This window comes from Argiope bruennichi, chromosome 8 (assembly GCF_947563725.1).
Source record: "Argiope bruennichi chromosome 8, qqArgBrue1.1, whole genome shotgun sequence".
Classification (NCBI taxonomy): Eukaryota; Metazoa; Arthropoda; class Arachnida; order Araneae; family Araneidae; genus Argiope; species Argiope bruennichi.
In genome coordinates this window covers 48321990-48466168 of record NC_079158.1, presented here as the reverse complement: position 1 = coordinate 48466168, position 144179 = coordinate 48321990, and the positions used below count along the sequence as shown (strand labels likewise).

Below are 144179 nucleotides of genomic sequence, written 5' to 3'. Positions count from 1 at the left end.
ATATTTTAAATAAAACAAATAAATGACAAGAACAATACACAAATGGATTGAGTGGCCATACTCCAAAATATTCTAGCAAAGAAAAAAACTGCAAAAGATCTATTGAAAACTTTTCAAGACATTCAACACCTGCATACTAAATGTAAATTATAAATTTGCTCCATCATATTTGTTGATATATCTGCAAAACTAACTAAAATTGAATAATAAATTGAATAAAATTACAATAATAAAATGGTACAAAATGAAACAATTTACATTCTTTATTATATTAAGGCTTTAAATAAGATTTCAGTTTAATAAAACATCCGTATTTCATATTAAACTGTTTGTCACAACTATTTAAATTTTTAAAAAATAATGTATGATAAAATAAAAATGTAGAAAATTTTTCTATTAAAAAGGACAAATATATCGATATAATAAATTTCATTTATGTATTAGTGTATCATAGCAATATAATTTGGTACAAAAAACAAGTTACTGTAACATAACACTTTCTGTTGAAGGTTCACATATGTGTGATTCTTTTCATATATAGTATAGATAACCATATTGTCACGAGTATGTAAAGAACTACACCGTTAGTTTAAATGAACAGTTAGATTATTAAAACTAAGCAACTAACAACATCACGAGACTGAGAACATACCCATCACTAACGGGGCCCAGCTTCTATACATGTATAGAATATTCGAAAACAATTCAATTTGAATATTTAAGAAAGATCTAGAACCTTCCAGAACTTAGATAAACAATAAGCAATATTTTAAATAAAATAATTCCAGACTTTGGACAAAACATCGTCGTGGGGATTCAAAATCATGAACCAACCAATCAGAAAGGAGATGCTCTGTCAATTGATCCACTGCTATTGCTGGGTATTCTGATTTGTGCGGCAATATATTCTAATTTACTTTTGTGTACTTAAATATTCATTTGTATAGATATGAAACACAGCACTTCCATGTCTTTAAAATCATCTGAAAAAAATATAAACATAATTTTTCGCAGAAAAATTAATTTGAAAATTTAAACGGAATTACCCTGTTTTGTTTTATCTACATGAAAGAAATTTCTTTATTATATTATGTATATTCAGTTCCTATTGAAATCATTATTAATATATTCCGCCTATTTTATATAGTAATGTGTTTTTTAAATTCATGCAATTACTGATATATTTATATATCAAATTCGGAAACATTTGGCAAAATTAAATTAATTTCCTACGTGATTAAAATTAACCGTGACAAAAAGTTTAATTCTTCAATATCTGCGAGACTTGTTGTCAAAAGAGAATTAACTTTTATAATCATTAATGTTCATGAAAATTTTAAAAAATACAACTTTTCATCAAAAATTTGTAAATACAAGAGTTCATTTAATATCCCCAGCTAATGAAATTTTACTTTAATTAAAATAAGTAAAACGCTGCTCTTAAATTGTCTAATAAGGTATATGTTAGGTAAAAAACGTAATAATATAATTGAATTTAATACTAATACTAATATGAACACAAAAAATTGTCAGAATCTTAATTATTACATCGCATATTTTTCCAGTCCTAATACTTTCAGAACTAAGTCTGACATTTAATCTTCGTATTTGAATTATTTTACTAATGGGTATTAAAAAAGCATTAAGCAATTAATTAAACTGACAAACAAAGTCGTAAAAACGCATTGAAACAAATAGGAAAATTAAAAATGCCAGTTAAAGTAAGGTATCTAAATTTAATTAAAGACGTTAATTAATTTATATCTAAAATAATAGATTATTTTGGCAATTACGGATTTACTGAAATTAACACTGCAATGAGAAAGAGAGAAAAAAATGCTGGGAAAATACGTGACTTCTCTGCTAATAATTCCAAACAAAAATACACATCTGTCCTCATATAACTCCAAACAGCAGAAATTTTTTATGACTGTCCTCAATAATTCAACAAAGCAATAAAAATACCCTTTCTTTGCGAAAGCTTTGGATTTTTTCTGTCAACACTAGGGCATTTATTTGATAAATTAGTTGACTTTAAATTCGTTTCGCACGGTTAATTTATTTTGTCCTTAGAGAATTTTTTTTTTTTCGAAATGCAATTTTTTTCCAACGAAAAAAAGGCTATGTAGGTTCTTTTTTTCTTTTATTAAGTTTTTCCCCTCTTAATCAAAGTTTTTGCCCTTTTTCGATACTTTCAAGATTATAATTTTTTATTGGGCCCACACTTTATCGATTACTTTGAGAGAAATATATTTGGAAGAAATTATTCCTGAATTCGGTTAAGAAATAAAAAAAACTCCTAGATTTAATTTTTAGTTTCCATTAGTTCTTTAACAAAAGGATTTTATATTTCTTTTTTAAAATTAACTGTTAAGCGTATTTTTTTAAAGACATAAATGGCATATTTGTACATGGGGCGTTAAAAGTTTTCATTCAATTTCAAAACAATTCGGTTTTTTTAAAATTAAAATGTAGCTTTATTTATAATTTATAATATTTTAGAGTTCTTTAAGCTCAATTGTACATGAAAAGGACACATTACTTGATCATCTGGTCATTCTTTTTATTTTTTGCTGCATTCAAATCTATAGAAACTCTTGTGCAATCGAAGAACTTCCCAGCTTTGAAAAGCTGCATTTCATACTTTCCACATTTATGATTTCTTTTCCAGATAGCTATAGGCAGAACTTCATGCTCAGTGTAATCTCCACCAGCTATATATAGTTTATCCATGTGATTATCTGATTTCTCTTATGCATTCTGAGACTCACGAGATAATAACAAATCGTATTTCATCTATACATCTCTGGTTCTAATACTAGCTTTTTCAACCCGTCGACTATCGAATTAACAAGACTTTCTCTAGATCATACTGATTTTATTCGCAGACATCTACTTCATTTGGATCCTAATCTGTTTTTCTAAAGATGTGATACTCTGGCAACAAAACTCTGTAAGGTCATGTGTAATTGATATGGTAACAAGACTCTTGTCTATGTCTTACTGATTCTATACATAGACATCTACTTCATTTGGATCCTAATCCGTTTTTCTAAAGATGTGATACTCTGGCAACAAAACTCTGTAAGGTCATGTGTAATTGATGTGGTAACAAGACTCTTGTCTATGTCTTACTGATTCTATACATAGACATCTACTTCATTTGGATCCTAATCCGTTTTTCTAAAGATGTAATAGTCTGGAAACAAAACTCTGTAAGGTCATGTGTAATTGATGTGGTAACAAGTTTCTAATCTATATCTTATTGATTTTACACATAGACATCTACTTCATTTGGATCCTAACCCGATTTGCTCAAGATGTGGTACTCTGACAACGAAACTCTGTAAGGTCATGTGGTAACAAGACTCTGTTTAGGTTATATTGATTTTATTTAATTTTATTATTTAGGTTATATTGATTTTATTTAATTTTATTATTTAGGTTATATTGATTTTATTCTCAATTCGATTTGCACAAGATGTGGTACTACCTTCTCTGCCAATTATATTATATTTGAAAGATCTAAATACCGCTTACTCAGAATAAAATGTTTCGAAAGAGATTAACCTAATTTGAAATTTTATTATCGAATCTCATCATTTTAACGTGTTTTCCTTTATTCATGTCATTGGATTTTATGAATAATATCGTACTTTTTATCATGTGTTGTTTCATTCGTTATGAATTTTTACTAACCTATTTTTCATAATGAATTAATGTTTGTATTTTAATTAAAATGAGTTTGATGCATTTGGGCTAATATTCGACCTTATGCTAAAAAAATCATTCAAATATTTTGGAACGGAATTAATATTATTAATGACGAGTATTTATGTGCGAGTTTTCGAAGAATATGTAGTGAATGCCTATCATAAAATCATATATATCTATCATGAAACATATAAATCATATCAGATATCTGTAAACTACTGGCTCCGTCGAGGGTGTGTTTGACGTAATTGCCGCGCAGCTCATCATCCGGGTTTGCTTCTGCCATGTCGTAATTAGGGTTGCGTATGTTTGTTGTGACTTCAATTAGTGGGACGTTTTAGAAAAATAATTTTATTTTCTATTTAACTAAAGAAATTAAATATTTGATTTTTATTACGAGCTTCACCGATGCAGTGTGCTAGTGAGTTTCGAAGAGAAGGAGAGAGAATAGCTTTTTAAGAAGCATGCCCGGATGATGAGCGGCGTCTTAATTACGTCACATACAGCCTTGACGGTGGCTGTAGTTTACAGATATCTGATATGATTTATATGATTCATGATAGATATATATGATTTACGATAGGTGTATATGATTTATGATAGGTGTATATGATTTATGATATGACTTCACAACAAGCATTTAGATTCTCTGGCAATAGAAGCACACAAACACAGTCCTTAATAAAAAACAATAAAATAAATTGAGATCAGAAGAATAAAGTGGCTCTGCTGAAAGTTCAAATCGTGGTCTTCCGTGTGTCTGACCCAATAATCAAGAATACAACTTCCTTTAGAAACCTCGGATTTCTGATTGATGCATTTCACTGGAATGCAGAATCATTATCTTTAGAATTTTAGTGGAGAAAAAACAGTTTCGTAACAATTGTAGTTACATATTCTCATGTACAGTGAAGATGATTGACATATTTTTTCATTGAAAAATATCTCAACAATTGTTGGAAGATTACTAAAACTGGCCCATTCGCATTCATGGGGAAATAAAACATGAGAATTTTATAGATTCATGATAAACCCTTTCCTATAGCCGAAATGTATGATATTTGAATAGAAAATACTCAGAAAATGAAGACTTATAAAAAGGAAACATTAAATTAAACGCGTTGTGAAAAAGTTCTTCAACATGCAACATGTTTAAATATTAATTTTTAATAAAGTTTGAAATCAGAAACTACTCAAATATCAAATGTAGAAGTTAATCTTAAATTAATACCGTGAAATTTCATGACAATTATTTTGGGGAGTATGGTGTAATTTGAATAGTAGTCAAATGATGTTGCCAAAATGGAAACTTAAATTATATGAAACATATTTTATTTAAAAAAGAATTTTTCTGTTAAAATAAATGACTGAACCACTGAAATCACTAATCAGTTCTCCAGTCTCCATCTTTTTTTTTTTTTTTTTTTTTTTTTTGAAATTTTATATAAGGACGATAAATAATTTCACGAGCAACTATCTAATATTCTATTATTTTTAAAAGTGATTTTCTCAAATGAACGGCTTAAGAAAAGATGATGATCCAATAAAATTTCCGAATATTATATCAGCAATTGTTTGTTATTTGTGTGCCATAAATTATTTTAATAGAAATTATTTAATGGATTTATATTCATTTCTAATATTTCTAGTGAATATTTTATTGATATTCATAAAAGACTTTTTTAAATAATTATGAATTTTAAGTAGTCATTATGAATGGAGAAGATTTCCATCGTTTCCAAGATCAGTTCCCTAAATTATTATTTTTATTGAATTTCCAAACTCATTATTAAATATCTATTTATAAGTAACCATGTCCAGCACTGGAAAGGAAAATGTGCCTTTATGATCGAATATTTGTAACATAGAGTGAAATCTTCCAAAAAACTCTTTCATCCACCAAAGAATACTTTCAGTATATAGTGAAAAACTATTCTTTGAATCAAATGTTTTTCGTTACATAACATTTTAAAAGAAAAAAAATCGTTGAATATTCTTTATCTGCCTTTTGAATAAAAACAAACTACTATAGCTGCTACTTCAGGATTACTAGATTAACTACTATATTGTAATGTCCTGATCTAGACTGATCAAGTAACGAAGCAGAATTTCCAGACAATTCTTTATTTTACAACCCTATATATACAAAGAACAACTTGTTCTAATCTTGGTTAAATAAATAGTTATTTACACCTGTAGTAGGAGATACAACAGTCAAATTCGAAGATTTTTCTTGGAACTCAGTTCTCCATCATGTTAACAAGACAACTCCCAGGGGCAGTTTCTCAGACTCCGAACTCGTGGGCGTAGTCCAACAGTTCCTGCAATTCGTTTTTTCTCTCCTTCTAAAAAAAATATCCGCACTTTATTTCGGCGACAATCTCTGCCTCTTAATTTACATTGGTCATTTGAGCTCTCTTTCGGCCAATCGGGATTCAGCAATATACTCTCTCAGCGGCGCCAGTGGGTCGTGGGAAGGTCCTTTCACAAAGAGAAACATCTACATCCAGATGTTTGGACACCCCTTTCTCTTTGAAGTTACTATCAATACCTCTAGGACGAGGAATTCCACATGTGGTCTTCCATTTGTAGTCGCTAATGAACAGATGCGAGACCATCCAGGTGGAAAGATCCACCATCTGTCTATCTCGAGGAGTTTAATAAGCAACAGCAACGATACAATGGATCAGTACAACACAATGTCTTATCAGTACTGGGAAACGGGAAATGTTACAATATCAGTGACTTCTATAAGCTGATTAAAATAAATTGTTGTAAATTATAAATCAAATCAAATCGATCTGTTAAGAAAACTGAGCCGTTATTTATAATGAATATCCCCTGAACATCCACTGTTCAAGGAATGTAATTGTATTTCCTTTTATATTGATCAAATAAAGATTAATATTAATTACTGTAGCCTTTCTACTCATATCACATTTGTTACCTTTGATGACCTTTTGATTACCTTTGAAAATATATAAATTCTTCATTCTTTTAATGAATACATACAAAAAGAATGATGCTAAAATACATTTATTAAAAAAATACTAATGTTTTTATCATTTTTAATATAAAGACTACAATAAAACTCCACACGAACGAAAATATTATTCAATGAAAAGAAACAAATATTCTTAAAGTTTACTCTTAGGAAAGTATCCTCTGAGAATCTACTGAAAACTTTTCAATTAAGGAAGTAATTAAAAGGAAAGCCATTTTTTTTATCACACAGAGACCTCATGTGGATAATAAATCTTCATTTCCCGGCCTGCATTTCGCACCGTTGTTTTCTTGGAATAGCAAAGCCTCATTCTGCGAGAATACAAGGAAAAATAAATATCTTCATTTTCTTCATCCTGTTATGAACTGAAATATTCAAAAGAAGTACAAGAATAATGGATTGTTAATGGAAATAGCGTGGGACTAGTTTGGCTTTTATGGCCTTTTCTAACAGACAACTGCAATTAAATTTAACACAGTACTTCCGCCAGCTTGCAGAAATGTGCTCTGAAAGTTTTAATGAAGCTTTTGCTGAATGTAGAATTGGAAACAATGAGTTCATGCTAAGATATATGAATACATTTAGAAGAAGCAAGAAAATTCCTTCAGAAATGTTCCAAGCATCGTGTATGTTTTTTTGTACTCACTCGAAACAAAAATCTGAAATTTTAATCAAGAAAAATGCATTACACATTTTACAGAAAGGAAGAAGGTTTGATTTAAGTTTCAAATACTTAATTCAAAAGTAATTATGAATATTAATTTTCTCAAGCGTGAATACGATTCATTTTTTTTTTATTATTTTCCAAAGGTTTTACTTTAAAAAAATGGAGAAAGATATGAGAAATCAGAAAAAGGGAATCATTAAAATATCATTGTTCTAAAGGATCAAGCTAACTTTGGGTTCACCGAGCTTATTGCTCTCTCTTATACGCAGTACAGAGAAAGTATAGTAATCCTCAAACAATTCGAACTCGAAATTTTGACGAATCTCAATGTTTTAGACTCCCTGAGTTCGAAAAACTCATTTTTCAAAAGTGTAAGTCGTGACAAAGATAACTCGAACACGTTTTTATATAGACTGTTGAAATTTGGTATACAGTCTTTACACCAAATTTGCAGATTTCTATCAAATTGTGAATAAAATTTATTCAGAGGAAGTCCAGATGGTCGAATATGAGTTAATAAGATAATTTCCAATCCGAGAGAGCTAAATGGATAAAATGCTGCACACATATTTAACATCAATAGTGTATACACCTATCAAATTTTGAGCCAAATCTAACTACGGGTTACTTGTCTGTTAGTCTTTACGTTCAGAAACATGTAAACGCGATAATTCGAAAACGCAATGAGTTAAATATATCAAATTTGATGCGAGATTTTAGGATTACAAATGCAGTTTAATGTCAAATTTTTGTTTCTATCGATTGAAAAAAAAATTTCTAAAAAAATTCCATTTTTCGTTCTATAAAGGCAGTGATTAATCGCCAAATAACTCGCCAAACAGACACGATAGACTGAATAAAAATTCTAAATTCAAGCCAAAAGTTAATATTTCGTAACTATTGTACCGCAGTGCCATGTAAGGCGTTCCCTGATATGACAAGTTTATAAAAGAGTATGCGAGAAAATTTTCGGAAGACCACTCCCACTGGCATAAAAAATAAATTGAAATTTTTTGTTTAATATACGAGTAGTAACGGAGCAATCAAAATGCGTCCCATATTAAATTTTATATCACACTTTTTGTTAAATTCAATAAAGGGGGTGAATTGAGGTTTGATGCAAAACTGAATGTCAGCTGGCTTTATCTCTAATGATCCAAAGTCTGAAAAGAAGTTGAAATTCAAAATATAAAAAAGAATATAGTAATGGGATAAAATATCAAATAATCATTGAGATATCATATTGAAATTGAGGCAAAACTGAAAAGTTTTGATTTTTTAGAAGAAGGGAACGAATCTAAATCAGAATCTGTCAGTGGTATTTTCCCTAAGTTTCCATTTCATTCTCACTGTTAGTATTGAAAATACAAAGGTGGGAGAAGAACATCTACTCAAGGTAAGAACTTTCAGTGGCTGTCAGTAGCTCCTGTTGTAGATGAAGGTATTTTTGACAGCTTGAAAGGAAAAGTCAATTGTCTCACTCGATAGACATCGCTATCTCAATTGTATCAAGAAGAAGTTAATGAAAGAGATTGTTTTTCGGAATGACCTTTCTGATGAGAACATTAAGGAAGACTTCCAGGTCTCTACTAGTGGGAATAAAATAAATAATAAAGTTGAACCTTATTTAGAGATCACAAAACGGGCAAAACAAAATTTTTAAAAAAATGATTTCCTCGCCAAGTGATGTTTATCAAAACGAGAGACGATGTGATATTGTGGTATCAGAATCTTGCCTACATTTCGATTATCAATCTGTATTTAAAGCTTATTTGTAGATTTTTTTTTTCAAATTAAAAGCTTAACTGTAAAATATAAATTTAATTGAAGCTTCAATAAACAAATAAATAAAAATGCGAGACACTTTGATAAAAGTCATATTTTCAATTACGATATAATGAAGTAGCATTTCAATAATACACGAGCACTAATACAAGAATAACCAAGAACTGCATCCAATATCAAAGTTTCCAGTGAAATAAGGGAATTGCTGATTCTTATTGCCCATGAAACATCAAAAATATTCAGGTCCAAAAAGTTTTCACTTTATTTTTAAAAGGAATTTTTCTCCCATTCAAAAAGTCTATTATTAGGTCATATATTTTAGGAGATGGGAGTGGTGGTTAACTTAAGACATCCATTCTAGAAATGGGATGTTATGTGAAATACAGTTATGAATCTAATAGGAATGAACCACGGGTTTACACTTTGATATTGATACACATCTAAACAGGAAAGCGTGTTTTCATGTGTTGTTCTTGTTTGAGAGCATAATTTGACCTTCTGGGACCTTCACATTTTTTACAGACCACAGTGTGAGAAAGGAATTCATTGTAATCTTCAAACATTCCACTATATTCCTTAAATGGCTAACAGTTGCACACAATTACTAGTTTGCAACCTACCAAGGTAATGTTGTTCTCCTATAAAGGAAAATTCCTTCAAAATTCCCCAATAAATTGCTCATACCTTTTCCTTTGTTCTAAGGGCTTTTCTAAACAGCAGACAACTGAAAAAATGAAATTAGACAGCATCGCTTACTTTTGCGCTCAATTTTAGAACAAAAATAAGCGCCATAACTCTTAAAACTTAGATAAACATTTTTTTTTCTATTTATATTATACAGAATGAATGGGAGGGTTATTAAGATTATAAGCTCTTGTTGTTATTTTTTTATGAATACAGTCTTCTTTTTTTCTTTATTTATAGTATTTAAACATTTCTGCACCAAAAAATTATCTCAGAGCATCGCAACAAATTGGAAATCATATGATGGCAATGCAGTCAAAAGAAGCACGCACTTTTCCTTTTAAAGAGCTTATCGGAAAACGCTTCTTATCTACTTGAGACAATTTTCAGATTTCTGATATGGTACGATTCCAAAACCATTTGGTTTCAGAAAATAAAATTTTTCGTTTATTGTAGTAGGACTCCAAAAAACTATCTAGATATTTTTGAAGATAAAAGTCTAAAGGAACACGGTTTTTTTTTTATGTTAGAAATATTTTCTGCTTTTGTAGATGCAGAAAAATAAACCGCTGATTTTATATGCTTATATATGAAACAATATTGGAACCATTAGCAAATATACCCTAAATATATATGGCATGTACCTCGTTTAGGGTAGAAATTAATTATAGAAATGTGTCCGAAAAATCTGCTTTAATTCAATAAATACTAAAGGTTGTTCTATATTTTCAGATTTAAGAAAGTATGTAAAAGATATTTATATAATGAAAATTCACCAAAACTTTTTAATATGTATTAAGCACGTATATTATATAATGAATGAACTTTTCAAATATATCTTAAGCCTATCTTTCAAATATATCTTAAGCCTTCTCTCTTTCTTTTTTGAAAAAAAATAAGTTTGCTTTCAGATTTGAAAATTTCCATAATCTGATAAATCATCACAAAAACTTTTCAATCAAAATTTAAATAGCAACCAATATTTTATGAAATAGTATTCAGTAAATAAGGAATATTTTTTTATAAAAGAAATTAGTTTGCCATATTTAGTTTTAAGGAGATATTTCTTTGTTATGAACCTGAATAAAAGAGTTGAGATGGAATCAAAAACAAGCAAAGAGGTCGATATAAAATGTCCTTCAAAAATTTGAAATATTTATCTTTAAAACAAAATAAAAGTTTCAATAATATTAATAAAAAAGTACTATAGAAGCTCTGCTATATTGTTTCAAATTTCCCCTTTGAAAATAAAAGTAAATTGTACCTAATATTTACTTCTAAAAAATAGATATGAAATGAAATACTTGTTCAAAGTACAAACAAATCAATAAATTTGAAAGTTCGTTGTATGTATGAAAGTGGAAAAAAGAAAGAAAACAAATTTTCTTTCAAAAGTATAGATAAGGAATGCTTATTTAAAAAAAAACATTTATTCAATATTTATAAGCTTAATGTTTCAATAGCCACTAAATATACTAATTTTTCTGAAGCTAATGCTTACTTCATATTTTTATGAGAAAAAAAATCTGAATACAAAAACAGTAAAGTCTTCATTTCTTAAAAGAACACTTTATTTTTGATTTAATATTTAAATAATTATTTCTATATTGAATGGGTTCCTTATAATTTTCGACAAAAGTATAATGTCTTGGTAGTCTTCAAGATGGAAAATTTCTTAAATTTTAGAAAAATAAGGGATTAAAATAACTTTTGATTTTTTTTCAGTGCTGCATTTAGTTTTTTTATCCATTTTTGAATGTAATATGGACTTTCTTTCCTTCAGTTATTACCTTAAAAACAATGAAATAAAAAAATTAAGTGTAAAAAAATCAATTGATGGCACGTTTTTCCAAATGATGCCTCCTATCTATGCTTATCATTCGATCAATTCGATTAAGAGAAATATGATTGAGCTGATTGCAGCTGTTTCTCACAATTTATGTCCTTTCTCCCACATAAAAACTATTATATTACTTTCTCATGCTTGTCGTATAAGTTCAGATTCATCAAGAACAGCTTTTGCAGCTGGCACAGCTCTATACCTAAGCACAATCTACAATGTCATACATCTCACGCTTATTTCTCTCATCCTCATACATTACATGTGGACAATCTGAAATAAATCTCAAGAAAGAATAGCTAAAAATTTTTCCTGTAACTCATTCTTTTGCCCAGAAATAAGTAATATTATTAAATTCATGAGCAGATAGTCAGCATTTCCTTCTAATGAATCATTCTTCAATTCCTCAACAACAACAATAACCACTTAAAACACAAAATCACCCAAAATCAAAAGCCATTGGAAAAACATGTTAGAGTACTCCACAATTACATTAAAAGAATCTTAAATCCATAGAATCATTAATCATCCGTGTGATTATTAAAATATCAACAATATCATGAAATTCCTTAACACATGCAGTCATCATTTCCCACCGACGAATCATTCTTTAACTACTCTACAATATTCAAACTTCTTTCATTACCAGGTCATCGAAATCAAAAGCCACTCTAGAGTATATCCATCCTTACAATCCCAAAATTTAACTTTTTTAAGCATTTTGAGAAATGGTGACATTATAATAAAAACTGGTTCAGTACAAAATTTATGAGTCTTTTAAATATTATTTTCTTTCCAGTCCAATTTGCATAGTATGAATGTATATGTTGTGATCATTATGATTAATCACATTGATCTGTTTATTGCAACAACAATTAGCATTAATAATTTCTGGTAATTATTTATAATGAAAGAACTTCTAAATCAATTATTAAATATAATAAACACGGTTAATATGAAATAATGCAAATTATCAATAACTGATTTTATTATTTTTACTGTAATACATTAAAGTAACGTTTATACATCTTTCAAGAAACTGGTGTAAAAAGGTAAATAAATAATAGACATGTAATCAAAATCTTAAGCAACTTAATAACTTTAATAAGCATCTTAGATTATTAAAGATACTACTATTGCAAATTTATTTTAAACTATAATTTTCATTTTTAAGATAGTGCTAGTATATTATTAAACAGTATTGAGCTGAAAAGAATAATTAAATTTTAAAATTTAACATGTATCATAAAAGTGAAAAAAAATCATACCTTTATCACTTATGGGTAATTTTTACATTTCTAATTTTATACAATGTATGTGTATTCAGGTAGACATTAATTGAGAGTCGTTAATCATTGCTTGCTTTTTGCATTGATTATCTGTGAGTATGAACAACATTGTGAATTGAATTACGCTTGTTTAATTTTTTACTAGTGTTTTAACAGCAAAAATAATTTTGCTGTTTCGTTTTTCAACGAAATATTTCCCTTTGTATCTATAAAGGAAAATAAAATGTTTTTTTTTAATATCACTTAAATAAGCAACAGGAAATATATCGTTTGTTAATTCCTAAGTTCCGAATAATTATAAAGTCATGATATCGGAATTACAGTTCATAGATATCTCGAAAATAATCTCAAAAATGGCATATAACTTAAAACTTACTCCCTATGCGACATAAAATTGTAATTCTTTATCCTTACATTGGATTGCAAATGGATTGAGATATTTATGAAACAAAGTATAAATGAGAAATTTTTAAACGGTTTTTTATCGTATTTAAAAACATATGCATAAAATGAACAGCCTCATTTAGCATGTTTTAGATTTTTTTTTTCAAACTATTATTAATTTTTATTTAACATTTCTTCGCTTTTTGTAAACAGTCGACCTTCCAAGAAATGCTTTAAAAAATTAAAAAGGCACTCCATATCTATCGTTGTGAAATGGAATGATTCTGAATTCGATGAATCAAATTAATTGGCCAAAGGTATAGAAACTATTCAATACTTCAAAAAGAAATTTAAATGGTATTATAAAATGTTTGATTAGTAAATACTTTTTCTATTATATTTTAATATATTTTCAATATTATTATTTCATGTTAATTTATCATGGAATAATGAAAAATTAAAACAATATATTTTCAATTCAAGATAAAACACAATTTCTGTATATGAGAAATTGATTTCTTTTTACACTTTAAGATAAAACTTCAACAACCCTTACATCCTATTTGACAGGTTTATTAATTACTTCTCACATATAATAATTCTTTCAATTTCGGGAAGAGGTGATTAATTTAAGCTGTGACCGTGACATTGCGTAAACATGTTTAATGATGATTAATTCACGATGATAGAAAACAAAAATTTGTTACGTGTTCCCAAATATAACAAATAGAAAGAATAAAAATTTTCTTTTGAGACTGTTTTGCTAGAGTCCTATTACAGTTAAGCTCTTGCAGCATATTGTTAGTTTAATTCTTATAAATTAAAAACTTTAATTGAATATTTTTATTACACTTCAGCTCATACAGCATGTAGTTACTTTGATTCTTATAAATTGAAAAATGTGATTGAATATTTTTGAAGTATGTTAAACATCTTATCAATCTTTAAACTTCTTAAGGCGAAATATGTTTTAGTTAGTTAAGTCATAATAGGTTAATTAAGTTTTCCTTTAAAAGATATAAGTTAATTAAATACATTATTCTTTAATTAATGTAAATGAATAAATAAGAAGCAAGATTAAGTTTTTGCCACTGAATTACAAATGAATTCTAGGAAATATTTCTGCTACGGTCTTTGTTAAATTTTGCAATAAAAGAAATAATTCAGAAATTAAAAATCAAAGCATAACTTCTGTGAAGTATTTGAATTTTCATTCCTTAAATATTTTTTTTTTAATTTCATCAATAAATAAATTCACTTAAATAAGGTTAAATGTAGTATTATGTAATATTATTCGCATTTCGAAGTAAATTTTGAAAATATATTTTCAAATAAAATACGAACCTGATTTTACGGATTATTTAGATGGTAAATTATTTAGATAATAAAACCATAATCAACTGAAATTTTCTTTTATTGAAATTAGCAAAAGTATTAAGGAATCAAAATGATCAATCAAAGTAATGATAATAGGTCTGTTCAATAAAGTATTACGGTGTTGTAATAATTGCATTAACTACCGAATCAATTATTCAGAATAAGTTATAAATATATGAATACAAATAAAAAATGCCAATGGTACCTTAAAAGATTTTCTTTCTCTTCTTTCAGATATGAAAAAAAAAATATCTAATGAATGAATCTATAAAAATCTAATGAAATGAATCTATAAATCTAATGAATCTTATTAAAATAAAAAATCTGATGAATGAATCTATAAGATGAATGGAATGCTCTTATGGTTATTTAAGATGATCGATTACGTTTGGAACAAAATTTTTGAAAAATAGAATTTTTAATAACCTTTTATTATTTGTAGCATTGTCATTCATGAACTCGAAAATTCGGAAACTGTTTCAAAACATAATGCTTACTAAGAAACAGAGGAATTTGTAGTAAAATTTAATGAAATCTGACGAAAGCGGTTAACATTTTACATTAAATTGTAGTGCTAGAATCAAATTTTTTTGCACACAGGTAATAGGCGATACTGGTCCCAAATTTTTATTCTTGAATGACCTTAATTCTACAAAAATGTAACGGAGCAAATAAATTAGCTGGAAATGTATGTTAATATGCATTTTCCTATTAATTTACAAATCAATTTTGATGTAAACTACTATACATCAAAAAATATTTCACCAACTGGTAAACTCTCCTTCATTTCATTGTCCATATTCTTTGAAACTTATACTATTACTTTCAGGCATTTAACTCTGTTAAGTTTTGAGTTATTAAAGAGAGAGATTTTTTTTTTCTAAAAAACAGAGTTTCGAGAAAATTGCTGTCAAAAATATTCTTTAATTGAAAAACATAGTTCCTATGATCACAGGAGTTTAAATTTTCACACGATGAAAGGCATGATCTTTGTTTTCTTTATTTTTCAAGCGTTTTTCATTTTGTTTGGCAAAAACTTTTCATTGAGTTTTTAATTTTAGCGGATAATGTATTTTAGAATTATTAATTAGTTCATTTTTAATTAATTTTATTCCCTTTAATATGCAACTTACTTCCAGTTCTTAACTTTAAACTGTTTAAAACCATTAATACAACTTTATAACCCAAATTAAATTAATGTACTGGTATTGTTTGTTACTGATTCTACTACTTATTCCGTCGAGTTCTTTTTGATTTGATGATCGGCCTTGAAATGAACACTGTTCTTTAGTAGAAAACTACGACGATGTTTATTAACACAAAGGACACGAATTCAAGGAAGATGAATACACATACGACAAATATATATAGTAGAAACGAACACAGGACAGCACACTACAACAAACAGTAGCCAACAAGCTGTAATCGGTAGTAATAACAGCCAGAGCAAACAAAGCTGCCAGACAGAATCAGCAGGAGAGGGAATCTTCGTAGCTTCACTCTACGGTCTCTCCAAACGGCTTTAATTCTCCACTGTCCTCGCTTTAGCAGTATCCAACTGTCGACTCACTACTACATGACCGGCTACTCACACAGGGCTCGATGCTGCTTCCATAATAAACACCAGGACTCGGCACACAGCTCAGTTCAGCAATAGCTGGGTTCCACACAAGGCTGACACTTCGCCGGAATATTCAGCCTTTGCTTCGTTATCCTGTCGAAGACTCGTTACTTGACTACGATTCTGATTACGGACACGATTCATTTCAGCTTGAGACTGCCGTCCTTTTATAGTTCCCGAGAGGCGGGTCGAGAACCTTCTGGGCCAATCAGGCGCATCTCAGTTCCCATTGTAATCGTTAAAATTCTCGAAGTTTCCAGCATTATCTATTTTGTCGCCAAATGGTCGCCAAGCTCTGAGATCACTGATGCGACACTCGATCAGCACCTAACAGGGCTCCCCATAAAACAGTCTTTCTTACGATGAAAATATTCATGCTGGGAATCAAAATTACAGGTTTGTAACAGTGTAAATGGTTTTATAGATTTGATTGACCATTGATTTTAAATCGAAGAAATGCTATTTTGCTTTAAATAATGTGTCATTGAAATATTCATTTTAATTTTCCGTTTTTATATGCAAAACCTTTCATAGTAATTACTTATCACGCAATTTCTTTTTTTAAAAACTAATTATGTCTATTACATGGTGTGATTATCCTACCACTTTATCCTTAAATGGTTTCCTGGAATATTCTACTTGTTGTTATTACCAACCATCAACACCTTTAGAACATTGATAATACAATAGTAAAGAAAAAACCTTGCTATAGCATCCCTTTGCATATCTTGTAAGTTGCCATTATAATTATGAATTAAATTCCGTAGTAGTTTTGCCATTTATCGATGTAACGATAAATCGATACATTTTCTTTAATTTTTGTAAATATCCATCCCTTTGGTATATATGCCAAATACATTCTTATGTTTTCACAAAATTCATATCATAAATGTCCTTTATTGTTTCATGTATAAAAACACAGAAAAGTAGCTAAATATAGCTTTTTAAGGACAATTTCTGTTTTAGAATATTGCTTCTTATTTGAATATGAAGGCAAAATATGTTATAATATGTGTTAGGAAAAATTGTTAAACGGTTTTAGAAAAAAAAAATATGTAATCTACAAAAAATATCAAGAAAAAAAAATTTTTTTTTTCCTCCAGAATGGTCGGAAACATTAAGGGCGCTTTCAACATAATCGCATACTTTCGGGTTAAAAACTGTGATAGTAAGATACAAGTATTTGAAGTCAAAAGTCGTGGGAATAGAGAGTTGAAACAGCCACAAGATAGTGTACAAATATAGCAATTCGTTATCATCGTTTGAATAAAAAGAATTTTTTAAAAATTGAAAAAAAAAGTCTCTTTTCCCTCAAACTTTTTATATTTTGTTATCAAGAGGCCACATGCATAGAATATTTCATGCAATCTATTGATGAATAGCAGAAATGTAAAAATATGAACAATATTTTCTTATTATTTTCGTATACGAAGTATCAGCAGTCTTATCGAAGTTCCATTCATTTTTGCGGGGGAGGGGATAAGAATTTTAAGCAAGCAATAAAGTTTCGAGGAAACCATCATCTCTGATTTTAAACAGATTATTGATTACTAATATTTTAAAAATGAATTATAATATATCTATAAAAAAAATAGAGAGTTCTAAAGAGAGAAAACTAAATGGAGAGAATTTTTAGATAAGAATACTCCTCAAAATTATACTATCCAATTCTGTTTAATACATTGTTTGTAACTTGGTTATTTAAATTTTTTCCTGTTCCAATTTAGAGGTAATATTTTAACTATTGAATATAGAATTAAATTTTTATTTGCATAAAAAAGAGATGTTATTTACAGTTCTCATACGTTGATAAATTACTATCATATCCCATCATTTAGCCACCAATTTCCATCGTCCGCATTTTGATTACATATGTAAAATATCTGTGAAAACATTCAACTTATTTTTTCTGTCTGCCGGATCCACTGAAAATATATATTATATTATTAATTGTAAAATTATTAATTGCGTACTCTTTTAGTAAATTTATCTAAGAGCAAAAACATAATAACTTTTGCAAAAGAAATTATTTCCCTTTATATTCGAGATTCTAATTTACATCCTACAACAGAACATTGAACTAAAAAAGAAGAATCAAAAGTATTATTTAATGAAAGAATGTTAAAAAAAAATTGTTAACTTCACTGTTAGGAAAATTTCCCCGGAGAATTTAACGAAGATTTTCCAATTAAAGAAGTAATTAAAAGGAAAATATTTTTTTATTTCTTCACACAATTCACATGACTCATAAACTTCCATTTCTGGTGTCGCTTTTCAAATTGCTAGTTTTTTGAGAATACTAAGTATTATTCTGTGTGAATAGGATGAAAAAGAAATAACTTCCTTTTCATTTTATTCATCCTGTAATGAATTAAAATATTCAATAGAAGTACACGAATAATGGAGTGTTAATGGCGATTGTATAGGAGTTGTGTTCAGTATTTTTGACCATTTTCAAAAGAATGATGTGATTACAATGCACGTGGCACTTCCGCTAATTTGCAGAAATTTAGTTTAAATTCCTTAATGAAATTTTCGTAGAATCTGAAATTGAAAGCACCAGGGGAAAAAATAAAGACTCTGAAAGCTTGTAACTTGAAACATGCTTTATAAAATTTAAAACATTACACAATGGATTTTAATTCTAATGAAGCAAAGACTCTTAATTCTTACCTAGAAAAATTAGCAATTCGTTTTAAAAGATGGTTGAAAGCGGAGTTAATCATCCAATTATCTAATTTAAAACTTTTAAATAAGGGCTATAAAATTTAAATAATTCAATTAATTTCATCCATTTTCCTTTTTCATAGGTTTCAAAGGATAAAGGAGGATACAACCATAATACTAAAAAAGACTTTTCGTATTAAAGATAATCTAAGTCATTATGGTGGCTTTTGATAAAAAATACGTGATTATAAATATATCAAGTGTATGTATTTGAATACACAAAATATCTATCCAAAAGATAAAAAGATCATCGATCTGGAGTATTTCTCGAGTTTAATATCATATTACTTTATTGTGGTATCTTTTCATGCCTTAGAGCAGTAGTCATTAGTCGATTTTCATCTATTATCTGCTTATATTCTCTTCAACATCTATTTAATTGCATAAAATATTCGAAGGCATTATCTTTTAACTATCACTTTTGCAGCAATAGAAATTCTTCTAATCCATTATTTAATGCAAGAAAAATTCCCATTAACTTAATATCAGCCAGATAATATGCTGAAAAATAACTTCATTTCATTGTCAGTGTATTGTATAAATTAAATAAATCAAAATAATATGGCACAATATAGGATTTATAAACACTTTTGTTTAATTGGTTATATTACAAGAAATATGGCATCATCTCCGAGTTGTATTGCAGTGTGCAATCTAGATCAGACTGGGAAATGTGTAATCTATCTGTACAATAATAGTGTATAATCTAGTGGACAGTGTACAATAATAGTGTATATTTTAGTTCTGCAGTGTCCAGTCTAGGTATGCAGTAATAGTGTATATTAAAGAACGAGCTCCAAGCATAACTGATGTTGGGTGATGGTTGACGACTTTCCAGGATGACTTATCCCATAATATGTTTCGCTTGGAATTATTTCGTTCAGAAAATTACGTATTTCAATCATAAAATTAATTTCCTTTTTTTCTAAATTTATATTGTCTTTTTTATCTTTTACTGTTAATTTCAAAGGATTCTTCCTCAAGATTTTGGGTCATTTATTTGAGATGGTTATTTCATTTCACATATCAGGTGGTTATCAAAATAATGGAAACACCTTAGATTTATAAAGAATCCTTTATTAGTATGGTATAGGACCTTCCTTGGCATGTAATACAGCTTGGATTCGTCTAGGAATCAATTCATACAAGTGTTGAATAGTATTTGCTGATGGCGCTTGGTGGTACAAGTATTGAATATTGTACTGGAAATATTGTGAAAGTTCTGGGAGAAATGTTGGTGGAAGATATAGATTCCGTATTGAACGCTCTAAAATAGACCATAATGGTTAAATTATATTGAGGTCGAGTGACTGTGCGGGCCAAGGCAGATGTTTAACTTCATCCTTGTGTTCATCACACCATGATTGGACAAGTCTCGCTGCATGAATAGTTGCATTATTATCCTGGAAAATTTCACCTCTTGCAGGAAACAAAGTTTGCATCATAAAATGGACCTGGTCAGCTCCAGTGATCCTTCCTTTCAGAGTTACGATTGTTCCAGCAGAAAACCACGATATGGCTGCCCATATCATGACAGATCCACCTCCATGCTTAACAGTTGGAAAGAGACAATAAAGATCATACGCTTATGTAGGTGTCCTCCAAATGTACGCCCTGTCCTGTTGTAAGGAAAAATGTGACACATGATTCGTCAGACCATATTACTTTCTTCCACTTATCAATCGACTTGTGACACCACTGTAGACGATGTTTACCATTAACATCCGCGACAAGTGGCTTGGTAATCGTGCTCTGCCCTAAATATTGTGTTTATGAAGGTGCCTTCTATCTATAATCATTAACACTGGAGAATCCAGATGGTTATTGAGCTCTGCGTTCACTTTTGCTGCAGTTGTTCGCTTTTTTGACATTAGAATCCCCTTCAATACCCGTCGGTCTCTTTTAGTGAGCTTCTCTTTCCGTCCACTGTTTTGCTTTGACGAGCTTGTCTTGCCGCTCTGTGTTATGCTGTCATGACTTTAGACACCATACTTCTAAAAATGACTAAAGGTTGGGATGTTTCGATCACACTTGCTCCAGCTATACGGGCTCCTAAAATTTGGCCTCTTTGAGAATCTGAAAGGTCTGACATTTTATGCTTTTGAAAAAAATCCAAGAATTACAGAACTTTCAAGCCTTAGAGCAGTATCTTTATTATGTATATACTACCAGAATATATACATTGCTATTTATAAAATATCTGGTGGCTATTTTTATATTTTAATGCTTACGAAGCTCATTCAAAAATGTCACTTTTATTCACAAGTGTTTCCATTATTTTGATAACCACCTGTATATTCATAGTTATGTAATCAGAATCGTATTACTTTGTCTAGACAATAATTGCAGCTGATATGCATATCTACTGAATGTTAACAGAGTATGTATATTTGTCTTTATTTTCTATCATAATGCATTGTAGAATCTTATACCAGTGGATTATTACTATAGCCGAAGTAGAACGAACATCCTTCGTAAGATGGAAATGCTATAACTATAAATATGTTCTGAAAGTGTGTTAGCTGTAATAAACATTCTCAATGTGTTTTTGATTCATCCCTGATGTACTTTGATTGTTCTATCATTCGTTAAAATTCCATCCAAGGCTCAGGATATTTTAGCTCCTCAACCAGTATCAATTCTTTCATCACTAGAACTCTAAATCAAGCCGCCTGTCTCTAATCTATTATAAGGATTACGACCCTTTTGGATCTAAACAGAATAAGCCTTTGTAGTTGCCTGTCTTTAAGATGGCCAGTCTTTGGCCATCTCGCTTCTGATCCTAACGAATTTGTCAAGTATTATTAATTTTTTCGATGCATATCTTCGTGAGGTTTTTGTGCTCACATATGTTTTGTGATGATTGTCCAGAATAAAGGAAAGTGAAAAACAATTTGCAAATGATTTCATTATGATAAGTACCTTACAACATTTAAAAAGTTAATCCATACCAAACAAAGCAAATTGATTTTTTTACTTTGTTTATTCAGAATTATTTCATAAAATATAGAGAGATTATTAATACTACTTGAATTAAATTATCTTTTCAATGACGAAAATAGCATTTTTTGCCAGAATATTTTATGGAACACACACACACATGCAAACATTCATCTTTATTATTATTAGAAATAGATTTAATTTAATAATAACTTTCATTGCATACATTTTAGTATAAAAGTATTTAACAATATGTAATTAATTAATGCATAGTAGAATATTTACAAAGAAAATGAGGATTCATTCAAAAGTTTATCAGAATTGTCGTAATCCATATAATAGTTTTTTAATTAATTAATTTTAATCAATTAATACATTTTTCCTTTACTTTTTTAAAAATGCTAAGATGAGTTTGATTTTATTAAAATAAAAATTTATGCAACTAGAAGCAATGCAGAAAAAGATTGTTCTAATGAAAAATTCACAGAAAAAAATTATCTGGAAATGAATTCACTAAACATGATTAATTATTAATATCATGAATCTCTGGTTTCCCCTGCATAATTAAAAGAAAATTACAAAATAGTATACATATGAAGCAAAAATATATGAAATTATTAGATAATTATATAAATTCATTTTATATTGAGTTTCTATTAAAGGGCTATTTGTGATTAAATCCCAATAGGACAAAGGACTTGAGGACACAACCACGAATCATTTATTGAAGAAATAAACGTAATGAAATATCCAAGTTGCCCAACTATTTCAGCAACTAATATCCATGTTCTCAGTTAAAGATAAAATTGCATATTTTTGCTATAAATTATTGGCTGCGAATTAATCCAGTTATATATTTGTGAAAAGTAAAAAAGAATTATTGAAATCATAATGGAAACATCCCAAACTTCTAATATCTTTTACTTTTAAGAGTTTTTCTTGTTATCTTTAACTAATAAAAATAAATCTTATTTCAGTTATTTTTCTGTCAGATCACATTTGTTATCTATAATTAATGAATTTATGAATTTTTTGTTCTTATAGAAATATCATTAAAAAAATGAAATTGACAGTCACTTATTTCCAGAAACAAAATTATTTTTCCCTTTTCTTTTCTCTTATTTCTAATTTAGAACCTACAAGAAGTTCTTTTTTTTTTCTTAAATGCAAAATCTGAAAGTAATATTTAAAGAAATATGCCAAAATATAAAACTTCCTTAATTTTATTCTTGGAGAAACATCCCTCGAGAATCTACCGAAAACTTTTCAATTAAGGAGGAAATTAAAAGAAAAGTAATTTTTTATCACACCCAGATCTCACGTGGCTCGTAAATCTTCATTTACAAGCTTACTTTTCACACCGTTGTTTTCTTAGAATTTGCAACGTGTCATTCTGCACGAATACGACGAGAAATAAATATCTTCTTCATTTTCTTCATCTGGCTATGAACTAAAATATTCAAAAGAAGTACAAGAACAATGGTATGTTAATGGAAACAGCGTGGGACTTGTTTGGCTTTTATGATCTTTCTCCATAGAAATATGTAATAAAAATTCGTGCAACGTTCCCGTTGGCTTACGGAAATTTCGGTTGAAAGTCTTGATGAAAATTGAATCCAATATAAGAAAACATAACTGTAAGTTGAAATGCAATAAGTATAATTTAATGAGTTAAAATTGGAAATCTGAAATTAACATTTAAACGATGTAAAATACTTTTTAATTCCTAGATAAAAGAATCAGAAATCAATTAATTTAAATAAAAATTATTTTGGCAAGCTGGAAGGCAAAAGTAGATTCCTTTACATCTAAGTTACTATCTGGAAACATTAATTGCTAATGTTAGAAATTGTCAAAACTGGGGCTTGAAAATCACTTTTCAGATTCTAACTTCTTAAATACTGCAGTTATCGAAAACCTTGAAGTACAAAAGTTGTTTGTCTTAATGAGGCGCTAATTCGGATAATTAAATTTATTCTTTTATCTTCAATATTATGAAGTTATAGCGAAATGAAAATTTCAGCTCACGATTTCCACCCCTTTTGAGCTAGATGTCCCGTTTACGAACTTACTATATATATATATATATATATATATATATATATATATATATATATATATATAAACGAATGAATGAACGGATGAAATTTTTCCAAGTCCTGTCATGAAAACCGTCGCGATATGTAGTCTTCCTATAGGCAATACCTAAAAAGAATTAAATATTTTAAGAGAAATTTTGTATTCGGGAAATTAGATCATTCCAAAATCACCATTTTAAACCTTTCGCCATTCGAAATTTTTCCAAATCCTGTCATGAAAACCGTTGCGATATGTAGTGTTCCTATAGGCAATACCTAAAAAGAATTAAATATTTTAAGAGAAATTTTGTATTCGGGAAATTAGATCATTCCAAAATCACCTTTTGAACATTTCGCCATTCGAAATTTTTCCAAGTCCTGTCATGAAAACCGTTGCGATATGTAGTCTTCCTATAGGCAACTACCTAAAAAGAATTAAATATTTTAAGAGAAATTTTGTATTCGGGAAATTAGATCATTCCAATATCATTGAACATTTCCCAGTTTAGAAAAGAATGCTGCGTATATAATTCCTCTCAGGGTGGATTGTTTTGTATAAAAATTTGTAATTGAAATGAAAGGAATTAATAAAATGATATTGAATAAATGTATGAATTAAAACCTACAGTATTTAAGTAAAGAATAAATATTCACTGCTTTATAAACATTTCTTATTTTTATATGCAGAGTGCAATTGAAATTTAATATTTACTCGAAAACTCGATACCTTTGCCAAAAATAAAGTTTAAACATTTTTCTAGAAAGTTCCACCAATTTTTTGCAAATAATAAGTGTTTCATCATGTATCGTGAAAAACATTTCACTAAAATTGTTCGGTTCTGTACACAAAATCATTTCGTGAAAAATTTATCCTTGAATAAACCTAGAGTTCAAAGAATTCTATCAAATGAATTCACTTTATTTCAAAAAAAAAGTCTCTAAATGAATCATTCATTCCAATTTATTCATACTTCGCAGACGACAGCGCGTTGGGAAAAAAACTATAGACTAGTAAAAAAAATATAATTTTTATTAGAAGTGAATGGGCAGCAAATAAAAATAAAAGTTGAACAAAACATTCTAAAAGAGGCAATTAAAATGAAAAGAATTGGAAGAAGGAAATGTGAAGAAAAAAATCTAAATAAAGGAAATCAATTTCAAAGTGAAATATATTATAAAAAATTATGTAATATATTTTATCAAAGTAGAAAAGATAATTTCCTGGAGTTAAAAGAATCTATGAAGTGAATTATCAAGCTATTCTTTTCAAGTATTTTATTTATTACTCCTTTTTTGCAAATACTAAAGATTTCCTCTTTTATTTGATTTTTAATTTATCTAAATTGTTACACAAGTTAAGAAATACCATTAAAAGAAAACGCTTTCATTTTTTATGCCAGAAAAAGAATTTTTTATGTTACTATTTTAATTAAATTGTAGAGGGCCGTGCCACTTTCAGAATTTCTGCAGCTGAAAAATTCTTCCTAGCTGGAAGCATGGAAGCATCAAACAACACCCCTATTAAGGATTGAAAGGTGACTTTTAGCACCATTTTTCTAGACGACGACCATTTTATTGAAAGTCCCCTTGAAGTTGGAAGCCATTTAATTTATGAATATTTTGTCAGCAATGACGGTGTATTCTTTGCTGCAATGTGGACTATGGCTAATATTTACTTCTTTTTCTCCGACCTCAGATAGCCTGAATCTGATTTATATAAAAATATAAGAAATATCAAAATCTTTAAAGAATTCTTCTTATTTTTGAAATTAACTATCCTCAGAAATTGATTTTAATATGATATTGTCTTCAGGCTATTTACAAATTGCATTACAGAGAATTTCTGATGGACCTAGTTCTGTTGAATTTCTTAATATTTATTTCTGCAATAATAGATGCTCTTTAAGAGAAGTTTTTAAAAATTCTTTTAGATTTTTAATTAACTAAAAATATGTAAAACGTCTTTACTATAACGTCTTTTCTCAATAAATTTTCGATTATATTATTGCACTAAAACATTTTATATAACTCTTTAAAATTTTTAAAAATAAATATTCCTTGTTTCCCAATTTTAATTTCTGTGTTGTTTTGTTCATCTTTTAATTTTTTTTCAAACCTTTAACTAGTTAGTACAGTTTTAATCAGAAGAGATTAATATTTTAATTATTTTTAATCATAATTTTGTAATATTATTATTCTTCAAATTTCAAGCTTGTGAATTAATAGCTCTGATGTCAAGAAATAAAAACAGATATTAAATTTTTAGTTCATTACTAATTAATGCCTTAACATATTTCAAAATATTGCAAATCTTTTAATGATAATATTCTAAGAGTTGCATAAGATTAATTAATAAGAACTATCAATGTATCAGCTAAAAAAGCGATACAAAATTCTTTACGCTAGGAATGCAATGGCTGAAGCAATATGTTAAACAAAGATTAGATTGACAAACTATGCCTAAAATATTTTCATGCTATAATGTTCTGAATTGGAATTTCGAATCAATCAATTTCGTTAACTTAACAGGTAGTTACTGATAGTTACCACAAAATGTTACTTTGCTTTTCCATTGTATTTTCAGTTTCAATGCATTCTATGCATGAAACATTCTCAGGTGAATGCATTGGTACCAATGAATTTTCGAATTTCCCGAATAATTTTAACTATTACCGAAATTTCTATGATATAACTGTAAAAGGATTTAGTTGAGGTCTCAGCCTTTTACATCTCCTTTACATATAGAATCCTTTTACATATAGACATCTCGATGAAAAGGAATCTATGGTGAACATGAGGCTCACTCTGAAATACGCATTTCACTCCCAAATATTGCAAATCTGCCTAAAGCTAAACTGGATTTTAACTAAAAGACTTGTAGAATGAAGAATTACTTATTACTCACCAATAAATACTTATTTCTTTGTCTGAACAATCCTTTGGTCTTCCATGAATTGCTATTGCAATAAAAATTGCTGAAACAGAATTATTCTTTCTTATGAATAAAATCAATAGTCGTTTTTTGTGTGCAACATCCAGACTTTATTTTTTTTATCCGCAATATTTTGTTCGAAGTATAAAACTTTTATTTATTTTATTAATTTTATTTGATGCAAGAAAATTTCTTTATTGAAAATTCAATATTCCTTTTTTAAAAGTTCAATCGCCGGCGTCCTGGCATAGGGGTAGCGCGTCTTCCCCGTGATCTGGGCGTCCCGGGTTCGAGTCCCGGTTTGGGCATGGTTGTTCTTCTGTTGTTCTATCTGTGAGATGTGTGAATGTGCCCTCCTGTAAAAAGGGGTTGTGCAAGCGAATGAATGATGCGTGAAGTGGCAAAGTCTTACTCTTGGCCCTAGTTGGCGCTGCTATAAAAAATAAGAGACGTCCCCCTCAGGCTTTTAGTGCCATAAGAAACAAACAAACAAACAAAAGTTCAATCTGTAGGAGATTTCAATAGACAAACAGTCTATAAATAGTGTTGTAATTATATAAAAATATCAATGATATGGTATGCGGTTGAAAATAAATATAGAATTCCGGCATCTAAATTTATTATTATTCAAGATGAAATTATTATCTTCTCTTCTAATAATAAAAATGAACATTTATGTGCGTCTGTGTGAATTGGGATGCTCTACAGATCAGACCTGTTGATCTACAGCTACTAAATTTGAAACATATATAACCATGGAAAGTAGGGTATGCATCTGGGAATCTTTTTTCCAAATTTTAATTAATTAAAAATTCAGCTGAACTTTAGCATATTTTGCGCGATATTTTCCAAACTTATTGCTGCACAAAATTCAATTTTACACTGTTAAAATTGTAAAAAAATATATATGTCTTTAATTATATCAGTTTAATAATCGTGGAAATTTTTTTTCCAAATATTGTCAATATTTTAAAATTAGTTTTTGCCTAACTTCCAGCCTTGAAAATCAGAACGTTTTCATTTTTTCATAGAATATTTAATAATGTTTTTCTCTCTTTATTGAAAGCTAGAGAAGAAGGATTGTTTAATATTTGTGTAGTTCATGAGATAAATAAAAAAAGTGAAATTATAAAATTCCGAAATTTGGAAGATGATGAACCGCATAATTACATTTTAATAACGATATAATATTATGGGACTGTCTCCACTAGAAAGGTTCATGTGCATAATAAACTGAGCTTATGTAAGAACTTTAAATTAACATGGCTTTTAATGCTGTATATTTCGAAAGAATCATGGGAACTAAATAATTTATCTTCCAGCTGATAGCCTGAGGTAACTATTAATAAATATTTATGAGAAATAAAGGAAAAAAATTCCTAAAATGTAGTTGTGTTCATTTCTCACTATTTCTTAATCATTCTCTAAATATCTTCTTCATCAGCTTCCAATTCAAAGAGGAATTTTGTCCTGTTTATTTTAGCACCAGTTTTCCAAATTTTAATTAATTAAAAATTTAGCTGAACTTTAGCATATTTTGCGCGATATTTTCCAAACTTATTGCTGCACAAAATTGAATTTTACACTGTTAAAATTGTAAAAAATATATATATGTCTTTAATTATATCAGTTTAATAATCGTGGAAATTTTTTTTCCAAATATTGGCAATATTTTAAAATTAGTTTTTGCCTAACTTCCAGCCTTGAAAATCAGAACGTTTTCATTTTTTCATAGAATATTTAATAATGTGTTTTTCTCTCTTTATTGAAAGCTAGAGAAGAAGGATTGTTTAATATTTGTGTAGTTCATGAGATAAATAAAAAAGTGAAATTATAAAATTCCGAAATTTGGAAGATGATGAACCGCATAATTACATTTTAATAACGATATAATATTATGGGACTGTCTCCACTAGAAAGGTTCATGTGCATAATAAACTGAGCTTATGTAAGAACTTTAAATTAAGATGGCTTTTAATGCTGTATATTTCGAAAGAATCATGGGATCTAAATAATTTATATTCCAGCTGGTAGCCTGAGGTAACTATTAATAAATATTTATGAGAAATAAAGGAAAAAAATTCCTAAAATGTAGTTGTGTTCATTTCTCACTATTTCTTAATCATTCTCTAAATATCTTCTTCATCAGCTTCCAATTCAAAGAGGAATTTTGTCCTGTTTATTTTAGCACTTTTATAAGAAATCTGCAGATCATTATCGATGCTACGTTTACCAAGCATTTATAATTTACGAAGACTCAAAAGGCAAGTACTTTTTTCAAATGCCTGTTTACCCATCAAATATTAAACGAGATGGGTAAATAGGCATTTCTTTTCAGAATTCTGACATTTAAAGTGACTTATAATGCAAGAATGAAAAATTCTTAGTGATATATTTCTTTGATATTTATTGAAACGTGCAGAAATATTACGGATAAATTTTTAAGAAACACCAACATACATTTACCATTTTTATTTCCCGCCAAATGTATATTATAGACTAGAATTTCAAAAAGGCAATTGGCGATAAAACTGAGCATCGGAAATATTTCACGTTTCATCTCTAATGAAAGATATATGTGGCGAGTAAGCAATTACAACGATTAGGGACACTGTTTCTGAGCAAACATTAAATTGGCGAAACGGCAGTGCATTAGAAATTTATGAGACACTTATTTCTTGTTCGGAGTACACTAAAATGCAATTCAATCTGAAGAACCACTTTTTTTATTCCTCTGAATGAGATGCATTTCCGGTTACTTTTTTTAGAGGGGGGTTTGAATTGATCTAATGGGACCATTACCGGAACCATCTGGTGGGTGATGAATTACCTAGAAAGGGGGGGAGGCAATTTCTACTCAATCTTCTTTCATTCGAGGCGAATGCTTTTACCATCTGTTACGACGAGATAACTATCCCTGCACCGCATCGAACAAAAATCACTGGGTGGAGTCGTGATTGCGATTAGAAGTTACAATTTGCCAAGGAAAGATAGTGACCGGCACTGATGAAGGAGATTTCTTCCGTTTTTCTTGTTCGTCACTGTCTTGACCTGGCCATGTTGATTAATCAGTTTCGTTAGAGTTGAATTAAAAATAAAAAAAAGAAAGAAAATGATAGATAGATACCCGAAGTCGTGTATTTGATATAAAAAGAAGTTTGGTAAAATAGGCTCTAATCGAAAGGTATTTGATAAAATTAAAGCCAATGATCAAGATTAATAATAAAAAGTATCATCTGCTTAAACCAACAAAAGCAAATTTTATGTATAAAAGTATTAAATTTAGCGAGTTCGCAAATTGTACAGACTAAGTCTATGGCAAAGGATACCGACGTGCTCTGATTGGTTTAAGCCTTGGTTAAGCAAAACATTGCCAAAAAGATGCCATACCGAAATATATTTTTATAAAAATAAATAAAATTTGTGAATTTATCCCCGCTCCCCTATTTTTTTACGGTTTACAGGTAATATTAATCTGGAACATATATACAGCAGAAAAGATCAAATTCTGAAACCTAAATTTAGGAAATATAAAAATTGCATTGTTTCAAAATTTGTTTCTTCTTAATATTATTTTGATATAACTAAAAAAATTAGCTACGGAATCACATATTCCGTTAAAGCTTACATATTTATACGTTTTGGGCATTAAGTAATCATCTTCCCATATGCAGTTGATGGGAAAGTAACAGACGTTCAGCAACAAGTTTCAATGTCTTCATAATTATCTAATAAAGGTACAAAAATCATAGAAAAATAAGAATTATTTTATTGCTTCATTATATGTTGAGTAATTAATTCCGTTTAGTTTCTATATTTCTGTGCATAAACAACATTAGTTACTTGTATTACTAGTATTATTAGTAATATTTATTAGTAATATTATTAATTAGTATTAGCAGTATTACTAGTAATATTTAGAGAAAACAATTACATTAATGAAAATTAGATCGTGTTGATATCCACTCGTATCTTCCATAAAACTAATGAAAGGTACAAGGTTTGAGCCAAATAAGCGAAAACTACACTATTATGAGGGCAAAACATTGCCAAAAAGATGCCAAGGCTTAAACCAATCAGAGCACGTCGGTATCCTTTGCCATAGACTTAGTCTGTACAATTTGCGAACTCGCTTAAATTTATCGCACTGCATACTTTCGCATGCAGTATATGTTGCCATCTGCTAATAAGAAGATTAGCTTCACTTTTATTATGGACTTTTCATTTCGTTATCCGAAAGTTGCTTCTACGTCCTTAAAAATTAAATAATGTTTATTTTTATTGTTGTTGTTTTTTTTTCTGTATTTTCCTAGGTCCCTTTGAAACTTATAAAAATTTTGCAGGATTGAAGATGAGATGTAAGATTTTTATCCATAAAAGTATTAAATTTTTCGCACAGTTTACAACATTGTATGATATGTTGCCATCTACTAATAACAAGAATAGCTTCACTTTTACTATGGACTTCTCGTTTGATGTCCCAAAAGTTACTTCTTTGTCCTTAAAAATTAAAGAATGTAGTATTTATTCCCTTTTTTCAATATATTTCTTGATGCATTTGAAACTTATAATATTTTTGTAGGATTGGAAATCAGGTGCTATATTTCAACATTATCGCATATTCATTTCGTCATATAGTAGAGAGTCGATAAACATAAGTTTCCTAATGTCATTTTTACCGGATTCTATAGTATGATATAATATTCAAAGAAAAATAATTTAAAGAATAATGTCCCAATAAATTTATTTCAATAAATAACTTTAAAAAAATTATATCTTGAATTAAAATTAATGTTTTTATTTTAAACTTCAATTTTATAATACTTTTGAAGTTTGGAAACTTTGCTAAATATTGTACAAATTTCGGTATTCCTTGGTATCCATAATAGTATATAATATTATTAACTTATTTTATGGTGTTTCTGTGTTCGTTTCGTCATATAATAGAATGTCGATAAATGTACAATTTTTAATATATTTTTATAATTGTATTGTCCAATATGATACAATATTATAAAACCTATTTAAAAAATAATATATCAATAGATATGTTTCAAAAAAAACAACTCAAAAATTACATCCTGAATTAAAATTAATGTTTTTATTTTAAACTTCTCTTTTATCATATTTTTCGAAAATTTAGAATCTCTGGAAACATTTCTACATATTATACAAATTTCGATGTTTCTTGGTATTCATAATATTAGATAATATTATTCATTTATTTTATAATATTTCTGTGCTGATAAGAGTTTTTAATGTCAGCTGTCATAATGTAACAATATGAAGACATATTAACAGAAAATAACGTATGGAGATTGTCTATCACTTCAGCATTAGTATTTCAAATTCCGAACCAGTCAGAAGCAGTACGGGAAGATCTAATGAGGCCACACAAAAAATTAAAGCCCCTCACGAGGCACAAACCACACTTAGGCATATGATAAACCAGTAATCAATTTTCTCACCTCAAAATCCCCTTTGGAGATCGCGCGAATGTTCAAGCCTTGCCAGCAACAGACTAGCCACCACAGCAAGATCCACTCAATATCTCTCTTCCGCCGAAACCACAGATTGCATGTTTGGAATGTTTCCATTCTTCTGTTCAAAGCCTTTTTTTTAATTGAATAATGCAAAAAATTAGTTTAAATTTAGCAATTTCGATTATAGATCGAAAACGAGAAATGAATGCAATTGAAAGTGTTAAATCTTTCAGAAGAAAATATAGTCGGAATGAACGAAATAGAAGCGTAAAGCGATTTAATGTATACATTTGTTGTATTTTCCGAACTGCAGAAGAATCGCCAATTTTAATAGCCAATTTCGTTATTTTGAAGTCTTAACTGGCCACTCAGAATGCCCAGCCATCTTTCCCAAGCATAATTTAAATTATGACAAAAATAGTATGGCATCTTTGTATGATAAGATGTTCATAAAAGGTAATTGACATGGCTAAAATAATTATATTATTATTCTCCGTCTTCCGCTATTATCAATGCCATTAACACTATGTCTTCATGATATTCGATGATATGCATTTTATCAAAACAGAGAGAGAAGTAAATTTAATTTTTATTTTGAAGCATCTAAGAATTATCTATTTTTGTCTAACATTTGCATATATATAGATTATACTCTTAATACCAAAACATTATTATTTTGAAAATTGAGTATTTAGTTTTCAGCAATTAATAAAAAAATAAAGTTAATAATTCATGCAATTTAAAGAATTTAATTTTTAATAATGAGTGTTTTTAGGAAATCTTATTACTAGCAAAATAAATAATTAAAAAATAAATGGTAAAAATGCATAAATAAATGGTGAAAAAACGAAACACGTTAGGACCACGTGACTTGTTTATAATCACGTAGAAACTTGTTTATAAATGTCTAAGGAGAATTTTAATTTTTTTTTTTAATTTTTATTTTATGGAGGAATTATTTAATCATTTGACAAAAAACTATAATGCCATTTAATAAAATATTTACTGCATCATTTTTGTATAATAGAAATTCCGCTTTCATTTGGTTTTATAAAAGTAAGGCATACCACATTAAAGGCGTATTTCATATATATATATATATATATATATATATATATATATATATATATATATATATATATATATATATATATATCGTATTATTAATTTTTTTACAGAAAAAAAAATATTTAAAAATGTAGATTGTAACAGAAAAAAACAAAAAACAATTGGTATTTTTATAGTGCAGAAATAGGGAAAAAACTAAATTAATAGTTTATTTTCTAGTTCCTGAAAAAAAGGAATAGCCATTATTTTTGTAGCAAATGTTTATATCACCACTTTTTTCGTCGAAAAAAATCGTCCATTTTTAAGTACTAAAAAAGTGTAAAAAGCAGCCATAATAATGTAAAAGAAGCTTTATAGTAACTTCCAGTCATCCAACTTTATTATTCTAAACTTTTCGGAACAAGAAATTTATTTGATCATTAATTTTTCAATCTTGAGAAGTTACATGCATTTTATAAGAGTATTTCACTTTTATCCATTTGTGAAAAAAACTAACTAAGCAAATGCTGTGCATTTATTTGCTACAATTTTTTAATCAATGGGATGGTTTTAGACTACTAAACAAGGAAAAAATATAGTTTTTCCTAGGTATGTAAATATTGTGTACCTATTAAAATTCATTTATGTTGTAAATCAATGATTACCGAGATGTAGCAGAGTGAATTTGTAAATATTTGTTTATTTAATTTCCAAAAAGACTTTTGTCTCTAAACCTATTCGTTTTTTTAATCTTTTATTTAGAAAAGATTTTTAAATTTAACTCCCATTGACAAAAAAAAAGTTCTTTTTCTCACGATAAATTTACATGTTTATAAATAACTTACAATTTTATTTCATTTATTCTTCTTTTCTATAAAGCTACTGCTTGTAAACTCCGAATATATAACACAAGGTTTAAAAAGTAAGTAAACAAGCAATCCAACTCGTGTACGCACTAAATCTTTTACCAAAAATTAAGAAAGAAAGAAAGAATATAAGGTTCAATAATTAAACAAAATTATTAAAGGGAAACATATATATATTGTTAGTAAAATCTCATTAGCTCGATAACATTTTATTTAACAAGGACTACACTTTATTCAGGAAGGAAACAAGAAACACAAGTATTAAAACACAACAGAGGTTCCCACGGAGATAGCAATAGCTAAAACCAACAGCACACAGATAAACAACAAGTTATTAATTAAACTACAGCAAAAGCTTGATAAAACTCTTCGTGAACTCCGTGATAACAGTCTAAAAAACGGAATTCAATCTTGTGTAAGCATCTCCGCTTATATAGTATCAAAATAGAATATCGAATTTTACAGAAAAATTAAATCTCAGCTTCTAATAGAGATTGCGCTAAATTACAGCATATTTTAGAACCTTCATTTTTGTCTCCAAATTGTCACCAATGGTGCAGGTCATTGACCAGACATTCGTTAAGAATACTGGCAATTTCCTCTTTACAATGATTTGTCTAACACTGCAAGAAAGTAATATTGAATATTTGTAATTATATACATATGATATTTAAACAATAATTTAATACCTTGTTTCCGATTTTAGTACCAATATTTTACAACAGTAAATATGATTAGAAAATAATAATTACTTATAATGTTAGATTAGATAATAATAATTATTATAAACTAATTAGAATAAAAATAAATAAATGAACCAGTGGAAGTGGTCTTTACAAAAACTTTCACACGTACTCTTTAATAAATGCGTTGTCCCAAATTGTGTGTGTGTGCATGTGTGTGTTTAGCAGCTACGAAAACTATTGTAGCTACATAAGTTAACCTTGACTTCATATTGAACTCTTGCATGTAGTCGGAAAAGCATTTGTCTCGAGGGATTGCGGATTATAATGAGGGAAGCAGATTCGCTTTATTAAATTAGTTGCATTAAATATAATAAGAAACAAATATTTGCAGTTGTTTAAAAATTTTAATAAAGACATGATGCGCAAATTAAAAAAAAAATCTTTTTTCAATTTTTTTTTTTTTTTTTTTTTTTTTTTTGTTAATATACCATTTGCTGTCTTTCGTGATTCAGAGAGAATTAAACAATGTACGAAAGGAATATTTTTAATAACCATAGAATTAAGCATTTCTTTACTAATAATAAGAATGAATATGTGTTGGCACTCGACAAGTCAAACTGTTTGCCAAAGAGATGCCAAATTTAGTACATATATCTTGAAGGGTAAAAATGTATATATCTGACTTTTTGAAAATTTTAATTAGAATTTTTATTAATTAAAGTTGTAGTTCGGCACTTTTTGAGATAAATATCGAAAATATTAATGCACAAAAATAAATTTTACATCGTTTCAGAATTTAAAAAACTATTTTATAATCATACCAATTTAAAACTGGACAAATTTTTCTTGTATTTTGATATTTTTTTAAATAGTTTCTTGCGTAATTTCCAATAACAGATTACTTTGTTACTTGGAAAATCAAAACGCTTTTATTGTTGCAATAAATATTTAATCACGTGATTTTCTTCCATTTTTGTAAGTTAAAGAAGAAAAATTCTGTTTAATATCCGTGTCGTTAACGAAAGAATAATATCATGAAAGTCAGAAGACAGATGATCCGGACACTTGCGTTTTTAATTGAGCAATGATGTCATGGGATTGGTGCCTATTAGAAAGGTATACTTACAGTAAATACGCATATGTCGATAATTAAAATAACACAACTTAATGTATAGTAATTTGATGATATCATGGACACTAAGTTATATTTAAACGATTTAACTGAAATTAAATATAATCTATATGTACGGTAAACTAACTGGTCTACATAGTATCTACATATTTCTTTATTAGCTATCTTCCAATAAATGATTTGTGATATTCAATGAATTTCTGAACTAAATTCAGATATTTATGAAATCAATTCGAGTACTTAATATCTTAGTAAGGAAAATCGTCTGCAACAATGTTTAAATTTCCTTTTCATATAATTCTCAATCCGATTAAAATATCAGGCGCTTTTATCTTATCTCAGAATGTCAAAAAATAACGATTTTAGAATCATATTCAAATAAAAAAAATTTAAAAAAAAGAACTTCGCAACAGAAGATTTTATTGTTTTATTCATAAGAATCTTGTTTGAAAGTAGATTTGGGAAAAATGAAAGAAGATTTTGTTTTAATAACTATGCAAAACAGAGTTCAGCTCGAAATTCGTGAAAGAAAAAACAAATAATACTTTTGTAACAGCATATACCATTATGGAATATTTTCGTGTCATTTTAAAGCATATAAAAAAAATCTAATGCATGATAATAGCTCTCTAGGGAAATACAAGAGGAGTGTGTAATTGTGTCTGATGATCAGGGGAATGCACTAAAGAAGAATAAATGTTAAGATAAAAAATAAAATGTTGCATGAGTTTCGCAATTTGTTTCTTTCTAAAATATTTATCTTTCAAATTATTCTGCTTTTCAAGTGGGTATTGGATGCGTGTATCACAGAAAGCTAATATCTTGAAACAAGAAATTTTTCTCTCAAGCTGCTATTGAGGCTTCTAGAAAAGCGGTACTTTATGGTTTAAAGTAAATATTAACATTTACATTTGTAAAAAAAAAAAAAAAAAAAAAAAAAAAAAAAAAAAAACATATGTATGGTGAAATGATATTTAGAAGAAAGAGTTTTTAAAATTTTCTTAATTTTATTGAAATTCCTGCGTATCTTCACAATTTTTTTTTCCTAAGATATTTATTTTTCAAATTATTCTGCTTTACGAGTGGGCATTGGATAAGTGTGTCGTAGAAAATTAATATCTTCAAGCAACAAATTTCTTTTTTCGGAGCTACAATTAAACTTCTTGAAAAGAGACACTTTATAATTTAAAATAAGTATTAGTATTAACATTTATAAAAAAAAAATGGACTGATGAAAAAAGTCTAAACTTTAACAGCTTTAAAATTTTAATTTTATTGATATATTGATTGATTAATTACTGTATATACTATTTATATAGTGGTTAAAAATGATATTGTTGTATTGTTTAATTACTTATTATTTATAGTATTGTTATGAATTCGGGATTCTTTCGATTTGTTAGTCAATGAAAAAATAGTCTTTTAAAAGTGTAAAATATTTATAAAATTTTATCCAGAAAATTCCATCTAATTTAGGACTTTACACGAACCAAATATACAGACACGAATACACAGAAGAATGCATGAAATACACAACAGCACACTACAACAAACAGTAACCCACAAGTAGTAATTGGTAGTAATAACAGCCACAGCACACAAAGCGGCCAAACAGAATTCAGCAGGAGGAGGGAATCTATGTAGTTACACTTTACGGTCTCTCCAAACGCCGGCAATTTTCCACTGTATCCTCGCTTTAGCTGTATCGAACTGCAAACCCGCTACTAAACGACTGGCTACTCCACACACAACTCTATACTGCTTCTATAATAAACACCAGGATTCGGCACACAGCTCAATTCAATAAACGCTTGAGCTCCACACAACGCTTACGCTTGGCTGGACTGATCCAACTATTCCGTCGTTGACTCGCTATTCGACTCTAAATCTCTGAAGCACCCCTTCTACGACTCAATACACGACGTCTCTATATATGATAGTTCCTGAGCCGGCCAGAGAAAGTTCTGGAACGATCAGACATATATTTGTTCCTATTGGCTCTATCACCAAAATTCTAGAAAATTGCAGTATTATCTATTTTTTTCGTCAAAGTCGCCAATTGGTCGTCAAGTTTGTCTCCAATCCCTTTAATCACTGATTCGGCATCCGATCAGCATCGAACAGAGCTTATCGTAAAAATGTTCTTTCCAGTGATTGAACTAACCATGCTTTGAAGCGACATTACAGATTTGTAACAATATTTATAAATAATAAATAGTGATTAATTATTATATAAATAATAATGATAAAATTTATAAATAATAATTAATGATTAATAATTATATCGCTGCATTAATTTATTCATTATATCGATTATATTGATATTATTGCTAATTTTTGGTTTGAAAAAAAAATTTTTATTGCTATACAAAGTGAACACCTTTTAATTTTATTATTATAAAGTTTCACTTCCAGACTTCAAATACAAAATTATAGTGATCACAAATAACTAAAAATTAGAATAATTATTTAAAAGCTATTATTTTTACTATATCTGCTTTTAATAAAGAAAGAATATACAGATATAGTAGCTTTGAAACGAATTCGTCAACTTCGTAATATTAGTATATTTTTACGATTGCATGTTCTGAAATTCACAGGCTTTTGCCAAAAAAAAAAAATTATTTAGAGAATAATAAATGATATTAATTATGAACCTAACATCCGTAGTATATTTAGAATAGTTCGTACGATCTTTACAAAAATGGGCGGAAAATTTTAAAGGATATTCGAACCTCTAATCCAACATATCGTAACATGATAATGATTATGACTTAGTTCATCTATCTTTATTTTATTTCACAATTTATTCCTATTAAAAGCTGGTATGATATACACATAAAAAATATTTAATAGTGTCACAACTCACATGATATCAGCACAGTTATTGAAATACTGAAAAGTATTGTTATAATATAATCTTTAAAATATCATGAAAACGTTTCGAAAATTAAAAAAAATCATTTCACGGAAATAGAATTAATATTACTGAAAATTTATTTTTGTCCTTTAAAGTGCTGAAAAACCATTTTTGTGTATTGTTACAAAAATTTTTCTACAACAAATACCGCCACTCAATTGTAATTACTCAGCGCATTTAATCGCTAGTTTAGCAGCTTGCTTGCTGTCTAATCCTCTAAATCTGTTACTTGTCGGTCGGCGACTCCAACTCTCACACATAACTTCTGACGATCCACACAACTTCACTGAAGCTTCAGAGTGCCCGTCTTTTATAGTTCCGGGAGGCGGGGCTAGAATCTTCTGACCAATCAGGGCGTCTCTGGATGTATCTCCGTTCCTACTGGATGGATCGTGAAACTTCTCGAACTTCCCAGTATGATCCATTTTGTCACCAAATTCGTCGCCAAATGGCCGCCAAGCTCTCAGGTCATTGACACACAGGACAGATCTTACAAAGGGTTTTAACGGTTTTTCCCAGGATGACACTATTTGTACCGGGTAGCAAAATTACAGATTTGTAACAGTATTTATATGCTCCGAAATTATTAAGAATAAATTTTAACAGTTTGACAATAATGATTAAACTATTACTTCACAGGTATTAAACAATTATTGCACCGATATTAAACAAAATCCTTCTTAAATTTTCAATAATGGAATAAATTCGAGTTGTTAAATAGTTGACAAAACAATGAAAATGGTTTGAATTACGGAACAATAATGTAATGTGTTGTTGGAAATTTAGTAAAACAATAATAATAATAATAATAATAATTACACTACTATTAAATTACTATGAAAAAGTAGATATTTTTTTTAATTTTGAAATGGTCTAAAAGTCATTTTTGTGTGATAATGTTTTTAAAAGTTATCATGTAAAAGGGCCAAATCTTAGCTAATTTTTAATTAAAATTTCAAAAAAAATCGCTCAGTGGTGCACATTCCCACCCTCCAAGTTATATATATGTCAATTTTGGCAGTTGTTGATAAAACTGTCTGGAATACGACGCACGTCCACAATACATAAATACATTCATTATTACTAATGCAGACAAGATCCAGTATTATTCTGGCCTTAATAAAGTTAATTATGAATGATTAAGAAGCATTTTTTCAGGTATTTCTTAACTATCTTGCATTTCAATTAAGCCACTGACGTTGCGTTCATCAAAAAAAACCCTCCTTTATTTACTTTCTACTAGATTACAGCAAAAACCCTGATTTGTTTTCAAAAATTTGAAGACGATAATTAAGTTAATGAAAAGGAATTACTCATCTAAAGTGCCCTTGAAGATCATTATCAAGGCAACAAAGCAGCAGAATATACAAGACCTGGCGCATGACATCATTACCATTAGGGTCTAATCATCATTACGACACATCTCGAAACTAATCACTAGGGGAGTGGGATTAAATTCTCCAAATTACCGAAGCCTTTTATTTATTTTTCAGTTTAAGAATTCCAGTTAGCTAAACTGCCATATTGAGGCTAGAAGGCTCAGTGGTTGGATTTTCGGTGCACTCAGCATGTACGAAATATTTCATCAAGTAATCAACAAGCTTGTTATCTGTTTTAGGGAGAAGTTAGTCTCAAATCGGTGTGGCACTTAAAGTAAAGAAATGGATCACTTCCAAGGAGAAGGAAGTGAAGAGAGGTATGTAAATCTAATGTATCAATAAAATAATGGATGAAGGTTGATTGGTTGGCTTGTGTGGTATGTTAACAAAACCAAATATGGCTATATTGCGCCAAACCATGGAGTAAAATCAAAATAGTTTATGATAAGCAAACTCATAAAAGCAAATATAAAATAAATCGAAATTCAAAATGGAATCTGAAATTAAAAAATTATTTTAATATCTTAAAATAAGCAATGATTCATGAACTTCGGAACGATATTGCTATACAAAAACACATTACAAATAAAAACGTTAAACAACATGAGAAGAAAAAGTGCCAAATTCAAATAAAAAAGCCAATGGCTTTTAAAAAATTAAAAATATTTGGATGGCATTTTTCATCCACCAAGTCTTGTAATGATAAGGAAGACGAGATAAAAAAAAGCAGGATAAGAATTAAAAGCAGGATATTCAATTAGAATATAATGGATAAAAATTCTATTAACTAACTTTAATATGGAATACGTTTTGATAATATTCAAATTATGAAACACGATGACATACTGTGGTACTAAAACCAACTGAACCCGCAATTTTTTAACATACATTACGAACATAATGTTATCCAAGTTGCTTTTTCAAATACAAACATGTACTATGTATTTGAGCTCGTATATGTATAATTAGTATGCAAGAGTTTCAATTCTCTTTCCTTCTTCTTTCAGAGCAGAAATACTCATACTTCATACCAACTCCGAAAAGTTTTGTCGTCAATGTAAGTAAAATCAGTATTTTATAACAAACATGAATTCAGGGTTCCAACAGGTAGCGATAAACTGTCGAGGTGGAGCACAAGTCTCTTGCTTATATTAAACATACTTTTCTAAACATTATAATCATGATCGACTGGAAAGTCAGAAATATTCAATGTAAGACCTGTTCAGTGAGATATGGCATTTCTTCTGCCATATCTCACTGTTCCACCTAACAATAAATATCATAATTCATAAGGACAAAAATTCTTTGGGAATAGGTTCTATGATTAAAAGTGAGATGGAAAGCTGAAATCTTATGCCAAGAAAGTGAGGAACTGTCGGTCAGAATAAATGATAAGTTTTGTTTCCATCTTTGAACTCTCCTATACAGCGAAACATGACAGTTTAAAATAACAAAAATTCATTCAGATGCGGATTTCAAACTAAATAGAACAGACAACTGCCTATAATCGCTGGAGTAAAAAAGACCAAAGAGAGGTTGATTAAAAAGAAGATTTATTAATACCATTGAATATACCATTAACCTAACTGAAAAATGAATAGATTCGTAAAAAAAATAAAATTCTATGAATTATAAAATATTAGAATAATATTAACATTTTCCAAATTACAATTGGTCAATCTTTTTTATCTTCTTCCATTACTTTCATTTGGTCATTATAGTATTTATAATCAGTGAAAAACCGCGTAAAAAACAGTTTATAAGATAGAATGTTGTGAAAAGGTACAAACTTTAATTTCCGAATCACTATGGCATGAAAAATTTGTGAATATTGCCTACTTAAATAAAAAAAAAGAGAAAATATTCGAATTTGATAATAGCAATCTTGCAAAGCGTCTAAATATTTGAGAAAATGAAGAATTTCTCTGTGTCTTAGTACTTTTTTTCTAATTTTGCTCCTCTATTTCTTTAAAGTTATAATGCAAAAATTTACAACAAATACTACAATGTAAAAAAAAGAAGAAGAAAATGTCTCTCCACTTCATTTCTCTTCCGATAGTTCAAATCCCTTAAAATTTGCGAAAGTAACATAGCATTTTGGCATTTACCGCAAATTTATAAAAGAAATAGTTTTTAAGTATCCACAATGACCATAGAAATAATCAAACTTCATATGTCGGTAGTACTATATTAATGTGAATAATTAATTTGAATTCTCTACCCACTGTCCAACTGCTGTCATCGTGTTGAGACTCCTTTTGGTTCATAACATTCATTCTAATGTTGGCTTCTCCCAAACACCACTGGCGCCTTCATTTTCTATTAGTTGCCTGTTATTTATTAGTTATACAGATCTGTGCTTGAATGCTATGATCTATGCTTGTTTGGGTGTCTCATGTCATCCGTGAATGAGTTGCATTCTGCATTGTATGCCTTCTTTAACATTAGTCTTTCTCGATAGTGTTAGGAATTGATCCATTCCACTCGCTTGTGCAATGGATTCGACAACGTCCAAAAAATATATGAGACATTCATTGAATACATTTAGCCGTCAGAGAGATTCGATACCAAATAGAGTCCCTACATACGAAAAATATCCTCTGACGTTGCTATGAAGAAAGGTTTGAGCTAGCAAGAGAGAATGAAAAAGAAATGTGTGTGTGTGTGTGTGTGTGTGTGTGTGTGTGTGTGTGTGTGTGTGTGTGTGTGTGTGTGTGTGTGTGTGTGTGTGTGTGTGTGTGTGTGTGTGTGTGTGTGTGTGTGTGTGTAATTCCATGAAAAAAGTATTAAAAATATTGATAAGGCTTCAACTTCAACAGTTTCCTATTATAGAATTTTTCATCTTATCAATACCCTCTTAGGAAATCTTGCAATCAAGACCAGAAGAAACCAGACTTCAAAAAACGATTCATGTTCAAAACCCAAGTAAATAATTTCTCAGAATTCTCTGCTTGTAAGAGTGCAAATATATATTGCTTATAAAAAGAGCAATATACATTCATTATCTTTTTGAAAAAGTCTTGTACCCGGGACCCTGCGATTTTCCAATTTATATTAACTATAATAGAGATAAATATTCCCACCTTTGAGTAAAGATTTACCTATCTTCAGGAAACAGGAATTAGAAAAAATTGGTGCCTGGGATATAAAAAAGAAAACAAAATTGGGAATTAGATTTAGAAAAAATAAAGGGGGAAATTTCTAAACCCATTTTAACCGTAAAAGACGAGCCCGATACTTTGAATAAGATACATCGATTTATTCATCAGAAGTGGATATCGATAACGTATACAATCAAATCTACTCTGAGAAGAAATCTCCGCAGCAGATGAAGATAAAGTTAAAGGCTTCAGCATTAAATAGCAATTGGCAGAATGCTATTAATGCTTGATGTGCAGTTGCCACTGTAGTATCAAATATGCTTGTAATAATTGGTTTATAGCCTTGTAATATTGGTTTTATGTGAAATAAAGGGAAACATAAAATCAATGAATTAAATATTTGCACAAACTGTACATCGCATTCTTGCTAGCGAGATTCGAACTCGCGATCTCTTGATTATAAGTCCAATGCTATGACCATTCGGTCATGGAGAGTCGACTTCTGACTTTTCAATACGTCAATAGCTAAAACAGATACTTCCAAAGTTGCTGACAGATATTAAATAAGGAGAGAAAACAGCCACAATAGAAATGACATAAAACAGTAACCAAAAGAATCAGAACAATTTCGTGGTATTTACTTTGATGGAGGAAAAAAAAAATATGCTTTTTCAAACTAGAAGTCTGTAACAAAATAATTATTTCATATAAATAGGAGCCTTATTCTTTCATAAAAAAAATAATCTGATTCGTTAACCTGATAATCTGATTCGTTAACCATGCTTCCGAAAAAAATGGCAAATCCGAACATCGAATTTGCCAAAAACATTGAATCTTACATTGAATATTGGGTATAACGATGCTAATATTAATGCAGCCAGGGAGGGAGCTAGTGCTGTCCGTCAACTCGAAATCATTTCGAGTGATCACTCAAATTATCTGTTTCTTTATTTCATTTCTCTGCTTTACCTTTTCATCAATTTTTTAATACTTGGATGGGGGGAAATTCTCCCACCACCACCAATATCAATGTGGTAATGGATTGAAGAGAACTTAAAGGAACGTGAAAAACTGCCTGTGATAGATTTGCAATCAACATCTATGAATATGACATAAAACAAATAAAACTTGTGAGAAAAATATAATTGCATAAACATATTTTATTATAATCCTAGAGATTGTGTTTATATATAAAAATTCTAGAATTCATTTTGATCATAAAAACTATGGAGCATTAAAATAAATAGAAGTTATTATTTTTTTAATTTATGAAAAAGATCAAGACATTGCAATTTTTCGTGAATTTTAAGGGGCTTGGACAAATGAAAATTATTTTTTAATTATATTAAATAATACTTTTTTTTTCTTATGCATTACCAATTTGTTCAACTATTTTACTTCACGGCATTTTAGCGCTATATTTTGGAAAGAAATACGGGAGCAATTTTTTTTTTAAAGTTACTAATAAACAACAAAATTTGCCATTTTTTCCGAATATTTATACAAGATGGGCGATCAGATAATATTATAAAATAGAATAATTTATTTAATTTTTTTTATTATTTAAAATGAAATTGCTTTACATGCTTTTTAGAGATAATATTTAATCACGTGAAGCTATCCAAATCGTCTTTATATCTTATATAAGAACCACTCGTAACTTTTCCTCTCTATAGTAAATCCAAAATATTAATATGCCATTTTTTGTATCACCTTAACATACATATGTGGAGAACGAAAGTTATAACCCCACTGGCTACTCCGCCCAGCCTAATTAAGGCTTTCGGATTAAATCTGATCGACCGGACCACCACGACAACAACTCTTCTTCTTGTGTACAGCCGGCCACCCCGCCACCACTGAACGTAGCGGTATCTACAGGATCGACAATAATTCTGGCAGGAATTAAGGTTGAATTCCAAGGGCCATCACCAGCCACAATACAATCCTTCCCGCAGGAAGCACGTCCCGTCATCGATAGGAGATAGCAATCCCCATCATTTCTCTACCACCAGGGTGGCAAGAACCAACCATCATGCCGGAAGCTTCTCATCTTCTTTTCTGAGTTGCTCTCCAGTGGGGGGGGGGCGAATATTTGTAAGTGAGAATATAAAATATAAATGTGTGATATTTCTCAAATTCATTAACATTAAAATATTAATCTTAAAGAAATCATTCATAAGAAGTCAATTAAAATCAGCAGGAATGATTCTGTCCTAAACTTTCTCGCATATTTTTTGAATAAAGGTATTAATCCCTCCCTGTCTCAAACATAAAATTGTGAATTGTCGGAAAAGTTATGAAAACAAATGAGTTATCAGACTTTTACTTTTTTTTTCAGAGTCACTCACATGACAATTTGGGGCTTCATAGCAATGTAAAGAAAATCGAAAACACTTTTTGAACATTTTTTTTTAACAATCGAGTCATAACAAAACATGATACGGAACTAATTACTCTATTTAAGTCGTTGCGTAGCCGGCGTCCTGGCATAGGGGTAGCGCATCTTCCCCGTGATGTTGGTGTCCCGGGTTCGAATCCCGGTTCGGGCATGGTTGTTCATCTGTGTTCTAGCTGTGAGGTGTGTGAATGTGCCCCCTGTAAAAAGGGGTTGTGCAAGTGAATGTGTGTGTATCATCTTCATGAGCTAGAAGTTAGACTTCTGCCCTCGGGTGCTCGGGGGTCTTTACCCTCAGAAGCTACTACACCCCCTTTCCGTAGTAATGCGGACACGACATCCTCCTCATCATCATCAAGTCATTGCGTATTTCAATTATAAAGGTGAAAATTGATATAAATATGTAAACTAATTGGCAATGAAACCTTTCATGGATTTCATATAAAATCTGATCTGGATCTAAACTTTTTACTATGAAACTGTGTATCAAATTTTATCTTTCTGTCTCTTTATGTTTTATAATTATTGTTTTCTCTTGTTCTAAAACAGGTAGAAAACATGCTCTCGTTCGTTTTTTGATAGAAATCTAAAAAGTTGGAGGTTTATTACTCTCGCTCATTTCCTTCCTATAGCTCAAAGTTCTTTTCGGTCCTTATGTCCACAGACAGCTATAATTCCAGAACTTTTTTTTTCGGTCTCATGGAAGTGAAATGTGAATATTCGTCAAAATCTCCAGATCGAATTCTTTGGCATATACAATATGTTTATTTTTTAATTTGTATTCGAGAAAGTAAGAAAGTGCTGAAATGGAATTTAAATTGACAAATTTATTAAAACAGGAGCCTCATATTGTGTCCTGTGTAAAGCCGTTTATTGAACACATAAATCCAATTCTCTTCTGCTTTTGACTTGGTTACTTTGAGAAGTATTATACCATGATATATTGCGTAAAAGCACGAGACGCGTGAAGTAATTATAACGGAAAACGAATATTCGTGTTCTACCATGACGCAGAATCTACAGAAATTAATTGCTCACTTTAATACTTCCCACGCTAGATGAATACCTGAGAGTCCCACTTTAAACTCAATCTCTCCAAAAGTGATTGTTCCCATCCCTAGTAAAATGAACACACCGATAATCACTTTCATCCAATTCCCGTTCCGCCTGCTGCAAAGCCCACGGATCCCTTCTCTGCAGATTAATCCGGGGCATTTAAGAAATTGTTTGTAAATTTCTGCTTGCTGAGCACAGAACATGATGCTTCGCAAGCGCCCATTAAGTTAAGCCCATTAAATTTGCTCTGTTTGCTCATATCTCTTACGACGCATTCCTTAAGAGAAGCGGGGCAGGATGCGTTGGTGTACTTATGAGAGTTCTTGATCAATATTACGCAGGTGAGATACCATCTGAGAAAGCGGAAAGCCTGGCGCCATCTGTTGTTCAATGAAGCATTTTGTTTTAGAGGATATTTTAAAATTTCATAAAAGAAAAGGAATGTTTATAATTACAATTTCTTCCAAAAAAACCTATGCATATTTTGAATAAGTTTTTAATAAAATACTAATAGAAGGCATCAAAGTTTTATAATTCAAATTAATAAAGACATTCATAAGGTATGATTAGGAATTCAGGATTAATATATTTTTTTACAAATATTTGTAGGTCTGTTTCGATGAAATTCAAGTGAACACAAATAGGGCCAAGAGAGAGAGTAGAATTCTTCCAATAGTTATAGAATTTCTTCTTTTTGGGAATTAGGTGGGTTTTGTTGTTGTTGTTGGAATAATTGGAATTTAAATGCCAGGGATTGGACACAAGTATGACTGACAATTGATTGCAGCCATTAAAAGATATCAAATATTAATTAATACGTTGAACGAGGTTTGAAATTCAATACTTGGAATTAAACGTAGACTAATAAGGAATAATTATCATAACACTTGCAATAATAAACAAAATTTCTAACACAAAATTTAGGCCAAGAAAGAAGACAGTTCCCTCAACAGTTACAGAATTTCTCCTTTTTTGGAACTTCATTTTTTTTTCCAGAAATAACTGAATCTTAATGTCAGGAATTGCACACAGGTATGATTGGCATTTCAGTGCAGTCACTAAATGAAATCAAATACTAATTAATACTTTGAAAGAGTTTTGAAATTCATTACTTGTGTCAAACGTTGAGTAATAAACAATAACTATCATAATATTTGCAATAATAAAAAATATTTCAAACTCAAAGTGACCACAAAATTAGAGAGGATAGAATTCCCTCAATGATTACAGAATTTCTTCCTTTTCGGAGTTTCATTTTTTTTTTTTTTTTTTTTTTTTTTTTTTTTGTAGGAATAATTGAAACTCAATGTTGGGGACACATGTACGATTGCCGATTGACTAGAACTACTGAATGAGATCAAATATTAATCAATATGTTGAGTGAGGTTTGAAATTCATTGCTTGGTATAAAAAGTAGTCTGATAGACAATAATTATCATATACTTGTAATAATATAAAAAGTAGTCTTATAGGCAATAACTATCATATACTCATAATAGTAAGTAATATTTCTAATTTATATTAATTCACTTAAAAATAAAACTATGAAACATATTTTTAATTTTCTGCGGAATATTTATTTAAAAAAAAAAAACTTGGATACATTCTAAAAATCTAACAATTTTCTGTATTTATACATCTTAAAACAACAAAAAATATTTAAATGTTCTTTAATTACTTGTAATTAAAACATATTACAAAAATTTTGGTTTACGAAAAATACTTTTTTATTTATTATAACTGTTCTATAATCGCATTATCACTTATAGCAACTTGCATTGCGGCATCTTTTGCCTTTATTTGATGAATAATTTTACCAGAAAATAATCAGTAGAAAATAAACACCAATTAAAAAAAGTAATTTATTTTTAATTTTTTTTAATTTAGATTTTGTTATTAATAAAATATGACTCATGCATTTAACTATCTTGTGTAAATGCATATGGCGATAAATAAAACTCAAAACAAATATCTAAATTTTTCTAAACAGTTGTAATCGACGTTTTAAATAAGCTGTTTGAAAAAATAGTAAGAAGAGGCAGATTTTAAGAGTTACTTCTTTATATAAAAAGAATATGCAAGGTATATAAAAAGAATATAAAGAGAAAGTTTGTCGTATCAAGCCTAATAACTTACACTTATATTTCGCCAAATGTGAATTGGAAGCGTGTAGTTGTTGAAAACGTTATGATTCCGACAAAAGGAAGAACTATATTTGCAACGAAAACCAGATATTCCAAAAATTAATCGCCATCATTTACTACTATAAGATCTCTTCAAATTCTCAGTATATTAAGTTAGTTTAGTTGAATAACAATTACATAATTTCCCCTTTAGGAGAATAAATCTTTGGTAAAATCTTTTCTAATTGTACACTTAATAAAACCACGAGTATGCTCCACAAGAAACTTTCTTGCACACTCTGGTGTAAATATACTGGTATACTATTAACCATATGCTGTTGGCGAATAATAGTTACGAAAGATTCTAATGGTTAGCAATCTTTGGTGGCTGATTAATGGCCAGAGATTTCTCAGCATCAGTTAATGCATAAGTACCAAAACACAAATGTGTATTTTGGTCACCTTTTTTCCGACTGATTAAAACCAAAATTCGATATACATCTACAGTTGTAGTCACAAAAATCATATATTAAATTTCATATATTTTAGTCATCGAGTGTTTGAGTTGTGTTTTAAGTGCTTCAAAAGTACAGATCGTCAGGGGGTAAGCCTCTTGGCGGATTCAGTTCCAAATTTGATACAGATCTAGACCTTAGATGTCATTATGTTATTTCAGATATCATTATGTTATTTTAGATGTCATTATGTTATTTTAGATGTCATTATGTTATTTTTTTATCCCTACTCTTTTTGTAATTATCGTGTTAAACTATATTTGGACTAAGGAAAGACTTCCTCTTAATAGATTATGTTCAATATTTGATAAATATCCGCAAATTCGAGAAGAGACTATATACAAAATTTTATCCGCCCAGCTCGAAACATTTTTGTATTAATGATCACACGAAGACAGACGAGTTGTCAGAGCACAAAAATTTCTATCTCGGAGTGGAGATTCGATAAAATCTTGAGTTCGAATTTTTCAAAAATTACAATGTAATTTTTTCTCTGTAACCTTTAATTGTTGAATCATACTATTATCAGTCATTTTAATTGTAAAATCGTACTATAATTCATAAATAAAATTGTTTTTAGAATAACAATAATTAAACAATAATGCATTTTTTCGCTGTATACTTTAATTGTTGAATTACACTATTATCAGTCATTTTAATTGTAAAATCATACTATAACTCACAAATAAAATTGTTTTAGAATAACAATAATTAAACAACAATGCATTATTTTTGCTCTGTACTTTAATTGTTGAATCATATAATTATTAATCATTTTAATTGTAAAATCATACTATAATTCACAAATAAAATTATTTTACAATTTGTTAGACAAATTCTATAATAGTAGTATATAAATGCGTGTTCTGGCACACCTTAAGAGCCATCAATATTTTTAAAATAACATCAAAATTTAGAGCAAAAATAGTGTAAAAAGGCCATAATTAGCACACCTTAAAATCCATCAATAATTTTAAAATAACATCAAAATTTAGAGCAAAAATAGTGTAAAAAGGTCATAATTAGCACACCTTAAAAATCCATCAAATAACCTCAAAATTTAGAGCAAAAATAACATTAACAAATAACATCAATAATTTAAAGTATCAAGTCAAAATTTAGAGCAAAAATAGTGCAAAAAGGTCATAATAAAATAACATCAATAATTTAAAATATCAAGCCAAAACCGAAAGGCTATCGTCTTAAAATCAATATAAATTCATGCGTTGTTCACATTATTATACACATTAAAAGAAATAAAAATATAAGAATAAAAGCTTTCACTATTCAATTTTCTTGATATAGCAATCATCATATTTACCATCAACCTTACCTCTATAACCAAAAATATATGAGCCTTCATTAATTATATCAATTGCTTCATCAGATATATTAGATTTATGTTTAGGGAGAAAATATTCTTTTTCTTGCCCTTCAACTTGTAATTTTGCAATAACTATATATCCATATTTAGCAGATTGAATTTTTTTCAAAGATAATAGAGTGTATTCACCATTCTTTAAATCTTTTAATCTATATGTTACAAGTGGCTTAAGTCTATTGAAAGCTTCCATTTATTTAGAAAAAAATTTTACAAGTTGAATGACTTCAATTGAGTTGATTAATTGTGTGTTTGAATCGATATTTTCCAATGCATTAGATATTTTATTTGTATATGAATTAATTATTTCTTTGACATATTTCGTTATTAATTCATGCAAGTCAGATCTTAAATATTTTGAATTTAGTTTCATAAGTTCTTGTGTAAGTTGTTCTAGATCCTCCATTTATTTCCTTTAAGAATCTATCGTCTTATAATGACCCAATGCTAAAGTGTGAATTCCATCTTCTAAAATATATCTTTTATCATCTTTTGCTGATAAAGCTATTTTATTTATTTGAATTGAATACAGCTCATGTTTCATACTTCGAATTAAATTCTGTGTTCTATATTGATGAATTTTATCAAATAAACATTTTTTATAATCATCAAATGATATTCTATTTTTAACTACAGATTTTTTAACTCCTTTCGATTTTTTAATTTCACATTTTTCTAGTCTGATTGCATACATTTTACTTCTTAAACCTACAAATTCTTCCATAATAACACCACTATTTTCATCTTTCATTTTACCCAATATTTTTTTATTACATCTCGGCATATTATATAGATTATTTTCTTGATAATCAGAAGTATCAAAATAATCAATCATAGATTTCATATCTTCATAAAAATCATCTGTTTTAATATCATATATGAAACTATCTGTATCCATATATAATAATTTAATATTATTCTTATATCTTGGCTTCATTACATTATAATGGAAATCATACATTAAATATTTAGACAAATCTAATATACTCATTCCAACATAGATTGGTTTATTAAAAAGTATTTTTGTCTTTTTCATATGAACAGCAACCAAATTTTCATCAAAAATAGTTCGACTTTTAAAATGAGGTTTGGCAATTAATTTTTTAACTTGATCATAATTACAACATAATCTTATATCTATTCGTTTTCTTATGTTTTCCATGGTTTTTCCAAATACTGAGTTATTCATCAATTTATAAAAATCTTTCTCAAAATCATTAGTTGCTCGTTTTCTCATTTCAGTGTTTAAATCTATATATTTTTTCAACCAATTCGATTGTTTGAATTTCAATATTCTATGTACTTTTATAATTTTTAAACCCATTTTCAAATACTGTTTTAAACTTCTATAATGAACTACATATTTCTCTTTATCGTATAAAGTTGTTAATAACTTACCTTGTTTATATTTTTTTTCAGGACATAATGGTAAATCTGTATGATAATCATGTAATTCTTTTGGATATTCTAAATCAACTTCCAATATATATCCTTTTTCTGAATCATCAGGACATTTAAGAATATTTTGTATTGCATTTGTATTTATCCATTTAAATCCTCCATAAGGTAAATATTGACTCATTGCCCATCCATATAAGTTATTAGCATCTAAATACATTAAAAAATTGGATTCTTTGCTTTCATCATAATTTTTCATATATTTATTATTTGCTTTCCCATATCTATTACAACATTGCGAAACTCCACCTCTTAATCCTTTTTCTAACATAAGAATCATATCATAATCATCTAATAAATCTAATTTAATTTTTGTCATTTTTAACATTGCATCCCAAGATAAACCAGGAGCAGTAAAATACCAATCTGGATCTAATTTATAAGTTTTTAAACAAACATCTCTAAAATTTTCAAATACATCTGTTAAAATTAATACATCTGTTTTAACATATAAATCTGTATATTCACCCAAATTTTTTATATTAAATGCTTTCCAAACACGTTGAGCATGTTGATATTCTTCATCAGTTATATGACATTCATTCAATTTATTATAAAATTTATCTTTTGGAGGTAATTTTGTTTCTTCATATTTATCTTTAGAATCCATATAATCATACGGATATACACCTTTTCTTGTTATGAGATCTAATTTGTCATCAGGAAAATGTAATGATGTCTCTCTAAATTTCGATTTTAAATAATTAATATATTTCATTTCTCTTATTTTTGACGGATATTTACTCAACTCATTTTCAGGCATCTTTCTCAAGTTTTTTGATAATTCATCTAAACTGGATGACATAAATTTAAATGAATCAATAAATCTCAATTTCATTCCTCCTATTTTTTTGCTGAAAGATATATATTTTTCTTCAGTATTAGGTATAGCATCTATTTTTGATTTATCAAATCCGAGCTCTTTTATAAATAAATGAGAATCATAACCTGTTAAATTATGGATTTTTACTGGAATAAATTTTGGAATTTTATAATTTAAATTACAAATATTATGAGCTGGACCTCTATATTTTCCGGTTAAATGACAGTGATCAATTACTTTTTTTTCCCCATCAACAGGAGAATCCTTTAAGATTTCATTTTCACATATATGACAAATATTAGTTCTTTTGTAATGATTTTTATCGAAATCTATCATTGATTTAAGACTTTCATATTTTTCAGTTTTCTCTTTTATAAAAATTTCAATTTCGAGAGTATCCTCTTTTAACATAGATATAAACTTTTTTATTGCATCAGGTCCTCTATAATGAATAGGAGGTTTAAAATATTCATTTTCATATTTGATATAATAACAAAAATTATCAGATTCATGTTTCTGATATTTCATAGTATACGATTTAGTTTGATCTGGTTCACTTGTATCCATTTTATGTAAAAGACACTCAAAATCTGCGTATATAGTAAATGGATTTCTCATTTTATGATTATATTTTTTAAATCGAATAACTTTACCTTTTTCTGGCATATTAATTGTGACAGCTTCTTTCTTTTTACAGTATTCTTCATGCATTTTTAATTTTTCCTCAGAATAAAAATGATTTAAACATCTATCACATAAAAATATTCGATGTTTATCAGTAATTTGGGATCCGACCAATTTATTTATATCTTTAATCCAACAATAATGATCATTTTGTTCATCCTTCATATAAAACAAGTTTACATGATTTTGTAATTTATTGTTAGTTATTCTAAGTGGATAAATCGAACTGTCATAACTGTAAACATTTACAGATATATTATTTTGTTTTTCAAATTTTTTAATATTATCTAATGAAACAGGGAAATCAATTCCTTTAAAATTCAATTCATCTTTAAACTGTTCATATTTTGACACTCTTTGAGGATTCTTTTTTACAGGATGAATCGCTGATAATATAGACCACATAAAACATTTATTATCTGTATTTTTAACGTTTATTATAGCTTTTTTAGATTTAATTTCATCAGGTAAATCAATATAACTTGATCCACTCAAAGGTTGATATTTATTTATTCTCAATTCCAAAAATCTAATTTCTTCAAGACTCCAGCCAGAGCCTTTTGCTATAAATTCATCAGATTCATTAATTAATTTGTCAATAGCATTATCATAAAAAGTATGTAAATCATTAGAATTTAATATAATTTGATTCTCAGTTTTGAATGAAAATTCCTGAATTTCATCATCTAACCTATACAAACAAAACAATTTTAAATTGACTTTTATTCCATTAAATTCATTCAAAATTTGTCTTATTTTATCAATTACAATTTTTCTTTTCTCTTGTAAAAACTCTAAGGGGATTATAATATTATTATAATTATTAATTCTATAAGATCTTAATCTAGATTTAAAAGCAGTGTCATATTCTATAATTTCTCCATCTTTTATTTTTGATAATGCTTTTAGATGTTTTCGACTTGATATGTGATTACTTAAATGTGCTATGTTATAATATTCACCACAAATCATACATTTTCTCTTCTTTTTTGATTTTTTATTCATTAAGTCTTTTTTTATATGCTCCTCTATATCTTCGATTTTGTAATATTTGCCACATATATAACATTTTCTATCTTCTTCCACTGTAAATAACTTATCAAGATTAAACTGGCCTTCAATTTCACCTTTATCAAAATCATATAAATTTTTTACGAAAGAATCAAATATTTTTTTAATCTTATCACGCTTTTCTGGTTTTTTGTTAAATATTTTTTTAGCTGAAAAGCTATCTCTTTTAGCTGAAAAGCTATCTCTTTTAGCTGAAAAGCTATCTCTTTTAGCTGAAAAGCTATCTCTTTTACATTTATTCAAATAATCAGTAACATCCAAGTTTAATAAATCTACCAAAACCGGTTTATATTCACCTGTTTCTTTAATGTATTTCCTTAATAATCTGATCAATTCATCTTTCTTACAACCTCTAGGTTGTTTAATCTTTAATTGTTTTACAGCTTTTCTAAGTTCACCGATAGTCTTTGACTTAAACTGCACCTCCATTTATTAGGAAACATTTTTTAAAGGACTTTGCGCTAGACGACTAATATGATATCTTGAACTTTCATGTCTTTTTTTATGACCCATAGAGTATTGTTTACCACATTCACAATCATATTTTGTATAATTATATACAGATTTACATGTTTTACATATATTATCTCGATTAAATTTACCATAATTACGATGTTTATAGAAATCATCTAATGGTTTTACAATTCGACAGTATGTACAAGTTCTTAGCACTTCCATTTATTACGACACATTTTTATTAAGGCTTTTCATAAAATCATTCCAGATCTTTTCATTTTTAGTCATCTTTAAAGTGTGTGGTAATTTTTTCAAAATATACAAATTAATTCATCCGCTTCGTTAGTAAAATTTAAATTAAAATAACACATTTCCTTATTTTTTATAATAATGACCAGAGACCTCTTCACTTTCACTAAATTCAGAAGAAATATCTTCTTCCAAGTCTTTTAAAAAATTAGTATTCATTTATTAGGTTTTCACTGTTTTAGTGTACGTGGAATTTTTTGAACCTATCAGATATTAAAAAGAAATAATATAAAGTCCAAAAGATGAAGCCACTAAACAGTGTTACATTCATTGCACTCTTATCAAAGACGAATATTTTTTCAAAAGCTTTTGACGAACCTTGTAAAAGTCCTTCAAAGTCTTGAAGGACGCCTTTTTTCATTCATATTTACGTAACTTCCTGGTTTCTTATCATCGCTTCGAGAAGTGTCTTATTGAAACTGAAGTTCCATACATCGAATCTGGCGGGCTATTTTGCGATTATTTCCTTTCTTTTAATTTTATAGTCTTATAGTCATTGTCTTTTTTATTATATTTAACCAATTCAGATTCATAATACGTTCCTTTAATTTCTTCATCATTTAAATCTTTAATTTTATATGTTATTGGGTCAGTTTTTAATATTTTTGAGATTAGAAATATTTCTTCAGTAAATGTAGGATCATAACCTCGTGTAAAAGTTTCTTTATATTTAGATATTCTAACTTTATCACCTACTTGAAATTTCGGTTTTCTAATCACTTTTTGTTGGTATAAATTCTTATAAACTAATGATTCGTTTTCTTCTTTACTTGCTTCTATAGGTGTCATTTTTATAGATCTGTGGTAAGAATTGTTATAATTTTTTAGTAATTTCGGTAATACATTTATATACGTTTTAGTATTGTTAGCTGCTAAATATTTTCTTATTTTAGTATTAATAGTGCGATTAAACCGTTCAACTATAGAGCATTTAATTTCAACATTTTCTGTTGTAAACCAATGAATATTATTATCTTTGAATAACTTTTGAGTATGTTTATTAATAAATTCAGTTCCTTTATCTGTTTGAAGATTTTCAGGAATTCTGCCTTTAAAAACCTTTTTAAATGCTTCAGTAACTTCTTCTCCTGTTTTTCTTTTAATTGGTATAGCCCAAGCATATTTGCTAAAAATATCAATGACAGTTAATAAATAATTAGTTCCATCATTGTATTTACTAAATTTTTTTATGAATAATAAATCTGCTTGCCATTGATCATCAATATGAGAAACATATACTCTTCTTCTTTTAAATTTTCTTATAACAGGTTTATATCTAGTATAAACATCTTGAGAATGTAAAAAATCTGCAATTTCTTTTTGTTTTATCCCTGTTTTTCTTTTTATCTCGTTAATTCCACAATAACCAGTTTCTGGATTATAATATGTTTTTTCAAGGACTTTTAAGGCTTTTAAGGCTTTTTCTCCTTTTAAGGTTTTTTCTCCTTTCCTAGATTGCCCCCTAGACTGAGCCCTAGACTGAAGGGCTAGCGCCCTAAAAAACGACACTTTTTAGATCCACATTGTATACAAATTCCTTTTAACATTGGTCTATTATTTTTAGTAACAGTTTCTTTCATATCTTTAGTTTCTGTTTCCTTTTTACATTTTACACAATATATCATGAAAACACCTCCCATCCCAAATGCTTTTTTAGTTTTAATAATAGGTTTTACAATTGCTCTTTCAATTCTTTCTCTAATAGTTGGCTTTTCAATATCATCCAATTCTTTCAACATATTTGAATCACATACTTCATTTCTTACTTTTGTATCTTTATTTTTTAAATAACAAACATCATGATTATAAGCAGCTTTATCAACTCTATTAATCGGTTTACTCAAATCTTTATATGATAAATCTGGATTTAATCTATGTTTTCCCCATAATAATTGAGTTCCAGGACCAGTAAAATTATGACCTGGTAAATGCAATTCGAATGGTAAATTATTTATAGCTGAATTTATAAATCCTTTTCCATATTTAACTGATTCCGGATTACTTATTAGTTTGAATAAACCTGAACCTAATTGTTCACATTTTTGACAATATCCTTTAAATTTTCCATTTTTTGATATTTTTTCAATAACAAATTTTTTACAGCTGCAAGGTGTCTTTTTCTTATCACAAACCATTTATTAAGGATAAAAAATCATACGTTCAATTGAGTCTTTTTTACATATTTTTCGACAGGAAAATAGTTTAAACTATTAATAAAATCTTGTTCTCTTTGATATATTTCTTCTTCAGAAATTGCTTTAGCTTTCCATAAATTTAACAATTGTTTATAAAATCTATAACATTGCTTATATTCTTCTTTTCTTTCTAAAATATTTAACGATTTTTCAATAATTTCAACAATTCCAGCACTTAAACTTAATGCTGCTAAAGGAATAAAAACAAATGCTGATAAGCCTGTTCCACTTAAAATAAACTTACTGACAGATAAAGAAATGCTTATCTTGTGAAAGTAATTATAGCTCTTTCTGTAAATAAAGATCCGTTTTTCTAAATATTCGTCCATTTAATATAGTCAAAATTTTGTCTGTATCTCATTTTTGGATTCACTAAATCTAGCATAAAGAAATCATATGGTTTTTGAATGCACTTATTATATAATTGTTTAAATTCTTCTGTGTTTAATTTACCATCTATTTCTCTAATAATTTGTTTCATTTCTCTTGGTTGAAGATTGAAAAAAATGAAATAATTACAGTTTTTTCTAATATTGATTGGTGTAGAATAATAAGATTGTGATAAATAAATAATTGATGCATTTTTTTTCCTTCCTCTTATGAATAAATCTTCTATACATTTTTGATTTTTTTCTGTAACGCAATCATCAAATATAACCAAGTTTTTAATAGCAGGATCTAAATCATCCACTGTAATAAATTCATTCAAATCAGATGAAAATAAGACTTCTTTCTTTTTGAATTTGTTGTACAATTTTAATAACCTTTCCCTTTTTTTATGATTTTTAATATTGCTAATAATATCTTCTTTTTGAAGATCTTGAAACAATGTATAATTTTCTTGCAATTTAGAATATTTAGGTTCAAATAAATCTTTAGCACATACGTATAAAGCATCAAAATCTAAATAATCATAGATTAAATTCAATAATAAATTCGTTTTTCCTGAACCAGATGCTCCTGTAATTAATAAACGAAATGGATGTTTTGGTATATATGGATTTTGGTTTTCATCTGTAAATTCTTCTTCTTCACTATAATTTTTGATTTTTATCATTTATTATAGGATGAAAAGCGTAAAGGTCTGCTCGTTGCAAATATGGCTCTGCTCGTTGCAAATATTCTTTTGCTCGTTGCAAATATTCTTTTGCTCGTTGCAAATCTTAAGTTTTTCAACAATAATAAATGAATGAAAAAGACTTGAAAGATTTAAAACGTATCATAAAATTAGAAGAAGAAAAAAGAAGAATAAATGAAGAAGCTTTAAACCGACAGGTTATCACCTTAAAGGTATCTAAACCTTTAAATAGAACGAATAAAAAGATTACCCCTTTAAAGAAAAGTTCAGAAATAAGAGATTTATTACATATAAATAAATTAGATGAAGAAAAAAGAAGAATAAATGAAGAAAAATTAGAAGAAGAAATTGGAATACAAAAATCTTTAAAGAAAAAATATAAGCCTATTTTAGAAGAATTTCAGAAACAAGAAATAAATACGAAAGAGCAAATACGAGCTATACAAAATATTGTAAGTGATTTTTCAATCATTCCACAGCATGAATCATCCAAAATTCCTTTAGAAATTGAGCCTGATTATTCGTCAGATATTACAAATATGTTTGAGAGAGCTGACGATATATTTAAGATGCATTTTAATAAAGATTTAGATACATCTTTTATTAAAAATGAAGGTTTTGAATTACCGTCAGAATTAGTAAATAAAAGTGCAGATGAACTGAATACAATAATAAAAAAAGCAAAAGATAGACGAGATGAATATAAACGAGCAAAAGGAAATGCGTCTAAACATAGGAAAACAGATCAAATACAAGATGCAGATAAAAAGATGAATAATATGAAAAAATACATAAAAGCACTGAGTCTTATAAACTTAGGTAAAGATTATATTGGAGAAGGTTTAGAAGATAAAAAGATGCTTTTAGATAAATTAACAGATAAAATTTGTCAATTTAAAAGTGATATTCCTGCAAAAATATATAATCAAGTTGTTATATTAATAGATAGATTACATAAAGAAGGATTTATGACTAATGATCAAGTAATACGATATTATCATAAATTTCTCTTATAATAAATGAGTTATATTAAAAAGAAAGTCTTTTTAAGTGATGGGCAGAAAGATAAATTAAAATCGGCTTATAGAAAAAATGAGGAAATTACCTTACAAATCGATAAATCTAAATCACCGAATTATGAATTGTATTTAACAAAAACAAATATTAATCGAATTAATGAAGGTAAAAGAATTACAATCAGTAAAGCTCAATTGAATAAAAATGGGGGATTTTTACAATTTCTTATTCCTCTTTTAACTGGTGCAGCAACAGGATTAGGAGCTTGGGGCACTAAAAAAGTATTAGATAAAGTAACAGGCTCTGGTAATCCTAGACTGAAGGGCCAGCACCCTAAAAAAAAAAATCGAAAACCAAAGAATGGAAAGGGAGTATATCTACCAAGGGAATATCCGATGCAATGATTAATGAAAATATGATAAAAGAGAAAGGATTTCGAGGAGTTTTTACAATAGATACATTACCCAAAATAATGAGAAAATTTGAAAATGGGATAATTAATTTTGATATTTCAACTGGATCTGGAACTCATTGGGTCTGTTATTATAATGATCCTAAATATAAATTTGTTGAATATTTTGATTCTTTTGGTGAATATGAATATGAAGGGATCAAATTCAAAGAAGGTGATATTCCTAAAAATATTGTAAATTATCTTAAAACATCTAAGAAAGAAATCAGATATAATTCTAGTTTTTTACAACAACCTACTTCTGTAAAATGTGGTTTATTTTGCATGAAATACATAACTGAAAGAAATAAAGGAAAATCACCTGTTGAAGTTTTATATTCATTTACTCAAGAACCAAGTGCTTATAATGAGAAATTAGTCGACTTTCGACTATAATAAATGAGTCGTTTAAAATTGACATCAGATAATTATGAAAAATCTGAAGACTTTACAGTTGAATATTCGCCTCCTTTGAAGATTAAAAAGTTAGCTTTAGAGTCGTTTTCTATTAAAAAGACTTGGCATAACATAAGTGAAAAATTTAATAATAATAAGTTTAAATTGATTGAAGGAAACAATGAAAGGATCATTAAAATTCCAAATGGTAGTTATACTGTTAAAAGTTTAAATCGTTATATGATTGAACTATTCGGAATAGATTCACCCATTAAATTTGGTATTATTGAAGAAAGAGAATTAATTTCTGTTAATTTGAAGAAAAATTTTAAAATGGATTTAACAGAAGGAAATCTTCATCAATTATTAGGTTTTAAATCTAAAATATTAGATCAGGAAAATCAATTTGGTGAATATATTGCAGATATTACACATGGAATCGATAATATTTATATTCATTGTGACATCGTAAAAGGTTCATTAATTAATAATTGTGATTCAGATGTTATTCATTCATTCGTTAGTAAAATTCCTCATGGTGGTAATATAACTAAAGATTTTAATAATTGGATATTTTCAGCTGTGGAAAAGAAGAATATATATAGAATAAGAATGAGAATTACTAATCAAAATAATGAACTAATAGATTTGAATAAAGGAAGAGTTGAATATAATTTTGTAGCTGTATATGATGAAGAAGAGGGAAATTATTTAAAGAAAATTTACAATTTGATGCATGAAAGATTATCCACTTAGATAGTCTTTTCATCCTATAATAAATGAATAAACATAGATTATATCGTAGAAGTAAAAGAGATAGCTTTTCATCTAAAAGAGAAAAAATTCAAGGAAAAGGATTTTTTAAAGATTTGTTTCTAGCAGCTATTAAAGGAGTGAAACCGGTATTAGAAGATAAAACAAAGAAAATTTTTCATGATAAAGTAGAAGAAATTTTATCGAAGAATAAAATTGGAGGAGGCTTTAAAAAGTATTCCAAGTGACCTTTACACTTTTCATCCTTAATAAATGGAAAAGATTTATGATTTGACAGATACTCATTATTTTCAAAATAATGATCTCGAACAATTTGAATATAAGGAAAAAGAATGTGAAAATCCAAGTTATGCTTATGATGAAAATGTAACGTATAAGTTTAGTATTAAAGGTGAAAATGATAATATATTTTATTCAGGAGCCTATATTCATCTGGAAATGAAAATTACTGATAAAAATGATTTAAATATTGGAAATAGAAAAGCAACTTTTGAGAATGGAGGAGGTTTTTTTAAGGGTAAAAAACTGCAAATTGGCTCAACTACACTCGAATCGATTAATGAAAATTGTTCAATTCTAGATCAAGTTTTAAGACATATTCATTTTACAAGTGATTATTCAAAATCTGAAGCTCAAAATATGTTTTTTTACTCAGATACAGCAGATACGAAGGATATAAATATATTAAAATATGATGGAACTTTAACAGATACAACTAAAATAACTGAATTTTTTAATAAGTTAAAAATAAATGAGAATTATAACAAAGGCTTTGATAAAAGGTATTATTTCACAAAAAATAGTAAAACCGTTAATATATGGATTCCTTTGAAATATATATTCGATTTCTTTAATGAATACAGAAAAGTATTGACTGGATTTCATGTTAGAATGGAATTTACGAGAAATACTAGTAAGGATATGATTATTACAGATGATGCAAACCCTGATTTTAAAGTAAAAGTTGAGAAAATATCATTATTTTTACCTTATGTAAAGTTTAGAAATGCCGCAAATTTGAAATTTACAGAATTGAAAGTTTTAAATTCATATATAGATATATATTGGGATCATTATAGAATAGAAAAATCTGATATAAACTTAAAAGTAAAATATGGATCATATAAACTTTCAACTGAATGGGATGAAGTCTCAGCATTTTATGCAATTCCCCAATATAATGATAGAAATGGAGATTATACTAAAAATAATCTAATATTTGATAATTTAGGGATAGTTGAATATTGGGTTACTGTAAATGGACAAGATTATCCTGAATATCATTATAAAGTAAATTTTTCGGATAAAAATTATAATAATGCATATACAGCTCTTTTAAAAGAAGGATATAATGCTAATAATACAGAAACAGGTTGCATGATTGGTTATAAAGATTTTGGAGAATTATATCCATTTCTCTGTATAGATTTATCTGCTCATAAGAATCTTACTTCTGTATCTTCCAGAGAATTAATATTTCATTGGAAATTAGAAAATAATACCCAAAAAGATTATATATTTTATTTTATTTTGAAGGAAAGGAATAAATGTTACTTAAATATGTATGAGAATAAATTTACGTTTAGTATAAAAGATCATTCAGAGTGATAGTCGCTTTTCATCCTATAATAAATGGCTGCTTATTATCCACTTTTTGATGATGAAATGACAGAAGGACGTATAGGACCTCCAGGAATTGGATTTAAATTAACAGATAATGGTGATTATGATATGGAAAAGAAAAAATTAAAAAATGTAGATGAACCTGTAGATATAAGTGATGCAGCTACTAAATCTTATGTTGATTTGAATCAAATATCACTAAAAGAAGATATTGTAGAATTGCAAAAAAGAAGTTTAATTCATTCAGAACATGGTGATTTTGATGCTAAAGGTAAAATTATCGGAAATGTGAAAGATCCTATAAAAAACTTGAATGTTGTCAATAAGCAATATTTCGAAAAAAATGCTTTAACTTTAAGTCAAAAGAATACTGTTCCACCTGAAGAATTTTATGATTTGAAAGGTATTTCTTTAAAAAATCTTTCTAATCCTCAAGATAAAAACGATGCAGTTACTAAACAATACGTTGATAAAAAAACAAAAATAAATGATAAAAAAACTGACAATATGTTAACTAGAGACCATGATGGATTATATGTTCCTAACTTAAATAAAATTGAAACATTCTTAGCAACTCAAGAATATAAATTTCATACTTATCCCGAAAGATTTACAATTGTTTTTGATAAATTCACTTCATCATTATTAACTCCTGATCTGAGATTTACGAAAGATATGCTGGTAAAAATTACCTTTTGTTTAAAGAGATTTAATTTTAATCCTTACATATCAATCAGTATTGAAAATTATGAATCAACTGATATCATATATGGTGACAAAATTGGTAAATTAAATCCTATTATTTTTATAACATACGGTAAAATTGACTCTCAATTGATAATACGTCTATTATTTAATAATAATCAAGATACGTCTAATATGTTATTGAAATCTTATCTTTATATTGAGAAATTAGCTGAAATTGATTTATAATTTTTTTCTAAATAAATGAGTTCATCTACCTATTTTAAAGACGATAGTCTTTCCGACTATAAAAAACCAATATTAGCAGAAAAGTCAAAAAATCTAGATTTGAATTGGTTTTATATATCCAAATATCGAAAATTAAGTGAAGATTTTATTAGAGAATTTAAAGATAAAGTAGATTGGAAGTGTATATCCCGAAATCAAAAAATAAGTGAAGATTTTATAAGAGAATTTCAAGATAAAGTTAATTGGGACTATATATCAGAATATCAAGAATTAAGTGAAGATTTCATTAGAGAATTTAAAGATTTAGTAGATTGGTATTATATATCCGTAAAACAAAAATTAAGTGAAGATTTTATAAGAGAATTTCAAGATCAAGTATATTGGTATGATATATCAGCTTATCAAAAAATAAGTGAAGATTTCATTAGAGAATTTAAAGATTTAGTAGATTGGAAGTGTATATCCCGAAATCAAAAAATAAGTGAAGATTTTATTAGAGAATTTCAAGATAAAGTAGATTGGTATTATATATCAGAATATCAAGAATTAAGTGAAGATTTCATTAGAGAATTTCAAGATAAACTTGATTTTTTATTTTAGATTTCGACTTATAAAATTTTTCTAAATAAATGAGTTCATCTAACTATTTAGAAAAACGAATATTAGCAGCAAAGCTAATAAAACCAATAAAACAAAAATTAAGTGAAGATTTTATAAGAGAATTTCAAGATAAATTTAATTGGAAACTTATATCAGAATATCAAAAATTAAGTGAAGATTTTATAAGAGAATTTCAACATAAAGTAGATTGGAAACTTATATCAGAATATCAAAAATTAAGTGAAGATTTTATAAGAGAATTTCAATATAAAGTTAATTGGAAACTTATATCATATCACCAAAAATTAAGTGAAGATTTTATAAGAGTATTTCAAGATAAAGTAGATTGGGAAGGTATATCATATCACCAAAAATTAAGTGAAGATTTTATAAGAGAATTTCGAGATAAAGTAGATTGGGGTAATATATCATGGAAACAAGAATTAAGTGAAGATTTTATAATAATATTTCAAGATAAAGTAGATTGGGAAGGTATATCATGGAAACAAGAATTAAGTGAAGATTTCATAAGAATATTTCAAGATAAAGTAGATTGGAAACTTATATCAGAACATCAAAAATTAAGTGAAGCTTTATAAGAGAATTTCAAGATAAAGTAAAAATTAAGTGAAGATTTAATTAGAGAATTTCATCCTATAATAAATGAGTGAAAAAGTCAATTGGGATGAAGTTTCAAAAGAACGTGGTATGCCTGAAAGTTTGATTAGAAAATTAAAAGATGAAGTGAAATGGGATTTAATTTCTAGATATCAAACATTATCAGAAAATTTCATTTTAGAGTTTAAAGATAAAGTTGATTGGAAAAATATATCAGCTTATCAAAAATTATCAGAAAAATTTATAAGTGAAAATGAACATTTAGTTGAATGGGATATCATATCGAAATTTCAAAAATTAACAGAAAAATTTATTTTAATGCATGATCATAAAGTACACTGGCCTGCAATTTCACAATATCAAACTTTAAGTGATAAATTTATTTTTGAAAATGTTGGAAAACTAGATATGGATTTAGTTTCTCAGTATCAAGATGAAATGAGTATGAATATAATCGAAAAACTAGAAACAACTGTTAATTGGAATAAAATTTATTCATATCAGAAAAATTTAACCTCTGAATTTATAATGAAACATGTTGAAAAAATAACAGATTGTAGAGTTATGAGAAATCTGAAACTTTCAGATGAAGAATTTAATAAACTTTATAGAAGGATGAAATTATGGTATATAGCAAGAACGTGTTTGAATAAATAATAATTCTTTTTTTAATCTTTATAAATGGGTGGTAAGCAAACAAAGATATTAACAGGTAGTTGTACTAGTGATCGAATAAACGTTAGTTTTACAGAAACTTTTAGAATTCATCCTGTAATAACTGTAACACCTATTTGTAAATATGGTGAACCTTTTATTGTTAAAATAACAGAAGTAGATCGATATGGTTTTAGATTTCAATGTATAAAATTAAACGGCGAACCTTTAACAGAACATAAAGATTTTTTTCAATGGGGTGCGTGCAGTATTTATGAATAATTTTTTCTTTTTTTATATTTTTATTCTTATATTTTTATTCTTATATTTTTATTCTTATATTTTTATTTCTTTTAATGTGTATAATAATGTGAACAACGCATGAATTTATATTGATTTTAAGACGATAGCCTTTCGGTTTTGGCTTGATATTTTAAATTATTGATGTTATTTTATTATGACCTTTTTGCACTATTTTTGCTCTAAATTTTGACTTGATACTTTAAATTATTGATGTTATTTGTTAATGTTATTTTTGCTCTAAATTTTGAGGTTATTTGATGGATTTTTAAGGTGTGCTAATTATGACCTTTTTACACTATTTTTGCTCTAAATTTTGATGTTATTTTAAAATTATTGATGGATTTTAAGGTGTGCTAATTATGGCCTTTTTACACTATTTTTGCTCTAAATTTTGATGTTATTTTAAAAATATTGATGGCTCTTAAGGTGTGCCAGAACACGCATTTATATACTACTTATAATAAAAATAGAACAGTATTTGTATTTACAAGTGGCAGTAAATATTGCAAATAAGAAGAAAGAGGATATTGCGTTGAGATCAGAACGAGTTGCTGATTCTTTTCTTCAAATATAAGGTTTTTGTTGTTTGCTAACAATAATTAAACAACAATGCATTTTTCTTGCTGTATACTTTAATTGTTGATTCATACTATTAACAATCATTTTAATTGTAAAATCATACAATAACTCACAAATAAAATTGTTTTCAGAATAACAATAATTAAATAACAATGCCTTTTTTTATGTATACTTTAATTGTTGGATCATATTATTATCAATCGTTTTAATTGTAAAATCATTCTACAATTCACAAATAAAATTGTTTTTAGAATAAAAATAATTAAATAACAATGGATTTTTCACGCTGTGTACTTTAATTGTTGAATCATACTATTATCAGTCATTTTCATTTTAAAATCATATTATAATTCACAAATAAAATTATTTTTAGAATAAAAATAATTAAATAAAAATGCATTTTTTCGCTGTATACTTTAAATGTTAAATCATATTATTATCAATCGTTTTAATTAACAATTCATACTATATCACAAATACAATTTGTTTTTTAGAATTTTTTTTTTGCCAAGTATAAATTTAATAGTTTTTAGACAAATATAAAGTGTATAAATATTTCATAAAAGGATTCTATATCATTTCACATTTTATAACAAAATTTGAAATTGAACTTTCTCAAAATCATTTCTCGTTCTGCTCTCTTTCCTAACGTCTGTACTCGATAATAAAAATTTATGATAGAGAAGAGTGTGTTTAAAAACATCTGTTCCTATGATAAAACATTTTTATTTTAAGATATCGCATCCGATCGGAAGGATAGTTGCGAAGTGTCAGGAAAAGCTGTCAAAATCTGCTACGAGGCGATCATGTGACTCCATGGAATGGAAAGATGTATTCCTTTCCTTCATCTGTCGGGGAAATGGATTTGATTTTCTTTTTTGACCGCTGCATTTTCTAGATCCCTTTTAGCGTCAAAATGTTTCCAACGAACTCTTTTCGAAGATCTACCGGAGTTTTTGATTCTTAAAAATCTTTTTTTTTTTTTTCAGTTAGTACTTGTGATGTTATATTTAAAAACTTTACACATACAAGAAGTTTTTAAAGAATTCCTTCTTTCAGATGAAGTTCTCGGTTTTATTTATTTTTACTGAAACAAATAAAGGATTAAAGTGGTTTTTTTTTAATAAAAATAAATAAATCAGGTATCAAATCGGTGTAAGTGAGATAGAACAACAAAGTATTGGGTTGGCAACTAAGTAATTGCGGATTTTTTTTTAGAAAATCAAAGACAATTTTTCATGGAACTAAATAACTTTATTCTGTAATGTATTTCCCATTTTGATCAATGACCTTTTGCCATCTTTCAGGCAGCATCATAATCCCACGTTCATAAAACTTCCGGTTTTTATTAGCAAAAAACTGAATCAGGTACGATTTGACATCATCTTCATTATTGAAATTCTTACCATTCAAGGAGTTTTGTAAAGATCGAAACAAAAAGTAATCAGATGATGCAAGGTCAGGACTATGTGGTGGATGTGGCAAAACATCCCAACCAAGATCCAATAATTTTTGCCGAGTGACCAAAGATGTGTGTGGCCTTGCATTGTCATGATGGAATACAACACCTTTTCGATTTGTCAATTCGGGCCGCTTTTCTTCAGCTGCATTGTTTAATTTCGTTAGTTGTTCAATGTAGACATCAGAATTGATCGTTCGGTTTGGTGGTAAGAGTTCAAAGTAGACAATTCCTTTGTAATCCCACCAAACTGATGACAAAGCCTTCTTTTGATGAATATCAGCTTTTGATGTTGTTTGAGTTGGTTCACCTGGCCTGCTCCACGATCTTTTCCGCTTGATATTCTTGTAAACAACTCATTTTTCATCGCCAGTTATCAGTTGTTTTAAAAATGGATAATTTTCATTACGTTTCTTTATCAAATCGCAGCTGTTAAAGCGTTGCGTTAAATGCGTTTCTTTCAGTTCGTGAGAAACCCATGTATCGAGTTTTTGAACATAGCCAAGTTGTTTTAAGTGATTTTTCAATGCATGTATGTGATACATGAAACTTCTCTGCAATCTCACGTGTTGTACTGTGACGATCCGAATCGATTATTGCTTTGATTAGGTCGTCATCAACTTCAACTGGACGACCAGAGCGTTTTTCATCTTTGAGTGAAAAATCACCAGAACGAAATTTGGCAAACCAATTTTGACACTGCCGTTCTTTTAAGGTTTCGTCACCATAAACAGCACATAACTTTTTATGAGCTTGCGATGCGTTTTTCCCTTTGCGGAAATAAAAAAGCAAAATATGATGAAAATGTTCCTTTTGATTTTCCATTTTTCAACAAATGCCAAACGAAAACTACGCAACCGATCAAAAAACTTTTTTTACTGATTGACAGCTGAATTGCCAACTATCAAATAACAAAATGTGTTTCACATTTGTACTACGTCTGCAAACCTACAAATTCAACTGAAACCATCTATGAGTGAAATTCACAATTACTTTGTTGCCAACCCAATATTTTCGCCGGCGTCCTGCCCTATGAGTAACGCGTCTTCCTCGTGATCTGGGCTTCCCGGGTTCGAGTTCTGGTTCGGGCATTGTTGTTCTTTACCCTGCGTTCTATTTGTGAGGTGTGTGAAAGGGTCCCCTATTAAAAGGGGGTTGTGCAAGCAAGTGTGTGAGTATCATCTTCATATGAGCTACAAGTCAGACTTCTCTCCTCGAATGCTCAGGGGCCTTTACCCTCAGATGCTAAGCACGAACTCGTTTTAAATTGCTGGCTTCGTCAGTGGGCTAGTCTATGGCGAGTACCATAAGTAACAACAACATAAAATATTTCCAGATTCAAATTTCGGATGTCAATTCCTTAAATTTTTTGGACTTCATTATTCATTTATTAATCTGCCGTCTTAAATATATCACATCAAACAATTTTCAAGTTATACATTGTCAATTATCACAAATGATTATCAATTTGTTGTTTTAAATGTATCACATCAAACAATTTTCAAGTTTTGCTTATACATTGTGAATTATCACAAATTATTAATCATTTATTAATTTGTTGTCTTAAATATTTTACATCAAACAATTTTCAAGTTATACATTGTCAATTATCACAAATTATTATTCATTTATTAATTTGTTATCTTAAATATTTTACATCAAACAATTTTCAAGTTTTGCTTATACATTGTCAATTATCACAAATGATTATCAGTTTACTATTTGTCTTCTTAAATATATCATTGCGAACAATTTCCATTCCATGTTTTTATAATATCGACTATTATTCTATTACCAATAATTTGCTCGTTTATTTGTATCAAAGTTAACAATTTTTTGCAAACAATTCATAAATTAAAGGTTTATAAGTAAAGAAATTCCGAATCACCTCAACATTTTTACTTTCTCCAACACGAAATATACAAAATTAAAAGTATTGCAATTGCCAACAAAAAAAAAATATGAATTGGAAATTTTGATGAATATCTGGGTTTCAGACCTCCCTGAATCAAAAATTAAATTTTTGGAATTATGTGATCGTTCCTTATGTTTATGAATACGATAACACAAAAATATTTTGAAGTAGATGATTAAATTTGGTATGTGGATTTTACCCTAAATTCATAGAACACTTTATGCAATTATGAAGGAGATCCAATACAAGAAGGTTACCTATCTAACCCTGTACAAGTGAACACAATATCGATAAAACCCAACAATTAAGCTAGTTAAAATTTGGTACATAGTTTTAGCATCTGGAGTGTAGATTGGTACCAGGTTTTGAACCAAATTCGTCAAACAGCTGATCCCCTTTTACTCTGCATTTGCATGCATAATGTAATGTCCTGATCTAGACTGATCAAATAACGAAGCAGAATTTCCAGACAATTCTTAATTTTACAGCCCTATATATACAAAGAACAACTTGTTCTAATCGTGGTTAAATAAATACTTATTTACACCTGTAGTAGGCGATACAACAATCAAAGTCTAAGGCCTTTTTTAAATTCAGTTCTCCACCACGTCAACACGACCACTCCATGGGTAGTTTCTCTGACTCCGAACTCATGGGCATAATCCAATCGTCTCCTGCAATTCGTTTCTTCTCTCCTTTCTAAAAAAAATCTCCACGCTTTATTTCGGCGACAGTCTCCGCCTCTTAATTTACATTGGCATTTGAGCTCTCCTTCGACCAATCGGGGTTCAGCGATATGCTCTCTCAGCGGCGCCAGTGGGTCGTGGTAAGGTCCTTTCACGAAAAGACACATCTAGCATCCAGATGCTTGGACACCCCTTTCTCTTTGAAGGTATGATCAATACCTCTTGGACGAGGAATTCCACATGTGCCTTTCATTGTAGTCTCTAATAAACAGATGCGAGACCACCCAGGTAAAAAGATCCACCCTCTGGCTATCGAGAGGGGTTTTGTAAGTAACAGCGACGACACAGGTGGCTGTAAATGTCTTATCAGTACTGGGAAACGGGAAATGTTACAATAATGACACGAAAGCTCAAAAAACGGGGGTGGGAGGACTTAGATAAATGAAATTTAGTTTGTGATATTGGTAGGAAATTTTCAATTTTGTGTTGAACTCTAGTTTTAATCAGACAATAAAAAATTGCATTTTCGATTTCAATCATTGTACTATGATTCACAAATTGCTTATGTGCTTGACACAGAAATACTAAAATTTGAGCATTCATAGCGTTTATAGGCTTAAGCCAAAGTGTGAACTCCGCGATTTTCATCGAAATCTGGACGCCTCACATTATTGTAAGAATGTTGTTAAGATATAGGTGCCCTGGAAAGTTATGGCTTGACTTCATGCCCAATTTATACAATTTTAAGACCACTAACACTGAAATATGTGAACATATATGTAGTTTTAAATGCTCTGTAAAAATATGTATTCATCAAATACTTTACAAAAATGTCAAACAAATTGTATTTTGAATATATTTTGAATAAAAATTAAAAATCGAGTTTTGCAGCATAGAATATATATTATTCGATAATAATATTGTATGATGAAGATGCATTTATAGAATACATATTATTCTATAAATGCATCTGTTCGAGAAACATTCATTCTTTAAGTAGTTAAATAAGTTGTAGAGAAATCCGTTCTTCTAAGCAAATTTTTCAACGTAGATTTTTTTTTTTAATTACTAAGATCCAGGTTCCAATGAGAAGCCTCAGATATTTTAATGAGAAAGTTCTTGCGTAGTAGTTGGTTCTCATTCCCCTGGTGGGTACCTTAAGGTTGTGGATCGAGTTACTTCCATTTCCATGATTAAGCCTACTTTCTGCTGGAGTGAAGTACTGTCGCCTTTAATGTCCACAATCTTAGCTTCCGTTTTCGTGATGTGACAGATCGGGAGAAACTTCTGTGTTTCTTATGTGCCATTGAAAGTAATAAAATGCCTGTTGTTTCCAGTCCAGTTACATATAAAGATTTCTATACAATTTCGATGCCAAAAGAAGTTTTCAAACTTAAAATGGAATAAAGTTTTTCATTTCAATTCCTCTACGCATCCAACATTTTTATGGTATTTTCCTTAGCGAATGCTTTATGCAAGTTTCTTAATAAAGATACTTTTTTCCAAACATGTCTTTGTAAGCATTTTAAAGAATTTGTAGTGAATAGCTTATAATCAAGTTAACAGCTATGCTATCCAAGCAATTGCTTTTGTATCATGGTCTTGTTACTGGACTGCGAACCACAAGGTCCCAGGTTCTATCCTCGCTCATACCACTTCGCCATATTTGTGACCTTGGACGATGAACTTTCAACCTACAGCTGTTGTGGCGCCATCTACCCACAGCAAAACCAAAGTCGTCAGACTCACTTGACGCAGCATCATTAACCACTCACCCACACACGCTCGCCATAACGCTTGGCGCTACTCAAATGGCTACATGCGCATTTGAATCAACAGCTAATACATCACCACTCAACAGCCATATCATTCGTCTCACCTCCGACCCACTGGAGGAAGAGTCTGTAGTAAATAGCTTATAAGCCAGTTAACAGCTATGCTATCCAAGCAATTGCTTTTGTATCATGGTCATGTTACTGGACTGCGAACCACAAGGTCCCAGGTTCTATCCTCGCTCATACCACTTCGCCATAAATTTATAATGAACTTAATTTTAAAAGCTCAGTTATGAAATTATTCAGGTTTTGTAAAGTTATTTCATGTTTATCAAAAAATGACAAACGAGTGCACAACTAATTACATTTTGCAATATATTGTACATTGCGAAAGCACAAAATTTGGATCAGTATTGCTTAAATATTGCCCCAATGTGTTTAAACATTGCAGGATATTCATCTTAATGCCTTAACAGTTATAGCAGTCAATTTTGTTTATTTTTTTTTAATTAATAGTAATGTAAAACTTCACACATAAGTTTTAGATAAATAAATGATTTTATTTCAGTTTTATTTTAAAAAATTATGTTACAACTATTTTAATTAAGAAGTTGAATATCGTATAATATTGTTCATCCGTATATTAGAAGAGAAGGAAAGGATTTCACTCACCATGGGGATTTCTATAGGATCCCAGTAGTAGTATTGGGAAATATTTTGGAATACCGAGAAAATATTGAATTATTTTGAATGTCGAAGAATGCAAAAGGCAGTATCAACAAAATTAAACAGTATGTAAAAATATTAGATACACATTTTTAAAACATTCTTACCATCAAATTCCGAAAATATATAGGTTTAAATTTAATTATTTATATAATACAAATACAAATTTAAACAGAATCCTTTATCGCGATGAAACGATTAAATATTTGATGAAACAATGGAAACTCTCAGAATTTCAAAGCAATAATGCAAACTTTGTTGAAAAGTCTTCAAGAAAATACTTTTAAAAATTGCCAATATTCAGGAATAATTTTTATGGTCATTAAATTGGTATAAATAAAAAAAAAAATTTTCAAATTTTAAAAAGAGGTAAAATTTATTTTTGTATTGTAATATTTAAAATAGTTATGGCAGACAAATGCAAAAATATAATTATTTTTTAATTAATTAAAATTTCAAAAAATTGCTCCTAGATAAACATTTTGAACCTTCAAAACATATCTGTGCCACATTTCGAAGCAATCGAAACGTCCACTTTTCAGATCGCCATTTCCAGATATATTCAGTTTTATTAAAAATAGAGATTCTACAACTAGAGATGCATAATTCACGATTTTTCGAATAACAAATAATTTTTTATTGTTATTTTTAAATATTTATTTTCAAATATCTGTTATTTCAATCATATTATTAATTAGTATTAAATATAAAATTTATTAATTATTATTAATACTTAATTTATTAACGTGTGATTGAATTAATTTATCTATTTCAGCTCACTTTTTTTAATTTGATTTTTTTTTCAAAACTATTTATTTAATTTATTTATTGGAGTAAACCATTTTCTGAAAAACTGGAATTAAAGGTATATGTAATTTCTTTAAAATGTTTATTTTAGTTCTATATTCTACCAATAGATGGCTCCAGCAGTGAATAGAATATATGCAATCAGAAAGTCATGTCACAAGAACTTAAAAATGATCTTTATGGGATAATGCATTGTCAAATGCGAATATCGGAAAGTCAAAATCTCTACCATTAAGCGGAGCTGTGACTTCACACTTAACAGTGGTCACTGCTCCGATAAATTTCAGTAATATGCTATTCAATGATACGATAATTCAAAGAATAACCGGTCCGTTCACTTTTCAACACATTCATAGATTTCTTCTTTTCCCTTCATTCGCGCTAAGGGGATGGGGCTCTCAGGACACAAGAAAAGAATGTTTGTGTTTTTGAGATTTCCTTTCCTCCCCTTTTTGGGTCGGGGGTCAATGATACCCCTTCTTTTCTTTCAGAGATGTCGGATCAGGCAGCTTAACTTTTGATAGCTTCATGCCAATACGGGGAGTTGTTCATTTGCGGTTTTAGATTGCAGGGAATCCGCGACTCTTTTTATTCCTTTTCCACTTACAACATATTTGTCTATTGCCGACTTTAAGATTTTACATTAATATCGTACATAAAATTGAAATCGACTGACTCCTTCGATGCCTTTTTGGTACATTCACCTAAGAATGATCGATCATTTATTAATTTTTAAGCATTATGAATAAAATATTTTTTAATACATTTTTCAGTATTTCAAGGAAAAAATAGCAATACTGAGGAAACTTGAAATTCATTTTACTTGAATTTGTAATTGCAGTTTTTGATAATTCTATCTCATTTCTGCCGTTTTTGATAACTAGGCATTGTTAGCGTTTATCATAAAGTTTCATGGTACATTGACCTGAGAATGATTAATTTTATATTAATGAAGTGAAAAGAAATTTTTTTAAGTTCATTATTTTCCACGTACTATACAAAAAAGAGGTCTTATATATATATATGTTTGTTAAATATATTTTTAAAAAAAATGTTGCCGTGTAAATATTTCTCACTCAAAATACATACTTTTGTGGATGTGATTTCGTAGATCTTTATAAATGAAATCATTCATTTCTTCTATACAATTAGAAAGAATCATTAGATGAAAGGATTATTCTAAGTATAATGAATTTTATATTCCTTTTATAGGCTTTTTTTTATTATTTAAAAAGTATTTTGAAAAATATTTTTTTTCTAAAGTGTCTGTTTTAAATCTGATTTTTAAAGATGGATGACGTAATATATTTATGTATTGCTCTGAAATAGGATTCTTTTAAAATTGAATTTCATCATTTCCTACATTGTTTAATATTTGCTACACTGTTTACTACTTCTTAGTGTCACAAATTGGGCAAAGATATTGCTTTCCCCTTCTGCAGATTTTCCATCCAGTAGGAATGCTAATTAATTCCCAGCCACCCGAAAGTTGTGTCAGTGTTGCTTATCGCGTTGAATTTTCGCTTTGTGAGAAGAATTTTTTCGATTTCTGAGAAAAATTGACATTGTCTTGTAGTTTCAAAATGCACAAATCTGTGTGGAAATTGCTAATCGTGTTTCATATAACACTGCATAAAACTTATGTAAAAATAAGCAACAAATATTTATAATTTTTGCTTTTATAAGGTTCTAGGTGTAAATAATGAAATATGTCCGATCTCATGAATTTATTAAAAATGTTTAAACTTAATAAAACATTTTTATTACAGTAAATTGTAAATTTATTTCTCGAAATTAGGGAGAAAGATTTAATTCCTGAAACAAACAAAAAAAAGTATGTATATATTTGTATAATTTTTATATGAGGTGAATTTATTTCTTGTTCTTCTATTAAAATATTTGTATCTTTTTGTTTTGTTTTTTTGTGTGTGTGTGTGCGTGCGTGTATGCATTTTTAAGAATAAATAGAACTTATTTGATTTCATAGTAACGAAAAAATAATATTGTTAGAATATTTTATAACCAATAATGAATTAAAATCTTAATTATTTACTTTGCATTTTTATTAATTTTTATTATACTACATTTCTTTATAATATTCGCCAAAATGTTGCAAATATTATGTTTAATTCTCGTAATCTCCAGAAAAATAAAAAAAATTCTGTATTAATTTTTTTTTAATTTTTTTTTTTCATTAATAATCTTATTTTCCTACACTATTCTGCAAGTTTATCGTAGGACTTAGGCTTTGAACTTTTTTCACAATTTTTCTATGGGTTAAATTTTCTTCTGCATTGCCAATAATATGAATATATATATTCTTTTGTGTTCATAAAAATAAAGAAGAGACTAATTTGATTTTACAATAAAATAATAACAAAGTAAGAATCTTATTCGATTTACAACTGCATTAAAATTAAAATTGCAACAAATAGAATAAGCGACAAATTTAATAATTATTTTCAGTACTTGGAATGAAGTTTCCAAGCAAATAAAAAATCCATAGTGCCCATCCAAATGTCATTTAAACACATTTTTTCAGAATGCTTTATTGACTTTCTTTTTTGCATAAAATCGTATAGACTCAAGCGATCTTGCATTTTAGCTTTTCTTTTAAAATTAAGTCAGTTAAATAATGTTTTGAGAACATTTTGAATTGAAATTTACGATAATCACAATAAGATTAGTGAATCAAATATATTCGCCAGCGGTTTTCCAAAGAGATTTTTAAAAAAATATCAGTTTAAAATTTGGTGAATAATAAAATAAGATTATTCTGATTACATTTTTTTTATTTAAAAGTAAAGCTTTTAAAGATGCTAGAAGCCGAAAACAAAATAAAACTACAATATCAGAAAGAGCGGTGTAGAAAAAAACATTATATTACTCCACTTCATGGGAGTAGGAATGACGAATATTTTACGAGCGGTTATTACGTAACCAATATCAAAAAGTCACAAATACAAGTGATCAATACTTTTCAAAGAGAGGTGTGATTCAAATCCTTGATACGATCTTACTGGTGAGATTTCGATTACAGGTTTTGGATCACGATAGAAACTAACAATCGATACGATATCACTGAAATTTACCGGAGCGGTGACTTCACTGGAAAGTAACAATCGATACGATCTGTCCAATGGAAGCTCTCAAACATAACAGAAAAGGAGAAATTTGTGAACGGATTGAAAAGCGAACGGACCAGTTATTGGAATCATCGTATCACTGAATTGCATATCACTGACATTTATTGGAGAGGTGACTTCACTGGAAAGTGTGAAGTCGCCGCTCTACTTCATGAGAGTAACCTATCTTACTGGTATTCGTGTGTGTTGATGCACTGTTCCATACAAATCGTTCTTAATTGCTTGTGATTTGACTTTGCATATATTCCATTTACTGCTGGCGCCATCTATTGGTAGAATATAGAACTAAAGTAAACAATTTAAAGAAATGACATTTATATTTAATTCAAATTTTTCAGAAAATGCTTTACTCCAATACAGAAATTAAATAAATAGTTTTGAAAAAAATCAAATTTAAGAAGTAAGCTGAAATAGATAAATTAATTCAATCACACGTTACTTAAATTAGTAAATTAAGTATTAATTACAATTAATAAATTTTATATTTAATACTAATTAATAATTTTTAATTAATAGTTTGATTGAAATAACAGATATTTGGAACAAATATTTAAAAATAACAATAGCAAAATTATTTGTTATTCAAAAAATCGTGGATTATGCATCTCTACATGGGAGCGACCTTGAATCTCCGATATTCATATTTGACGTTACACTATTCCATAAAGATGATTTGCAATTGCTTGTGACATGACTGTGATTGCATATATTTTGTTTACTACTGGCTCCATCTATTGGTAGAAAAGAGCACTAAAGTAAACATTTTAAAGAGATGACATATATATTTAATTCAATTTTTTCAGAAAATGGTTTACTCTAATAAAGAAATTAAATAAATAGTTTTGGAAAAAATCAAATTTAAGAAGTAAGCTGAAATAGATAAATTAATTCAATCACATCATACTTAAATAAGTAAATTATTAATTACAATTAATAAATTTTATATTTAATACTAATTAATAATTTTTAATTAATAGTTTGATTGAAATAACAGATATTTGGAACAAATATTTAAAAATAACAATAGTAAAATTATTTGTTATTCAAAAAATTGTGTATTATGCATCTCTATTTTGAACTAACATTCTGAATATTGAAAAAAAAAGTTGTTTAGCCACTACGATAACTGCATGGGTTTTATAATTGGTTTTGCTGAGTGGTATAAAAAAATAGGTTGCAACCGTAACTAAATAAAATTGACTGTAACTGCGGAAACGCAAGCACGACCACCGACATAAACAAAATTTCATCAACAATGTGAGTGTATGTTTGTTCGTTTAATTAAAATAATACAATATTTCAACGTTCAACCGTGATTTGATCACATATTATTTATTGATTTAAGCCGGTATGCTACGAAGGTTCCTTATTGGTAACTTTCTTGTTATATTTAAAGTTTTATTCTTATAGGAGTCTCTTTAAATTGAATTCTAATATACTTAATTTAATTTCGTTTAAGTATTAGAAAAATGTTCATATTTTTTTTCTTATTAGTCTTTTTAATTGCATATTATATATATAGGTACTTATATACTAACCATATAACAGCAATTAATCGACAAAGATTCCATGTATATAGATTCTTTGGTTTCTAAAACTTGATTGTTTTTGTCAATGGCACGCATTTAATACGTGACTGTCTTCTTTTACTGTTATGAGCAGTTTTAATTTTTTAAATTTGTATTGCTAAAATATTGTTTTCAAGTGTTTAATTTATATTTACAATTTTTTTTTTTTTTTTTATTAATAGTGTTTTGAATGCTTTCATTTACAGTAATTTGAAATTCTTACTTCCTCCTGCGCCCTTTGATAAAATAAAAAAAAAGTTTTGTATGTATGATTTTGTATAATTTTTTTGGCTCAACTCTTTGCTTCCTGTTTCATTGAGGAATTGGTTACTTAAAAAAAAAAAAAAATCAAGTAATGAAAAATCCCTTGAAATCTTTTAGGGATCCAGACATTTTTATTTCATTTATTTTAGTATGCAGTCTAATATGTTCTTATTATTTTAATGATGAATAATCCTTTTTCAACATTCATATTATCTATTTTATCCCTAAATGTAAATCAATACTTAACCAATACCTAAATATATACCAATTCAAATAAATGTTCTATTAAAAAATCAATTTGTAATGTTCTTTGTGTTATGAGATAAATTTCAGTTTTGGGAGCCACTATATACGTCTCATTAATTTGATAGAAGCTATCAATAAACATTAATATTTGCAGGAAATAATCAATCTGCCCAATATTTACAAACATTTTTATAACAATAATGAAGTTATAACTAAAAATAGTCAATATTATAAATTCTTAATAACTTGATATGATACTTAACATATAAAGACTTAAATTTTGAAGAGCATATCAAAAATTAAAAAAAAAAAATCCTGTTTCACTTGCTAAATATTATTACTTGTATTATTGTCATATATTTTTATTTCTAGAAGTTATATGTTCAAAATTTCAGAAATTATTTCATATAGCTATCCATATTAAAACACATTTTAGCTGACAATATGAAACACTGTATTCTTTAATCAAGGATTCCTCTTCTTTTTTTTTTTTTTTTTTTTTTTTTTACTGGGAATATATTGAATAGTTTATATTTCTCATTTCCAAAGATTTTTCAAACTGTTAATCTCGTAATGGTTTGTGTTTATTTATTTTATTATTAATTTTGAAATTCATGCATCAATTTTAATTGAATTTGCAAGATTGTTATTCAAAGCTTTTCAATAATTGAGAATTCAATTGGTTATTGACAAATGATTAATTTTAAGATAATTATAGATATATATAATAGCAGATATAAAACAGTTGGTAGTTTTCTTTAGATATTTAAATTAACAGAAAAAAAAATGATAATATAAAAAATTTCTTTTGTGCTTTTCTTGCTTTATAATCAAAATTTATATGAGAGCCATTTTTATATATTGATGTGATTTTTATGCTAATTCAAATTCTTGTTTTACTCTTTCAGTCTTAAATGCTTCTCCTTTGACTAAAAATACAGTAAAAACCCTGAGAATGAGTTCTGAAAGTTTTAATCTATCTAAAAGGAGTCCAGATGAAGCTAATTGTGATGAATCAGAAGCTAAGAAGCTTAAATCAGAAAATGAGGTAATTTATGGTACACATATTTTAAAGATATTTAAAATTTTTTCATATTGAACTGTAACTTTTTTGTCAAATTTCTATCCACATTAAATTGCAATACATAAAATTTTCTACAAATTGTCAAGGAACACCCATTATTCCTATCTTATATATAACATATTTTTGGTTGAAGCAGAATGCAGGTTTGATAAGCAGTGAAGAGATTTTGTATTTTTAATTTTGTTTTATTCTCTCTCGGGAGGCAAGCATGATTATTTACAAGAAGGTGCAGTGCGGCACAAAAGCAGAAAGCAAGACAGGGCAAAACAAATTATCACTAGTTGACCTTTGACACCTTGGAAAGGGCACCGAAGGGAATCACTTTTATTTGATACGTAGATTGATTGCGCAGTAATTTTTACACAGCTTCATACGTGGAATGAGATCAAGAAATAAGAGAATATTTTATTATGGGCTAAATTAAGATAAAGTTTTGGAAATTAATTTGGATTAAATTAAGAGTTTAAAATATCATTACACAAACACACACACACACATATATATATATATATAAAGTTTTGGATGAACAAAGAACTTCTCAGAAGTTTATGAGTAATGTAGTAAACAGAAAATTAATTTAAGGATGTTATCTTTTTTTTTTTTTTTTTTTTTTTTCTATTGGCATAACTATAGTTGTTACCTAATTTGTATGTTTTCTTGAAATGTATTTTTGTGAGAATTGTTGTCATCAAACGTGAATAAATATATTTCACTTCAAGATCCTAAATTGCTCTTTTTTTCTTTTTTTTTACTCTTTTATCTGAAGGTAAGTGATATGCTATGAATAAGATTACTGCTTTCCCGGAGTTCTTCTTTAGTTCTTGATTTTTATTCTTGTAAGATGCTTTCTTTCTTTTCTTTTTACCACTTTTGAAATGCATAATTTTATTTTAATTTGAAATTTGAATAGCTACTTCAGTTTTGCAATTATCTAGAGTAAGTTTGCCACCTAAGTCCACTAATAAAAAAGGTTTTCTATATTGCTAAATAAAATGCGAACATCGCCTCTATCTTTCTTCTCTTTCATATTTTGGTGAAATAAACAGCCCTTGATGTATACATAAAAGTATTTAGGAATCCCATTGCTGAGAATAAACCTGCAGCAATTTTATTCTGCAAAACTTATTGGTAAAATTTTTCCTTACATTATTACTCTATTTACTGCTTTATCTTTTGTTCCATCTACTGAAAATTATTAAAACTGAACTTTTAAATGTATTTGTATTTCATTTTGATCATTTTATTATTTTTAATTGTTTATTTACATGTTATCAGTATGCAAGTGGCATAGAAGATTGCATTAATAAAAGAAGAATTACTAAGAATCAGGAAATTTTGTTAATGATATTCTGAAGTTGTGATGTCGTATTTGAAAGATTTTTAATGCAAAATATTTTTGTTTACTGGAATTTTTCAACCATAATTTTTATACTTTTGAAATTTTTGCTTATTCTCAAATGAGCCAAATGAAATTGAATCTTTTTATTTTATGTGAGAAAGATAATGAATAAACATTTGAGTAACTATTAAATAAACTATTTGATACATAGAATGAAGTTTGGAACTCATTAACTTTCAAAAAGTCCAAGTATTTTAGTTGAGAAACTTTTAGAAATCAATATTTTTTTTAAATCGTGCTCTTCTTATAAACAAAGCTTGGGATGGTCAAGAATATACAATCTATTGAATTTTAAGAAAATATACCTATTAATATGAACAGTTTGTTTCAGCTGAACATGAAAAACAGAAAAAGTCATCATATGTTAGAGCAGTAATACACTTACCATTAGATATAATGCATTCATTAATATAATTATATGTGTGGCATTATGAAAACTGCTTAATTTTTTTAAAAAAAAAAGGTCATTAAAAATTAGTTAATTTCCTTTAGAAGTACAAAGGAAACGTTTGTTTGTTTCCCCAAACATTTAATACAATAAATTGAATACAGGGTCAAAGTTTTATTTACAGAATATGTTAGGAAGAAAACTAATAGAAAAAGAGTATTTGGTTTGGGAATCTGGGATGAGATTAATCCAGAAAGTTAAACTCATAGTGTTCAGATAGTACTTAATAACATTTTTCTGTTTCCTTATTCATCTACAATGGAATAAGGAATTCCAATATATATTGAAATAATTTTTACTAAAGCATTCAAAACACATACTGCTAAACTTGTTGCAATTTAAAAAGTGTCTGAACTTCTTTAATTTTTGTGTTCTGAAGAATTGAATTAATTATGCTTAACAAGTATAGGTTTAATCTTTAACAGACTGTTATTATGAGTGGCTTTAGAATCTGCCCTATTGGAAGTCATGCTGTTTCTAATACAAGTAAGGGTTTTAATGATGATCTTCTCAAATTATTTGCCAAATCTTTATTTATTTTCTAATTGAACAACTTAACCTTTATATAGTGGGAAAAAGATATAAAAATTACTATGTGACATATTTTTCTGGTTGAATACATTCAAACAAATCACAGAAATAGAATCTGATTCAAATTATAAATCTTAGAATTAAATTTTGATAACATGTATTATTTGTACACTTTGTAATTTAAAAATTTTACGAACAGATATTGCTGGTTTGCTTGTTTCCAGATAGCTAATTATGCATTTCACATTACAGTCTTTTAAATTATAATAAGTGAATATATATTACAAAGTAGAACTAACCTCTAATGAATACTTTTTTGATACAATATGGTATATCAGGTTGCAGTGATAGTTGGTCCTAATGATATTAGTGCAGCTGAATTCTGCTATTCAAATTAATTTTTCAAGTTTTTTTTTGTATGTATGTATGTGTGTGTGTGTGTGTATATGAGAGAGAGAGAGAGAGCACGTGATATGCAAATCTTAAAAATCATGAGGCTTTGAAGCCTGCTCTGAACTATTGTAGTATATTTATAATTTTTAACCATTCTAAATGTTCCATGCACATATCAACACTGGCAAAGTCGTGCAATTTTTATCACTCTATAAACTTCATAAAACTCACCAGTAATTCAAGGAATGTACAGTTGCAATTGTAATAATGTTTTCAGTTTAGATACATCTTGCTTCCTTGCAAAGATTTGATGCATACTCTCTAGATTGAGTCTTGAATCTTGCTGTATAATCAACTAAAAATAATGATGGCTGTCGACTTCAAAAATGGTGGTGGTTGTGCTAACATTTATGCATAGCCCATTCAGAATTCAGCTATTCATGTGTGAACATTGAAACAATGCATGTGTGTTGTCATAAAATGAAATAAGGAAAAAGTTAAAATGAGTGAAAAATCACAAATTTTTATTAAAATTTTTTTCTCCAAGATATGTTTGATCTGAATAAATTTGAATTTTTCTCTCTTAGTCGAAAAGGAAGTGAAGAAAAAGTTATTCATTTGAAAGACAATTTTAATTATGATAAATTCACTAAACCTAACTTTTTGATCAAAAATGTTTTTGTTTTTTGAGATGTAGTAATTGGTATATTCCTTTAAAGTATTTGTATGAATGTTTTTGTTAGTACCAAGAACAGTAAAAGGGTTAAATTACTTGTATTTCATAGAATTAAGATGTATTATTGAATCATTTTGAAGGTACTCTCTAAATTGTCTTAATATAAGATTTTCTGATTTTGACAATGAAATTACATACTGTATGTCCTGTTTCATTAAACATAAACTGTACAATAATTATACTATCTTTTTATAATTTTTTTCTTCTAAATTTACATTCTTCAAATACATGCTGAAGTTACTTTTTTTTATAACTCAAATTTAATGAAGAAAAATATGCCTTTTTCTTTTGAAGTTTTGAATCAGATATTAATTAGATTTATTAAAATTTTTGATTAAAATACATTTTTATTGCTTTGATAAAATTTAATTTATGTATACTTAACTCGGAGATTTATAGTAATGTGTGGCTTTCAGTACTTTACAATTGCTTGTCTATTCTCATCCTATCAAAATAACCTTTTTTTATGTTTCTGGCTTATTTTTGTTGTGAAAAGGTTAATCAAACCACAACCTTTGGCAGTGTGTATGGATAAAAAATTTTCTTTGTTTCTTTTAAATTCATTTTTATATTCATATTTTTTTTATGTGTTTGTATTACAGACTGTAGACATTATTAAAGAATATGTTTTTAAATACAAACATGTGACATGTGTATCAGAAAAATATACAAATAAACAATCTTTTTTGTAGGAAAGTTTTTATGAGAATCTTTAAGGTGTGCATTATAACTTTTGATATGTTTGTGTATAATTTTTGTTGATATTTCCAATTTTTTTTTCCCATTCAGGAATCAGTTGGCGATATAATAAGCAAAGCTGCAGCAGCTACAAATCGAGTGCGAAAGCCAAAAAAAGTTGCTCTGTTGTTGTGTTACTTAGGAAAAGAATTTTATGGAATGCAGAGGTGACAGATATTTATGATTGTTGTTTTTTAATAAATATTGAATACTTTCTATCAATGCTAAATGGGTTTCTGGTTTGCTGTTTTAAATAATGATTCTGAATAAGTTTTAAATTGTTTTTAACAAAATTATATTTTTGCAAAAAAAAAAAAAAAAATTGAAATTAAATGTTAAATGAGTTAGTATGGAAAATTTTTTGGAAATTAAAGAAGCAGCCATAATAGATTTTTTTTATATTTTTTTATCAGTAAAGTGAATTAACACTATGACATCCGCGCACCTAAAAAAAATTCTTTTGTTTGGCACCGTGGGACTTCTGCTGTTGGCTGTCTTAAGGTCTTTTTATTATTTTCATTTTCATAAAATAATTAATTATTTAAATTAATCATAATTTTCATAATATAAATAATGATAAATAAAAAAATAATTAAAATTAATTTGTAAAGTAAATAAATTGTATTTGTAAACTAATATTGTGTCATCGGCATTTGCTTGATAAAATGGTGTCACTGTATAGTATAGTGTTAATGTTGTTTCTTTGGATCATTTTTTTTTCCTTATATCTTATGTTATAAACTAAAATATTTTGGTATTTATTATCACAAATTTAGCAGAAGATTTATTAATGACTTTAAATTAGTATTTGTTTCCTTGAAATTTTAATGTTTCTAAAATTTTCAATTAAATTAGCTTAATTTTACAATTGATGGGTTTTTTTCCCTTATTTTTAGGAATTCAAATGTATCAACTGTTGAAGAAGAGCTCTTCAAAGCATTGTTAGAATCCAATATAATTCTCCAATCTGAATTTGATTTTCCAAAAACAATGAAATTTCAGCGAGCTGCAAGAACAGACAAAGGAGTATCTGCAGTAAGACAGATTGTTTCTCTGAGACTCCCTATTAAAGAAATAACAAGTGAATTACCAGAAAAGGTTAACAAACATCTCCCACCAGAAATTAGACTTGTTGGTATGTTTTAAATTTCTGTTCTTTGAACTTAATTTAAATCTAGTGTTTAATATTTAATTAGTGTTAATAATGGATTTTTTTTACTTGTGCAATAATATAATTATTATTATTATTGCCATTATTATGCCATGATAATAATAGTAATTATTATTATATGTAGTATTAATGTGGCATTTGATTTGTATTTTTATTCCTTGCCTTAAAAATTATTCCTGCTTTACATACAAATAGCTCTTATTAAGACTCTCTTAAGACTTCAGACTTATTGGCACACAAATAATTGTCATACAAATATATTACAAGCCATTGTATTCTTTTTATTCTTAAAATTGATATGTATTTTAAGTTAATAAAAATGGTCACAGTTCAGTTTTTTTTTTTTTTTTTTTTTTGGGAATTAACAGATCTGTAAAATGTTGGCTTATTGATTTCAAATTTTGATTTATCATTCAGAATTTAAATATATTAGTATGATTTCTTTTAGATCATTTGCAACTTTGATGCTGTGCATATTGTTAAATATTTTTTATCATTAAACAAAAAAATGCATATGCAAGTTTTTGAATTAGAAAGTACATCTAAAGACTCGATTTTAATGATTCAGGATGTAATTTTTCAAATTTCTGGGCAGTGTGTTTAAACTCTTGAAATTGTAGGACTCATTCTCTTCCTGCTAGCATATGCTCATTTCAAATATCTGATTATATGTGTAATTAATCTCCACAAATGAAAGTTAATCTTATTAAATGATTTTAACATGTATCAAAAACTAGAAAATTTGAGCAATTCTTTGAAATGGTATTATATAATTTTTTTTTTTTTCATAAGCTGCATTTTTTTTTTGAATGAAATTATTTGAGAATATAACTGTTGAATGCCTGTGTATCATATTTATATATTGAATTTTTTTTAATTGTATTCATTTCAACTCATTGATAGATTTCAGATTTTTAATTATGTTTAAAATTTTCCAAGTAAATGTATTAAATCTTTTTGGATTATGCCTTCTCATGCATTTTCATGTATTCTTTCAACAAGCTACTTAGCACTGTGGTGTTTACAACATAGCACATGTATGATATTTTAAATTGGTTTTTTTTTAATACATTTTTCAACAACAAACTTTCTGTAATATATTAATTAGACATCTAAGTTATTAAAAAAACCGATGAAAAAGTATAATACAAAAATCTAATACTTAAGAATGCTTTTAAGTTGTTTTGTTAATTATCTGAAACTCTAAATTTTCATTTCTTATCTTATTTAAATCAGTGCACTGTGAAACACCAATTTATTTGTTGCAAACTATTACATTTGAATTTGCTAATAAGTACTATATTGATGTGTGTGTGTGTGTGTGTGTGTGTGTGTGTGTGTGTGTGTGTGTGTGTGTGTGTGTGTGTGTGTGTGTGTGTGTGTGTGTGTGTGTGTGATATATCGATGCAAAATAAGTACTATAAAGTATACATAATTCAAATTGTATTATGGACATCTTTCCTCCCTCCAATTGTTCTATTTCTGAATTATCCTTGGTAAATCATGACTTTGTTATATCTTATTATTGAATGCTTTTACGACTACTATTAAGTATGTTTTTATTTTAACTATATCTATTTTAATAGGATTTTTTGTGGTACTTTACAGAAATTTTCTCTCTCTCCCTCTCTCTCTCTCTATATATATATATATGGAATGTACTGTTTTTATTTTAATAAATCACTTACAAGCTTATAAAGTCTATAGTATGATGTGCTGTTGAATTGATATTCTATAATATTTTGTTTGTTTTGTTGTTGGATTAATATCTATATCATCAACAATGTCAATGAAAATAAATATAATTATCATTTAGTTATAATTTGTAAAATGTTATAATTAAATGCATTCCTGTAAATTTATCGCATTTTTGTTGTTAAATATAGTTTTTTGCATAGACTCTAAAAATCCCCTTTTTTTTAAAAAAAAATTTATTTTGCATTCCTTGTTATGGAATTGTTGTTTTTCCATGTTTCTGGTTTTCATTATAATATGGCTTAGAATTTTGATCTGTGAATAATTTACAGATTCTTTCATAGTAACAGTTGCTTGACAAATATATAGTTTTTAATAATATTAGTATGCTAGACAAATTAAATTGAGAATGCTACACAATATTGTGTCTGCACATCTGTAGGGGGGGGGATTATTCTTAATGTTTTAGAAATATTTTTTGTATTATTTTCTTGTTGATAAATTAAGTATGACTGATCATTTTCAAAATTCTTATGTGTAAAAATGGATGAGGTAAATTAATTCTTTTTTTTTTTCTTTTGTAATTACAAATAATTGTTTGGAATTACAAAAAATTTTGCTTTCCTTGGAAAAATTTTATTAGGTTATGAAATGAAATGTTGTGGCTGCAGAGTAATTTTCTTAATTTAACAACTCCGTAGAAAAATTGCAAAAAATTTAAAAAGTTGTTTAGATTTTAACTTTCTTGTGCTAAATAATATTTCTGGAAGTTTTTACTATTGAATTTTGATTAAATCTCATCAAGTTAGTCCAAAATTTCTTCTTTCAACAAAGTTTCCTTGTTATTGGTAAGCATTTTTTACCAAGTAGGACTTGATAAATGAATAAAATTTTACCGTAAAATGTTTCTATTTTAAAATTTCTTAGATTGAATATTGATTTTTTAATTGTCTTTAGTATAAGTAATGATCTCAACACTTAATTTGAAACTCAGTTTAGAGAAGGATTAGAAAGTTATGCTTTTGCTGCACATATATGAATTGTAACATGAGTATAGTTATTTTTTTTAAATGACTGTTTATCTGAAAAATTGCTACATTTATTCAATTATCAAATTATTGCTTGCCTTCTCAAAATATAATTTATCATAACTTGCAATGATTTTTATGTTTATCCTTAATGAAACTGAAAAAGTTCAGCATTTTCCCTCTCTTGTATTAGATTGTTCAAAAGTAATTGTAATATGTATGTATATATTTCATCTTTAAAGCTGTGAAACGAGTTACTCAGTCTTTCGATGCAAAAATTGCCTGTGACGCTAGAACATATTCGTATATGACACCTACATTTGCTTTTGCTTCTAAAGATGAAGAAACTTCTGAAAATTACAGAATTACAGGTAATTTTGATGGTTTTATTAAATATCAAATTTTTGTTTGTGTAATTTTAAATAGGACTCTCATGAAAAAGGTTTTATTTAAATCTTCTGATGTTTGATTTGATTAACCGTATTTAAATTTCTTCAAAAATGTTTGTAATTATTATTAGTGAACAGGAAATTGCTGGATATCAGGATATAAATATTGCTAGCATATAGATTAAATCAAAATCTTCTTTGTTTAAGTTAAATTATTATTTTGCTATGTTTTGGTGATATTCCTTTTTTTTTTTTTTTTTCACTTAACTAGTTTAATTAAAATCTAGTATAGTAACTCATTGTTCTTGATATGATTTTTAATTACCTGAATTCACAGCTTTGTACATTTCTAAATAAACATAGCTTGAAAAATAATAAATTCATTTGATAAATTGCTGTTTTTTTTTTTTTTTAATTTAATGTTTATAATGATTTTTGTTTTCAGAGGAGAGGATTAAAGAAGTAAATGAATTTTTACAAAATTATATAGGAACTCACAATTTCTACAATTTTACTTCTGGAAGGTAATATTAATAAGTAATCAGTTTATATTTGCATGGTTAACATTAGACTATTTCATTGGAATTCGGTATTTATTTCCTTTCCTGACTCCTAAAGCAATTCATTCCTTCTCTGCAAACTGTTACTATGCATGTATCTAATTAATATAAAACAATTACAGCCATTTTTTTTTTATTTCTGGCATTAATTTCTTTTACTGCTGCTGAAACAGTGAGAAATATGCAAAACCTTCTCATGCTTTTAATAAGCTTGATTATTCTTTATGTATGTTGCTGTAAGTAAACATTTTCAATGTTAAGAAAAATCTCAGTATTCTCTAAACTAACAAACCTATTCATGTATTTGTGTATTCTCTTATATTTCAATACTAATTTTATGTATTTTATTGGTTATTTGCTTAATAAGAGGATCTTAATAAGATGGTATTTGTAATTTATCAATTTGCCATTGATTCTGTTAAAATTAGATTATCTTATTTTTGAAACCCCTAATAAAATAAATAATTGTATAATTTCTCACTATATATAATATATATATATATATATATAATAAATCTAAATTATCTATATTCTAAAAGTCATTATTTTCTAATCACTTAAACTTTGGCTTCAGTTTTACTTCTGAATTTCACAGGCTTTTATTTTCCCATACTGAATTTGATCTATTCCAAACCCGAAATACTGCTTCAACGAAATTCCCTTTGAAAATTCCTTATATTCAAACTGTTCTCATGTCCCCCCCCCCAGTTTTCTGTTTTTCTTTTTAGACTATACCAGTACTTTGTCATGATTCAAACAATCTTAATGATATGTAAAAAAAGAACTCCTTCCATAAAAACCATGAATGGATAAAATGCCTTTATTTAAAGAATGCCATACTTGTTGCTTTTTTAGCAAGAAGTTGTAAATGTATTATGTATATTATGAATTAATTGCATGTATATTGATGAATTCAATTTATTTGCACTTTCAAAATTGGCCCTTTTCTTGTCATTTTTTATTTCAGAGTACTTTTTCTATTTTATAATCATGCAAGCTTTTGATTTGCTCCATGACTTTTAAAATATAATTACAATAACTTGTAACAATCGGAAATCGATCTGTAAATCATCATCATCACAGGTCTCTACTGAACTACAGAATCAGCAATTTTCTCTAGTTCCATTTTTCAACTATGGAGTACTCTTATTTAGTTTTAAAGTGTTTGGAGCATCTTACAAACTGTCTCTTTCTGTTTTAAACATTTAACATTGGCATGTGTGCTGTATTTTGTTAAAATTAGTCATGTATTTGATAATTCAATTTACCATCTTAAAAGAAGAAAATCTTTCTTCATTTTAAGTGAGAAATCTGGTCTACAAGTAAATGAAGTTTGGTATTTTTTTCTATAACTGCATTTTCTTCAAAATGTCCACTTACTTTCAATATTACTAACTTTGTTTCATATGACTATATAATTCATTTCTGTACAGTATTATATTTTCATTTGTTGTGGGGATATTAAAGCATTTGACCAATGACAATTACTTTTCTTTCAAACTTCTCATCTGAACTTTTCTGCATGGATTATCTTAGAGCAATGGTCCTTCTTTGTTTTCTAATTAAAATGCAGCTGTTCTCTCTATATATAATTTTAAATGGGACCTTACTCTGATAGATGTATACAGGATTTTGAAAATTATTGATCTTAAGTGTTGCATTTTTTCATAGGATTTCTTGAAATTTTTAATCTACAGCATTTCTGAATAAATAATATATATTGAAGGATTTTTATTTAAATATTTTTCACATTTTTTTAAAACTGATATTTAAAGACACTATATAATAATAATATTAGTGAATATTTTTAATTTCATCAAATTCATACTTTTTTGAGGTATTTTGCTCTTTTTATTTGAACTGTAATGAATTTAAAATATAAAGTCTTCTAAAAATGTATTTATGATTGAAGAGTGAATAATATTTAAATAGTTGTGCTAATGTTTTGCTTAACTTTGTAAGAAACAGAAAGAAAGAAATGTATTCATTCCATTAAAAATATATCAAAATTCAATTATTTGATATTACTAAGCTATCAGTTATTTTGAAAAAATACTATTTTCATAAAGTTAATGAGAAATTTAATATTTAGAAAAAAAAATTCCCTCTTTTTGGAATTTTTTCAAAAATAAATATATATATATATTTTAATTTTATAATTATTACAGCTACTGGTATTTGCATTTCTCTTGATTTTTTTTTCTCCACGCTATTTTAAAAATGTGTAACAATTTTATACATTAATTGCTTAGGAGGTGCGATTGTATGTCTGTATAATTATATGAATTATTGAATCATTTTTCTATTCCTATTTTGAAACTATTTCTATTCTCTTTTGATATTATTTTTGGTACGTCTTTTAGTAAATGTTTATTATATTACAAGTATCAAAACTCGCATTAAACTTTAGATTTGTAATTCATAGTAGAATTTTATTTTGATTATATTAATATTTATTATCAAAACTGTTTCATTTCTTTCTTGTATAGATTACCCGGTGATCCCAGTTGTAACCGTTATATGATATCATGTGAAGTAAGTTATAAATATATGTATTAAAAAATGTTAAAATTGAAAAATGGCTTATAAAATTTTATAGTAATAATAGAAAATGAACCTGCTCCTCTCTCTCTCTTTTGTAATATAGATATCTTGATTAGCAATATTTTACAACTTTTGAAGGCTATAAAGCTATATTTTCATTTTATTGTCAGCCCTATTGATGTGTTATTTATTGGCACTTTTGTTGATCAGTTATTATAGAATAAACATTTAGAAAATAAAATGTATCTTTTAAAAAAATCACATGAGAAATGTATATTGCATATGATTTGTTATTTGTTTTATTCACATTATTCTTTTTATATTGAAACAATTGCTATGTATCTTGCATTTATTTTTGAGTTTGCAATTAGTTATTATTTATGCAGCAACTTCAGCCTCATTTGCTCATTTCATAAATGTTTTTGCCATCTGATGATAACCTATCATCAGCTTGGTGCATAAGACATGTGAAAAAAAATTGCCCTTGTGCATCTGTGTATCATTTTTTTTTTTTTTTAACAAACGGAAGCATTGTTAATTTTATTACATGCTTTGCATTTGAACTAAAAATAGTTTTAATTATTAAAGAGAATGTGTTCACTTGCCAAAATTTGAAAAGAGGCAATGCAAGTTTTCATATATATGGTTTGGATATCTTTCTTATATTTCACGTATTTGAGAATTTTTTTCCTATTGATGCAATTTATTTTTTTAATTACCTAATATACTTATCTGGCGATATATTTCATGGTATGAATTGAGATATTTCATAGCTGGTGATTTGTAGGGAAGTTACTGTGAATGAACAAGCTACTAATATAGAATTAAGACAAAGAAAAAAATATATATATAATTTGAAACAAAACATGATATAAAGACGATTAAAATAACAACAAATGTTGATATCTAGAAATAAATCTTCATTAAATAGACTCATTCACTTTGAATGAACCTTAATTATTTAATAAAGATTTTCTCTGTCTTGGATTTTTGAATTTCAGTATGGCAGACATCTTCATTAAAACCCCTAAAATTCAGAATAGTTTGCAGTGTATAAAAACCATTTCTTTTGTGAAAAGGTTGATTAAAGAGTTTCAGTTTGCCTATCATATGTATATATACTTAAATGTTAAGTTTTGGCCTTTTAATAATATATAATAATGGTTTTTTTTGTAATATATAACAACAAATTAAAAAAATTAAGCAAAGAAAAAAAATTATATATAAGATGATAATATTTCATATGTAATTAAAGTTATTGATTCAAAGTAAACAACGTTTAAAATTTCAGTTAAAAAATATTTAAATACAAATTCTTTTTTTTTTTTTTTTTTTTTTTTCTGCTGAGAATAAGCATTTTCTTATTTGTAAAGTAAGCTTAGAGTGATACTTTCAATTCATTAACAGATGGTATTGATTACATTTGCTTTTATCTTATTTTCAGTGTGGTCCTCCTTTCATGTCTTGTGGTGTGGAATTTTCGGTCATTAAAATTAAAGGACAAAGTTTCATGCTCCATCAGATAAGAAAAATGATTGGGTTAGCAATTGCTATTAAACGAAATTTGACTGATCTTAGTATTTTGGATAAAGTGTGGGATACTGAAAGGGTAAGTTCGACTTCTCATCTTTAGCTTACGTTCATTTTAATTTGTGTACTTAAAACTATTGTAACAATTAAACGTAATTTAATACCAATATTTGACTTCTTTATAAATTCACTTCTGTCATCAGTAACCAATTAATTTACATGGGTTTCAGTTAAATATCTTAATTCATAACTTGGTGTTCATAGTTTCCTTTACAAAGTGCTTTTAGACTCAAATTGAGATTAAAAAAAACAATATTAAGTAGCATTATTTTAATAACATTATACCAGATCTGCTGGAATTTTCTGTATTTTTGGTTTAAATTAGAATGGAGTCAAGTTACGTATGAAAATTGTAACTATCCATATTATCTAACATTTAGTTTGTATATTGTGGTATTAAAACTTTTCTTAAATCCTTGCCTGCTGTTAAATCTGGCATTAAATTGGCACAATGTTAAATTGATGGATTCTAACATTACTATAGTGTATTATGAGCATACCTAAGAACCTGTTAACTGAATTGAAGAAGGCTCATGGAAAAAAATAGCAGGCATAATCATTCAACATAGCTGTTTGTTTTTTCTGCTATACTTGGTATGATTTTTAGAGATTGCAAAAAAATTGAATAATATAAAATAAGAAAATAAAATATTATCTTTATCAAATAATATGCAAGTATAACTTATAACATAATACTTATATAATATAATATGACTTTAGCAATATAACATATGTTATAATAATATAATAATGGAAGAAAATTGTCTAATTAAATATTCGATAAAACAAAAAATTCGTGTTTCATTGTTACAATTTTGTATAAAAATATTTTTAAAAATTTATTAAAATTAGTGGATAAGTTGTTCATAAATGAAATTTAAATTAATAAAACATAATCTTTTAAATTTTAAAGTATTATAAAAAAGCTTGTGCAGTAATAATTTTAGAAAGTATTGCAAAAAAAAAAAAAAAACTCTTGCTATTTAATGTAGTAATTTTTTTAAAAAAATTAATACTATGTGCACATTTCCACTTTTTGTAGTATATTCAAGCCAAATTCAGTGATTCTAGGTCTAATAGGCCACTCTCTTCAGCACAGACTTGTATTTTCAATAAAGATTGTTGCAAAAATCATTTGATTATATTTTAGTATCCAAAACAAGTTAATGTATAGTTTGAGAATTACTGATATTGATTTTTGCTTTAAAGCCTGCTCTTGCTTAAAACCTTGTTTTAAAGCCCTAAAGAAACTCCATTGCTATTCTGCAGTATTTAAAAGCATTGTCTGCAAAAGTTTATGAGTATGCGATGACTAGTCTCTAGAACATCAGAAATTTCAAAATAAATGTCTTTGAATTGATTGATTAATAAAAATGCTCAATTTAATACTGACAATAGTCCACTAAAAAAAAGAATAACAAAACTCAATTTTAAAATTGTAAAAATATGTAATGGGTATAATTCTTTTATTATTATTGTAAAAATATTATATTTGTTATAAGAAAATTTTTTAAATGATTACATTTTTACTAGTATGTGTTTGTGTGGTTTACTAATCCATATGAATGATTATTGTCAATGCTTGATTTTAATTGAGCAACAAGATAACTCGCATGTTAATGAAGCAGTGACTTTATCAGATATGGGATTCATAATTTCTTTTTAATCAGTTAAAAAATATCTGTCACTTGATCTCTGTAATTTTAAGAACATTTAAAAAAAATCAAATATTTTTATTTTTATAGATCTGTGGTAGAAAACCTTAATTTATATTTAAATTTTGTGATTGTTTATTGCTTTTGAGAAAAAGTATGTATTGTATAATATTTTCTGATGGTGCTTCTATATTTTCTACTATATTAATGATGGTCTCTGTTATTATCTTGTCAAGATTTTTAAAAATCCATTGCATTTTTTTTTTTTAATTTCAATCTCTGGTTTTTAAAAACTAAGACAAATAAGACAGACAATAATGAAATTTTAAATTTAATTTCCACCCTACATTTCCTTTTATTCAGTCTTGTTACTGCTTCTTTATGAAGAATCTAAATACCCTTTTTTTTTATTTCACATATATGGTTTTTTTTTTTGTTTTTGTTTTTTTTTTGTTTTTTTTTTTTTTTTAGAATTTTAAATGTCAAATATTTTTTGACTAATTGTAAACTTTTATATTTAATTGATGCAGTTTTTTTTTTTAATAATAATAGTTGATATTTTTCTAGATTGATATTCCAAAAGCTCCTGGACTTGGCCTAATGTTGGAAGAACTGCATTATGATTGGTATAATAAGAAATATGGTTCTGATGGTATGCATGAACCTCTCACATGGGATGAATACAATGTAAATCCCTTTTTTTATGTTCTATTTTATTTAGTATATTTTTATATAATTTATTGTTTCATCAATTTTACATTGCCATAAATATTAATGCTGCAAAATATTGAATGCAATATTTTAGACCTTCCAAGTATTTAATTATCATGTACCCATATCTTTAAACTCTGATTAATGTATTCTAATATCTTAATTGCATTTTTAATTCAATTTTGCTGATTTTTTTTAACAAGGAAATATTTTTTACAAAAAAATATTATGCCATCAGTTGAACATTGGATTATTATAATCTAATTACCAGTGTTGATCAACTGTTTCATTAGGAATATTCTGTTTGAATCTGTGGTGAATAGCATATAATCCAGTTAACAACTACGCTACAAGAGCGTACGCTTTTGTATCCTGGTTATGTTACTGGACTGCTAACCACAAGGACCCAGGTTCTATCCTAGCACATCCTATATCCCTACAAATCAAATCTCTTAAACATAACTTCATGCGCATGATTCTACCTATAAGCATCAAAATGCTAGGCTTTAAAGTCATATTATTTTAATAATCTTATATATGTTTTGCTCATTGTGTACATGAACCTTCCCTAATTAAAATCATGATATCATTATCTTGTTAAAAATGTAATTATCCTGGGCAAATAGTCTTTTAACTTTCACATTACTGTAAATTTCACTTTTTTATTGATCTTGCAAACTACAAATATCAAACAGAATATTTAATTAGCTTTCAACAATTGAAAATAATTAATTTAATCAGATATTTGATAAAACAAGTTTGAAAGTTTGAATCTCACTTGCTGTTGAAAATTAGGCAAAAAATATATATTTTGAAAATTTACCAAAATTCATAGAAAATTTGTCCAGTTTCTAAATTTGTATCATTAAAGCAAGAAAAAAATTAAGCTTTGAAACTGTAAATGAATTATTTTCATGCAATAATATTTTTTAGAAATTATCATGGACAACCCCAAAATCTAGCTTAATTTTTAATTTATTAAAAAATACTCTGAAGTCCCATTTTTTAAAGGATATATATATATATATATATATATATATATATATATATAATATATAATATTAAGTTTGCTCTATGTCAAATGGTTCTGGTTCCTTTGGTGCATCAGCATATACACACATATTCATCTTCATTATTAATAGCAATGTATTGTAAGAAATTTTTGCGTATGTTGTCTTTACTGATTTAACATAAAGATAAATTTACCTGTTTACTTTATTTTTACATTTTTACTTTCAATTCTTATTAGTTTCACCTCTATCAAAATTACAAAATTCATAGATAAATTTGTAAGTAATGCCCTTTGTTTCACATTGGTTGGATTAATTTTGAAAGAAATAATAAATTAACTCTGTTTAAAAATCTCTGATAATTTCTTAGAATGAAATAATCTGCTTTATTTTATGGTCTAGTAGTTTATGGTAGTTATGGTAAGTTATGGTAGTTTTGATTTAATGTTACAAGCATTCATATCATGTAACTGCACACGTTTTTATTTTAAGAATTTAGTTTTTAAAAATAGGTTTATTTTGAAGAAGTAAATAAAATATAGCTTTCAACTAATTTTTAAAAGAAGAATTTCTTTTTAAAAACAGGATTTAAACATTTTACAAGATATCAGTTCTTGGCAATATTTATTAATATACTTAACTATATAAATATAAAATTTTCATTATTCCAAGTTTTTGCCTAAAAAAATGTTTCTTTGCAATCAGACAATATCATAGCTATTTAGAATATTTTGCTTTAACCGATTTTTGAGAAATGTTTTTATTTTTTCTCAATTTTTTTACTTTTTATGTATGGTTTATTAAGCTTTGAAAAACTGGCAAATATTTAAACTGTAATTTCATAGTATTTATCATTTGTTAAAGATTCAATAAACTAAATCATGCTTTGGTAATATTGTAAAGTTATTTAATAATAATTAATCAGATTTGTTAGAAAATAATGCACTTGTTAATTTTTTTTGCAAATCACTTTTTATTTTTTATTTTCCTCTATAACATGCACTTTTATTTCTAAGGAGGTGGTTGAAAATTTCAAAATGGAAAAAATTTGTGCAAACATAGCTAAAACTGAAAGAGAAGAAAAATCGTATCCTTTTTGTCTATTCTAAAATAATCATCACTTGTGAATATTTGATTCAAAATTAACTTTTTTTCTGTCAAAAACATGTTTAATTTGATTATAATATTATTAACTGTCTATGCAAAATTAGAGCTTAATTGCTTCACATATTAAAAGTATATTTTTATTGTTTTTCTCCCTTCTTTTAACAGATCAATTATCATTAGAGGTCACTGTTGACCAATATTTGATTATTTCAGTAATGCCATGATGGTCATTAATAAATCGCTAAGAAAACTGATCTTTGAACTATTATTCACATTCCCTATATATTTCATTGAATGAATGGCCCATCACATATTGCTGCATTTTAGCCTAAGGAAGTTATACAAAAGAAATATTATATATTTTCATTTTTAGTAGAAGAGTGTAAAAATGAATTTATTAGGAAAAAATGTGATTTTACTGATAAGAAAATAAAAACTTTCATGATTGCAGCATAACAAACATAAGTATAGAACAAAAATATAAAAACGTTAATCCGATAATAAATCAATGTTGTGTTTTATTAAAACACAAAATAATAATGTTTCTCTAGGAAGAACAGTGAGTACTACAGTAGGCAAAATGATTATTTGTACACCACTTTTTTTTAAAGTTTTAGAAACATATAAGCAGCTATTTTATTCATTGTGACGTGTGAGCATGAGTTTGTTGTTTATTTCTAAGTAAACGAAAAAAAATATTTTGAAATAATTGAAAATAAAATCTAAATCTTACAAACTGGGGAAATTTCTTGCAAAAAGTATATTTGTACACCTATATCTCCGGTAAGTATTACTATCATTTCATGTAATTTTTCACATTGTAGTTAATTTTTTGGATAGTTTGTATTTTTTAAACATTGAAGGTTATCTTTTTTAACAGTGAAAGTCACTCGCAGAGAAAAGTTGAGAAATGGTCACAAAATCAAAAGAAGTCTCTTTAGACACGAGAACTCATATTGTTAACCTTAATAAAAGTGGAAAATCTTATCCCGAAATTCAAAAGATGGTTAAGTTACCCTTTACAACTATTGGTTACATCGTAAGAAAATATAAAAATACTGGACGCGTTGAAAATGAACGCAGGCCAGACGGCCCGAGTAAATTAACTTCAAGAAATAAACGAAGTATTGTTAAAGCAGCTATTAGAAAATCACAAATTTCTGCTCAGAAAATTGCAGATGACCTTCTCGCATCTTCTAACATTAGAGTGACCTCTCAAACAATAAGAAATGTGTTACATAGTGCTGGTTTAAAAGGCAGAACTCCGAAAAAAAAAACAATGATCTCTGAAGTAAATAAGAAGAAGCGTCTAGAATTTGCTATGAAATACAAAGACAAACCGATGGACTTCTGGAAAAAGGTTATTTTTTCAGATGAGAGTAAGTTTGAAATTTTTTCACCCCCTAGTATTCGAAAAATCTGGCGAAAAAATAAAACAGCCCTTGATAGTAAAAATGTACTTCAGACTCTGAAACATGGTGGTGGAAATGTGATGGTTTGCGGCTGTGTAACTCATGACGGTGTTGGAAAATTACAATTTATTGACACAAAAATGACAGCTTTAGGTTACATTGATGTGTTGCGGCATAACTTATTAGACAGTGCTAGAAAATTGGGTATCGGTGACACTTTCTTATTCCAACAAGATGACGATCCAAAACACACTGTGATAGTTACTAAAACATGGTTGCTTTATAATGCGCCAAGACGCCTTGAAACTCCACCACAATCCCCGGATATAAATCCAATTGAAAATTTGTGGATGCTATTGGATGCTCATGTCCGAAAAAAAAAATATTACAAGTAAAAATAGTTTGAAAGAAGCACTCATGGAAGCTTTGGAAGAAATAGATCAAGAAACCACCAAAAAGTTAATAGAATCAATGCCAAGACGTCTTGAAGCAATTGTAAAAGCCAATGAAATGCATACAAAGTATTAAATTTCTATAAAATAATTATAATTATGCTTAAAATTTGTCACTAAGTAAGTGTACAAATACTCTTTTTGTATAGTTTTTATAAAGTCTTATTCATTAATCAACTAAAGTTTTTGTGATTGTTTTTTTTTTTTTTTTTTTTTTTTTTTGTTGATATTTTATTATTATTTTACCTCACTAGAATATATTTCTGCAATTTTAACTTAGTTACCTTATTTTATTTTGCTATAATATTCCAAAATTGAAGTGTACAAATAAACATTTTGCCAACTGTATATGTTGCCACTTTTTTGTTTTCTTTGGCATACTTCCATATATAGAGAGACAAGTTCATTGCAATTCATTGGCCTTGAGCTGCATCTCATGTTGATTTTCTGGCTAATGATTATAAGTTGAAATAACTAATGGAAATATCGTGAACCAAAAGAAGATTTAATTAGCCCAGGTTTATTTGGATTTTTCATCTTGTGAGCCAGGTTTTAAAGTTGGAAATATATGTTAAAAGTTTGGAAAATATTTGTTCAGGGATACTGCCTTGACTGTGAATGGTTTTGTCATTATCAGGTTAAAAATGATGCAACATTATTTGGAAATATTCGTAAAAAGTAAAAAAATTTAGAGGACTAAAACTTTGCTCTGAGGAATGCCAATTTTGATTCTTCTTGAAGAGGAATCTGAATTTGAAAATTTGTTGGTCTTGGAGACAATAATAAATCATTTAAATTATGTAAATTGGGAAATTGTAATTATGAATGAATCATTTTGTCCATACCTTTTCAAAAACTCTGGCAATGTCAAGAAATATTGCTATTAAATTGGAGGTTTTCATTTCAATAATTTATTCAGTGAACCAGAGAAGTTGATGAGAAGTAAAAATTTGCTGTATGAAATCGAATTGTTAGGGATTAGGATTTTAATTCTGTTTTAAGTATTTAGAGAGTATTAATTTTTCTCCAAATTTACTAAGAGTTTGTAAAAGTGAATTGTGTCGTGAGTAAAGTCCTTGTCAGGTCTGAGAATTGCCAAAATTATTATTGCTTTCCAGCTCTTTAGGGAAAATATTTGAATTTAAAATTAATTATGTTGGCAAGTTTAAATAGGGTTTTCAGAGGTAGATTCTTGAGCATTCTATTAAAAATAATATCAAATCCAGGGGCTTTCTTAATTTTAGTGTTTTTGATAAAATCATCCATTTCAGAAAGTTTTACTTTTCTTGTATTGTTTGGATAAGGGATTTAATAAGAATTTTCAATACATATTTTGATTGATTTCTAAGAACTGATGATTCCAAAATTATTGGTTTGAAATTGTGTTTCACAGTTGTCTGCAAATAATTCAGCTTTTTCTTGGTCTGTATGTGCAGAGAAAATTATTTCCAGAGTTGCTAATTGGTCAATGGCATCACTTTCTTCTAATCATGCCAACTCCTTTCATGCATTTTTTCTTTCAAGCTTCTCAGCTGTGAAACAGAAAAAGTTTTTATTTCATTTGTTTCAACAAGTATAAATGAAATAACAATTTTCATTACATAGGTGCTTAATAAATGCTTTTCTGAACTGCACAACTGACATTTTGTTAGTAGTTATTGTATTGTGGAATATCATCTGATTTTCAAATGCAATGTGGTTCAACTGCTAGCTTCTTATACTAACTTATAGTGTTTCTCATTGGTGATATATAATGAACTCTGAACACTCCATTTGTAATTTTGCTACCTCTCCTTTTGGATATTCTTCCTATTTCTTGTAATTTTTCCAACCATAACTTTTCAGCCAAATTCACAGTGATGTACCAGCTGTCTATGAATAACTTGGGTGTTTTGTAAGACAAAGCTTAACATAATTTCATAATATTTATTGGTGTTATATTTATGTCAAAATGTTTACTGGCATATATGACCAGCTTTCAAGTTTAACCAGAAATAGAGCATATTTTAAAAGTTTTGATCCTATATTTATGTTTTCCATTTATTAAATTGTCTGAATATTATTATTCTTCAAAAGGGTATCATATTGTCATCAATACAATAAAAAATGCAATATTTTTCAAAATTGATTTTGGAGTATTTATTAACACTCTTATCTTATTCAGACTATTGGTTTCAGTGGTATGATTATTCATAGCATACATAATAAAACTTTAAATCTATTCCTACACATTTTATTTACAGAGAATTTTTGACCAAGCATTGTGTGTTTTGGTCAGTAATCTTTCACTTTAGATAACTTTACTGAACCTAAATACCCCCCCCCCCTTCTTTCTAAATGTGTTAACTTCAAGAAGTTGTTTAGCCTATAAATTTGTTTGAAAGAAAAGTAATACTTTCAAAAAGATTATCCAGTACAAACAATGCATAAAAATCCTCAAGTTTTGAATCATGCATAAATTATCTCAAACTATGACATTTCATCCCTTTCTGAAACTATAAAGTATTAAATGGAATCTGACCATCTTTGGTTTCTAATTGTTTAGTTCAGTTTGGAATATTATCTGATGTTTTTGAAATTTCATCATCATATTTAGTCTCAGATAATATACTTTGAGATTTCATGATAACTGCATGTATCTATGAAATTATACTTACAGTAAATAATCTCCTTTTTCTTATGTATCCTGATTCATTTTCCTCTTCCTTGGAAATCAAATTTTCATTCAACTCCATTTTGGGATCCTGTGTTATGAAAAGTAGATTAGGCACCGCGAGAAAATGGTGATCATCTATATAAAGTCTTAAATTAAATGATTTTCCATTTATATATATTTGGATTATATTCTTTTTATATATATATACAAAAAAAATTGAAATTATCAAATTATCAAAAATTACTCTGACAGTAATAAGCCAACTTAGCACTTAAAAAAAAATAATTACAAAATTTGTTATACTTAAGAAACTATTAATTTGTCTTTAGGCTTGCCATATTAATAATGAATGCATGTGAATATTAGCTATGAATGAATAATAGCTAAGGCAATTAGCTACATTTTTTAATTGAATTTTATCCTTCTTGAAATCAATTTTCTGTCATGTAATAATGTTACAATATTTTTTTTATTATTTCAATTACTTTTTGCATAAATTTATTTATTTCATTGTTCAGTTAATTATGCTTATTTTACTATTTGGTGTTTTATGTTTTAAGTTGCTTGGCATGATTATTTTATGAAGTTCAGTTGTTTTTGTTCCAAACCTATCTTACGTTTGATAAAGAAGTCCTTGTTACTATAGCCTTTTAACTAAATTGCAGATTTCAGTTTTGTAAAATTGATTTATAAAAGTAAATAAATTTGTGTTTTTATTATAGATATTAGTTTGAGATTCTATCATCCTTTTGTTTAGCAATAAAAAGTTACTCTCATTAATATTTTTCCCCCTCATATATGCTTTTTTTATTAGTTTTTAATATTTCCAGAGTTTTTAGAAATAGTGTATTATGGAATGTCAAACCCTTTCTTCAACCAATATTATTTTCCCCCATTTATTTCTAAAATACAGTAACCAATAGTTAGCAATAATGATCTTGCAGCTAGTGTAACTTAATATATCAGATAGAGTAGGTTAAGATGAAAATGGAGTTTAAAAATAATGTTATGTTTAGTGATCCATTTACAGTTTTTTTACATGAAAGCTGTAAATTTAATTATTTTAATCCTTGTTTAATTGTTTAAAGTTGAAAAATTTTTCATATAGCTGTAATAATCTATAAACCATAAATAAAATTAATACTGTGTTATTTACAACATACTCATTATAAATTTGCAATCTTTTATATTGTTGTGAAAATTTTCTGTTGGGTACAATCTGATTTGTTGATCAATGCTGCTTTATCCCACAAATATTCCAACAAGTATCAAGTCTACATCACAGATATATAATCAAATTGCATATTAAGATCAACACTTATAAAAGCTAAAAATAAAAGCAGGCAGCAAAATAATAAATAATACAGTAGCATGATTGATAGCACTATTTAATTCCAGAGCCTTGATTAGCCCACTCAAGAATCTCCAATATTTATAGATATATAGAGCATGATGTCACATGAAATTACTCTGCAGATCTCTGTTTCAACAGAGATGGGACCATTATTCTTGCATTTTCAGAACATTAATTTTCATTATCAAGCCAGATGTCATATTTCAACTAAGAAGCTTTGTAAATCCCTATTTTGAACCATAATGCTAATATGCCAGGGAAGTGGTATTATAAATAAGTAACAATATTTAAAATTTATTATTTCTTGATATATTAAAAATATTTTTAAAAAATTAAGTATTAGTAATCATGCTTTTATGAAACAAACATTTTCATTTTTTTAATCTTGATCTGAGGTAAAGCTGATATTTAGGGGGAAAAAAGTCTAAAATAACATAGTTTAGAAAAGCATTTAGGTTTTTTTATTTTTTTAATTCATTTGTATTGTGCAGAATTGTTATATTGTTGTTGTTGTTAAAAAAAAGAAAGAACTTGTCAAAGAAATAGATAAGAAAAAATGTTATTATTAATTTTATATTCTTGAATTTAATGAATTACTTGCATTTTCGTTCTTTCCTTTTCCATCTTGCAGTCCGCTTTCTTCTCCCTCATGTTTACAGATTTTTTTATTGCTGTTATTTCTTAATAAATTTAATAGCATGTTGCAATGGCTGGAAACATTGCCTCATCACAGCTATGATGTTAGAGATGCAGGACCTCCTACCATGCTACCATCAAAAGAAGCTCTGGGGGACAAAAAGGAAATTTCAGAAATATCTAACGAATCTGAGAAGACTGATATCCCAAAAGTCAATTCTTCTAATACTGATGTAAAAAGTGTAAATATATGTGCCGATTCTACTATTTTAGAATCAGGAACAACATCAGTAGTTTGTAACAATTCATCAGAAACAGAAATAAAGTGTCAATCTTAGTATTTAAAACTTGTTTTATTTATACACATCAGACATTTATATAACTGGATGTAATTTTTATGTGATACATAAAATACATTTTAATCTGAGTTGCCTGTTTAGTATCTAAGCTTTTCCAAAATCATTCTTCCTTTATCCATCATCTGTTGTCTGATTTTCTTTTTGAGAAGAAAAAAAGTCAAATTTGATTTATTTTCATCTTTTAAGCATGCAAGTCTTAAAAATGTGTGATTTCGAAAGTGATCTGCTGTTTCCTAATTGAAAATAGCAATTAAAGGTTGTCTTACTCAGTTTTACCTTTTCTTGAGCAAATTTATTTACAGATACTATATATATATATATATAAATATATATATTATAACATATAATTTATAATATAAAAAATTATAAATATTTTAGTACTTCTCAAAAAAGTTGGTAAATAAACTATAAAATAGCTATGCTAAAAAAAAATCTTACAATTTATTTACTTATTTATGGTCAGTAGCATCTCAGATATGAGGAGAAGGAATGGAGTTTGTATTATTATTCCAAAATAAATAGTTTGTAAATTGTGATGATTATTTAGAAATATTTTAACAAATTTATTTTTTGAACACTAATGTCTGATGTTCTGTATGGTGAAACTATTGAAAATGCAGTTGTACATTCATTCAAGACAGTTGTTTGTCTTTCTCGTGTGTATTTCATATACAGTATTGCAATTTATGTACAAAGTTTTTGATTGATTTTGGCATTGGGTATGAGTCTGTACTTAAGATGTATATTTTGTGTTAGAATTGATTCAGTAATCTAGCTTTCTATCCTTCGACACTTGACATTATTGGTTGTTCATTTTAGGTAAAAACCGAAGTAGTGGCTCACAAGTTCATTTTTATTCCGGTAAGTAATAATTAAACTGCTTTATAAATTCTTTGGTTCCATTCTCTATTTTTCTCTTACTGATTATACTTCAGGATATTCCAGATTTTAATTTGTGGAAAAAGTAATAAGCTTGTAGTTTTTTTAGTGCCTGCGGTCGGATTTGACCTTTAACAATTTAAAATATGAAAGCTGCTTTGTGAAAAAAATATCTAGTTTCTATTGATAACTCATGAGTGTTGCTTGATGGTAGATGAAATTGAACCTCAGATGGAGACATCTGCTACAAGACATAAGAAATTTGAGCTCAAGCAGCAACAAAAAAAAAAAAAAAAAAAAAAAAAAAAAAAAAACCATCAAAAACTATTTATTATGGTTCGACAAACAATGTAGGACATTAACATCTGGTGTACAAAATGCATCTATAAACCTGAACTTTCTTAAAGTACCCAGCACCAATGATTAAATTGCTCATATATTTTTACATACTGTGATCTTGAATATTCTCTCTCTATACGTATAAATGTAATATTTCTGAAACTACATCATTTTTCAATAATGCTTCATGACTCTGATTCTTTTGAATTTTGATAGACATTGATAAACTTTATTCCTTGAATTTGGATCATATCAGTCGTTAAAAATAAAAGTAATATTTTTGTGTATCAGTAAGTGTTCGTAACCATTCAGAAATAAAAAGAAATTTAAATGTGGCAACACATTTAATTTTATCTTCAGCAATAAAATGTTGTATCAAGTAATTTTTTCACTTGAAACAAAATCTATCGTAATAAAAACACTTGAACTGAAAAACACCCTCCACTCTCAATAAATTTATAACATTAGAATTCTCGCAAGGCTTATCCTGAATCAATCACGTGAGGCTTTTAGTGTACTGAAGATCGAACTAAAGTTTATTATGAAACCAACTATTCTTCTGATTAAAACCCATTGTAATCTGTTGTCAATGATTATTTAAATTGACAATAAATATGAAGGGGCCACAGCTTTTTTCCCCATCCTAATTTCCGATGTGCCAAAAGAAAAGACAATCGAGAACAAAATGAATTTATTACCAAAAAAAAAATATCAATAAGCATAGTTTCTTTTTAACTTAATTGCCGTAAAGAATTTTTTATATAGGTGAACCTGGTTTCCTCTTCTCTCTGAAGAATGTTGCCACCAGTGATATGAGATGGGCATTAACGTTGAAAATCCGGAAGCTTTGGCATTCTAATTAATTCTTCAGTTAAGAGAAGAGATTAAAATGAATTAGCTCTTAAGATTTCTTAATAAAGAGAGAAAAGAATACAAATCGAATGCAACAGAAGATTTTATTCATTAAGTTGATCTCATGGTTCGAAAGAAATGAAAGATGCTGGAAAGCTGGCCAACTAGCTTATCGACCACCATGCCAAAATTGTGATTTTGGAGGATAATTGCCTAAATAATCTGCCTCATATTTTTTCTTATAAAGAAAACTGAAACAACTCCAGAATAATCGGGAGGTTTACCTTTTGTTATCAGTGCGCCAAGTGACGTCATTGATCGCAAAGGGTTAAAGTCAATCTCGCATCACTGACGGCAATGTTCTTCAGAGAAGAGATCGAGTCCATTGATGTAACGAATGTGCATAGCAATTATATCGAAAAAATAACCATATTTTTACATAGTTTTTGGCAATAAATTGTTCTGTACTCTTGTCTTGTCTTTATGGCTCATCGGGGAATGGAAAAAAAAAGGATTTGTAAAAAGATGCAGTGGATTGCATCTTATGCGAATGGCACAGTTTAGGGTTACTGAAAAAAGGGTAGACGGTTATCTTTTTCAGAGCGCCAGCTGTCGCATAACTCGCTTCTGAATCTATTTATCCATTACAATTAAGAGAATGCCGAAAAAAATGTAATCTAACTAGGTAAATGATCCGAATCATTAGCGTAAAAGCATGGCAGCAACGTATCAATATTGAATTTTATTTCACAGAATAATGCTGACTTGGTATTAGACAAAATTTATTTCATTTATGTCAATTTTCATTTAAATACATTATGATAATATTCAGAACCTCTTAGGTAGACGAGATATATTTTTGCATATTGTCGTTCTTCATCCTTTTTTTGTGTAGATGACAAGTCTTCTGTTGCCAAGACAAACCTGTGTTATGATTTTTTTTTTATATACTTTAGAGAGCTTGTTGTAACACTTATCTGTGTTGCAGTGTGTTGTACATCATATTAATTTTTAAAAACTAATTGCTTTGTCTTATAAATAAATATTATGTTGCTATTTATAGTTTTAAACTTTTTAATGCTATTTAAACTAAATATATTTATAATATTGCGCAAGTATCGGATCTTGCAAAAAAGGACTGAGGCTTCTTACCTGAAAAACAGAAAAATCTACAGCTTTGTTTCTAATTAGATTTTCAATAACTATAGCCACCCTGAATATTTAGAATAACGTTAGAGCTAGATATGCCCTTTCAATTCTTGTAGACTGTCATTATATTGCTCTGAAACTGAATGATTTCAGTCGATGCTCTTGAAACATCAAAGCTATTAAGCATCCAATTTGTAGTGTCCGGGAAAGCAGACATATGTTTGAGCCATTTCTAAAGTCTCTCGATTGACATTATTCCTGAAGTCTATAAAGTAACTTTTCCCTTAGTCTATGAGGTTCATCGCTGTATCAAAATTTGTGACAGCTTTAACATTTGTCGAATTCTTGGAATACATTCTTAATGCCCTTCCGTTTTTTTCACAAGCAAATCCGACTCCAAATATCTTCTGAATCTGAGCATTTAACTTTGCCGAATTAAGCAATCACTCTGCTAAAGGCGTAGAATGCTCTTGATTTTTTATCAATTTTGCTTCTATTTTCCTCATTCTATTTCTATTTTGCAGAAAAAAACATTTAATGTCTATTTATCAAAATATCTGCAAAACACATGCGTCCCAAAATAGTCCCAGTGTTGCTTTAAAACGGGACGTTAATATAACTGAACTAAACCCCGTCAGCACGAAATTAACATCTCCTACTAATTTATTTGACCTTCAAATTAGAAGGCACGTCTTATTTGGGATATTTATTGTTATTCCAATCCCTATGATAACATAAGGTCACTTGAGATGTTGAGGTTTTACCAAATGATTTTAGCGTTTTAAATGACGTAATACTTTTACTAATTTCATATTTAGATATTAAAAATTCAGTCATTCAATGCACGTATCAGATATATCTATAGTATAAGCGGTTAAAGAGTTTCATTTTCAAAAATATTTAATCTTTTCGAATGGGAAATGGCTAGAAGAAATTGTTTATTTAAATCACAAACAATCACAATTGACCTTCAAATTAGATAACACGTCTTATTTGGGATATTTATTCTTATCCTAATGTCTGTAATAACATATGGTCACTTGAGATGTTGAGGCTTTACCAAATAATTTTAGTCCTTTAAATGACGTAACAGTTTCACTTAATTTCAGATGTAAGTATTAAAAAGTTCAGTAATTCGATGCACGTATCAGACACCACGTCTTTATACCTCGTTTTTCCCTTATACAAATGTTAATATGCTATTAAGAAAAATAGCACTTTTTTTTTTTTTTTTTTTTTTGTTCAGTCTCTTCTATATCAATAATAAATTTGCACGGTTTTTTTTATATACTAGGTTTTATTTTATCAAGATTATACATTGAGTGAAATCTAGTTAATGGTTTAAATCAAACTATTTCCGGACTAATCCTTGGAAGTATATTCATGCTTAAAAGAATTGCATTGTTGTAAACAAATGATACGAAATCAGCATGGAACAATGAAGTAAGTAAAATGTGTTTATATGAAAACTAGATTTATTTATTTGTACAATATCGTTTTTCTTCACAATCTTATTTCATAGATTATAATTATTTCACTAATAAAATATTATCGATTACATTTGACAACAAAAATTAAATATATATATAATATGGTAACTTATTAACTATTATAAAAAAACTTATCCAACTTGTTGAAGGAATTCGCACCTAACTTATTCAGATTTCATGTTTAACGTAATAAGTGTGAAATAGAATGCTTTTTTTTTTCTGCCATGTTTATCATCAAACATTTTGTAACTCCAAATGCTTCAAAACATTTATTGGCTTTTGGATCGAAGGTTTCTTAGTACAATGCTGATTTATATATATAAAAAAATTGTTAATAGAATAAATTAATAGCTGACGATGGAAAAACTCAATAATGGAAATTGAGCAAAAAAATAGTCATTTTATGAATATTCAAGCTTGCAGTTGTTTTGAGAAAAAAATAAACACATATGCTTAAAAAAGAAAACAGACAAAATCAAATTCAAAAACTGATTTCTCGTCTTAAATAAAATATATTTATACAAACATTTATACGTTTTTCTTGTCCGAATATATTAATAAGCACATTCATGGGAAATCTAGATTTTAGCTTGTTTATTTTTCATTTATGCATTTTTCATGCAATATCTTAAGCGACGCATTTTTAGTGAAAAACTTTCGTATTTATTTAAACTTCTTTAATAAGTTTTTATGCAAAATTCCAAGGCAATCATAAAGGCATAGAGCACTATTTACTTTTGTAAAAAGAAATATATTGTGTTTCTTTCCTTAATGCGAAAGTTTTTTCCGAAAATTGGGTTAAAAAGATAACGTTGTTTGAATGTTCATGTTTAAGCATAAGATAAAGGTTCGAATATGCTAAACGCCACTTTTTCGATGTACGGTTAAGGGAACCACAAAGTGGGTGTCCGGTATTTACTTTCCTATTCTTAGGTATAGCAAACACTGTGGGTCCCAAAATTAAGTATAGATTTCAAAAGTTTGAAATATTTAATGAATAAAAATCTAAAATTTACTTCGAAATAATAGAGTTTTTCAGTGTCGATACTATTGCTCTGTCTCTCTTGCTATGTGAACAAAAAAAAAAAAAAAAAAAAAAATTAGTTTCTAACATTCTTTTATTCATAAAAGTAATGGATATGAAACTTCGCCGAAAAACTATGTCACAAAATTGAGTATACTCTTAACAAATTTGTAAGTTTCTTAGAAATAACGTTGTAAGAAGAAGTATTATTACAAATGTGCATGAAGAATATAAACGTCATAATGGTTTTTCATGAATGTAATTAGTGTTTTTCAATTTTAAAATCTCGTAAAATGAGCTCTAAGAGGAAAATTGGAGAAAAGGAACGTTGTTTAGTCAGCAAATGGTCAAAAGATGGAAAATCTCTTCGAAAAATTGCGTCGTTATTTGGGAAAAGCCATTTTTGTGTTCAAAAAAGTAATTCAGAAGTATCAAAAATCTGGATCTTTGGCCAATATTCCAGGAAGAAGGCGTAAGGAAATTTTAAGCACTACTGCAAAGAGGAAGATTATACTTTCAGTAAAGAAAAATCTGAAGTTAAGCGCCCCAAAACCTGCATCGTCGATGTCTTCAGAAATTGGAAGAAGCCTTTCAGCTGAAATTGTTAGACGTGTTCTTCATAATACAGGATTTCACGATAATAAGAAAATTTCTAATCAGAAAATCACTCATTTCTAACTTCAATAGGAAAAAAAAAGTAAATTATAATAATAATATTTTAAAATCGGAATCGTTCTGGAATATTATTCTGTTCTCAGATTAGAGCAAATTCAATCTGTACGGAAGCAAAAGACAATATAAAGTGAGGGGGGAACTTGAGAAAGACCTAGATTCTAAGAATACTGTAAAGATGTTTAAGTATGGAAGTGGATCCATCCTCGTTTGGGCTCTATGGAAACATAAGAAGTAAAAGAACTTGTATTCATTACTAGCATTATGAACAGAATGATGTATCTTGACATCTTAACGAATAATTTACATAAAAAGAGCCGACAAAGTAGGACTTAGGTCAAACTTCGTCTTCCAGCAAGATAATGACCCAAAACATACGGTGAAAAATAATCAATTATTTGTTGAACCACTGCAAGCAGCAGCTACATACTAGGCCCCAATCTCTAGACCTAAATGTCATAGAAAATTTGTAGGCTCAGTTGGAAAACTCAGTCCATGAACTTGATGCGACAAAACCGAATTCAAAGTAAGTCTTAAGCGAAGAGTAGGCAAAATTTTCGGTTCAAACAACAAAAACGGTGGTGGAATTCATGCCTAAAAAATTGCGAGCTGTGATCCAGGCAAAAGAATATGCGAATAAATAATAATTTGCTATTTTTATGGAAATTAATAACGATGTATACTCAATTTTGTAATGTAGTTTTTCATCAAGTGCCATATTTATTCGGCTTTAAAAAATAAATTCGATTTCTTAATTCTTTTTTTTTTTTTTTACGCATTGGAAGAGGAGTACAAAATAGTATAAACAGTAAAAAACACGATTTCCTTATAGCAAAATTTAGCTTGTTAAGTAAAAACATGCGTAACACGTTTAGATGTTTACTCAATTTTGAGACTCACTTTAGTAAAAAAGATAACGCTGCGCTGTACCTAAAATAGGTTCGAATGTGCTAAACACCACTTTTTCGATGTACAGGCAGGAGAACCACAAAGTGGGAATGCAATATTTGAAAATAACTTGCAGATAAAAACATTTAATGTAATCCTCGTTTCGTTGACTTTTATTTTCACTGTAAAAGAGATATGAAGTGATCTACTGGTTCCATTGTTATCCTATCTATAATTAATCTTGTATGTAATGAAATGTTTTATTTTACACATTTATTTAAATAAATTATTTACACAAATTATTTATTTCATCTTTACAAAAAAAGTTGTAAATTGGAGATCTAGAAAAAAGTAATGTTTCCTATAATCTGAAATCTTGATAGTCATATGATTATAGATAGCAACAATTTTTTGAAAATTATAGGAAGAGGATGAGTTTTCGCCTTTCTTATTAAAAGTGTATGGTCTTTTTGCTACACCTGTGGATTCATGGCAAATTCTTATTAAAAGGTTGTTGTTATTATTGCTTATGGTAGCCCGATGGCGTAGTCAGCCATTTTAAGCCGAGTTTTAGCATCTCTTCCTTCAGTAACTCCATCTAGGACCATGAGTACGTCTTAGCTATTCATGCATCAAAGCCCTTTTCACGGGGCGGACTTCATTCACTCATCCACAGATCGTAATTTAGATCTGAATCAGAGAATTATCATCTCTGATCCAGTACCGCCAGTGGTATTGTCTCGACTTGAAGGACTTGAAAATTACGACAGATTTATACGTGCGCCGTTATTAAAAGGTAATCTATTATATCAGAATTTAATCAATAGCAATATAAAACAATAGATAATATCAAGAGTTTTCTCAGAAGTTTACTTTTCTGTTGAACAATTCAGCGTATCAAAATATATTCCTAGAGAAGAATTTAAGATATGTTAAATTTTTATCTGAGCATGAGCGTATAACTTTAAACGAGCAATTCTTGTATATATATTAATTTATTTTGGAAATGGCTCTAATGATTTGGATCAAATTTATTAGTGATAAGGTTTTGCTTTTTATCTATACAAGTGTTTTTCTTTTAAAAAAATGAGATTTTACTCACAAAAAAATGTATAACTAAATATTGACATGTGTACATATATACATTACCTGCATGAGCGTATCAGAAAAGGAATGGTAGTTAAGGCTTCCATGCATTTTTCTGTTCGATCCCGCGTTTGCAATTCAATTAGATTTCGCTTATAACATTAAACAAGCAACAAGATAGGATTTTATTTACAATTTTACCAAAAACAAAAAACTGCCGAGCGAAGTTTGGTCTTCATAGTACTATATGTTTATTAAGTCAGCTTTTCTTTCATATTTCCAAAAAGAAAACTTAAATATTATAATATGTTATTAATTTCTTTGAAAAAAATATTTTTTCAGAAATTATAGCGATAAAATGTTAAAAGTTCACTTCGCATGCAAAAAAACACGCATGTGACCGAAGGAAGTCACACACGGCAGTTATTAAATATGTAAACAAAACTTTGAACTTTTTCTAAGTTATGTTCATAGTTCTTCCTATTGTTGTTGTTGACGAATTTATAACCTTTGGTGATCAGTGCAATTGTTTTGAATAGCTCTATATTTTATGTACTAAATTTAAATTAAGAAATCAGATATTCTTTCTAAAGAATTTGTTTAAAAAACTCATATTACATATCTAGAAATTAAATTTATCGCAAGGCCATGCGTTTTTTAATAATAATTTTTTAAAAATAAATCTACATTTAACGGGATTTTTATTTAGTGATTTTTTTTAGAAACTGCTTTTGTAAGCTTTACGTTTATTCGATTTGCTTTAAATTTTGGTAAATTATAAGGCATTTATTTTCATTTTAAGATTTTTTTAAAAAATTTTATTTATGATATTTGAATAAACGTAAAAAAAAACATCATTATTTTCAAACAAATATATTTGCAGATAAATATTTATCAGTCAAAGTAGTTGTACAAGTTCGTCTGATACCAAAAAATTACAATTGTTCCTCAGAAGACTTATCACATATGGAGAGAATATGCTGATAAGAGGCAAAAGTGAAACTAATTTAGTACTTTAACTCAGACTATCAGCTGAAAATTCTTGAACTGAAAATATTTTCTTCATTCCTTTTGCAAAATTTGTTTTGAATTAATTCTTTAGAAGCAATTTATTTTTGAGTACAATGAATAAATTTTGCAAATAAATTCAGTTACTTTTATCAGCAAAATTAAATTGACTTTAAATAATAATTTCTTAAGCCGAAAATATATTACCCATTTTTTGCGACGATTTTGAATTGGCGATTGATTTGGCTCCAAATGCTGTTTAGACATATGGGCACACATAATATGCTGATAAGAGACAAAAGTGAAACTAATGTAGCACTTTAACTCATATTCTCAACGCAATAACTAAAATTATTTTCTTCATTCCTTTTGCAAAATTTGTTTTGGATTAATTCTTTAAAAGCAATTTATTTCTGAATATATTAAATAAATTTTTGGAATTAAGGAAATAAATTAATTTACTTTTATGAGAAAAATTAAATTGGCATTAAATAATAATTTCTATGGCCGAAAATATGTTACTCATTTTTTGCGACGATTTTGAATTGGCGACTGATTTGGCTCCAAATACTGTTTAGGAAATCCAAGATCTTGAGATTTGTCAAAATTAAGTTCTAGAGTTATGGGAAATTGTATTTATTGTGGTGTCTTCTGCCATTGTGTAATAACTTATTGTCCCCTTGTTCGCAAAATATGTTGCAAATCATTTAGGAGTAATATTTTATTTATTTTCATTTCTTGTTCAAGATGATCTATGAATACTCGTTACCTATTTACTTAAAAGAATATTGTTGTCATATCTTATGATCTGGCAAGTTGTATTTCTTTTGATGCTGAAAACTTGAATAAAGGCATTCATAATCTGCCCAGAAACGTGCAATTAATACGTCCACACACAGATGGACAAATTGTCTAAAAATATTTCTAAGAGTGAATTTCATATAAAAGTTGATAAATATCTACAAGTTATTTGATGTAAAAACTTTATTACTTATTATATCCATCCTTCTAACTCAATTTGTGGGCTGCGGCTGCCTCGTGGATGGCCTCGGCTTCGGAACTGAAGGGTGCCAGGTTCAAGACCAGATTCCACCGAAGGACCATCGTGTAAGCAGGTCTGGTGCCATTAGGGCCAAACGTCCTCCTGCCGGTGTGATGAGGAAGTTTGGAGCAGGGGATTCCAGCTCAGGTGTCGTCTTCATCATCTGACCGCGGTTCGAAATTTCAAGGTCTCCTAGTGATGCTTTAAAATGGGACGTTAATATAACTAAACTAAGTTTAAACATAATGCCGCCTTATACTCTTTCCCTTTTCATATATTGACAATTGTGAAATTTGAAAATTCATCCGAAAATTCATCATATGTATCTTCACATTTATTCCGTTTTCATTGGGGAGTAAAGGAAATAAATGTATCTCAGAATTTTGTAATGATAACAGGCAATTATTTAAAAATAGATACACCGTATAAAAATTTCAAAGCTTTATTTGTAGCTTATCTTATTATTTGCTGTCATTAAATAATAATAATATAAGATATAATAATAAGAAATTTTTTTAATTATTAAAAAAAGTAATTAAGTAGTAAAAGTAATAAAAAGTAAATAAGTAAAAGTAATTAACAGTCCTCAACCAGCCTAAAAATAATGAACCCTGATGAAGTTCGAGAACGCAACGAGTGCTTAGATTTTTATTTTTAGAGTCCTGTATGTAAAAAATTTTTACTTTTGAATATAGAAGAGGAAAAGTCGACTTTATATATTGGATGCTTTAATATCCATAGATTGTTAAAAACTGACATTCTTAATCAACTTTAGCAATAAGAATATACATCAAATTTTGCTTTATTTACATGACAGACCAACAAACGGTTATTTGACAGTAATGGTTTAAAATTTATGCCGACCTACATTTTAGATATTCAAAAATTTATTTAGCTATATCTTTTATATTTTGAACTTATTGGTTTATTTAAATGATAGACATAATTCCTGTGAATGAATTTCATTCAAAATTTGGTTAAAAGATCGCATACTACGTTTCATCTATTTAACTCAAAGAATTTTTGAGTTACTGTGCTCATAGACAGACAGACAGAGCGACAGACATAATTCAAAAATATGTTTTCCGAACTCAGGTAAGTCTGAAATATAGAATTTCTCAAAATCTTGAGTTCGAACGCTTATTGATTACGGTACTTTCTTTTTATTACTTCGTATGCAAAAAAAGTAATATATATATATATATATTAAAATTACTTTTTTAGATTTTGAATCGATTTTTGATGTGCTCGTGAGATACAAGTGAAGAATTTTGTATTTAATATCGCTAGAAATTCTTTATTTCTCATTGAAAATAAGTACTTTTTCAAATTTGGAATTGATTTTTGATGTGCTTGTGGGGTACAAGGGAAGAATTTTGAATTTAATATCACTGGAAAGTCTTTACTGCTCATTGAAGATAAGTACTTTTACAAATTTTGAATCGGTTTTTGATGTGCTCGTGAGATACAAGTGAAGAATTTTGTATTTAATATCGCTGGAAATTCTTTATTTCTCATTGAAGATAAGTACTTTTTCAAATTTTTAATCGGTTTTTGATGTGCTCGTGAGGTACAAGTGAAGAATTTTGTATTTAATATCGCTGGAAAATCTTTACTGCTCATTGAAGATAAGTACTTTGGAAAAATTATTGCTCAGTATTATTCAATCTCAGTTCTCATCTGTGACTCGATAATGTGAGATGTAAACATTGCTTAAAACTTAAAAAATAACTAGTCGGAACTTAAAATATTTTTTCTAATTGAAATTTAGCTATTACTTAATTATTAGTTTTGTATATAAAAATAAGATTGTTTTGAAAATAAATTCCGTCTAAGTGCAAAGCGAAAAAATACGTTTCGTTTCAATCATCTAACTGTGAATGATTTTAATTTTCAGAATTATATATGTATGTACTTTGATCGAATTATCATCATTATTATATACTTACTTGATGCTATTATGTTTAATGTGTGGGATGCAAATGTATAATTGAAGAATTATAACGTAAATTAAATGGCAAATCGTAAATTATTGATAAAATGAAATTTTTCTTTAGAATAGTGTAATTTAGTTCACTTCTAATTCAAATGAACTTTCACAAATTAAATTATTAATGTGTGAAGATCTCAGATGAACTTGCGTAGTGCAGTTTTATAGTTAAAGATAATTCACTACATTTTTTTCACAAAAATCTTTTAATTTATTTTACGGGTGATGTATAATTGGTCCTTTTTTTCACACTGATTTTTAACTTTTTCCCTACGAATGATACTAATGGTATACCATAGAATTGTTTCTCTCTTTAGATTTTTTTTTTATTTTAAATTTTACTCTACAGGTAATACAGAGGTTGAAAATGAATAAAAGATCTGCTTTGTTTTTTTTCCATCTTTAATCTTAACCCCAGTTCATATAAGTGCGACACTAGTAGAATTTTTTTTTCCTTCATTTACTAATAAAATAATTTAGAAGGTACTATGCTATTTAAGATTTCACTCCTTTTTCACTGAAATAATTTTTTAATCCTCAAGTCACTAAATAGATCAAAGTCTTTTTAATATTTTCCACCCACAACCCTGTTAAGAATGAAAAAGTTAGAATGGAAAGTGAACAGAATTTAAAAGTGTTTCAATGATAAATAATTATGAATTATTTTGAATGAATAATTATAAATTATGAATTACGAATAATTATAAAGGATTCTACATTTCAAAATATTTCATCAAAATTTAGTTCTAAATTTATTACATAAATATGATAAATCCGCATAATAAAATTGCGTTAAAATTAAATTTGTTAAATTTTATAAAGTTCTTTATTGAAATTTAAACTAAAATACTGTTCAAATATATCAATTTACACTTAAACATATTCGAATCATATTTACTCTTCTTTGATAGGAAATATATTTTATCATATATTTTTTCTTCGGATATCTTTCATTATAATTTTGTAAATTAAAAAGTTTTCAAAAGATTTCTTAAAAATAGATGTCGATTCTAAAAGATATATTGACAACTTAACAGAAAATTTCTCTGGTTTTATTTTGCTTTTTTGGGGGGGAGGGAGGTGGTAAAAAAAATCTCAAACACAAATATTTGACTTTTACCTTGATCAAATATTTACAGGCCCATTTACAATTAATAATAATTCATATCATATAATTATAATTCATTCATAAAATTGTAATTATAATTCATATCACATTACAACATAAATCATCTGGCAGTTCAAGTCTAACATGAATTTTATCAAAAAGTTGTTTCGTAGAATGTTAAGCCTAACTGCACGGTTGCATACTCCCTGGTTTGCCTAGTATGTTAAGCCTAGTTCCCTTAACTTGCGTACTCCCTAGTTTGGATTTTAGATCACTTCTGCTACTAGTGCAATTTTTTTTTTTTTTTTTTTTTTGTACTAAGATATTGCAGAGAGACGGTTTTCAAACTGTTCAGATTCATGGTGCCCAACAGGATTTCCAGTCAGAGCCCAACATCTATTTCCAAAAAACATGTGTTGGTTAGACATTTATAGTTGAATTGTATAGGTTCTGGTAGTAATAAAAATAAGGAATTAAAGCAACTAAAAACATGCAAGTAAATTTAAAATTTTCATAATGTTATTCTATCATCACATCTAGTAACTAAAATGAACTTGAATTTTTTTTAAACTCAAATAATCAAAATCGAATTTTTTTAAACTCAAATAATCAAAATCTAGTTATAAAGATGTTATCTGTAGACAGATTTTGTATTCTGCATGACGCTTGTTCCGTTAATTTCTTTTTGTTGCCACATATATGAAAATGTTTTGTTTTGTTTTGTTTTTTCCTTTCGTTTAAATATATTGCTCTAAATGGCATCAAAATAATAACGACTGCGAGATTGAATTTTGGATATTCTGCATAAATCTGCAAACAAAAATTTAGGAGCTTTGTTTGTTCGAATTTAGATTTCAAAACTGCTACATGTCGATAAACTTATTCCTTTTTCTTTATTAGTAAATTTTTGACCTGCCATTAGTATACAAAAGGGTTTTTTAAAATCCTTTCTTACATAGTAAGGGAAATAAATTTCTCAGGGAATAAAACTGATAAAAAAAAACATAATATTATTAAATCAACAATATCTTTTAACCTGAAGACACTGAAAGAATTGTAGAAAGTCGGAGAATAATATCAATGCAGTGTATTGAAATTTACTCTTTTAACATGTTGGCGCATGCGTGACTCACCTGTGATTTACACTTGTTGTCTACTTTGTTCGAATCTATTGTATAATTAGATAGTTTTTCTTTGTTACAGTTAAATAGGAAGGAAAGAGTCATCTTATTGGATAGAAATCACAGAATTACCGAATCACAGGTTAAATAATGTCTGTTAAAGTGCTAACTTTTGCGCATGAATTGTTTTACGATATAAACATGATGCCGGTGTTCAAATTTCTTCGACAATATCTAATCTAAATTGTAATATGGAAATATTTGAATTATACAGGAAATTGTCCCTAAAAGTATTGGTATCTATATGACTTTTTAAATGCATATTCTGCTCTTTTCGAAATTCGGTATATTCTTTATGAAATTCAGTAAAACAAAAGAAATTGGGAAATTACTTCAATTTCCAATGGTTGCAGATTGAAATAATTTATTTTATTAAAATAAGGAGAAAGTTTTCTTAGAACAATGTATCAAGAAAAACTGAAGAAATTTATTTTAAATCAAAACTTTATTTAAAATATTACATATTAATAAGTAATTACAAATTATACTACAATTACGAATACAAAATTATTCAAAAGCTGCAATTTATTATCTTTTAAATTTACAATTCCTCCATTCGTCTCAGTTCCCAAGTAAGTGACCGTGTAAGTTCTTTTAGTGCATCACTGTATTTGGATTTACCATGCTTAATGATATTTGTCGCATTTATAAGCGAAACGACACTAATTGCCATGCTTATTGTCTGAAAAATACAAAAAACTGAAACTGCACTCGCAGTTGGAATGTCAGGATTAAGACCTCCTTGAAGAGTTGGAACAATAGATGAATTAGATATACCCATAATACTGCGATATGCTTGAACTCCGTCTCTGAAAACCTGGAAAGCTCCAGTCGAAACGCTTAAAACAGAAAGGGTCACACGTATTCTGTCTGCAAACTGAGGACAAGCGGACAGATGCTGGAAGAACATACGCAGTTTTTCGATTTTGACGTCATTCCCTATGTAGACTGAATATCTCCCTTGTCTCATTAGGCGCATAGTTGCATCAAAACCTTTAGCAGAACTAGAAAATTTGGCGAATTCGTAGAATACTTTCATAACAGTGTTCCATTTTTCCGAGGAAAGGCTGACTCCAAAGATCGCTTGAACATTTGTGTCTAATTCTCTCGTGAAATCCAACCATTCTGCCAACGGCTGGGAAAGCGCCTTGTCTTTTGCCAATTCTGCTTCGACTTCGCTTAGATATTTTGCAGAAACAAGGGATTCAATTACACTCGAAATTCCGTCAACCAAAGTGCCTGAAAAAGAAATATGAGAAAATTCAGAGTTTATACCCATGCTTTATAGTTATATAAATTCTGTTTTTTCATCTGATTTTTTTTTCAATACCCTCTGAATAACAGATTGTTGTCTTGAAACTACTGATATAAAGTCTACTATGTAATTTCTAAGACGTTTGTCATTATCCTTGCTCAGTTTTGGGATATTCTCGAGTAATGAGGGAACCGACGACTGTAACCACTAATGTAAGCGCCGACTTAATAAAGTCCTCTGGTCCTTCAGATATTTTATAAGGTTACTCTTAATTACACATGTCAAGTTTCCAATAACAGAGATATCTTCGACGATGTTCGCAGTGTTGCCAATAATTAAAAAGTTTATTGGTATTTTTTTATAATGTATTGTTATTTATAATATATTGTTGCACTAAATTTGAATACCTTGTGGAAGACTCTGTACACTTAATAATTACATTATCGAAGAGCTCAAAATAACACGCTGACCGCAACAAACCTAGAACACGTTCTTCATATGTTTAATAGTTAAATGTAGCTATATGGTTTTGTTCCCAGATAATCGATCGCCAAAATATAAAACTATTTATAGCAAATCTTATAATTTAATAAGTACAATTTTATAAAAATTTGTGTAATTAATCTTGTGTTGATCTACTTATGGATAATTAATTTTTATTCATTTAATCTTGATTAGAAAATGATTTTCTTGACATTTTTGATGGTTTTAAAAGTATAATTTTAAACAAGAAAATTTTGTTTTAAATGTTGGTCTTGTATTGATTGGGAGTAAATGGAATCTTCCTCCATTTTGAAATTGTTGCTAAAATTTCTTTTGTATGTTTTTTTTTTCTTAATATTTTGCTTTATCCTTTTTTAGATGAATTAGGCGAAATATTCTATTCTATAGTGATAAAAAATTTTTAACGGTATACTTTTTAAGTTGAATAGTCATCGTCTACGCCTCTAAAACAACAGAGTGTATATAAGAAAATCAAAATAATGCCTCTTTAATATCTGGTAATTTGACGGTAACATTGGCGTGAAGTTATATCCAAACGATTTAACTATATCCCTGGCGAACCAATTGGTCGCTAAAGGCGTTTAATATATCCTAAGCGATAAATATACGATTGTCAATAAGTGTTCTGATGAATTACGACATTTAAATTTTTATACAGATCCTCTGTTCTATGAGTCATATTTAATAAAATATTCTTGAGACACTAATATTTTAAATAAAAAAAAGTTATACTTTTTCCAATTAAATTAATTGAGTTACTGAAATTTAAATGCTTCTATTCTATTTCTATAAAAACGAGATATTTGTAAACTCTTCATCGACCATCTTAAAGAAAATAGCCAATCAGCGTTTGGACTTTCTCCGAGACTAATTGTCTAAACCGTAGCAATTGTTCAATGTCCTAAAATAATGATATTCAAAGCTTTATAACTCGATCAGGCTTGATCGCTGAAGATTTAAACATTAGATCTTCAAAATAATTTTATTGAATATGATATATAGGATTGAGGGATTCTATAAAATTTAGACTTCATAATTGTTTCAGAAGTGTATTTATTGATTGAAATGAAATGAAATACTATTTACAGCATTTTAATTTTGTGAAGATAAAAATGAATTTTATGATGAATAAGAGAAGTTTATATAATTCATAATTATTTTTAATTTCATAATTTAATAAATTATTTTTTTTTTAATTTTGTGGTTACATATCTGTAATCATTTTTTTTTAAAAAATGCAAAAAAGTTTTAGAATTAATTGAAGTTTTATCCTTTCCATTTCAAATTCAGCAAACTAGAGAGCTATATCGTACAATTAATAAACTTTCGTAAGGCTTCTATAATAATATGAATCATATGACTACTGAAATTTGAAGCTTTGAAATATTTAGTTGAAGAAGATGCTAAGAGACCAAAGTACATAAATATTTAATGGAAAAGTTTAGAGAGCATTACTCCTGGCGAACCAGCTATCACCAAAGGGGACTAGTAATCAAATATAGAACCAAATGTCTGTCTTAAGTAATGATATTTTCATATAACAAGAAGAAAATAATGATAACATTTCTTTGCCTGTTGCTGCTAAACATGAAGAATAATTTGAACGGTAAAAATGTAATGGTGTGAAATGTACCAGATTTCCAGTATTCATAACCATTTGGCCAGAAAAATGTCCGACAACTAGTAACTACTAAAATGTAATGATGTGAAATGTGCAATCACCTGTGTGATGTACCAGATTTCCAGCATTCATAACCATTTGGCCTGAAAGATTCCTGCAATTACAGGGTGCGGCAGAAAAGCCGGGAAGAACGATTTTTAATATAACTTTATTGAAAATAAATAAATTAACAAAGTATAATAAATAATTATAATAGTGGACTTTTACTAATAAATGAATTTAATTGGTTTCAAAGTGGCTGGATTTTGCAACGATGCAGAGGCTCAAACGTTTATTGAAATTTTCAGCAATGGACTGCAAGTCTTCTACCTTTAATCTATCTCATCCCCACCGAAGCGATTGCTTTAGAGAGTCCAAACTTTTGTCTAGTTTATATCAAGCCGTAGATTCCAAAATGGATCGTACACTGTATAATCCATGGGATTGAGATTCGGCGAGTATTGTGCCCACTCTCAAGATGACATCACATCCGGAAAAGGCGCCTTGCACTATTACTCTTGTGTCTTTTTCGTCTTGTGAGCTGGTGCGGAGTCTTGTTAAAACGTCCGTTTTACATTAGCGAAGGGCATTTTGGCCCACGGAAGTACAACAGCTTCTGGAATGCCCCACTGGTATAATTTTGATTTATTCTAAAGCCCTCATCCACAAAAACAGAGATGTTTTACCGCTTATGCAAATTCCGTCCCAGACCATGACAGATTTCGAATGTTGGCGATGTTCAACAATTTCTGAGGTGCTTGGGGCGTCTTCAGACCAGATCCTATCGTTCTGGAAGTTATGAGCTTGTTGGACGGTAAAGAACTTCTCATTAGTGAAAAGGAATCTTTCAAAACACTGATTTGCGGCCCGTCTCAAAAAGTTTTTGGCATTTTTGGAGCCGCACGAGTTTGCTTTCTTCAATGAGAAGATAAACTTTTCGGAACTTATAAAGCTTCAGTCCAAGCTCTGTTTTTGTTATTCGTCGAACTGATCAGTCTCTTATTCCAATTTCACGAGCGATTTTTCTCATGGAAACCCTCGGATTTTGTCGAACTCGCCTTTTGATGGTCTTACGGTTATTGAAAATGTTCATCGTGCGTTTTCGTTCACTTCCTGAATGTCAATTGTCATCGCCAATCTCTTTGAAACCACAAATTGGATCAGATATTGTTTCCTTACTTAAACAACTCGAAAATTGCAGTTTTTTTCCTTTACATTGCAAAAGAGCCAAAAAACAATACATAAACCAAGATATGTATTATAAAATATTGTATAATCGAAGTGATAGACAAAAAGAAATGAGCACAAATTAAAAAGAAATGAGTTAACTTCTATTCTATAATGCCATAACTTTGTCCGAGGGATTTTTTTTTCGCCGCCCCTGTACTAAACATGAAGGATACTTTGAAAGGTAAAAATGAAATGATGTGAAATGTGTAACTACCTGAGTGATGTACCAGATTTCCAGCATTCAAAACCATTTGGCCTGAAGGAAGTCCTGCAAGAGTCATAAGGCTTCCCACTATAGCACTCCCTGCACCTACAATTTCTGCACCATTTGCTCCAGCTCTGACATAATTTGCGCCAACACATACCGTGTCAAGTTTGTCTCCGAGGCCATTCAATGTTGTGATGGTTTTTGCTCTCTGTATTCTCCATTCTCTGGTGTCTGGTCTCGGTCGTGGTGCCCTTCCATTTCCCAGTTCATTATCAACGAAATTCATAAGCCGCTCCAGTGTTCGTCTGTATTCAAACCTCTCTGGAGCTTCCCTGCGTCTTCTGACTCCACCTCCGTCAGCCTATATCAAAATGTAACACTAATTATAAATATATTACAGTAGATACAGAATTATTAAATTGTTAAATTATTTAAAAAATTTTTGTTGATGGTGAAGATGCTACAAAATTTACCTAAGTTGTCAAAGAAATAAGTAACAAAATTTTTCTTAATTTTAAATTAATTAAAATTTTTATTTAAATTTTAAAAAAAGAATTTGATTTCGAAATGCACATTTCCACGTTCCAAGGTACGATTATGCCAAATATAATATCTTTAGTTCCAGAGACTTGCTTTGTAATGCAACAACAACACTTACACGCACTACTTTTTATTATTATCTATTAGCAGAAGAAAGAAACTTTATTTAATGAATCATACAAACCAGACACGTAATAATTACAAGAAATAATATTTCATCTGTAGAAAATGTAACTTACATACATTAGGCCTAATTTTATTCCATCTACAAAAACGTTCCATTCACATGTTTCCACCATAAGCAATATGAGAATGTTCAATATCCTATATTTCTGGAAGTATACAGATGCGTCTGAACTCAAATATAACCGATCAATAAAATTGTTAGAGAATGTAACATTCTTTTACTGTTATTGCTGTTGATGCTACAATAGTTTCCTAAATTATCAAAGGTAAAAGCAAAAAAAAAAAAATGTTTCTTTATTTTAAATTAATTAAAATTCTTATTTAAATTACGGACTTCATTCCGAATTGCACATTTTCATTTTCCAAGGTAGGATTGATTCTACCAAATACCTTATTTTTGCGCCCAGAAATTTTCTTTGTAATGCAACAATAAACACACACAAACACATTCTTTTTTTATTAGTATCTATTAGTACAAAAAAGTAGCTTTATTTAATGAATTATATAAACCTGATACGGAATAGTATTTAATCTATAGAATATGTAATTTATCTACAGTAGGTCTAATTTTATTCCATCTGCAAAAACATTTCTTTCGCATGTTTCTATCATAAACAATATGTCAAAGTTAAGTATTCTGTATCTGGAAATATAACTGATAACATGATGTTTTCAAAGGTTAAAAAGAATTATTTCGATGAATAGCGAACTGAATTTAGTTCCATTGTTCAAAGAATATGATTAAATAATAAACTAAATAGCAAAAAAAAAAGAATATAAAAATACTATCTAATAATATTTAAAGAGCTAAAATACTTTTCGAAATGAAATGCTAGAAAATCCTTTTTTTTTTTTTTCAGTTGAAATGCTATCCATTATTTTATTATTCAAGAATTTACATTAAAAATATTTCAAAACACAAACTTAGTTCTCCTCGCTATCGTGGAGATTAAAAAAAAAAAAAATGCTCTGATTAAAGAGTATTGTTTCATCTCTTAAAATGTGAATAACGTTGTGAATATGTTGAAAACAATGCACTTTTAAATTAATACAAATTTGTATTACTAACGATTGGAAGAAATTATTATAAGAATATGGGGGATTAGTTGGGAAAAAAAGAGAAGCTTTGGAATGGTAGAAGCTTCTTTTTTGCCTCCCACACCCCGAAATTGAGGGAGAGGGATTGATCTTTTCAGTGACGAATGAAAATGAACTGAATTTAAAAAGATTACTGAATTTTTTTTTTTATTAAAATATATTAACATCACTCGAGATTATTTTTAGTTGCAAATTTAAAGAAAATCAAACTCGAATGAAATTCCAATTTGTTGTTTAATCCTAACACTAATGTTGTTTTTTCAAAAAAATATTTTTAAATCTGAGACTTTTTTCAACAAAAATATGTTGCATAAGTTTTGTTGAAATTAATAATAAATTATTAGAATCATATTATGTGTGAAAAACAATTCAGAGGTATAAAAAATATGTGCCTCATTAGTATTCTAACTAAGAGAAAAAATAACAAATATCTTGCAAGCATTTATTTTTTAGAATTTTTTACACGGAATGCCTATCTATTAATATAATATGTTGTACGGTGCAAAGCAAAATTTGTAAAGCGGAATTGTGTGCATTATACATAACGCTTTGGTTCTTTTCTTTCTTTTCTTTTTCTTTTCTTTTTTTTTTTTTTTTCATATCTTCTTCTGAGTTCTGTTTCTCACTATGAAAACTAATAATAATAAAGGGAATATATATATATATATATATATATATATATATATATATATATATATATATATATATATATATATATATATATATATATAATATATATATATATATATATAAGGAATTCTATCGTGTAAAGTAAATATTAGGAACAATAGATTTAATACATTCTATATAGTCAAATTAAGACGGCATATCTATAAAAGAGTATTGCATGATTTATATAACCAAGGAAGCTGTAATATATTATATATATAATTTATATATTATATATCGAGAATATGATTTAGTCAAAGCTTTAAGTAAATTCAATATTGACAGTTAAGATCGTGAAAGATTTGAATAATGATTTCGTAATATAATAATAATACGAAATATAATAATAATACGAAATCGTAATATAATAATAATACGAAATCGTAATATAATAATAATACGAAATCGAATTTCAACTAATCACTAAAATTTATTCTCTATATTCCCTATGCAGATGAAATTAGGAAGATACTATTTTAAAAGTTAATTATTAAAAAATAAAATCAAGTTCATTATTTTATTTTATTTTTTAACAAAGGAATTGTTTGATTATAAGAAGTACATTTGATTATTTTTAACACCTGGCAGATTGCAGAAAATCAGAATTATCGAAGCATATCCAATTTCATTAATTATCAGAACAGATACTGTTAAAATATATATATATTTTTTTTTTCTTTTTTAACATTAGCTATCTTAAGCCATTAGTTGGCACACTAGGATTAAAAGTTGTTAAAATTTTAATTAAGTATTTAGTCTAATTTTTACATCTGCAAAATATTTTACATTTCTAATTTTGGTTGGCATGTAACTCGTTCTATTTTAGAAACCTTACAGAATTCGTTCATTGTGCCATGCATTTCCCTATTCCCTGTTATTTCACCTACAATTGTAACTTTAATTTGAAACGGAAGTGATCAAATTTTAATTAGTCCAATAACTTTCTTGCTTAAATTAAACCTTGAATTTTTGTGTCTATTATAGACTGAGGCGAATACAGGGAGGGGAGGGGCAGGACCTCTCCTTCCAAATTCTAGACAATATTTTGTAGTCTGAAAGAAATGGTGCTATAGAAGTATGAGTAATTGATAGGGCTCCATGTGAATGTTAAATAATAACGACTGATCGGAACTGACTAAGTAAAAGAATGAAATAAATTGGTTTATTTTTATAATCTATCTTTTTATGTCCTTAAATATCCAATTTTATTTTTAAAATAATGAACTCCATCTTGTAAAGTCACTATTAGGAACACTAGATGTAATGCATTCTATACAATCAAATTAAGACGGCATATCTAGAAAAAAAGTATTGCATGATTTATATCACCAAAGAAGCTGTAATATATTATATATATATAATTTATATATTATATATCGAGAGTATGATATAGTCAAAGCTTTAAGTAAATTTAATATTGACAGTTACGATCATGGAAGATTTGAATAATGATTTACACTTTCTAAATGTTTCCTTTTATTCTTTATGCAATTAATTAACTAAAGTTCGAAAATGGTAGCTCTAATTTTGAAATTAAAATAAAGTCATAAGGCTTATAATGGTATAATTTGGTCCCAAATGTGTTATTCTCTCCCAATTTAGTGCTTTTTTATAAATTCCCAAAGTCTCTCTAGGAAATTTTTGTACTTAAGTTGATATTCTTGAAAGTATTCCATCACTCCCCTCAAATTAAGTCTGCATTCGCTTCTGACTACAGTATATGTTTCAATATTTATATAATACCTCAAATAATTATTCAATAAAAATTTCTCACTCAACAAAGTATTCAAAATATTTAAATAAACAGCAGTGTGTAAAAGAGAAAGAAAGAGTAGAAAAACAGATAAACTTTCAAAAACACTTTTATCGTTGCCTACTTCTGAAGTTAAAGCTTAAAAATAATGATAACAACATTTAAAAAGTTTTTTCAGAATCTTGCTATATAAGAATATTGATTCAGTATAAAAAAACTGAATATTTTTTATTTTTTCATCAATAAAAAATAAAAGGCGAAAAACACAAGATAAAATATTCCTTAATAGCAATGAAAAAGTTAATAGAGAAGATAATGAAATTTCGTTGCAATAAAGAAATAAGTTGTTGTAAAATAAACATTAAAATATTTTTTGAATGTTGATTAAAAACAGACAAAATGTGTGCAGCAATTAAATTAATATAATTTAAAATGTAATATTTTAATTTTAAAATAATCTAAAATTTATTTTATGCTGTAAAATTTTCTGCAGTTATGGTCAAAAACATCGGAAATTTGCCCAATAAAAAATTAAAGATTTAAAAAATTAGAGATCCAATTAAAAAAAGTTTTAAAAATCGTTTCAAATTGAAAATTTTAACCACCCAAATATATCTAGGCCACATTTGATAGCTGTAGGATAACGGTTTTATTTGCAATGTGTCCCCACACAACACATATACATTCTCTCTCTCGCACACACACTGGAGTAACATACCAATTTATATCAAATTTCAGTTAAAGTTGAAAAATAATCAAGAAAATACTTACCATATTTAAAGTCTTTTAAGTTTCAAAAGCACCTAAATAGGATGTCTGTAATTAACTAAACCCATACATTTTTGCTAAATTGGAAAATTACGGTAATAGATTATTTGGAAATAATACTTTTTCAACTTTCTGAATTTGTGTATCAAACACTGGGTTTTTCCACCCTGGGAAACACTGCACAAAAGTCACATCTTGATGCAGTGTATTATTGAATTCCTAGCTTACGAGCTGAGACTTTTATAGTAAAGAGTTTGATAAAAACTCACGTGGCATTTGATAAGCAAACTGTTATGACGCGGAAGGGAATAGTCCCTTTTTTCTGAGCTGAACTACAGGAAACTGTTTTTCTCTTTCTCTATTTAGAATTTTTCTGTTTTATTTTGTATTTAATATAAACAGTTAAAATAAATTTGCTAAATTAGTTTCAAATAATATCATGTTAAAAAATTAATATAAAATGGTTTAGTTAGTTAATTGTGCCCCATGTTTTCATACATTACTGACTTGTTTTAGTTATTTTTGACGACAAAGGAAAATTTTAGATGGGAATATGATGGTTGCAAGTACAAATTTAATTTAGAAATTTGCAATTTACTATAAACAAATTTGCTTGAGTACCACTGTTTTTGCGCAATAGATTTTTTTATAATCAAATGAAGAATATGCAAGTCAAGACTTTGTATATCCTTCATTTTGTAGTTATGATAAAATTTGTATACTTTTAATCATTTTTAAGGAAGCTTTTTTTTTTTTTTTTTGTCATTTATACAAAATATTTTTCTTTATTTTTTCAAGGATGTTTAAATCAATTTGAGAGTTCAATGCAAGTTTATTAAAAACAATTGTTGATACAAAAAAATGATTTATAGTAGGTGACTATACTGAATAGCTGAATTTTTGATTAAAATATTGAGTATTTGTTTAATCAATATTCTTAATTTCTATATAGTTTTTTTTATGAAACCATTTGAGTTTTGCTTTATGTTCATTCTTTGGGAAGTTACATTCATTTTTGTATTAGCGTAATTTATATTTACATACTTTTTTCCCAAATTTTAAATTTTAATTAAAACATCTAACAAAAAAACTTCATGAAATCTAATGCATATTTTTTTTTTTCAATTCCTCAATATGCCTTGCAGTTTCTGAATTACAGAATACGCAGTCTGCTTAATATAAAGACAAAGCTTTTAGAATAGGATGGTTTTTCTTTTCACGAATTATCTTTGTTTGAGAAATATTAAAGATTTTTATTAATAATAATAATTTGTAGTAATAATAGAAAAATATTTTTTCGATGACCCTGGTTTTTTTTTTCTAATTAAAACTAAACTTTCAAAACAATGCAGATATCGATTTGGAATTTTTATTCGTTATTTTATAGTAGTTGGAATAATTAGAAATCCATTTAAATTCAAATGGAATTCCAATCTTTTAGCTCAAATTAATGTATATTTTCAACCTGCTCTTTTTATAAATTTACTCCTCACTTAATTAAGCTGTTATAATATTCAACAGCTCTTTGTAAAGATCACTTTAATACCTAGAGCATTTCATTTGATATTGTTACGAATCTGTGATACGGCTTTCCAGCATAGTTGGTTCCATAGGAGATCAAAGAACTTGGCGACGATTTTGGCGACTTTGGCGCCAAAATAGATTATACCCGAAACATCGAGAATTTTCCCTTTCCGTCCAGTAGGAACGGAGATACGCCTCGAACGTTCCTGATTGGTTGAGAGGTTTCTAGCCCCGCCTCCTGATGCCTATAAAAGGAAGCAGTCCTGCCGCTGCCGGGCAGTGGTGAATTGAGTCGTGAACCAGTGGAGTCGATGAGTAGTCGGAAGCGACGGTGAAGAACTCGTCTTCCAGGGACTAGCGGAGCAGCGACGGAGTAGAGCTGCTGTGTATACTGTTGTATGCTGCACGTCTCAGCTGAAGATAATCGTCTTCTGTGCTGTATATAGCTGTCGTCTTTGTGCTGTCCTGTGTGTCTTCGTGTAAATAAACGTCGTTGTTTCTTTTTCTACTGCTGATTGAGCGTTCTCCACACCATATAACTCCCACTATCCAAACGAACCCCGGAAATTTTGCAACAATATTTTCCTTTCAGATGAATAACGTTTTATGCAAGTATAAAAAATGCCGTATCTACCAACCTCTTTCCCTTTATTCAGTAACAAATTCAGGTATAATTTTAGAGGCCATTTTTCGATATCCAAATAATAGCTTAAAGAATAAATTGCAATTGTAAAGAAAAAAATTGCAATTTGTCTTCTTTTTGATAATTGTCATGACAATCAGACTGGGCTATCATTCTTTTCATCTTTTTCACTATTTTGAATTTTTCTTTTATTGTTACGTTCGCAATATAGATATAATAATATAATAAATTTGCCAAATCAACCTTGATTAATATGATGTTTAAAATTTTAATTTAAAGTTAAGTATGTTTCCTATTATTTAATTTCTCAATAATTGTCCATACTTTTGTTGCTCACTTAATTCATATTTTTCTAAAAAATAGCGTTTTTTAAAAAGAAACTTTGCAGTAAGTTAGCTAAATTTTATTACCCAGTGATTAATAAAATTCAATCAATGAGCTGTTTAAAAATTAAAAGATTAAAGTTTAATTATTGGAAAATGGTACACGCATTACTTCAGTGATACATATAGTTTCTTTGTTGGGGCAAAATAGCTTTCATAAAACAAAATTTCTGACTGGGGGTTGCAATATCGGACCAAAATTTCAATACCGGTATTTTTTAGATCTTAATACCGGGATACCGGTTTTAATACCGGTATTAGAAATTTTAGAAAAAGAAAGAAAAAACATGTGTTTCTTCGTTTTATTTACCATTTTCATTAGTGTGTAAATATCACAAAAAAATAATTTGTAACCTATAAATTATAACAGTATATAAAGAATCACAAAAAAGTAAAGGAACATCTTATTTATTTAAATCGCAAAAAGTGTAAATATCACTATTCAGTCTGTGGTACTATTACAAATTTTTGAAAAGTGATCTTAAAAAACATAATGCATCAATTGTACTGTCATTAAGACTGAAAAGTAATTTTGTGCAAAAATTACCAGCTGTCGAGAACGCTCTTTCGGCATCTACGCTAGTTGGTGGTACTGTTAGCAATGCGCGATATACTTTTTCCAAGTATTTACCTCTAAATCCCTCATCTTCAAATAAATCAATTTCTCGTCAGATAGTTTTGGATATAGCTGATTTCTGTATTGCATTTTGGTTCGTTGAAATTTTTGTATTTATCGCTAATTCTAATTTTTGTTCAAGAGACAATTCCTTTTCATTATCGACATTAGTATCATCATAATCTTCGATAACTGAACCGAATTCTTCTGTATGTGGATAGGTTTGTGGGTAAATAATTTTAAGAAAATTTACTATAAACTTAATCAGATTTGAATTGGTTATTTTCTTTTCTTTTTCATTTTCATTTATAAAATCATAATAATTATGTAAATACCATAAGACATTTTCTATTTCGGTATGCCTTTCTTCTGTGCGATTTTTCAACGTAATATATAGTTCTTCAAATAGTGATGCATGCTGTTCTTTCAGTGATTGCAACATGAAATTTATTGTTGCATTAGCTGTTAATAAATTAGAATCTCTCCGACATAATGCCTCAATTGTCAGTTTTATTGGAAGTAGAGCTGATACAGTTCTGGATATTAAGTTGAATTCACTATCTGAAAAATTAATTTACAGGTTTAAGTCTATTATTGCTTTTTGGATTGGATTTCTCAATTTCAAAAATCATTCCATCATTAGGAGTAAACTTTTCCAACGTGTTTTAGAATCTAATATTAACATATATTCTGTATTATTTTCAGTTAGTATATATTTTAGTAATATATAATTTTTTATAGGGAAATGTTTAAATATCTTAACAATTTTTCGAACTTTATAAATTATAGGAAGCAATTCTTGATGAGTTAATATTTCATCCTCATTAGCAATATCTTCTTCAACAATTACATTGTCATTATCTTCATTGTCAATATCACTCACACTCTTACTCTCTTCTAAGTTGGAATCCGAAGTTTCTATATCCACAGTATTTGGATTCTTCTGTTCTTTTTTTTTTTTTTTTTTGGTATGATACATCTATTACTCCTAATTGAATTCCATGAGCATCGCACAATTGCTGATTGTCAACAATCAACTTTCCTACTTTTTTCATAACTGTTGCTCCATCAGTCGTTATGGATACAATATTTTCTTTCAGAGATAATCCATGTTCGTTAATTTAGATTTAAGCAATTAATAAAGCCATTCATTAGCTAATTTCGTCCGTTAGGGAGACATAAAAACAAAACGTATACTATTTTGCTATGTTGGCGATCTCTGAAATATATTGGAGACAATTTTAAAAATTTCTAGTAAATACCGAAAAAATGGTATTTAAACTTGTGAATACCGTTATTACAAAATTGTACAAATGGCTCAAAATACCGGCATTCGGTATCCCGGTATACCGGTGTTGCAATCCCTATTTCTGACTTAGATAAAAGTTTGTAATTACAGATCATATATTGTTTACTTTTCAGATTAACAGTATTTCCTCTTAGACCAAAAAAAAATTAATATATAGTAAATCATTTTTATTTTTTCTAAACTTTTAGATACATGATATTGCAAGAAGAATAGATGCTCATTCAATAATTCATATTTTCCTATCATGATAATATTTTCAAGAACAGATAAGAAAGACATTCGTGTAACTTCATAATCTGTTTCAAAAAATTCAACAGATTGCTTATGGAAGAGTGTAGCATTTAAAAAATTACAAATTTCATGTCTATACACTCAACACATTAGAATGAAATGATTTCTTTAGAATTTGATTAGCATAAAGAAAGAGTCCTTTTCAAAATTCTAAATAAATTTTTATATAAATGTAATGAAAATTTAACATTATTTCACAAAAATATATATTTTGGCACCAATTTACAGTTTAAAAAATAAGGTTTTCGGTAATATCATCTTTATTTTCATGCAAATTTTCTCAAATTTTAATGAAATATTTAATATAATTTAAATATATTTTACATGCGAATCAAGAGTTTTCGGTATTTTATCTAAGTAATGCACACATTAGAGGTTTACGATCGGTCAAGTTTCAAAAGTTAGCTTCTCTAATTTCCTTTCCCTACTCCTTCCTCCTCTCCCTCCCCTTTTAATATAAATGTACCACAAATAGGTGGATTTGTCTCAAAAAAACCAATCGCTATGCAATTCAAACTATCACCAATCTTTAGATTGCTCTAATAAGCATAATTTTATCATATGTTTCGTAAATTCATTTCCTTAAACCGTTTGATTCATTGCATTATAGTTATTCAATTGATTAATGATTGATTCTATTAAATAATTTGTTTTTGCTTAATTATATTAACTTGATTCTTTAGATATCGAATAATAAATAAATAACATTATGTCAATTTCCTTAATTGCAGTAATATTTTAAACCGTTTGATTCTTTGTATTGTAGTTTTTCAATTGATTGATTAGTGATTATATTAACTAATGTGTTGATTGTTCGATTGTATTAACTTGATTCTTTCGATATCAAAAAATAAATAAACATTTCATTTAGGCTTACAGAAATGTTGCTGTTGTTCCAGCGAAGATCTTATTGTCACTTTAAAGAATGTCTAGTATTTAATATGCAGATTAACTAGTATCTAATAGGTAATGTACTGATTATCTAGGTAATTTGCAGACTACCAAGGTAATTTGAGAAATGAAGCAATTTCCCCCACTTTAACGGATCACCTAGTTAATGTATTCCTGTATCAGTTAACCTGCAGTTCCCTAATCTGCAGGTTAACTGATTTCTACACTTCAGCGATGGCATATATATATATATATATATATATATATATATATATTGTAAACAGTTAAACATTACTGTAATTAAGAGTTAATCTTTAAGAATAATGCAATTATGGATGAAATAATACTAAAATATAGCCATGCTACAATGCTTCATACTATGAATTTCAATCCTCTTTAATTTTATTTTTAGTTAGGACTTCTAAAATCTAACAGAATGAGTACAAAGTCCAAACTTAATTTTTAAAAAATGCTAACATAACGTTGAAGATATATTATTATTGCATAGCATAGCATAACAATAAACTGGATGACAATTAGACAAAATCTGCCACTACCGTTTTAATCTGTCCTGTCCCTGCCAATGATATAAAACAATACATTAAATTAACCTCCTCTCAAGATGGCAAAGTGAATGGCATCTCTAGAATACAAATAAGCTTCATTCAGTTCAACATATTATTGATCGTTGGTCCAGTTTATCTGATAGAATGCATAATACAACTCTTACTCGATTAAGAATAGCCCACACTCGACTCACGCACATGCATTTGTTGTTGGGAGAACCCGCCCCTCAATATACAGAATGCCAATGCCCATTGTCAGTTCAACACATTCTAATTGATTGCCCACAATTTATTTCGCAAAGCATCCTGTGCTTTCAGTCTTCCTGTGTAATTTCTTCTTCCTGTGTGTAAGACATTCATCACAAAGTTAATCACCCACTCTTTTTTTTTCTTTTTTAAAAATAATTGGCTTTTACCTTCTGCTCTAGTTAAAAGTAATTCAATTTAAAATTTTTCTTACTGCTTTTTACAGTATATCATAAACGTTGAAAAGTCATGACAAATTATAAGATTTTATCTAAGAGTTTATAAAACTAAATTTTAATTCATATCATACGTTTGGTGCAGCATAATCAAGAATGGTTTTTGCGCCTCTAAACTTCGATAAATCAAATCAAATCAAGCTTTTTCATTGTTCATAGTTCTTTTATCACTGAATAAACGTAGCACCTAAATATTTCATGTTATAGTAGCATTTTAATTTTTAACGAAATTTTGTTGAGTGAAAAAGTTTAAAGCTTTTTGTTATTCCATGAAATGAAATCAGCCATTTCTGTTCAATGGAAGTTTTAGATGTTGCTTTGGATATCTGTGCCCTATTTCTTGGTAATCAACCATAGATAATAGATTCTGTATCTAGTGTTACATAATAACCACAAACTGGCCATTCCGACCCGCCGGAAGGCACACGAAAAAATCTGAATGACCGGACCGCTGCAACACCAACACTGGAGGGAACTGTAGTTGAGTCCTGAGGGCCATCACCAGCCACGGTACAACCCTTCCCAAAAGCGGCGGTCCAACGACCTGCCACCTCACGGATTTGGTCATAAATCTGACATCCGACCCACTGGGGGACCACACTCTCCCGTCGCCCGTGGTACGCCTGTAGCTTCCCGCAAAATGTCGGTAAATGGATAAACATCAAAGAGCCGGAAAATTTGTTTGGGCTATGAGGGGGGAGGGGGTCAAAGAAACTGAGGGTTTTGAGCGGTCGAAAGGGGAACGCGTGCCATCTGAAGATTTCTCCGGTCGTGGGTCCGCTGCCACAGACGGGGGTGGCACCAAGAAGGAAGGGTGACAGTTTTATGACCACATCTGTGAAGATCCTCCGGTCGTGGGACCGCGGCTTAAGGAAGTGCGTCCCGTCATCGATGGGAGGAGCTAGACTCTCACGTTTTTGTATACCCACCAGGGTGGCGAGAACTAATTACCATGCCGGAAGTTTATCATTCTCAATTACGAGGTGCCCCACTTGAAAAAGTGTTACATAATAAATGATGAGAATTAGCACAGTAACTTGACATTTTTTTTTAATAATAAAGGGAATGCAAGTTGAATTTTTCTAAGCTAATTGATATATTTACAAATTTTACTAAGAAATTTACAGTAAAAAAGTATGTCTAAGTGCTTTAATTTTTAACAATATGTTTTTATAATCAGGACAAAATTTTAAGTTATTTCATTTTGTAATTTCGATAAAACATGATAGTTTATAATTTTGATAAAAAATTTCTCTAAATATTTTTTTTAATATTAACATATTTTTTCAATTAATTGAAAATTTCTTTCCCTATTCATGAAAATTTAAATCAATTTGTGAGCCTAATACGTGCCTATCAAAATCCAATTTTAACATAGAAGAAATTAATTGAATGAAAGAACACGTTACAATTTTTACTCTAATAATTAAAAAAAAATGTGCTTTCAGTTATATGAAATATATAATCTTCAGTGAGAAAGTATAAAAAAACTATTCGCAATATTGGAGCCAATAAGTTACCAGAACGTTCCGCCTACTAATTTTGTAGCGCCACCAAGTGGTGAAATGATATAACTCTTGAGTGTGTCTATGAATATCACAGAGAGTGTGGTGAAAATTAAAGCAGTGGAGATATTGTCCAAGAGTTTGTGTTTCATTTATATATGTATGACTGAGTTTTCTAAAAAACTGAGCCATCGTGGTCTAAAACATGGTCCAGTGCGCTGGAGACGACTATGCATCTATTATATAGTGATTCATTATTTGAAATGTGTGATTTATAGTGGAGATATAGTCGATGATGATGAACTTAGTGCGAATATACCAAGAACGAGAACTCTGTTGTGGATAGCTGGTCTTGTGTGACAGCAGTCCCAGCAAAGAGGTATGGGCAATATTATCCTTTGTGTTATTAATTTATTAATAACTCAAAGGATAATATTGCCCTTTATCCTTTAATGGGAAATTGATTTCCCTAGATGAAGATTTTGTTTTTGATGAGTTATAATTTCCCAAGATGAAGTTAGTTTTGTTTTTGATGAGTTATAATTTATTTCCCGAGACGAAGTTAATTTTGTTTTAATGAGCTTAGAATAAAATTGTGATAATATTGTTCTCTTGAATTATTTTGAATTATATTTTTAAAATAGTGGGTTTAGCAAAATTAAAGAAAGATTAATTAAAACTCGTTGCCGAGGAGATAGGTTTGGTTGTTGCGGAAGGCATGAAAAAGAGTGAAATAAAGCGTTTAATTGAGGGAAAATTATGTGTTCAAAAAGGACAACGAAGTTTTTAAAGATGCTGTAGATCGGGTAATGGGGAATAGAAACCAAAAATCCGATTAGGATAGTGAAATAGAACTAGAGCGTCTTAGATTAGAGAGAACTAAAATAGAATTACAGTTAGGGCAATTAAGGGCTAATGAAAATAGTACTCAGACTTCCGTTAATCAAGGATGTAAAACGAAACCAGAAGAGTCACTAAACAGCTTTTAAAGTCTGTGAGAATATTGGGTATTAAAACATCGAGCAAGCTCAGGATTGGGGTTTCTTTTTTACTTCGTTATAGAAAGAGCATTTAATACTAAAAAGGTACCCGAGAGGTTTAAAGCAGAGATTTTATTTCATTTATTAGGAAAAAGAGCTTCTAATATCCTAACTTATATTGCTGAGAAAGATTTAAATAATTATGACGAAATTAAATAAATTGTATTAAGATAATTCGAATCAACAGCGCAAGCGGGCTTAGAAAATTTTAGAAATGCTTCTAGAGATAACGAAAGTCATGTGCAATTCGCGTCAAGCTTAATTACGAGTTTTGAATATTATTTAAAATTAAAAGGTGTAACATATTTCGAGACCCTAAAACAATTGATAGTTTCGGATAAATTATTCTAAACGCTGGACAAAGAAATAGCAACTCATATCATTATTAAACAAAACCAAAAGTGATTTACACCTCTCGAGTTAGGAAAAGAATGTGATCTGTATTTTGCTTCCAAAGGCAAAATCATTACTGAGACGAGAAAAGGGGGAAATTATAGCAACAAATTTAAACCGCCATCAAATGTATTTTACAATGAAATGAAAAATAATAATTGCGATTTATGTAATAATAATAAATTATTGTTATTACATAATAAATAAATATAAATTATTATTTTAATAAAAATAAAAGTTTCGAAAGAAATATTTCGATGGTATCAAAAATAACAGATTTAATACCGAATAATATGATAGATACGCTTGTACAGATTCCAGAATCAATTGACCTTGCGGATACTAATTTTAATATTCCTGGGAAAATAGATAAATTAATTGGTGCTGAATACTTTTATGAAATAATAAATCCGGAAAAATTGAATGCTAAAAATGAGAATTTGACGTTACATGACTCTCTATTTGGGTATATTGTAGGAGGTAGCATTTCGAGTTCAGATAAATTGAATTTCAACTATTGGGTTTTAATATGTGGGGCAGAAGAATTAAATTGAAATTTAAGAAAATTTTGGGAGATTGAGGAAATAGGTAATGAATTACCTAAAAGTAAAGGGAATGAATGCTATTTATGAGGTACATTATGCGTGAACACATAGAAGAGATGAGACAGGAAAATATACTGTGGCGATGACATTTAAAGAGCACTGGTCATGTCTACGGAATTCAAAGGATATTGCTCTAAAATGACTCGAATTGCTGTGGATTCGCCTGTCTAGAGACCAAAAATATCTGAAACTGTATTCTGACATTCTGAAGGAGTATGAGGAGTTAGATCACATGAGCGAGATACAAGATGAAAGTGTTGAACCTGAAGTGGTATATTATATGCCTCATGGCATCTATAGGCCTCAAAAAACAACAGTTTAATGTGTCCACCTGGACAACTAGTAGAATATCTTTCAACTCAATTCAGATAACTGCGGAGTGATTCAAGATGATCTATTTACATTGTTAGTTAGATTCAGAAAGCATAAATTTGCATTAACTGCAGATATTCGTCAGATGTACTGTATGATTAATATAGATGAGAGTCAAAGAAATCTCCAAAGAATTTTATGGAAAGAGGAAGCTAATGTGCCCATTAAAACATATCAGCTAAATGCGGTTACCTACGGAACGGTTAGTGCTCCATATCTAGCCATGAGAACACTTAAACAAATTTCCATTGACGAGGGAACAAACTTTCCAAATGTTGCATCAGTATTATATCATGATTTTTAAATGGACAACGTTTTAAGTGGAGCGAGTACATTGGAAGAGGCAAAAACTTTGCAACATCAACTTGTTGACATTCTAAAAACCGCCCAGATGCCATTGCAAAAGTGGTGTGGGAATACTTCTGAGCTTATTCCAGCTACGGATAAAGAATATGAAATTAAGACTTTAGGGATTGTCTGGAAGGCTAAAATTGACTGCCTCACCTTTAAAGTAGATATACAGTAAAATACCCAACCAAACAAAAGGTCGGTCTTATCCATTAGATCCAGATTTTTGATCCACTTGGGTTACTTGGGTCAGTGATCACTAAGGCAAAACTCTTCATGCAACAATTGTGGTTGCTCAAGATTGATTGGGATGAAATGCTTCCTGCCAAAGAAGCTGGTGAGTGGCAATAGTTTGTAACATCTTTAACAAACTTAAAAGACATTAACATCGAAATATGTATTTTTATTCCAAACGCGGAAGTGGCTGAGCTTCATGGATTCTGTGACTCGTCTGAAAAGATATATGGTGCTGCAATCTACGCCAGGACATTCAATTAAGCGTGTGAAGTGAAAGTGAAGCTAGTCGCGAGTAAATCTCGTGTGTCACCCATCAAGCAGATAACTATACCTCGTTTAGAGTTCTGAAGTGCCGTTCTACTCACCAAATTGATTCATAAGGTAAAAAATGCATTAAAAATGGATATTACATCAGTCTTCTATTATTCTGATTCTACAATCGTGCTTTCTTGGAATGAGAAAAGAGTCACGAGACTTAAAAAAATTTGTTGTAAACAGATTGGCTATTATTTAAGAATCCATAGAAATGAATCAGTGGCATCAAGTTCCTTCCGAACAAAATCCCGCTTACGTCATTTCAAGAGGACTTGATCCAACGAGAATGCAACAAAGTGACATTTGGTGGTTTGGTCCAACCTTTCTCTAAGAACTGGTTGTGAACGTTCCTGGTGATTGCGACAACATCCACGATCCATTGGACAGTTCTGTGCAGTACATGGACGTTTCTTCTTAGAAACTTTATTTAGCAGAACACAAAAATATGACTAATTGCTGTTTAGTTTTATTTGTGGACATCAGTTTTAGATAATATACTTAGTGTGTCAAATAAGTTTTATAAAATAAATAAAAAGTCTTAGCCTTTAATTTCAGATTTATTAATAATTTGAGAACCTCGAGCAAAATGTCAGGTCCTTTAACCACCAAGGAATTGCAGTTGGCCAAGTTAACTTTAGTCAAACTTATTCAGTTAACTAACTACCTTTAATTGTGAAATAAAAGCTCTTGAAAAAGACGAAAATGTTAACAAGAGTCAGGCAAGTTACTTGAATCCATTTCTAGATTGAAACGGTGTCTTACGTGTTGGAGGAAGATTAAGTAATTCTGATTTGTCATATGATAAAAAGTTTCAAATATTACTTCCAAAGAATCACAAATTCACTCTGTTGATTATGCAACATTTTCATCTTAAATATTTACATGTCGATGCGCAAACATTGTTGTACTTGGTAATACAAGAATGTTAGCCATTATCTGGCAGAAATACAGCCAGAAAAATTATTCATGAGTGTGTCATTTGTGCTAAAAATAAACATAGAACTGTAACCCAATTAATTTGAAATCTTCCAACCAACAGGGTTAAACTTAGTTATCCTTTTACTCATGTTGGGATAGACTCTTGTGGACCTTTCTATATTAAATACAAGGGTCAGAGGAAAGGTAATTATCAAAAATGTTATGTGGCTGTTTTTATTTGCTTTGCTACTTAGGCAATCCGCCTGGAAATAGTCACTGACTTAACTGCAGATGCAATGATTGCCACTTTGAAACGCTTTTTTAGCAGAATAGGTGCCAGTTCCTCTATTATTAAACTAATTTCAAAGAGGCCAATTTAGATTTAAAACATTTGCAAAATATAATTGGTAGACCTCCAGAGCCACTAGCTAATCACTTAACAACTGAACAAGTGACTAGGAAATTTATTCCACCAAGGTCACCTAACTTCGGTGGCTTATGGAAGGCAGGTGTTAAATCTTTTAAACACCATTTAAAGAGAATTGTTAATAATGCGCGTTTAACAATGGAACAGTTTTTAACTATTATTATTCAAATTGAAGGTATTCTAAACAGTCGCCCACTGACATCTTTGTCATCTGATCCAAACAATTTTGAAATTTTGACCCCAGGCCATTTTCTAATCGTCCGCTCTCTAAATAGTACCCCTGATCCAGATTATTCAGAGAAAAAAGATAACCTTTTATTCCAATAGCAAAGATTGGGCAAAATGGTTCAAATAATTTGGAAAAAATGGAAATTATATTACTTAAATAATTTGCAAACCAGACACAAATGGCAGTTTGAGAAACAAAATGTTTCAAAAGATTCTATGGTTCTTTTAAAAGATGATAATCTTCCTCCTTGCCAGTGGTCAATGAGAAGAATACAAGATTTAATTTATGGATCAGATGGCAAAGTCAGAGTAGTACTTGTAAAAACTCCCCAAGGAGTAAAAAAAGAGCAATTTCAAAGATTTGTTTATTACCATGTGAATAAAATCAATGTATGTCTGATGTAATTAGTTATTATATATAGTATTTAAAATGGTATATAATGCATATTCAAGTTGCTCATCGTACATATTGAAACAACTCATATCTTTCCTCATATCATCTGCAAGTATTTATGAAATTATCTATTTTCACTACTAATCTTCTTATCAGTCAAAGTAGTTACAACATATTGACACAATGTAGTATCTCCTTCTTTGGAATCCTAAATATCGAATGTGGAAAGCTGATAAAAAAGAATGAACTGGAACTACTTTTCTATTGTATTAAAAATGAAACTAAGATTATTTTTTTATAATCATTTTGTAAAATCTGTGTAGAATTAAAAATAACAGAGAATTCATCTTAACGTGATGCATTTATAAATATTTGGAATATATCACATTTTTAAAAAAATTTATCTAAACCTTTTCTTATGTAATACTAGCATTAATACTAAAACCACATCATGCAGTCAAAGAAATTAGAGGTAATTTTCAATTATTTGTTTGAGATTATTTCTAGATAATAACGGAGATCAAAAGTGATAAAATAATTCACTTGGATATTTCAAAAGCTATTAACTTGATAAGACGAATACTTCTCTTGATAATATAAGATGATAAATGATTTCATTAATATTTTAATCCCCTCCCACACTAAATTATTATTCTTGAGCTTAAATATATTGAATAATAAAAGGAACAATGTACCAAAGCTTCTTTCTATT

The 144179-nt window shown here is 28.2% G+C and overlaps 2 protein-coding genes across 4 annotated transcripts; one reads left to right on the top strand and one right to left on the bottom strand.

Annotated features, from left to right (window-relative positions):
- The first annotated feature begins 78855 nt into the window (after positions 1-78855).
- Positions 78856-105389, top strand: LOC129981132 (pseudouridylate synthase 1 homolog). 3 transcript variants are annotated; one of them, XM_056091828.1, is made up of 11 exons: positions 78856-78922; positions 80652-80791; positions 85124-85239; positions 85969-86207; positions 89209-89337; positions 89801-89879; positions 92405-92450; positions 93904-94068; positions 96272-96391; positions 98442-98512; positions 105104-105389. In XM_056091828.1, exons 2-11 carry the CDS (start codon positions 80699-80701, stop codon positions 105378-105380), a joined length of 1335 nt encoding a protein of 444 aa, XP_055947803.1. In that variant the 5' UTR covers positions 78856-78922; positions 80652-80698; the 3' UTR covers positions 105381-105389. The 3 variants fall into 3 exon arrangements, with proteins under 3 accessions (XP_055947803.1, XP_055947804.1, XP_055947802.1); XM_056091829.1 differs by having other exon boundaries at positions 78893-79013; XM_056091827.1 differs by having other exon boundaries at positions 78895-79037.
- Positions 105390-120551: 15162 nt separating this feature from the next.
- On the bottom strand, positions 120552-130205 carry LOC129981825 (uncharacterized). The gene is made up of 3 exons (XM_056092848.1): positions 129984-130205; positions 124973-125327; positions 120552-121348 (listed from the first exon to the last, which is right to left on the bottom strand). Exons 1-3 carry the CDS (start codon positions 129984-129986, stop codon positions 120651-120653), a joined length of 1056 nt encoding a protein of 351 aa, XP_055948823.1. The 5' UTR covers positions 129987-130205; the 3' UTR covers positions 120552-120650.
- Positions 130206-144179: the final 13974 nt, after the last annotated feature.

Coding starts and splice junctions, on each gene's coding strand:
- LOC129981132 (XM_056091827.1), top strand. CDS start 79,016: ATGCTACGAAGGTTCCTTATTG. Junction 89,338..89,800: donor TGAAAATTACAGAATTACAG/GTAATTTTGATG, acceptor TTTTGTTTTCAG/AGGAGAGGATTAAAGAAGTA. Junction 89,880..92,404: donor TACAATTTTACTTCTGGAAG/GTAATATTAATA, acceptor TTTCTTGTATAG/ATTACCCGGTGATCCCAGTT.
- LOC129981825 (XM_056092848.1), bottom strand. Junction 121,349..124,972: donor AAATCTGGTACATCACTCAG/GTAGTTACACAT, acceptor TTTCTTTTTCAG/GCACTTTGGTTGACGGAATT.